At 47.0% G+C, this 143,285-nt stretch overlaps 2 protein-coding genes across 2 annotated transcripts; both read right to left on the bottom strand.

Moving 5' to 3' along the window:
* Positions 1-17,180: 17,180 nt before the first annotated feature.
* On the bottom strand, positions 17,181-49,208 carry SCML4 (Scm polycomb group protein like 4). Its single transcript, XM_009896426.2, has 7 exons — positions 49,124-49,208; positions 44,602-44,731; positions 41,295-41,495; positions 40,516-40,707; positions 32,648-32,914; positions 22,330-22,475; positions 17,181-17,306 (listed from the first exon to the last, which is right to left on the bottom strand). The coding sequence occupies exons 2-7, from the start codon at positions 44,711-44,713 to the stop codon at positions 17,181-17,183; spliced, it is 1,044 nt and encodes a 347-aa protein (XP_009894728.2). The 5' UTR covers positions 44,714-44,731; positions 49,124-49,208.
* A 32,017-nt stretch (positions 49,209-81,225) lies between these two features.
* SEC63 (SEC63 homolog, protein translocation regulator) lies at positions 81,226-130,263 on the bottom strand. The gene is made up of 21 exons (XM_009896428.2): positions 129,946-130,263; positions 117,660-117,759; positions 116,628-116,742; positions 113,047-113,159; positions 110,782-110,843; positions 108,728-108,786; positions 107,760-107,810; positions 105,009-105,117; positions 102,373-102,467; positions 99,981-100,113; positions 98,402-98,494; positions 95,926-96,080; positions 94,672-94,819; positions 93,681-93,763; positions 91,336-91,395; positions 90,941-91,099; positions 89,605-89,763; positions 88,561-88,662; positions 84,671-84,769; positions 83,515-83,619; positions 81,226-82,382 (listed from the first exon to the last, which is right to left on the bottom strand). Exons 1-21 carry the CDS (start codon positions 130,067-130,069, stop codon positions 82,239-82,241), a joined length of 2,268 nt encoding a protein of 755 aa, XP_009894730.1. The 5' UTR covers positions 130,070-130,263; the 3' UTR covers positions 81,226-82,238.
* Between the last annotated feature and the right edge of the window lie 13,022 nt (positions 130,264-143,285).

The following is a 143,285-nucleotide window of genomic DNA, read 5'->3' as shown; positions in this document are numbered from 1 at the left end:
AGGAAGAAGTTCTTCATAGAAAGAGAGATTGGCCATTGGAATGTGCTGCCCAGGGAGGTGGTGGAGTCACCATCCCTGGAGGTGTTTAGGAAGAGACTGGATGGGGTGCTTGGTGCCGTGGTTTAGTTGATGAGATGGTGTTGGGTGATAGGTTGGACTCGGTGATCTCAAAGGTCTTTTCCAACCTGGTTTATTCTATTCATGCAGCAGCAGTAACGTGCCTGAGGTCAGAACTCAGCCTTCTGGCTTTCCATTCCCCACCTCCTAAACATAAATTCCAAGGTGGTAATAAATAGTGGAACAACAGGGGGGGGAAAAAAAAGAGATGTAATTTAAGTGACAGGGAAGCGAATTGATGCTGAATGCACGTGAGACGCTCTCCATTTCCTTCGTGTTTTCCCCCGCTGGAGTTTTGCTGCTAAACACTTGCATTTGCAGATGCAAAATAAATAATAATAATGTAAAGAAGACTTTCTCTTCAGCACTGAGAAACATAACATGTAATTTGTGGCTTCAGCCAAGAGTGATGGCCTTATTAGTAATGGGAATTTACTGATTAACTGCTGTTAGCAAAGCATCATCTTCAAACCCCTTAGTCTGAGCCTGGCAACCACTCTGCCAGCAGCAGCTTGCTCTTTTTTTTTATTTCATCTCATCTCAGGGGAGTTCTGGAGAAATATTTCTCATTTTAACATCTTTAGCCTTGGCCTTTCAATAATTTTTATGGTCTCAACTAATAAGTTAACAATTAGTTAAGAGCAACTATCAGCTTAATGTCAAGCCGTTCACAGGGAAAAGTTCAAGGAGACACGCAACGCTGGAGCAGGGAACGGCTGCTTCTCCAACAGAGCTCCCAGCAGTTTGAAGAGCCAGAGGGGTAAAAATGAACCTAAGAGAGGAATGGAAACCTCAGCAGTGGTGAGGGAACACCTGGGGTCTGAGCAGGGCTGGGAGAGGGGCTGTTGGAGAGAGCAGAGGAGGCTGGATGCTCACCTGTGCTCCCAGCCCTGCTGGAGGAGGCTGTGGCCAGCGTGGTGGCACAGTGTGAAGCAGTGTTTGCAGGGTGGCAGGGATTTGGTCCCAGCTGCAGCTATCCCTGAAGTGCTGGAAAAGGGGACAATACCACTGTGGTTGCTGCTGTCTGCAATCCCAGCATGGTGGGGGTTGGAAGGGATCAGTTAGTCCAACACCCCTGCTGGAGGAAGATCACCTAGAATAAATCTCACAGCACACACCCAGGTCCTACCACCTCAGACCCAGCTCTCCACTCTTGCTTGGGATGAATTCTTCTCCTTCACGCTCTCTAGGCACTGAGCAAGTCTGCAAGGGATGTGTATGTTCTTTCTCTTAGCTTCTGTGCCAGATGTCACAGTGGTCTACATGCAGCTGGGAAGGGAAGTCCTGCCCAGCTGTTGGTGAGACGTGTGCACTCAGGATGGCACTGGCAGACATGTGTTCATTAGAAGGAGCCTCATTGCCAGGGCAGGAATGGAAGTTTGCTTTTTTCCCAAGAGCTCTTGCACAGACAGATCTTGGAATTATTTACAGGGTTGGAAAAGAGCACATTGCTGCCTCCAGAGTAAGTATCTGCAGCTCTGTGATCCTTCTTCTGGATGTGCAGTGTGAGTCAAGGCCTTGGGAAGCAACTCCTGCCTCCCAAGAGCTTCTTCCAGCTTATTATCTCATCTTGCCAGAACATAAACTTTAACCAGTGGTTTTCCTCAAAATAGAGACAAATGCAGAGCCTTCCCAGGATGTCAATGGCCATGGCAAAGGTGGACAGACTTTGCTTGCAGAGATCTGAAAAGGCTGCAGTGCCCCTGGCATAGGGCAGTCCACTTTCATCTGGTAACACCAGATCAACTCTGTGCAGGGGGCTGCATGAAGCTCTATCAGGTGCCATATCCCAGCTCTTGGACCACAGGTGCCTAACAAATGTGTGGGAGGTAGACAGCTGTATGGACAAGTGGCTGGTCTTATATGGGCCAGCTCTAATACTGGGAAGGACAGCCAGGCCACTTGCTGCCATCACACCAAGTAATTAGGGGAAGAAAAGGTCCTGCTACACGTAACAAAGTGTTCCCAAATCTTATGTCTGCTTTGCACAACCAGTTTTGGCCAATGCTGTTCCTCCCTCCCTCTTTCTCTGTGTGCTTGTATGTATTTTTATATGTAAATGTATGTATATAAATACATATATTCACCCATTGCCTGCAATCTAAATCCCAGTCTGCAAGGCAGAAATGCTGATGTCTTATTTCCTTGTGTGATTCCTCGTGGAGCTGGGATGTGAGCCCCGACTGGGATCTTTAGACAGAATAGTAAATGAAAGTGCCACGTGGCCCATGTTCTCCAGTGATCTCCAAGATCAATGCTGGCTTCCTGAAGTCCAGTCTACTCTGCAGACTTCTTATAATCAAAGGAAGAAGCTTTCTCCCTCCCCCCAGTATTTATTACAGACAGTGTCTGAGCTTCAAACCCAGGCCACGGAGCACTTTGCAGGCAGGGAAACCAACGATGAAGTTAAATCGCTTCACCTCAGAAACCAGGCTCTAAATGACTTCAGACAGCTTCTAAATATATGCAGTCTGAAGGAAAACTTTCTTCTAGCTTTAAAGCCTGGAGATAAAAGAACTCTCTGGTAGAAAAAGGAGGAAAAAGAAAAAAAAGGGGGGGGGGGGGGGCACAAATTTCTCTTGGCCAGAAGATCCAAAATGCTGCAGTCAGTTTTTAGGGGCACAAGGGAGGTGTGTGGCTGAGGTCAGACTTGTATGGGCTGGGTCCTAAGGCATGGCCACATGGCCAGGGGAGAGGAGCCTATGGTGATCAGTGGAGTTGGCCCAGGTCTGGGTGCCAACTCTGCCAAAGCCTTTGGCCACTCAGCAGTGGGACATGTACTTCCCTGCTCTTTCTCCTGTCCCTTGAACAGAGGCACAACTGATGGGGCACAGCTGGGGTTGAACAGCAGCTGGGTCACTGTCTCACAGGCTTTTGGTTTTGGTCTCAGTGTGGGAAGGAATGGCAGAAGAAGAAACAATTTTAAAACATTTTGGTAAAGTCTACCTTAAATTCAGGACTCATAAAGACTGATCATGGGAATGTGCTGCCCAGGGAGGTGGTGGAGTCACCATCCCTGGAGGTGTTTAGGAAGAGATTGGATGGGGTGCTTGGTGCCATGGTTTAGTTGATTAGATGGTGTTGGGTGATAGGTTGGACTTGATCTCAAAGCTCTTTTCCAACCTGGTCTGGTCTACTCTATTCTATCCAAAGGGGTGACCTGAACTCACTTTTCTTCAGCAGAGACCCTTGGATCCCTTCATTTACCTTTTCTGTAGCGTTAGGTTTTGCAGCTGGTTTCTATCCGATTATGGGGAGCAATAAGAAGCTAGGGCCCAAAGGCTATTATCCAGGGACCTGTTCTCACTTTCACTGACATGGATGGCAAATGGACCTCAAGGGAAACTTCATCATGCTGTAGTCTTGATAGCATCATAGGGGGAAGTCTAATTAAAGGGCAAAAGAGAAGAATCATTCAGTGCAGTGTATTTCTTGGATCGCTGGAGCTGACTCTACAGAACAGAGAAAGCATTTCTTATTTTCCAGAGGCAGTTTTTTACTGGTAGTTGAGCTGAGCTTTTTGGGTTGTTGGTTTTCTTGGCTCTTTTTCTTCCCAGGCTTTTTATTGAGACATTGCTGGAGTATTCCCCTGGCTGCCAGTGTGTAAAGTGGGCAGAGAGACCTTGAAGTATTGTGGTCTTGGGACAAATTTAGCTCTTGTTTTCTCCCTCGTGTAAATCCAGAACAACAGTAATGACTTCAGCTGAGCCACTTCAGATCCACATCAGCATAAATGAGAGCAGAGCCTGCCCATGCAGATGCAGCCTGAGGGATGAGGGATCTGCCTGTGTGTTGTACCCTTGCCTCAAATTGACACCCTAGCCTTAATTCAGTGGAGAACCAAAGAAACTGCTTGCCCTGCAAATGAGCACTGATGCTAATGTATTGCAGTGGGGATTTATCAACAGGCTGACACCTCTATATCCAGCCCTTATTTGCATAGCAGAGAAATGTGAATAAAAATGTGAGATTAGCTCAGCTCCACTCAGGGTAGGAGACAGTTCTGGCATTAGCAGCGCTGCAGGCTCAGCTACAGGGAAGCTGGGAGGTGAAAATGCTTGGTGTGTCCCATGAGCACTGCAGGGTGTGCAAAGACTGAGGCCAGGCCCTTGCTTAAAAAATACAGTTTATTAGGTAAAACATACATAGAACCAAGTAAATCCAGGTCTTTATTAAAAAATACAGAAATCATCTTGCAATAGTAAAAGAAAGTCAAGTACTGGCTTTGTTTTGTTGGGGCTTTCCCCCCATGAAAACATACAACTGAAGGTTTGGGACCTTTTTAACTCTATCACAGCCAAGTCCCCCTTTGTACTACAGTCTTCAACTTGTGAAACCCAAGCCAAAGCCTCTGTTTGACAAAACAAAGAACATTCAGACCAGTAACACTCAGCTCAGTTAAGATGCAAACAGTAGCATACAGCTCACGGAACAGTCCATACACAGCTATACATTAAAACATGCCTCTACATAGTGACAGAGAGTCCACTGGGAGGAATAAGCTACAAACAATAAACCCCAGTCTTTGAAGAAATTCAAAAGGAGTCACAGTTGCACACTGTGTCTGTGACTGACTGTGATTGTTGGATGGTTGTGTTGGCCTTTTCCAGCCATGGTGGTGCTGTGTGAATCAAACCCACTCTGTGTGCCAAGAATGAATATATTGGACCCACCCCTACAGAACATGCTAAGTGGGCAGGGTATTTTTGGCTTGGATGTGTGTGAGGTGTACATATGGCAGGCAGGTCCATATCTGTGATGAGCAACACTTATGCTGCCTCTGTCCTGGGGAAAGAGGAACACCTGCTGCTGTTCACAGTGGTGTGCAGAATGTAGGCTGAGGGACCTGGAGCTGTTCAGGCTGGAGAAAAGAAGGTTCCAGGGAGACCTTAGAGCTGCATTTTAATATCTGAAGGGGACCTGCAGGAAGGCTGGGGAGGGACTGCTTAGAAGGGCCTGTGGTGCTAGCACAAGGGGCAATGGTTGGAGCAGGTTGGACTTCAGGAGGAGACACTGGAACCGGCTGCCTAGGAACGTGGTTGAGGCCCCGTCGCTGGTGACACTGAAGATCAGACTTGATGGGACCCTGAGCAGCCTGATGTATGTACATTCAGCAGACCAGTGGGTTTGTACACCCAGAAAGGCACACACCTCCACAGCTGAAGACAAATCACTTCAATAAAACCCTCTGAGGCAGGGGGAGCGCAATACTAATATGCTTTTTGTCATAATCTGCTGCTCCTGGGACTCCAGGCATTTTATTTGCCTGCTATTCTCACCTGCAAGTTCCACATTCATTTTACTCCAGCTCTCCCTTGTCTGCATATTCACAAAGTGAATACAAAACTGTTCAGTATAATGCAGCATTCACTGCTGGAGATGATTTATTAGGGGAGGTATTGATAGCTGGGAAACCAAAGTATTAAAGAGAGTTTGCATTGCTTTTCCACTAAGGGACAGATGTCTTTTCCCTGATTACTGTTAGCATCATATGGTAACCCTGGCATGATTATTAAAGCCTATATGTCATCTTTAGGAAGAATTCTTGGTCAAAAATGGAGAAGGCTTTCATTAAGAAAACTCCTGGGCATCTAAGCAACCCCCAATTATTTATCACCTCCTGACAATAACAGGAAAAATAAAAGTCAAGCTAAAATATGGTGCTAAGCGACATGAATGGAGAGCAGGATGAGGAAGAAGTGCAGGAATTACTCAGGCTTCACAGGTTTAGCAATTACCTGGCTTCAGAAATGCATCTCAAGTGGTCAGCTTGAAACAAAGCTTGAGACTCATGGCAGGGAGACAGAGGTGCCAGCTTGGCACAGACCTGCATTGCTGCACTGGGACCTTGAGGTGGTCAGAGGGTAAGATGTTTGTTTGTCTCTCTGTCATTGGAATCAAGCAAAACAGTAGAGTGCTAAGGCAAAGCTGTGAAAAGATGGATACAGACATCCTGACTGTGCTCTCAGCACTGTGACATCAGTACCCTCTCATTGACTCAGATGAGAATCAGTTTGGGTTGGAAAAGCACAGAATCACCCATGAGGTTGCTGCTAACCAGAAGAGACCAGGAGCCTGGTGACAGCAGCATGGCAGTGCTGGCTGGAGCCAAACCAGGCAGAACAGTGAGAACATGTGGGGCAATCTGTGCCAAGGACTCTCAAGATCTATCAGCCTTATACTCACCCCCCCATCAAGTCACAAGACCTAAGCCTGAAGTCAGCACCACTCAAGCTCATAATCTCCTCAGGACAGCACAGTTTTATTAAAGAGGAAATCTCATTCTTTACCTTCTATTTTTAATATAAAGGCTGGCAGGTGAAGGAAGCCTGCTGAGCTGCTGTACAGGAGCTGAGTCCTCTGCTTTGAGAGCAGCCTCAGAGGAGAAGCCTGTGCCACATGCTGGAGAGCCTCCAGTTAGCTCCTGTGGGATTTGGATGAGTGCAGTTTTCTATTGATGTGAGATGTGAAGATGTTTGGTCTAGGGGTAGTTCAGTGGAGTGGGGCTGTAGTAAATGTGGGAGTGAGTGAATGCAAGATGATGTGGGGGTGAGTTTGAAGCCTTGATTGTAACCAAATTGTATGGGTGGGTTGGGTTTGGTTTTTTTTCCCCTTTCTGGGTGATTTTGTATATGCTTGGGGTAAAAAAACAAAGCAGCTGTGCAGGGGCTTGATTGCTGATGTCCCTCAGAAAATGTCTGCTTCTACAGAACCAGGAAAGAGATGTCACCTACCTTTCAGGATTAAATATGGAGTAGATATGTTAAAAAAAACCCCAAAAGCCTCCCAAGATTATAAAAGAGCTGCAAGATGTGATGGAAGCAGCCCTGCTTGCAGAGCTGCTGCAGAAACTGAGCCTTAGCTAGCAAATTACAGAGCATTAAAAAATCAAAGCCCAGTTAGCTCTGAGCCCACTACACAACCTGATCGCTGCACATACATCAAAAAGACCCTGCTGATGCTTCACCAGCCTTGGAAGCTAATGGTGAGGAGTTGGAAGGGCTCAGAGCAGCGTTTAAAAACACCACACACACACGAAAAAAGAGCAAGGTGTGAGCAGCTATTTTGTGGCCTGATTTAAGGCTGCCACTTTCCAGCTGGATAGAAACTGTTCTGCTCTCATCCTTCACACTGTTTGGAAACAGAGATCCACAGCCAAGATCTGATCTCATTCCCACTGGTAGAAGTCTGCAGTAGCCCCACAGAAGCTGCAGACGTGACTGTAAGCTCACACTTGTGCATCCAGGTGTGTCTGCCCTGCCTTCCTGCACGTAGTTCGGCACGAAGGATGACGCTGGCAATATGGCAGTGCCAGTTGCCACATGGATTGTCTCAAAGCTCTGTGAGGATGGAGGCTTACAAGCATGGCCTTCCCTCACTGCTGATTCTGTCTGTCCCACCACCTCCCCCCAGCTGGCCAGCACTGCTGCTCTTCTTCCTCCATCCAGACAGCTCTTTCCTACCTCCTGGTGCCCCTAGCATTGGCAATGGGCATCTCTTCTTTCCAACCAACTTTCTGATGCTGGCTGAAAGCAAGCTGGACCTTCTCCAGGTCTGGGGGAGCAGTGCTGGTGGCTCTGTGTTCAGCACACATCAGTGCTTGCACCTGCCTAATGGTGTGCCATTCACAGGGCCAAGCCTGGTCCATGTGGCCAGCAGCAGCAGGGTGGGAGCCAAGGGTTCATGCCAGTGTAACTGGGACTTTTCCATGAGCATTTAAGCAGCTTGAGCACCAAGAGGCAGCACAGGCAAAGGTGGAAGATAGAGGAGAGAACTGCACTCACCCTCATAAAGGTGCTGAGCCTTTAATGAGGTATTTATTGCAAATAGCCACCAGCCAGCTAGTTAAAAAACATCCTCCAAAAGTGGCTTTCATGCTGGCAAAGGAAAGCAGTGGAAGGGTTCTTTTATGTGTGTGCAAGATAAAGGCTATGTTAAACAAAAATACAGACAACCTGATTCAAAGATGTCAGTGCATGGTAGTCTTTGTCACAGCAGAACTGGCATTAGACCATCCTGTGAGGGACACTTGAAAGAAAGAGGTTGCAGAAAACCACAGGGAGGGAGAAAGAGACACAGAAGAGCCGAGCCAAAAGGCAGAGAAAGAGTTGCAGCAGAGGTGAATGAGACACATATGGTCACTCAAAGATGGAAAGCATGGAAAAGAAGTACTACAAGGAAGCAACAGAGGAGAAAAAAAGAGGAAATTACTACAGTGGGGGATAGGAATGGAAAGGGATAGGAAATTCCAGGGGAAAAGACTAGAGAGCAGAGGAGGACTAGAATGAAGAAGAATGAGGGCAAGATGAAGAACTAACTGGCCTTTAAAGGCCCATTTGGGTGCTCTTTTTCAGGGGCAGAAGGAAGATTTGGGCAAGGGCTGTACAAGGAATAAGTCACACATGGACAGCATGGGAAGAATGGCTGGAATATGGGGAGAGAAGATGGTCTTGTGTGTAAGGCACTAGATTCAGACCAGGAGGTCTAGGTTCAAAGTCCTGGCTTCACCAAAGGTCAGGTTTAACAATGCTGGGAAGGAGGCAAGGAATTTTTGCTCCATTTTCTCAGTGTTCTGCTATGTTCCCCTCACATAGCTGTGGGAAATCCATGCCATCCCCTTCTGTCTGCTTGCAGCATGTATCTGCACCAGGGAAGGAAAACTGCCTCTAGGAAACGCTCATCCTTAGGTTGTCGCTTTTGCCTCATGAAGCTCTCTAGAGCAGGCTGAGCATTCCATGGTGTCCCTGCACAGTGCCAGACACCATCTCTGCTTGCTGCTGAGGCACAAATACTGAGAGTGAGTTTTGATAACAGCAGCTGCACAGGCTTCTGTTTGAACTTCTATTTGAACCCTGTTATCAGAGGGCAGAGCAGATACTGATCTCTTCTGCACTGGTAAAAGTGTGGAATAATTCTACTGTTTACAGCTGGGTCAGTGGAAGACTGGAAGTTAGGTCAGCTGCTTGTAAGAGTATAGACTGGGTAAAGAAGAGACTTTCTTTTTGCTGAGAGGTATAAAATGAGATAGCTATGGCTAGAGCTGCATTATGAAGGTTTAGTGCTACAAGAAAAAGAGAGAGGGGAGGGAGGAAGGGGGGGAGGGAGGGAGGAAGGGGGGGAGGGAGGGAGAAAGGGGGGGAGGGAGGGGGGGAGGAAGGAAGGCAGGAAGGCAGGAAGGAAGGAAAAGAGAGAAAGGGAGAAAGAGAGAAAGAAAGAAAAGAAAAAAGAGAGAAAGGAAGAAAGGAAAGAAAGGGAGAAAGGAAGGAAGGAAGGAAAGAAGGAAGGAAGGAAAAGAAAGAGAGAAAGGGAGAAAGAGAGAAAGAAAGAGAGAAAAGAAAGAAAGAGTGAAAGGAAGAAAGGAAAGAAAGGGAGGAAGGAAGGAAGAAAGAAAGAAAAGAAAGAAAGGAAGGAAGGAAGAAAGGAAGGAAGAAAGGAACAAAGAAAGGAAGAAAAGAAGGAAAGAAAGAAAGAAAGAAGAAGAAAGAAAGAAAGAAAGAAGAAGAAAGAAAGAAAGAAAGGGTGAGTTTTCCTTGAAATACTGATTCTTACCAAGCTGGTCAGAAAGATTCTGGATGCTACAGCACATTAGAAAAGCCATGAAGAAGACAGATAGGTTTTAGAGACAGTCATTTGGTTCCAGGGGAACCTGGGCACATGGATCAATTCACAATCCTGCCAGTGCAGCAAATGCTCAGGGCCATAAAACACATTATGGATCAGGAAACCATCAACCTGTGGGATAAAATTAATCATGAGTCTCCCAATCACTTGGATTCACTGCAATTCAAAAGTCCTTTTTCTCCTCTTTTATGTTTCAGCTGAAAAAGACTGAAAGCTGTGCAAGTGCTGCACTCTGAAACGTCCTCATTGCTGTACCACCTGGATTTCAGGTTTTTCCCATTCGGTTGCCCACATTTCGTGTTCAGAAAGAAAAGGGCAGCACAATCCCAGGTTTATGTAAGAGCAGGGGAAAACTCTGGGCAATGAAGACACAGTTCCACACAGGGGAACTACAATGCAAACTTGGAGACAGGGCACAAACTCCATGGGAACCCCAAGGAGGCCTGGGGCTCTCCCATTTTTGCAGCCCGTCTTTCCTAGGTGCTCTGCCCTGCTCTCTTTTCACTCACTTCACAGCTTGTCTGTGCAGCCAGGGAAGCCTCTCTGAGCAACACACACACACACACACACTCACACTCACACACTCTCCTGGCCAGCCTCAGATGTTGCTTTTTGGCAGCTGCCCACAGACCAGGAGGAGCAAGACTCTGCAGTCAGAGATGTCTTCTGAAGTCCTGGGAGCTATCCCCGTCCGATTATGACACTACCAAGAGACTCAACCCTTTGAAGTATGATGAAGTGCTGTGGATGCTGAAGGAGCCAAAAGTTATGGGTCACTGGGACTGGTTTTCAGATTCCACCTAGGGCTCTGCCCCAGGCATGTGAGGAAATCTCCCAGTGAAGTCATACTGGGATCAGGGCAGGCTTCTGCAGAGCGGCACGGCCGAAACCCGCAGCTTTGGTTTGCTGTGAAGTGGAAAATCCAAACCACCCTCCACGAAACTCGCAGCTAAAGCACAAAGCTAACTGGAGAAGGTGTTGGGATCAGGTAGAGGGGCAGCTGGAAGAGCTCTCTACCAGGAAGCCAGCAGCTCTCCCAGGAGCAGGGTCGAGGGGGCTGGCCAGCGGCGGCTGTCTCTGCTCTTTGTAAGGGAGAACGAAGTAGTTTGTTAGGCTCTGGTTACCGTGGGACATGGCTGAAGCTTGACCTGGTTTGTGAGCCAAGCCCCAGTCTTGTGAATTCAAGAGAACAGCTCACGTGGACCTCAGTGGGACCTGGGTTTGGCCTAACACGCTTTATTTAGCATCTTGAGTGAGGGGAACATTTTTCTTTAGGTTACAGTTGAAAGATTCTTGGGTTTCAGCTGAAGTCTTATGGTGGCAGCGTGTCTCACACTCATATTTCTTTCTTCTGTCATAAATCACATTTCTCCTGCTGCTTAGCCTCTGACCAAAACCTGTCTGCTGGATTTGCAGTAAACCTGGCTGGTCAGTGATGTCTCTGCTGAAAGCAATCCCCCTCCAGCCACACCAGGCGTGCTCCAGCTGACCTCCAGGCTACCACATCCCCACCCACCCCTCCAGCTCCAGGCACCTGGTGGGGTGGAGCAGAGGCTCTGGGAGCAGGGGGTGACTGTAAATGCCTGCTTGCAGAGCTGTCCTTCTGAGGCATGGGGACTTGCTGGAGCTGGGGCCAGAATGAGTGAGTTGTGTGAGGGTCTATCAAGTTTGGGAAGTCCAGATGTGATAATACCGCTGCAGCCACAAAAGAATTGACAACAGGAAGCGTGGCAGCTGTTGCTTATTAGCATTAGTACAAATTACACAAAGCAAATTGCTAACAGACATGTTTCCAGAATATTTAACTCATGGTGGTGAATAAAAGTGATCCTTTTTCAAGCAGATTTTGGAGATTTCCAAGGGAATCGGTTTGCAATCGTCCGTGAAGGGAGCAGGGGTTAGAGAGCAGCGTGCAGCTATTGCAAGGCATCAGGGGCAATGTGGGCAGGGACTTGCCTGCTTGCTCTGGTGAAGGTATGCAGATTGGAGACCACATTTCTTGGTGAGAGAAGGAAAAGCTGTATGGCTCCACAGGACCCAAAGACTGGCGATGAGGAGTGATGGTGTGTGAGCCCCGTTCTGAGCTGCTGCACACAGCAGGGCTTGGAAAGGCAAGGAGGCTCTTGCTGACCTGCCATTTCCCTGAGGCTTTGCTCCCTAAGTCCTTATTATGCCTCATTTCCCTAGCAACCCTGAGCCTGTTGATGAGGAAGCAGCCTGTGCCAGCAGAGCAGTCCCCTAACACAAGCTCAAGAGGATGGACTTGGAGACCAAATCTGCTCAGCAACAGAGTGAACGTGCAGAACAGAACACTGGAGGGCAACCTGTGATGAGCAACCGACTGCACTGAAACCCTGGGCACGACAATTCTCTGCAGCCAAACCGGTTTCAAGCCAGGGGAGTGGCTGCTTTTGGTCCTGCCATAGCTGCCACCCCACTGGGCCAGCCATTCAGGCACCTCCTCTGCCTCTTTCCTTGCCTCATGGAGAAGAGCTGAGCAGGAGGCTTCAGTTCAGAGAGGGCAGAGTGCCTAAAAAGCATTTAAGTGATACAAAGAGAGCATGCAATTATCCCCTCCCTCCCCAGTGCCAAGCCAGGACCAGTTGCATCCTGGTGGATATCAGATCCCAGAGATGCTACTCCATGGGGTGAGCTGGGGGGGGTGGTGTCATGCAGGGGTTATCTGGATGGAAGGGATCTGGAATTTTCCTGTCCTGATATCATTTTCCAAATAGAAGCCACTCAAAGGAAGAGAGAAAGGAGCAGCAAAGAAAAGAAGGCACTAATTAACTGAAGGGTTTGGGATATGCCTGGGGGAGGTAAGAGGTGGCAAATTCCTCCCTGAGTTTGCTCAACCCTGGAATGGTGCAGCCAGGAAGGGGAGAGCACTGCAGCCTGTGGGCAGGAAGGTGCCTTGGGGTGGCTTTGCTGGGGTAAGAAGAAAGACCATCCATGGCTGCTGGAGCTGGGGCCAGGATTGAGAGCTGCTCCTGCTCCAAAACCCTATAGCTGCTGCCATGCTGTCCTTTCATCCTGCCTTGCCTGGGCAGCACTGTTTGAACTGCAGGATGGTTTGTGCTCCTGCTGCTCATCCAGCAGAGGCATCTTTCCACCCCAAAACTTCATTGGCCCTTTTCTTACTGTGTGCTGATCATTGCTGGGTTTGCTGACAATGTTCTGCTTCATCTCTCACAGCCATCCTTTCTGTGCAAAGCAGAGAAGTGTACTCAAGAAGACTGCTGACAACCTATAGAAATTCAGTGATCAATTTTAGGGCTCTTGTTAGAGCCCAGAGTGATACTTTCCATGCTGGTCCCAAGGGTGCCTGCCTGCATTCATCATGTTGAGGGAAGCTGCTAATGCTCCATAGGTGGCGGTGCTCCTCAGCCTGCCAAGCCAGGCAGCATTGGAGGCATTCCCACAGGCATTTCTTGAAACTCAGTTAGGTCTGGCTGGGGAAAGAGGCATTTGTTGGTGTGAGAGAAGAGGCTGTGACAGCAGGTGGGTGGCAAGGCAGCGTGGCTGCCCTGTGTCCCGGCAGAGGCTCAGCTGGTTGGCCATGCTTGGTGCAAGAGGATGATCTGCCTGGGACCACTGGCTCCACGCTGCTAATGCCTGGCACTGGAGGGAAGAGCTCTCCCCAAACCCTTCAACATTGCCTGCTTGCCTCTTTTTTTTAACTTATTTTAAAGCAAATGCTCACAAAGCATTGAAATTGCCTGCAGCAAGCAAAGTGCCTTTTGATCCAGCTATGAGTGCTTAGAAGTAGAGAAAGAGGCAGATGCATTGCTTTTAAGGGTGCACACATCCACCCACCTGTTGGGAACAGTTCAAAAGTACAACTGGGCTGGCTGCAGTCTGAAGTGAGAGCTCTGAACAGAATGGCAAGAGAAAGAATTTGTACAAATCCTGCCTAGAGCAGCAGCTAGTGCAGAAGCAGCTGACAGAGATCTTCTGGCTCTTTAGTGCTGGTTCTGAGGAAACATGCTTGTTCTGGCCTGACACCCTCAGCACAGCAGAGCTGCTTAGCTAACCTCTCTGATAAGATTGGAAAGAGAAGAATTAGTTACAATTGCAATAATACTGCAGTGGTGTTTGCCTCCTCATTGCCTTTTGGTGAAAAACAAAATGAAACCAAACCAAACCCAACCAACCAACAAAACACTAAGCAAAACCAAAACCAGACAAAACCACAGGGAAAAACAACCCCAAAACCCCAACCCAACCAACCAAAAAAACCCCCAAACCAAACAAAGCCACCAAAAAACTCCCAACAAACAACCAAAGCCAACCAACCACAAACCATGCAGTGAGGAATCTTTGTGATAAGCATATAAAATTATCCACTGAGTAGCCTCCCCCTGTGAAAAAGAGAATGTTAAATGTCATGGTCTGGGCAGTCCTGTCGTAGCTACAAGTGTTGTGCCAAATAAGCAGCACCACTGAGTGTGTAGATCAGAGACATACATGAGAATCATTTCAGCATATTAAATGCAGAAGCACCATTGCCCCTAAGGAGTCTGTGCTGGTGTCATGAGCCCTCTGAGCTGTAATCCCTGGTGTAAGGCAGGTGGAGGGAAGGGGTGAGACGCAGAGCTGAATGGGAAGGATTCTTGCTCGGCAAAGTCTTTTTTTCCTCCCACTCTCAGAACAAAATGTGAGGTTAGAGATTCTCCAGGAAAATACAACAACATGCAAAAATCTTCTTGGAACAACAAGAACAAAAAAAAAAAAGAAGTTCCATTTCCAGAATGTCAGAGAGGTGTTTTGGCATTATGGAAAGCTGTGGTTCCAGTTAAATAGAGTTCTAGAGTAGAAAGTGATGTGCTTCTGTGAAGAGTTTTGCTTTTGGACAGAGTGGGATTTGCCAGCATTGAAGCCACCTGATAAATTCTAACCAGATGTGACTACTGATATGCTACAGCCAGGTGGGTTTCTAAGTGGAGCAATTAATGGCACCTTATGACAAAACAAAAAGACTTAAGTTAAGCATTATCAAGGAGGAAAAAAAAATAGATCATTTGAGGACTCTCTGAAGGTTGAGGACATTACTAAACCAGCAAGATTTTTACATCTTTTGGGGATCTTTGTGGGGAGAAGATTCACCTTTTACAAGATTTGAGAGTGAAAAAAATTAACTGTACAGGTTTGGTGTTGATGTGAAGTCACTTCTGCCTCAGCCAGACAGCTGGCTGAAGAGATTGCCGTCCTCTACACCACGTTCACAAAGCAGTGCCCATGGGTGTTACCTTCCACGCATCAGCACGTTGAGGGTTCAGTATATTACATCGCTGGGTAGTAACAGCTTTTCATTTACCACCTTTGCTCAGCTATTCCTGTTGTTAAAGGTGATCCAGCATGTAGACAGGACTTGCTGAAAGCTGGGCAGTCCTGTAAAGATCCAGTCGTGCAAATGCATGCAGACAACAGGTTTTCATTTGAGGAAGTAGTCCCCAAGAGGTTAGTGAAAGTCTTATGGGATATTGTTTCCCATATTGTGAAGGATTTTTCAGGATTAGGTCTTGAACTGGTATCTTTTTGTCAGAGTTCTAGTCTAGCAGCATGCATCAAGCTGAATTTTACTCCATGAGGTATTTTTGGTAAGACTCTGTTGTGTGTAAACAAGGTCAGACAGTGTGATGTCTTGCATGTTATCAGGACCCCATTTCTCAGTTCACCATAGAATGGGTTGGAATGAACCTCAAAGATCATCTTTCAGCCTAAAGATCATCTGCTTCCAACCTAAAGATCATCTACTTCCTGCCCCCCTGCCATGGGCAGGGACACCTCCCCAGACCAGGCTGCTAAAGGCCCCATAACTCAGCTGAGGCTAGCTGTAAAATGACCTGCATGAGTGGTGAACACTTGCTACCTCTCCTTGTCACACACTAAGGGTTTACATCATATGGATTTGTCCCTTTGTCATCCTCCTATGTGAAGAATGAACTTAAGGGCATACTCACACCACAAACTGCCCACTCAGTATGGGGCTGGTCCTCTCCCACCTGGCTAGGTGAGATATCAAGGAGCACCTTTGGGATTAGTGTAAGAGGCATAAGAGCATTGTTTTTGATCCACTGGAGATGGAGAGCCCAGCACCTCTGCATCTGTGCTGAAAGCCACAGAGCAGTCGGGAACCAACCCTGCAGCGTCCAGGACTTGACCATCATTGCAAAGTGCAGAGATGTGCCCTGCAGTGCCAGCTCCAGGCGGGGAGTGCTCCTGCCCGGCTCCCTCGCCTTCTAAAAATGCAAACAAAAACCAAAAGCAGAATTTCAGCTTCGAGTGCCACAAAGCGCACGCCAGACAGGAACGGCGGAAAGGAGCCGAGAGCCGAGCGCCAGACACCGTGGGAGCCAGCCCCCGCCTCTGCAGCCTGACGGGAAACATCCTGTCAGAAACACTCTGCACTGGGGCTTTGCTTGAATTCATTATCTGTGAGTAGTGACAGGCTTGTCCTGCTGGGAGCCTGCGAGTCATTGGCGCTGTTTACGGCTGTGCTCCACGGAAAAGTCGGAATGGGCAAAGCTCATCAGAGAGCACCATGGCAGCCCGGCCCCGGGCTCAACTCTATTGGGGCTGCGCCCTCTAGTGGACAAAAGAGGTACTGTAGCTGCCAAAAAAACTTCTATTTTCTACTTTAAAAACCCACAACTTCTTTCTTTCCTCTTTCCTTCCTTCCACCTCTCTTTCTTTCTTTTCTTTCTTTCTCTCTGTTCCACTCTTTCCCTTCCTTCCCTTCCTTCCTCCCTTTCTCCCTTCCTTCCCTTCCTTCCATCTCTCTTTCTTTCTTTTCTTTCTTTATGTTCCACTCTTTCCCTTCCTTCCTCCCTTCCTTCCCTGTTTTCCTTTAGTTCTCTTTCTTTCTTTCTTTCCTTCTCTCTTCTTTTTCTTCCTTCCATCTTTTTTTCTTCTCCCCTCTTTTGTTTTTTTTCTTTTCTTTTTAAACTGAAGAATTCAAGTTTCCCAGATAGTGCAAGTCATGGGGCAGTTCCCCTCAGACCACAAGTGACCAAACACGGGGCTTTTCCAGCCCTGGACCACTGGTGATGGAGCTGGAGCCCAGCTGATACAGGTCGGCCCTGAGGCAGACCCGTGGCAGGTGAGTCCCTCAGCAGCCCTCAGGGTACACTGCAGCTGCATTTGATTTCCCACTTCTGGTTACAAAAATAAGACTTAACTATCATCCTAATAATATCAATGATACAAAATAATTATTGTAGTCCCATACCTTTGTGGCAAATTATTAACACAAAGCAGCCCAAAGGACCCTGCTGGATTAAACACAAAAGGGTGACGATGCACAAGATGTTAAAAAAGACAAAGTCTTGGTTAAAGGAAGGAAAACCAAGCTGCAGATGAATGCATTTCCATAAGGCAATGTGTTACCTTCAGTTTTCCATCTAGAGTTAGGGCAGGTTCTGCTGTTGTGCAAGAAGTTGTTAGAACTTGGCTTGCTTGAGCTTATCGATGTGGTAGCAGAGTTTCAGCGCAGGTCCCAGTTTCAGCCCCAGGTATTTCATGATCATGTCGCTCTTCAGCAGCAGCAAAGCGTTGCCATCAATCTCCTGGTTGAGAAAGAGAGAGAGAGAGGATCAAAATGTGTTCACCCCACACACACCTGCTTCCAGTGCTGCATCCTCACACATTAAACTTAGAGAATCAGGAGGAGGATGTCTTTCAGCACTAGCTGCACTTTGAAACACGAGTTGTGGTAGAAGGAACCTCTAAAGGAGGGAGTAATCGAATGATACATTTTGTTCTCCAAGGCACTGCCAGGTCTGTCTGGGTTTTCAATTCTTTTGCAATTCAAACATGAGGATTATTTTTAAAAGATCAGGGTGGCTCTAAGCTCAGTTCTGAGAAGAGCCTGAGTCAACCTTGAGAGAAGAGAGGGAGAGATGGAATGAGAAAGGGATGTGTCCTCAAGAACTGCTGGTAGGGCACCTCTGGATCTCAGCCCCAGCTTTGTCCCTGGCTATCTGCACGCTTCACATAGCTCCAGTACACATATCCAATGCTATAGATATAGATCTTTCTTTTTCTTAAGCTGAAGGTGGTAGTAACTTATTTCATTGGATTTATTGCTAAAATTTGTTCAAGTGTAACCCTGATGTAAGTGGAGGAAATTGCCACCCCCATCCCGAATTACAAAGTGCTGCTCTGAGCAGGGAGTAGCTTGGGTGCACAGAGAGACAGGCTCTGTTTCACCATGGGCTGTAAACCACAGAAGCTTTCCACTGTCCTTCCTTGCATCCTAAGCTTATTTGCTTTTTTTCCTGAGTATGTTGCTAAACAAATATTAACACTCAGCCCAGTCTCCACCAGGCTTATGTGCTTGGACCATCAGAGCTAAAACACAGCTACCACGAGCGTGTGCATGCATGCACACACACACACACCAATGCTGTGTATGTTGTAGCTTCTCTTCCTCTGTGATCCACTACCTACTAATTAAACAATACTATGGATCCCCATTTGCCCTGATCATTATTATTCCATTCAGTAGGTAATTTAGCTGATGAGCAGTTAAGGTCACTTTCTGATTAACTCAATCAATTAATGCTCTTCATTCTGTAGCCCCCACTCTATCCATAAGAGAAGCTCTCTTCACCTCCCCCTCTTCCTCCTCTTATTTTAAGGAAGCCAAGGGAAAGTACAAATGAGTGTTACCTGTAATTAATATTTGCATGAGAAAGAAAAACAAAGTCCTGGAGCTGTGATGCCACAGGGTAAAAACCCTGTCAAGGGGTTGGTGTGGAGGTGGCTATCTCGAAATGTTGAGTTCAGCATTTTATCATTTCCTTTATTATTGCTGTGTAGGGGTCAAAATTAAACTCCATGACAAGAGTATGCCAGAGGGAGCATTCATATCCAATTAAATATCCCATATTAGCCATGTCCCTGTGCAGATTGTTAGCTTGACTTCTCCACACTTCTGCTGTGTCAGCCCTTTTTAAAAAAAAAAAAAGGAAGTTTCTATTGCATGGTCCCCAAGCCTGCAACAGTCCCACCAGAAGCTCTTGAGCCAGATCTGGAGCTGGTAAAATCCAGTGGCATCAATGCAAATCTGTTTGTTTCACATGAGTTGAGATCTGGCCCACTGCTGTGTTCCTGCATGGGGGTGGGAGCAGCAAGTGTACGAGCTGTGAGGTCATGATACAGTGGATATAAAACCACAGTTTTCCACCTGCAAGAATGAATATGACTGTTTGTGATGGCTTCTTGCAGCACTTACTCTGAGGATGCTGTTCCAAAAGCAGAGGAGCCTCTGAACAAGCCTCGTGCCGTGCAAACAAGAACTGCACCTGGTGGTGGATGTCCACTGGGATGAGGCTTTTCAAGACTAAAGTCTCCATCCTCATGAGTGTTGGAGCATCGAATTCTGAGTAAAATCAAAGACCTGAGGATCTGTATCCTGCTTGGTATATGCAGAGATGTCTCCCTTCTTTTGTGTTCTGCAATCTCATGTACAGACTCCAGCCCTTGTAAGGCCACCACCTGTGACCACGCAGTGGTCAGTGCTCAAACACTCAGGATGAAGGTCTAGAGAAGGGTGGATGCTCACAAGCCTGCTCTTCTAGCACTGCTGGGGGCAGGCTGCTATTTGAATAATTCTGCTAAAGTCAAAGGGGTTTGTCTCCTCCACACGTGCACTTGCAAATCACTGGCTGTAATTAAACTGCCAGACCATAACATTGCTTCCATCCCTTCCAGCTTGAGGTTTCTACCTGCTGATTCTCTGTGCAAGTCTTGCCCCTCCTCCATCTCCCTTCCCCCAGCCCATCAAGGCTTTCTTGCTGAGGCAGCACTGCACAGGGCTCTCACACAGTGCCACGAGGAGTTGCCTGTCAGGCCAGCAGCTCCTTTGGATGAGACCTAAAGATCTATCAGCTACAGGCTGGGCTGTCCTTGGCACGCAGCCCTGCCAAGGGAGCAGCAGAGAAGGCTAGCAGGCAGTTTCACAGTCTTTTTGGACACTCTCAGGAGCCACCTGTGACACAGCTCCTTAGATGTCTTGGCAAGAAGAAAAGCTTCTGCTCCTGGTGGGAAGAACAGAGCCAAAGCCAGGCCATCCTGAAATGCCTGTGAAGGATGTGGGCTGCACCTCCTGACTGCATGCTGGGGGAGCTGGCTGCTGGGACCATGGTCAGCACCTAAGTGGCTTAACATGAGCAACCTGATCTAGTGGAAGGTGTTTCTGCCCACAGCAAGGGCTTTGAAACTGGATGATCTTTAAGGTCCCTTCCAACCTAAACCATGTCATGATCCCATGTGGGAGAGCACACTGTAGGACACCTACCCTCAGCCTCTCCTTCCTGGTGGTCCCACCACCCTCTCCCTTGCAGTGTCAGAGCTGGGATGAGCTGATTGCCAGTGCAGTGATTCCAGGTGGTAGCTGGGGCTCTGGCAGTGACAGTAAGTGCTCCCACGTAAATTATGCACCTGCCTCACAGAGAGATTGAACATGCAGGAAGATATGGCTAAGGTTAATGGACTAATCACTTGTCTCTCACCCTTGGGGTCTCCATGCTAATCCAGATGAGATCTGAAGGCTGAAAAATTGCAGGGACATATATCACTCAAAGGAGTAATTGAATTGAGTTGTGTGGCAATCTCACCCAGGTTCTCACACCTATGGCATATTTTCCAAGGAAATCAATGATAAGTAGAGCCCATGGGTGCTGGGTGTCCAACAAAGGATGACAGGGACAGGCTTTAGTGGCAATTTAGCTTGATCTCCTTGGTCACACAGCAGCTCTAGTGTTGTGGCATGCTCCAGAGCAGCTGGCCCATGACTGCCTGGAGCCTGTCACTGCCTTGATGCTAGAAAAAAGCTTTTTGTGCCATGCCTTGCTACAGGTGGAAAATGGGGAGGGAGGGGGAATGGTGCTTTTGCACTGTCCATATCTGCAAGATGAACTTCAAATGTCCATCTGGAATCTTTTCTTTGGGATACACCTGTATGCCTCAGATCATGGCAGTTCTTTTTCCCTTGCATGAAGAGTTTTCTCTTGTGCACAGTCCCTTCTGATAGCCTCAAAAGCTCATGCTGAAGCAAGGTCCTTTAAATCTGAAGGTGACCTCTCTGCCTGGTTACCCCCATGGCACATGTAGGCTGTGTTTTCAGCAGCAGCATTTAAGGCAGATCTGACTCCTCTGCAGGAGGCAGGGAAAGTAGGCTGGCACCTGACCTGTAATTGCAGATTTGGTCCTGGCACCACCATACCTGCCCTGTTCTCATCCCACCAGCCTGTCTGTAGAGTGGCAGATGGCCTCATTATCTACCTGGGGTGAGCAGACACCAAGGCCTGTGTTCAGCTTCATTTTCATCTGCTCCTCAGGCACCTCCTTAGTGTCTGGAAACCCTGCAGCCAAGGTGTAGCTGAGAGTCCTTCAGTTGTTTCCCTCAGCTCCTGTCTGCAGCACCACATTCCCACTTGTCCCTGCTGGCACATGGACAAGGAGTGGGACCTGGTGATCAAGCCCTCTTGCTTGCTTTACAGCCTGAGTTGCTGTTCAGAAGTGAGGGCTGGGGAGCTCTTCTCATTTAGACCTAGGTCTGGGTACTTACATTCAAAGCTATGACCTCCAGCTGAACACAAATGAATCACTTTTAGGCTAAAATCCATTTCCATAGCCAGACTGAACTCACAGACAGAGGAGGCTGAAGATGCTATCAGATGTACTGGTGCCAAGTCCACATACAGCAACAGAACAAGGAACACTGGATCTGATGTGTGTTTACAGTCTGCCCTTTACTAATTAAAGGTAATATCATTTCCACCACTGGAGACTGCCCAGGAAAAGCAACTACCAAATTCTCCAGTGAGTCAGCAGGTCTGGAAAATTTGGTTAGATAGTTACACAATACTGAGGGGGGGAAAGATTAAAAGCTTGGCAGTTTGGAGCTTCTCTCACTTAATATCTAGAGACACATAAAACATACTACTCACAGAAGAATCACAGGTATCCTGAGGGGGAAAAAAGTCATTGAAATGAGGCTTTTTTATGGTGATCTCGCACTGAAAGGGAGAGGAGAGGGAGAGGAGAGGGAGAGGAGAGGGAGAGGAGAGGGAGAGGAGAGGGAGAGGAGAGGGAGAGGAGAGGGAGAGGAGAGGGAGAGGAGAGGGAGAGGAGAGGGAGAGGAGAGGGAGAGGAGAGGGAGAGGGAGAGGAGAGGGAGAGGAGAGGGAATTTCAGTTGGAAGGGATCTGCAATGATCATCTAATCCAATTGCCTGACCACTCCAAGGCTGACCAAAGGTTAAAGCATGTAGTTAAAGGCATTGTCCAAATGCCTCTTTAACACCTACAGGTTTGGGGTATGGATCACCTCTTTAGGAAGCCTGGTCCAGTGTTTGGCTGACTGCTTGAGTGACAAGTGAACAACTCTTCAGTCCAAGCCTCCCAGTGGTGCTGAACTCCTAGCAGAACCCTGTGTTCAACCTAGCTAAGGACAAACACTGTCTAACAGTGGTCAAAGGCAGATTTGGGGGGTGGTGGGGGGAGGTATACTGGCTGTCTCTTGGAGCTCCACACACACATTGGCTTCAATTACCCAGGAGCAGTATGGGCAGCCTTCTACATACATGTTTTCTGAAGAGCTCCACATGAGGACCTAAAGTGTGAGGGTCTGCATCCTTCACAAACCAAATCACATCCTCCACCGTCCAGGTCAAGGGATTCTTGCTTGATGGCCGAGCTGGGTCTTGGCGTTCTGGTGAAGGACTTGAGGCTATCAATGCAAAAAAAAAGCCCACCAGGGCACATTAGAATGGCATGCAGTGGTTTCCTTGGTTGGTGAGGGTGTCAGGGGTATGGCAGCCTCACTGTGACCTTGGACACCAGGTCTGTGTGGGCAAGGATCAGCCTGAGGTGGTGGGGTGGGGAGAGAAGGGCCCTTGGAGCAGTTTCCAATCCGACTGCTTATCAGGAGGCACAATCCCAGCTGGTGAATGTGTTAAAAAACATGAAACCCTCAGGTCCCTGCTGGGAAAGGAAAAACTGTGCCAGCTGCCAGGCTCTTAAAGAGAGCTGCCTCTGCTGTCTGATCTGTGAGCAGCAGGGAGCTTGGCTCAAGACGACATCACCCTCCCACCTGGAGAGCAAGTGCTTCAGCGCTGCACAAAGGAGTTTGCCATTGACTGCAAAGGCTGGGGGATAAACCCAGGGTTTAGCAAATAGGTTTTCTTCTCCTCATTTGGATATTCAGACTTCTCTCAGAGCTTAAAAGACGGTTCCTAGTCCATATCCTCCTAATCTCAGGCTCTCACAAAGCTGATGGTCCCCAAATGAAGCCTATTTGGAAAGCTACTAAAACATGCAAAGAGGACCACTGCACATGTGACTTTTTAATGGTCTGAGCCCTGATGATTTAAGGTCACTTTGGCTTGCTGTAGCTTTAAATCAAGTGAATAAAGGCACATTGGAATGAAAGTGCATTTATGTTTTTATTCTCAGTCTCTGCAGAATCATAAATCTCAGCCTCCACATGAATGGAGCTCGCACCCCCCTTACAGAAGAACTCTATTATGCTGGGTTACAGGAAGGATGTTCAAATTTGTTTGTATCCACACCAAGCAAACTTGGAATTAGCAGGCAGCAGCACACAGATGTGTAAGATGTTGCTTGCCCAGACCTGCTTCATCTCTTCCTGTTAAGGCTTGGTTTTAATGAGTGGCACAAATGGCAAGCAACAGACACTACGGAAGACAACAACAAATGGAAATAGAAGAGTGCAAGCAGAGGGAGACCACAGATACCTAAAGTGGAGCCTGGAGAGGCCCCAGGTAGCCAAGGGGACAATCAGATCACACAGTATAACTAAGGTTGGAAGAGACCCCAAGGATCATCAAGATGTGCTGAGGAGAGAAGAGCTGAGCTTCCTAGAGAAATATTGAGCTTATGGAGGCAGACAAAATGTGTGAGAATCCCCATACAGGACTTAAACCACAACATATTTTTTTCCTGTGAGGGTGATGGAACACTGGAACAGGCTGCCCAGGGGGGTTGTGGAGTCCCCCTCGCTGGAGACATTCAAAACCTACCTGGATGCATTCCTGTGTGATCTGCTCTAGGTGATCCTGCTCGGGGTCGGACTGGATGATCTTTAGAGGTCCCTTCCAGCCCTTAACATTCTGTGCTTCTGTGACCCCAATGCATGTGAGCAAATGAAGCAGGCTGGGTTTGTGGCTTCTGCACATTGTCATTCCCTTGCCTCCTGTAGAGCTGTGCTGATTTGTATGAGCTGAGGCTCTGCCCAGCTCGAGCTCTGTGTGTGCATTTCTCCTGCCACCACGCTCCTCTCGCAGTGCCATGCGGTGTCTAAGGGAATTTTGCAGGGAGGAAGGATGCACTCCAGAAAGCAGCAGTGCTACAAACATGCAGATCTGGTGGATGGGCTCCATAATGGGATGTGATGTAAATATCATGATAATTACTCTCTCATTTGCTAAGTCACTGTTCTGGATATAAAGGACAAGGAATAGCCGCGGGTCCTCTTAATTAGACAGCGAGGATTGGTGTTTGTGTGGGCTCAGGCGACCCTGGGCTCTGCTCACAGAATAAATGCAATACACAGCGGTACAGACACCATCTGGAGCCCTTGGCACGAAGCAATGAAGACAAAGAGTGCAAAGCGAGCAGGGTAGGCTTGGCCAAGCCCTGCATCATCAGTAACAGGGGGGAACTTTGTCAGGGACAAGTGGGAGGACTGAGATTTGTCTTGGAGGCAGAAGGGTGAGCACTTCCCCCCTACCTGCTCTGCTGATGGTCTGGGTGACAGCTGATGTGTGGAGATATTGGGCCCCTCAGCACCACAAGGCAAAGGTCAGGGAGAAAAGCAGGCTTTTGCAAACCAGCTAGGAAACAGGGAGGGGAGAGGAGAGAAAGGCTTACCTTTGCCCAAAGCACTGCACAAGTTTCTGTGCTATTGGCATAGGGTGGTCAGGGGGATGTTTTTTGCCCCTACTGAGGATCACATTTTTCCCCCCCTTACATTTGTATGAATATAAGCAAAGTCCAGGGGACTTAGCCTGGGATTCACACCAGGCACAGAGAGTGCAGCCTCCAGCCTGGTGACTCCTGCCCGCAACCTGCTGCTTCCAGAAATGCCAGGAAAGGGCAAAAGGGAAGAGAGAGCTCTGAGAGCAGTTGGGAGCCTTCAGAGGTATTGAAAATATCTGCAGTGAAAGGAAGGGGGATGAGAAGAAAAGGTTGAGATGACAGGGGATTTCTATTCACTCCTTCACAATCTAGCAATCAATAGCAGAAATCTGACTTTTTAAAGACAAATATATAAATGACCTTTCAGAAGAGACCACATGGCTAGAACTCTTCCAGGCCCTGGCAGGTGAAGATAACCCTTTCAAATCCCTACCTGAGCTATGAGACAACATTATGCTTTAAACCCCCCAATGATCATGTGTAGATAATAACTTTTCAAGCATTGTTTCATCTTTATTTACCTGCCTAGAGTCAAGCCCTGGCTTCTCTGCTGCTTTTCCATCTGTTAAGCTGTGTTATTTTAGTTGTGTTGTTTCAGCTGTGGGCTTGGGGGCTACCTGTAAATGTTGTTAGCAAAACTGGGATTCCCCCCAGCTTGCAGACAAAGATCAGTGTGCAGCTGATGAGTCTGGAAACAATCTGGGTTTCCATTTATAGATTGATTTATTTATTGATATATTTTGCTGCTTAGAATCATAGAATTGTCAGGGGTGGAAGGGACCTCAAGGATCTTCTAGTTCCAACCCCCCCCTTGCTTTGAGTAAAGTTGACTCTGTAAGTAAAAGAAGAACCAAAGGCTCCCCTGTGGTCTAGGTGGTGAGGTAAAACCAGGGAAACAAGAGTGCAAAACTAATAGCAGAGGGATGGTTTGGGGTAGATATTGAATGCTTAAGAAGACAAAATTGGATAAAAAAGGAAAATGAAAGGATAAATATTGGTAATACTTATTTTAGAAGAGAATTACAGAGTTGTCAGTGTTGGAAGGGACTCCAGGCATCATCCAGTTCCAACCCCCCTGCCATGGGCAGGGACCACTCACACTAGATCAGGTTGCTCAGAGCCACACTTTACTATGGCTTTTTACCATCATAGTTTATCCATTTAAGTGAATTCCCTCTGTTTACAAAAGAAAAGAGATCATTTTATGTCTCCACCAAAGCCTGGGGTTTGTTTCAAGAGCATCACTTCACTGCAAGGTGATGTTAAGCTCAGAAGTGTTTGATGGCAGCAGGGCAAGTGCTAGACATTTTTTTCCCCCCCCTTAGCTGAAGGTAGTCACACTTCAGCCAGGAATGAGATAGATGAGGAGGTCTCATGTCTCCCGGGTATCCTATGCCATCCTGTCATCAGAATTAATCAAGATGATAATGAATACTCAGATTACAAAGAGATGGGAGTGCTCATGACCAATAATTATTTTTAAAGATCGTAATCCAGGGCAAATCCAATTTCCTGTTTTTGACAGGAGGCAAAAATTTGTCAAATTAATGGAATGGGATATGGAAATTTAGGTAATCAGAGGGAAGCACTTCCCCCTCCTGCCTGAAGCGGTGCTGAGGAAGGACACTAAGGTTTCCCTGCTGGGGAAGTTCTTGGAGCATCGCTGTCAAGACCATTGCCCATGCAGAAGTGGCAGGAGACAGCAGTTTGGTGGCCAAACCCCATGGAAAGATGTGGCCTGGCTTGTTCTGAGCTCTCACCCCACAAAGACTTTTCTCTGTCCCACACCTGTGGCCTCAGGACCTCCCCGAGTGGGAGGATGGAGAAGGAGAAAGCCAACAGCCAAATGTCTGCGGAGGCAGGACAAGCAAACCTGCTGCTAAAATGGGGTTAAACCTGTGAAAGAAGGAAAGATAAATAACAGACTCCCTAAATATGTTCTTGGCAAACAAACAGAGCCCAGAGGGAGTACAGTCATTGATAGATAAGAGTGGAAAGGGAGTGACAGATGAACTTTAATATTGCTGCAGGCCTAAATGATTTCATTACCTCAGGGGAAGGGGGTGGGAATGAAATTTTAAAAGGTTCTCTCTGATTGCACTGGAGCAGATAATAAGGAGCAGCAGATCTACTGAAACTAAGCAGAAATAGCAGACCCTCGAAGGCACAGAGAAATGGGAATTGTTCTAGAAAACAAACATCTCCCACTATCAACAAGGACATGAGGAAGGCTTTGTAGAAGACCAAGTAGGAGAAGAAGAGAGGCATGGGGAAGGCAGGTGTGTGGGAGAGCACCGCTACAGGGCATTAATGGGCACGGTGGGGACTGATGAATCACAATCAGTGGATTGCTCTGGAAAGAGGGTTGTTTAGCACATCGATTTGCACTGGCAGAAGCTTGCAGGAGATGCATTGCACCACCTGGCTGGTGGCCTCAGCCCTGCAGTGTGTCTGGGCAGAGTCCCCGCCCCACCAGCGCAGCGGCTGCTCCTGCTCCCAGCATGGCATGAACTGTGGCAGGTGCTGCTCTGCATGAGCAGCCCAGCATCCACCTGCATGAGATGTGACTGTGGGCTGGTAGTAAATACTTATTTGGGCTTTTCTTCCTTTGCCTCTCTTCTGCAGGGGAGGAAAAAAAAAAGGGGGGAGAGGGCAGAATATAAAGATATAAAGGCAGCTTCCTGAAAGCATCAAAACTTTCAGGCTGTAAATATCCTTAACAGGCAGACTGAAGAAGAAGCATCCAGCACTGAGCCCCCAGTGCCATCAGCACCTCCTTTGCCACTGCCTTGGGAGGTGCTGGTTGAGAGAATCATAGAATTGTTTTAGCAAGAAAAGACCTTTAAGATCATCAGGTCTAACCATTCTCTAGCTCTCCCAAGTCTGGTGCCAAACCATATCCATATCACCTCAGCACCACATCTCTGCAGTTCCATCTCTCCAGAGATGGAGATCCAGCCCCCACAGGCTGCTTGCAGCATTGTTCTGGGGGAGGGGGAAGACAATCCAACCCTGCACCCCCAAATGTTTCCAGGAAATAAATGCATTAGGAAGCAGGATTGCCTCTTCAACAAAGGCCCTGGGGTGATAATAATTAACTGCTAATATTGGATAATAAAATCTACATGAAAATAACAAGCTACAGGGCAAGGTTAAGGTTATTCCATTGTGGTTGAATATGCAATCCTTCACACTTGGAATAAAGGCTTTGTTTGTTATGTCAGCAGGCTTGGAAAGGTTTATGACGTCCTTGACTATTCCTCCCCTGATTTAAGAGCTTCAATTTGGCAAATGATGACAGGGAAGTGCACGTTTATCTGTTAGCAGCCCCAACTGCCTTTCTGAAATGAGATTGTTGTTGTTGTTGTTGTTGTTGATGCTTGGAATCTTTTTATTTTGCATAATCATGGAGAATTAGGCAGCAAGCTTCCGATCCCATTAATGAGAGCACTGAGGTTTAATCTCAGCCATTCCGCTTGAGGGATGTGCTCTGCTATGCACCGAGATGTGCTTTATGGCTATGGGCTGTTTGGTTATTTTTGGTGGGGTTTCTTTTCTCACTGTGATAAATAAGGTAAGCTATCTATTTTTTTTCCCCCAAAACCTCTCCATAATTAATGAGGATTGGTTTGAGGCTGCAGAGAGAAAGCCGTCCGCTTTTTAATGAGCCCTGGCCCATCCCTGCCTTGCAAGTCTGCAGCCTGTGGAGGGCAAGAGCAGAGACTGGCATGCACCACTTACTGACTCATCTTTGCTCACTTATGATTCAGCAGCACAGAAATTATCCCTAGCAAGAGGGAAAATGCAGAACCATAGAATTGTTTGGGTTGGAAAAGTCCTCCCAGATCACCGAGTCCAACCATCAACCCAACTCCACCATGGCCATTAAACCATGGCCTGAGGTGCCATGCCCACACATTTCTTGAACACCTCGAAGGATGGTGACTCCACCACCTCCCTGGGCAGCCTGTTCCAATCCCTGACCACCTCTTTCCATAAAGAAAATTTTCCTAATCTCCAACCTAATCCTTCTCTGGCACAATTTCAGGCCGTTTCCTCTCATCCTATCACCTGATGCTAGAGAGAATAGACCAACCCCCACCTCACTGCAGCCTCCTTTTGGGCCTACAGTGTGGCCACTCTGACTTTTCACTTGGTTCAGCTCTAGAAAGAGAGATGTGCCTTCCTTTAGGCTGCTGATTTTGTGGGAAGATGTGATAAAAGAGATGGAGCTGTCTCCTGAAATTTAGCTTCCTTCCCAGCACCATGCTGAGCCTGGGGAACCATGACATTCAGAGTCAAAACCAAGAAAAGAAAGTAATGCAGCTAAGCCAGCTTAAAGAGCTCTGATTTTAAGCTTCAAGCCCCTTGAACATAGTTTCCAATCCCTGATACCAAGGCTTTTCCCCACACAACACATTCTTAAGCACAGGAATTAGGTGGATGCTGAAAATGCACAAAGTATTCAGTAAGCCACCAAGGGATGCAGGGAAGAAAAATCTAGGAAGGGTTGCTAAACAGGAATTCACCACCTCTGGGGCAGGAAGTCCTTGAGCCACACATTTCTGAAGGTGGAAGGGGGAGTTGGGGAGCACCACCACCCCCACACTTATCTGTTTCCTGGGGGGTTGCTGCTGTGTCGTGCTGGAGACAGGATGTGTGGCTAGACAGACTTGCCCTGACCCTTCCTGAGGACTGAGATAATGATGACTGCTCCCAAGCAGAAGGATAAAGATTTTCAAAGCAAACACCAGCACTGTTAAACCTTGGCTCTTAACAGCTGCCAACTGAAAATCTTGACAAAAGGGTCCCAGTTCTGCTAGGAGGAAGTTCTGCTGGAGAAGCAATGGGAGAAGACAAATGAATGCAGTGCACAGTGAGCCTCTTGTCCTCCCAGCACCTGATTGCACCAACCCAAGGGGCACAGAACAAGATCTGAGAGAAAGAGCTTTTAATTTCCTCTTTTTTTGGTTGTAACTGAGGCCTCTGGTTCTTAGTGACAACCTTTTACAAGCTGTTTGCAGGAGCACATTTCTCTACTAGGCATTTTGCATTGAGTAAAGTTGACTCTGTAAGTAACAGAAGAACCAAAGGCTCCCCTGTGGTCTGGGTGGTGAGGTAAACCAAGGAAACAAGAGTGCAAAACTAACAGCAGAGGGATGGTTTGGGGTAGATATTGAAAGCTTAAGATGACAAAATTGGATAAAAAAGGAACATGAAAGGATAAATATTGGTAATACTTATTTTAGAAGAGAATTACAGACTCACAGAATTGGCAGGGTTGGAGGGGACCCCAGGCATCACCCAGTTCCACCCCCCCTGCCATGGACAGGGACCACTCACACTACATCAGGTTGCTCAGAGCCACATCCAGCCTGGCCTTAACAGCATCCAAGGATGAGGCTTCCACCACCTCCCTGGGCAATCTGTGCCAGTGTCTCATCACCCTCATGGGGAAGAACTTCTTCCTAACATGCAATGTAAATCTCCTCTCCTCTAGCTTGGAACCATTCCTCCCAGTCCTATCACTACCTGACACCTTAAAAAGCCCCTCCCCAGCTTTCTTGTAGCCCCCTTCAGATACTGGAAGGCCACAGTTAGGTCTCCTCGAAGCCTTCTCTTCTCCAAACTGAACAACCTCAACTCCCTCAGTCTGTCCTCATAGCAGAGCAGCTCCAGCCCTCTGCTCATCCTCATGGCCCTTCTCTGGACACCTTCCAGCACCTCCAGATCTGTAATAGGGGCTCTAGAACTGGATGCAGTACTCCAGGTAGGGACTCACGAGAGTGGTGCAGAGGGGGAGAATCACCTCTCCTGACTTGCTGGCCACATTTCTATTGATGCAGCCCAGGCTCTGGTTGGCTTTCTGGGCTACAAGAGCTCACTGGTTGCTCATGTGGAGCTTCTCATCCACCAGCACCCCCAGTGACAATTCAGGGAGAGGAAACAATACTGACATTGGGGGGGGGGACATTGAAGGAATTCTGCAAAGCTCTGCAACTACTGGAAGAGGCTTTGAAGTGGCTACCAAGCAAGAACTTGCAGAATCACTTGCGATTCCCAGGGGAAATGCAAGGGCAGAAGGGCAGTGGAATGAGCTAGTGGCAGACAAAGGGGCTGGGGGCAGCAGCAAGGCTTCTGCAAACAGCAAGATTCTTCAAAAAACCACCCTAAAGTGACAGTAGATTCCATTAATAAATGAGGAGGGGAAAGAAATTAATTATTTTAAAATGGCTGAGACACTTAACTCCTTTGTTAGATCAATCTTCAAGATGAAAAATGCATAAATGAAGTTAGAATAATTAGTAAGGGGTGAAGACCCTGTGAGAAGCGCTGCTGCTGAAGACCTGCTAATGGAGAACTTGGGAAATGCAAACAAAGACCAAGTTACCAGAAGTTCAAGGAATTAGCCAGCCCCATTTGATGAACCCAGGTCATTTCTAGAGATATAAAAATAATAAATAAATCCTGGTTAATAAGGAACAGAGCTAATGGGCTGAGCATCTCAGCCAGCAAATGGAAAGCCTAGCAGGGTAAGTGGAAAAAAGCAAAATACCAGAAGGAAGAAGAAGGGTTATGGGATGCAGTGCTTCCCATGGCACCCCTGGAATCTGCAGATAAACTTCTTGTGACTTTGCTTCCTGAAGGATAAGAGAGCCTGGAGCAGGGAGCTGAATGTTTTGCCTGGCAATGGCTTTGGTCTGTGATCAAAGGGGCAGGATGGAAGCAAAACCTTTGCAGCGGGGACAAATATTTGGGTTGTATGCACACAGCCAGCGCCACACACAAATAAAGGCACCTGCCTGTAGGCAGCAGCAGTCTTGAGGAGGAATGCCTTGCCTATATATTGATATTTATAGCTGCAAGGGGATGATCACACAGTTGGGATTGCCCCACAATTATACATAATGCATCTCTTTAGGTAATTTTTACATATATATATAAAACCTATAACTATATCTATAAAACTATAACTATATATGTGTACAACTATGTATATATAAATAGATGTTAAATACAAAATATAATATACTATATTAATATGCTATATTTATATACCATATTAATTAAATATATATGAATATATATTTATATATAATATATACCTTAATTAATTATATATATATGTATGTATATTGATATGCAAGGTGATGATAACACAGCTGGGACTGCCCCACAATTATCCTTAATGCATCTGTTCGTGTACTTAATATATATTAAGATCTATATTAATTAAATAGGTATTAATATACAGTTAATATGAAATATATATTAACTATATATTAATGTATATATTTGTGTGTATTGATATTTATAGCTGTAAGGGGGCAATAACACAGCTGGGACTGCCCCACAATTATCCTTAATGCATCTGTTTTTGTACTTAATATAAATTAAGATCTGTATTAATTAAATAGGTATTAACATACAGTTAATATGAAATATATATTAACTATATGTTAATGTATATATTTGTGTATATTGATATTTATAGCTGTAAGGGGGCAATAACACAGCTGGGACTGCCCCACAATTATCCATAATGCATCTGTTTATGTAATTAATAACAGCATGGTTGAACATTCACTTCATCATAGAATCAATAAGGTTGGAAAAGGCCTCAGAGATCATCAAGTCCAACCTGTCACCCAGCACCTCATGACTGACTAAACCATGGCTCCAAGTGCCACGTCCAATCCTTTTTCGACCACCTCCAGGGATGGAGGTGGTCAAAGCCACCTGGTCCTCCACCAGGTTGATTCTGTGTTTTTATAGGCTATTGTTCCTCCTTCTAAAGGTCTGGGTGGATGTCCATCTATCCATCTGCATGTCAGCCTATCCATCTGGATGTCAATCCCAGACCTACCTCACAGACTTCCCTGGGCATTTGGGAGCGAGCTAAGACTCCAGCCCGGCAGCAGCACAGCAGCACACATTGCTGAGCGGAAAACATTCGCTTACCACTTCTGTTTCCTTCACTGTAGGTCCCGTTCCTCGTTGGGCTGGAGGTCTGATGCCTCAGGCCAGTAGGTGAGGACCCCACTGAAGACATCTGGGTCGGCCGATGGCTGCAGGAGGAAGAGGAGGCTGCAGCAGGACGTCCATCGGCAGGGCTGTGGCGCATTGCGTACACGGAGCTCACGCAGCCAAGGGCAGGATCGGCAGGGTCCACACCGAACCGCTTCACCTTGGCAGGGTCAGCCAGGTAGTCCTCGGGGATGGCTGTTTCTGCTCGGGAGGCCAAGGCACAAAAGGCAGATCAGTAAAACACAACCAATTTTAGTTCAGCCCTAGCCAAAAATTAAATGTTTGCCAAAGTTCCCCCTTCTTGTCTTGTCTTGTCTTTGCAAAATGTTTAACTTCCTTTCCAACTTTCTGTGCAGCCAGCTGGCTCCAGGAGGGATTCTTCTGAGAATTAATAACTAATGAAGGGAAGCACAACTGCTCAGAAGTCAGTAGAGTAGTCACAACAGGGAAACTCTGGCTTGATGTGACTCATCTGTGTCAGCTTAGGGCAATATTCTCTGTGAAGTTCTGGGCCACTGACTGTCAGGTCCCATTCGCCTCACGGTGCTCCCCAGACACCATCAGGCTGGAGGGTTGTGCAGCTATTGCTTGCTCTGCCTTTCACTTTGAAGCATGAAAGTTGAAAGGAAGAAGGCAGAGAGCAGGACAGGCAGTTTGTTGGGTTCACAGCACCTGGCAGTCAGTAGGAGGGACCGAAGGCAATAACCCAAAGCATTCTGGCTGCAATTAGCAAAATGAATCAGAAAACATCCTCAGCTGCACACAGCCATCAAGCCCAGTATCCCACAAGGAGAAGAGGCTGGATGGCTGAGGAGCACACCCAAGGTTCATCAAGAGCTGGGATGCATGAATGAGTCACTTGGAGCCAGCTCAGGTTCAGAAGTGTGTGCCAGCAGCACAGATGGATGCAAACCACTGCTCCACGTTGTCTCCTTTGTGCTGCACACCATGTAGGAACTACTCAGACTCCTCCCAATAAGCCAAATTTTGCACTTACAGACCTGTTTCAGGGACTTATAGATCCCCCCCTTTGCCTGGAGGTCTAATGCACAGGCATGAGGCAGGTCTAGCCCCAGGTTTTGCAGTACACAGACTGATATTGCTAGTTTCTCTCAGGTGCAATTCCATCTTGCTCCACTGCCTGGGCTAAGACCTCAGTGACTGCACTATTGTCCTGTTCTGGCCATCCCCAGTCTCCTCCCAGCAGGCTTTGATATCCAAGCTCCTTTCTGCTTTCATGGAATCATAGAGTCATAGAATTGTCAGGGTTGGAAGGGACCTCAAGGAGCAGCCAGTTCCAACCCCTTTGCTATGGGCAGGGACACCTCACACTAGATCAGGTTGCCCAGAGACACATCCAGCCTGGCCTTAAAAACCTCCAGGGATGGGGTTTCGACCACCTCCCTGGGCAAATTCAGTGGAGTTGAGCTAACACAACATGAGCATAAGAGAAATGGGGCTCAGAGACACTGACCCTTTCTCCCTACCCTCCAACAGATGCCCAGACTGTCTGGCAATTGAGGTAAATGCCTTGCTTTCCAGACTCCTCCCAATAAAGCAAAGAAAACCCAACCAAGGCCCCTTATTCAAAAGAATTTAATTACTGTGTAGAACACTTGCAATAAAAGCCTCTTACACATAAAGAAGATCACTCCTTCTGCAGCATCCTGCCTGCACCACATGGAATAATTATGCCTCTTGTGAATCATTACCTCTTTATTCCAGGAAAAGAATGCTCTTTTAATATGATTACAACATGAGGAAGACACAGACTATCAAAACAACAAACAGTACATTAAGAGAGACCTGCTCCATAAACGGCACAGGGCTTTGGTGATCTAACTGACTGCAGCATTTGTGAGCAGACACCAGGGGTTTTCTGGCTGATGGCAGACTCTCTCAGTACTCTGGTGAAACAAAGCTTGTGTGGGTGAAATCTCCTCATGGAAGGGCACCCATGGGTTGTGTATGAGGCTGTGATGAGGAGCTTGACACTGTCAGTTCTGTTTCTGACCCTGCCTAGGACTCTTTTCTTCATCTAGATCTATTCCACGTGTCTCTGCTTTGGGTTCAAAGTGGGAGTAATGATGCCTATTGCCATGGACCAAGCAGGACCCTCCATTCATTAGCTTGAAACATTCCCCAGTGGAAGGTGCTCTGGGAATTTGAAAAGTCACACTCATGTCTTCACTGAACAGGGGGGAGCAGGGATCATCTCCAGCAGCCAGGTTTCAAAGAGCTCCTGCTCTCTGAGTTGATATGAGCAGCTGGCAGACCACAAGAGCAACTCATCAGAATCACCTTCTTCTGCCCCAAAGAAGCCCATGATCAATTGCAGGCCACAGTTAGGTTAGGAAAAAGGTGTCTGTGCATTTAGGAATTGGGTGGTTGCAGGTTTAATTCATACAGATTGAAGAGGTGCTGTGCTGGGACACAAAACTGTACTGCCCTGAGAAACCTGATTTTGATGATGTAAAGTTTGGTGTGATGGAGGAGAAGGGAGGAGAAGGGAGGAGAAGGGAGGAGAAGGGAGGAGAAGGGAGGAGAAGGGAGGAGAAGGGAGGAGAAGGGAGGAGAAGGGAGGAGAAGGGAGGAGAAGGGAGGAGAAGGGAGGAGAAGGGAGGAGAAGGGAGGAGAAGGGAGGAGAAGGGAGGAGAAGGGAGGAGAAGGGAGGAGAAGGGAGGAGAAGGGAGGAGAAGGGAGGAGAAGGGAGGAGAAGGGAGGAGAAGGGAGGAGAAGGCAGAGGGGATCTGAAATCAAGAAAAGAGACCAAGGGAAGGCTTTTCCTGGAGGCTGGATCCCTATGCCAGTGAAATCTTTTTACCTCCACTTGTGGGTAGGCAGTACCCAAACAATTTGCCTATGCTGTAAGATTGGACTAAAACCTTTCCAGTGGAGCACAAGACTTCAATCATCCCTAAGCAGTTCATGGAAATAAACAAATAAATATCTATAAATGCTCCATGGGTTATTTATACACACCAGCACCTTTTATTATTAAATCTAATCTATTTGTCAGCAGCTAGCTTGTGAACTTACTCTACCTTTTCAGTCAGCTTGGACACTAAACCCACGTTGGTCTTCTCCCAGGCAGTTCCTTTCCCTGGTTCTCCTGCACTAAGCACAATGTGGCTGTTGTCTGGGCTGCAAACACCCCAGGGAAATTGTTTAAATAATGAAATAAAATTGCCTGTGCTGAAGTCCTTGCAATCAGGACACCACTGGGGTTTGGAAAATTCTCTAGAAGAAAATAAATAAAGCAAGCAAGCATTTAGATTCTGGATGGTAAGTGAGTGGCAGCTTCTCCTTGGGGGATTTCAGTTGCCACAAACCATTTTTTTTCTTGAGCAGCTAGGAGAGAGCGAGATGAAACGTGGTGCAGGAAAGCCTCAGAATAAACCCTGGAGAATTCCCTGCAGGTTTTGTCTCCGTGGTGTGGCTGAGGTCTCAGTGCTCATAATATCTACATTCAGAAGTGGATGAGGTTTATTTACACGTTGCTGTTCTGACTGACTAGTTCCCTCCCTTTTTCTCCCCTGTGGATGCAGTTGTGTGTTCCTATCACCCACGCAAGTGTTATCCCCCAGACGGTGTGACAGCCCTGAGCCGCTGCTGCCGGATGCCTGCTCCCTTCCTGCCTCTCTGCTGCAGCCTCAGGGATGCTGTGGATCCTCAGGGATGCTGTGGATCCTCAGGGATGCAGCTCTGTGCCGCTCTGCCCCGGTGAGCAGGAAGCAATTCAGCTCTACTGCCACAAACCAGATGCCTCTCCCTTTCATGCTTTCCTTGCCCAGCCACACCGTGGCAGCCACAGAAGAGGTCCAGTCCTTGCTCAGCCATGCAGGGTGCAGCAGCAGGAACACCTGCTAAGGAGTGACATCATATGTGCTACATGTCTGGATGGCTGATGGAACCAAAAGGAATGGGCTAGTGCAGTAATCCCACAGTAAATCACAGCAGGCAGAGCTGGAAAGTCTTCATCCATCATAGGAAGCTCTTATCTTTAGATAGATGCATACAGGCTCAAGCTATAAGGAAGATAAGGTCCATGGTCTGTATCTGACATGACAGAAATATGTGAGGCTGTTTGGCAGACACGAAGTTCTTTGTTTAATCTTTTAAGAAGTGATGTGAAGCAGAACCAAGGCATGCCTTTCATGCTCTTTAACACTGTTTAGATCTTTCTGCTCTCTCCCTCTCCTGCTTATACCAGACTGAACTGATGCTTGAGCTTACCTGAAGTATTTCCTCCATTCCTGCATTCCATTTTCACATTCCCCTATTTGTTTCGTTTTGTTTTCCTTCCATGAAGGCTGAGAAACAGATTTTCTAACTTCCATGGCTGCTTTAAACTGTCCCCTCCCACTGCCCCTCACTACCTCCCAGGTACATGCAAATACCATCCTTGTGTGAAGAGCTGGAGCCAAGCTCAGGAGCTGCAGAATGCAGGCAAAGATAAAACCATACAAGGAGACTCTCAGCAGGGTTGGGACCCTGTGGCTAGCTCATTCCTTTGAGAGAGGAATGGCCCTGGCTGGGGGAGAGGAGAGGTCTGAGGAAGGTATGATATCATGCTGCTTAAAATATGGAGTTCACATCTGGTCAACCCATTATAGAAAATATATGGCAGCACTTAAAGAGGTACAGGAAGGGTCAGGGGGCAAAGCCCATCACCAAATGGCAGGAGTGAGGAATAGGAGATGACACAAAAGAGGAAGAGTTGGAAGGGGGAAAGGGAAGGGGGAAAGGGAAGGGGGAAAGGGAAGGGGGAAAGGGAAGGGGGAAAGGGAAGGGGGAAAGGGAAGGGGGAAAGGGAAGGGGGAAAGGGAAGGGGGAAAGGGAAGGGGGAAAGGGAAGGGGGAAAGGGAAGGGGGAAAGGGAAGGGGGAAAGGGAAGGGGGAAAGGGAAGGGGGAAAGGGAAGGGGAAACCTGCATCCATCCTACCCTGTCTCTGCTCTACTGCAGGCTCTGCCATCAATTCAGCTACCCAAAAGAGCAAAGTTTTTATGTTGGACTTTGCTGTGGCTGGGTGGCTCGTGCAGCTTGTCTGCTCCCTCTTTAAGAGTGACCTTAATATTTTATTTATTGTTTAAAGGATAATGTCATGATAGAGGAATATATGAGGCAATAAATGGCCTTTACAGGTAATTAAATGCTGAAGAGAGCCGAAGCTATTGATAGCTGTAAAAGCCATTTATTCTGAGCGCACTGAGAAGCCAGGAGCACTGCTCCTCATAGCATGCAACAAGATTAAACAAGCCATGGTGCCAGAAAGGGAAAAAACAACATTATTCTTGCCCTCTAAAGGCTTGAAATTTCTGAGCTGCTGTTTATTTGGTGCTTGGCACCGAAAATATTGATTGTAACAATCTGTGGGTTTCTCTCATGCTATTCTTTTTTCTTTCCCCAGCTTTGTTTTTTCAGAAGGGCTTTGTAGATGGTGACAGGAATGTTTGCCCTTCTTGGACAGACACTCAGATAAAGGCACAGCACGGAAAGGGGGACTTGCCCACACAATCAGGGAAGTCTCTGCCAAAACCCAGCTCCAGCCCAGTGCTTTGCCTTCTAGTCACACTCTTACAGTCCTTGCTGTAGCACTTCCCCAACCAACTTTTCAAGAGCTTGTAGACAGGAAATGTTTCAGCTGGAGGAAGACCTTTAAGATCACTGAGACCAACCATTATCTAACCACCAAGGCTGGTGCTAAACCATCCCCCTCAGCACCACATCTCTGCTTCTTTGAAACACCTCCAGGGATGGGGACTCAGCCACCTCCCCGGGGAGCCTCTTCCAGTGTTTGAGAATCCTTTCAGAAGCCTTTCAATCGAGAAGTTTCTTTCAATATCCAGCCTAAAGCTCCTCTGGTGCAACTTGAAGCTACTGTCTCTCATCCTATCACTTTTAACTAGGGAGAAGAGACCAGGCACCCACAAGAAAAGACTGACACCATCATTTGAGTTCAAATTGCACTACCAGCCTCGTGGAAAGTTCTGGGGTGCAAGTGCAGAGATGCTTTGGACCCATATGCTGTGAGGCCAGGTAACATCTCAGTGTTTGCTGTAATGCAGACCTGAAGCTGGGCACTTCCCACATGAAGTTCTGGGAACTATCCCATGCCCGTTCCCCTTTTCCTGAGCCAGAAACTCCCCTCACAGCTGAGAAAGAGCCATGAGGAGTGTCTCCAGATGTGCCATGACAAGGTGGTGAAGCCACTGGTGTTGGGAGAGGGCTGAAGAGGGACCCTCACCCCACATGCAGGGCTGCTGGGTGCTGGTGCAAGAGGCATTGGCAGAGCAGGCAGAGCAGGCTGAGGGGCTCAGGGGCAGGGAGAGTAGCACACAGCCAACAAAACCCATTGCAGAGGCTGGTGCTGGGCACAGCCCAGTGAGTGAGTACTTACAATGGTGTTCTACATGTCCAGAAAGTGATACAAGCAAATATCAACAAATCCCACCTGGCCTGTGCACAGCCATTAGCATCTGGCAGCTTGCTGTGAGCAGGGGTGAGTGATGGCTGTGGGGTTTGTGCTCTGGGGCAAGGTCAAAAGGGGACTCCTGGATGGTGTAAGTGGATTAATATGACTGGACACGATGCTGGCTTCTCCTCTCCCTTCTGCCAGCATAAATCAAGAGTAACTACACCAAAGTCAATACCTGTGTTAGATTCATTGGTACACAGGGGCTGGTAAGCACAGGCTTTTAAAAGCAAGAACATCTCGATTACAAGCTGGAGAACAGAAACAATGAAAGATGTGGCTGCTCTGCATGGCTTCCTGTGGTGCTTTATTATGGCCCTGCTCCTGCCATGCCAGCTCCAGCCCGACAAGTGCCCTCACAGACCTGCCTGCAGGAGGGTTTCCTGCTGTCCTCCTTATCATTGCCACTGCAGGGGAACCTCATCTCTGTTCTGTGCAGCTGAGTCCCCCCTGTGCTGACCTTGCTGCAGAGCACTGCTGGCTCCCCAGGAGGTGAGAGGAGATCCTGGCAATGCAGCATGAAACACAGACATGAGTGGCTCAAGCCCTACTGCCTCTAACTGGAGTTATTCTACTGGAGATGATGAACCCGCGATGGACAGGAATATTTTGTACCTCCCTGGCTCTGGCTGGGAGCAGCAGGAAAGGTTCAAGGCCATCACTCAAGTTCCTCTGCGACACAGCCACAGACAGACAACTCCTGAACTGGGCATGAGCTGCCCTGGGGAAGGGACAGCTTTTCCCCTCTCCAAAATTCCCCATGTCAAGGGCTTTATATGACAGAGGTAACTCATCCATCTGTCCTTTGTGTGCGCTCTGGGGCCAAGCAGGAATCTGGTAGGTGGATTTTCCCAGACACTACCTCACTGCACAGAAACCAGCCCCTTGCTCTCCTGCCTGCATCCCAAGGCCCCCAGCAATGCAGTGGGTTAGCTGCTGAAGCTGCTGAGCTCCCCCCACCAGCCACCCCCAGGCCCATGGACAGGCTGGGTTCACCAAATCTGGTACACCAGATCAGAGGTCAGCAGAGCACTGGAATTAAACAAGGGCAATGAGATCAGGTGAGCTTTGTGTCCTTAGGAAAAGAAATGAAAGAAACAGAGAGATACAAAACATCTACTGGGGGCTCCTCAGCACAGTGGCTCTCACCTGAAAGCCTCCTCTATAACCACTGGCAGAAATGCTTCACATCAGCACACTGCACCCCTCTGGAGGGGTCCCTCAGAGTCCTGCAGTTCTCTAGCATACGGAGTACAGGACCACAAACCAAACACAGTAATTCCTTTAGCCCATTCCACCTTGATCCCAAGCTGGTCAAGCAGCCTACCTGCCTCCATCCTGTCCTCATACAGCTGTGGGCTTTCCAGCCCAGTGCTGTGCTGCTGGAAGGGTTGGTTGCTGAAGAGGTTGTCGCACAGGAGGCTGCGGCACAGCTTCTTCAGGAAGCGCAGGACGTAGCCGATGCTGTTCACTGCCAGCAGGCTCAGGAGGTGCTGCTTCCCCTCGAAAGAAGCTGAAACTGGGGAACAAGCAGGAGAAATTCAGTACCAGAGGAAGAATGAAAGGAGTGGACAAGATTTCACACGAGTGTTTGTTTTCACATCATTTCCCCACCCAAAGCACAGAACTCCTTAAGCTGAGGGACCCAGATCACCTTCTCCTTGGAAGTGGCATGGCCAGCAGTGCAAGGGTTTCTGATACATGAATCCACCTGAAAGCTGTGCTGTGTGACCTGCAAGGAGGCAATTCTGATACCCTGGGCTAAGGAAGGGGAAAGAAAGTGACCTGCCAGTGACAAGCTTTAAGCTGACTCCAGCAAGACCAAAGGTTTCAAGAGATAATGGAGAGACAAAAGCCAAAGCCCTGTGTTGTTTACAGGTCACAAAGATTGTCTATTCTGTACATATTCACTGCATTCCATATGCCTGGATTGTACTGTGCCTGCAGCTCTAGCTTCCCAGTTGCTTCCCAGTTGCTTCCCAACTGAGTTGGTCAGGCAAATTTAATTTTTGGGGGGATGGGGGTTTGCAATTTCAACCCACCACACAGGTTAAGCTTTCAAGCACTCCCCAAGGAACCACCAGCTCCTTGCAAAAACTGCTTTACCTGAGACCATCTCCCCTCCATAGCCCTGCTTGATGAGCGAGAAGACCTCCTTCTGCTGGAGCGCGCAGTTGATGCAGGCTTGCACAGCCTGCTGCAGGGCTGCCGATGGCCTCTCTGGCCCAAAGTGCTCTGGGAGCTGCTGCACTTTTTTCCTGTCGAGGTATGGCCCCAGGTTGGCTTCCTTGTTGACATAAATGCAGACTGCAGGGACAAAATGCCAGCCAGGTTGTCACAAACGGTCCCTGAGAGCATCCTAGCAAAGGTTAGTTTTAGACAGCGTGGACTCATAGAATCAGTAAGGCTGGGAAAGGTCTCCATGATCATCAAGTCCAGCCATCAACCCAACACCACCATGCCCACTAAGCCATGTCCCCAAGTGCCATGTCTACACATTCCTTTTGACACCTCCAGGGATGGGGGCTCCAGCACCTCCCTGGGCAGCCTGTGCCAATGCCTGACCACTCTTTCTGCAGAGACAGTTTTCCTAAGCTCCAACCTAAACCTCCCCTGGTGCAGCTTGAGGCCATTTCCTCTTGTCCTATCACTGGTTCCTTGGAAGAAGAGACCAACCCACCACACTCCAACTTCCTTTCAGGGAGCTGTGGAGAGCAAGGTCTCCCCTCAGCCTCCTCCTTATTTCACAAACTCTTCCATTCTGCTGCCATTTGCCATGGCACAACCTGGCTTCTTTGCCCTGATCACCCATGGTCCAAGTAAGGCCAGCTGAGATGAGACCTTGCTGAGTGTCACAGGTGAGGATAAGTAAAGAAGCTCCTGCTCCTTGTCTGTGCAGCTGGTGACCGGAAAAAAATGCCCAGGGAGTGCAGGATGGTGGCTGTCAGAGCTGGCCTTACAGCCTGAGCTGTGTTTCAGTTTGGGCTTTTTCTCTGTGTGTTTTCAGATTGGTTCATTGAGAGGTGCTCTGAGTTTTGAGAGTCTTTGGCTCCTTGATGCTTCTGACTTTAATGCAGCTGTAATTTCTGGAGGGTTGTGCTGCTCTGTGTGATGGCAGAGGCTCTGGCCTTTGGGATGGATCTTCCTAACCATCCATGTCCAGCTCAGCACTCTGCAAACTGCATCACCTCGAGGGAAACTGTAGGCAGGGTGCTAAATCCTCATGTGGGACCACAACCACCAGACTGTGCTGCACAGGAGGGATGCTCCTGTGGAGAGCCCAATGCCTTTTTGCATATGGAATCACAGGATCAAAGAATTGTTAGGGTTGGAAGGGACCTCAAGGACCATAGTTCCAAGCCCCCTGCCATGGGCAGGGATACCTCACACTAGATCAAGTTGCTCAGAGCCACATCCAGCCTGGCCTTAAAAACCTCCAGGGATGAGGCTTCCACCACCTCCCTGGGCAACCTGTGCCAGTCTCTCACCACCCTCATGAGGAAGAACTTCTTCCTAAACAGAGGACTGTTTTGGTTGGAAAAGACCTTTAAGATCCTCAAGTCCAACCATTCTTTAACTACCGAGTCTGGTGCCAAACCATGCCCCTGGTACCATTGCCTCCAGAGGCAGTTTCTCTCCATGCCATCAGCCCTGCCAGCAAGAGCCTAAATAAATAAATAAATAAATCAGTGCTCTCTTGCTAGTTGAACTGATTTTCAGCTTGGCTAAGGCTAATTGCATCTTAGAGGAAGCAGAGTTAGCGCTGTGGTAACTAAGGGCGACTAAGACACAGCCTAAAGTCAGGCTAAAGTGAGACATATTATAATAGCTGGCTGAGTGTGCTTGAGCTGTCATCTTTCAGACAATATAACATTATCCTCTGACAGAAATCAGATATGTGACACACACACAAGAAAAAAAAGCCACCAGGAAAATCAAGCAAAGTGGAGGACATAATGACAGCTGTGTAAAGTTGGAAATAATTTACAGTTTGCATCACCCTAATGAAAATCTAGTGCCACTGTCACTCTGCACTCTGCTCCCCCATCTCTCCCTGAGCAGCAGAAGGGGCTCAGGCAGCGTCTCCTGGGTGAGCAGGAGGATAACAGCAATCACACTCATCATTACACAGCACTTTACACCTCCCAGGTGCAAACAAACACAGGGATAACGCTCTGGAAGGCAGCGGCAGCAGCGTGCCTGGCTTGCAGGGGGCTGTCAGGCTGCAATGCTTCCTGGCTCACCACCACGCCAAACCCCACCGAATCCGCAGGATGTGGCTGCTGCCATGAGAAGCCACTGGTTTTGCCTGGGGCTAGCCGGGGGGAGCGGGGGGGAAAGGGACTCTGCAGCTTGTAGGCAATGCCCTGGGTTTCTGGGTGGAGAGTGGGAACCTCTATAGTCCTCTCAGTGCAGTTAGGTTGGCTTCAACCTGCCCCCACCCACCTCCTGCAAACCCTCTTCTGCTGGGAGCCTGCATGCACCGCTGGGAAGGTGCTGGGAGAAAAGATGCTGCTGGGACAGAGACAGGCAGACAGAGGTGAGGGGCACTGCAAGACCGAACCCGGAATGGCCCAAGGAGCCTCTGCCTCCCCCCCAAAGACCGGGTGAGGCTGCGGGCTGTGCCAGCCTGTCTCCCTCTGAAAGCAGCGGAGGGCACACCTCCCAGGGCAGCGCTGTGAAACACCACTCAGCTGATGTTTGCCAAGCACTTTGCAGTCTTCACATGTGAAGGCATAAATGGGAATAAAATATATTATTACTGTCATTGTCACTACATTTAGTATCAGTCTGCTAGCAGAGCAGATGGAAAACTTCTCCTCTGTGCATCCCAGCTAAGAAGTAATGGGATTTATGTGTTGTGTTTAGATTCTAACATTATCTAATCCATTTCTCTGCTGAAATCTCAGGGTAAATCAGCTGTCTTGTTGATTTTCTTCTCATTTACATTGGTTTCAAAGCATCAACCTGTGTTACTTCTGGTAATATAAGCAAAGGGGAGGAATGAAGAAGAAGGAGGCTGTGTTTTCCCTGCCTGCAGTCAGGAATGGCCAAACCTGCTGCTGTGCTAAGGCACTGGGGTCCATGTGCTCATAACCCTGACTACAGCCAGCCTTCTCTCTGCCCTCTCCCCACAGCTGTAACAGATGCTTCATGTCCCCCCTGGGGTTTAGCTTGGTCACTGTAAGACAGCTGCTGGGGTGAGCACTGGGTATGAAGTGGTGCAGTTCACAGGATGCTTGTCTCTGCATTTCAAGATCTGCCATCTCCCCTGAACTTGGCACGTGGCTGTTCTTTGTCACTAGTTGCCAGTCCCATCTGCAAACACCCCCACTTCCATGAGCTCTGCCTGCTCTGGAAGGCACATGGCTCCTCATCACACCTTGGCCAAGGAGGACTTGAGGCTGGGTACCTGTGAGAGCCTGCGGGGTGGTCGAGGTGGGGATCGTAGCTGCATCCTGGGGGATTGAGCTAACATCTGGCTCTGGTGTGCTTCTGGGTGGAGAGATTGCTAAGGGAGTCATCAGGACACGAGACTTCAGCTGCAAAAAAACAAATAACCAGTTGGGTAATGAAAGTATACACAAGATATTCCAATTTTATTCCATGTATGTCACACCCCATGAACTCCTGTTCATTAGCAATCTGCTATTGCATCACTTTCTCCCGGCCAGGAGCATCCATTCTGCTCCCAGGAGGATACTGGAGCCTGAAGCCTGACTGATTTGCAGCAGACAGCAATGCTTTAAGCTACAGGATGCAAATATTATGCCACCCACTGGGTAGTTATTTACACCTGAGCAAATTGGGTCTAACACTCTACCAAATCAGTGCAATGGCATTTTACAACCCATTTCATGTGGGTGTAAACAATTCTCTGCAACTCAGAAAACACCAGGCCTTTAACTACATCATAATTTAGGGCCAGATTCTGCTCCTGCTTACAGGGGTGTAGATCTTGTATAAATCCAGCAGCACCAAGAGTCTACTTTGGGCTGACACCCATGTAAATAAGCTCAGCCTGTGGTCTGCAGAGTGCTAGTATCAGGCAGTAAATACAAACTGCTGCACTGTTGCACTCAGCAGTCTTTGTGAGCTGCAGCCCAGCCTGGAGAAGTGATGATGGGAATTTAGGGTGCAGTACCACCCTGCCCTTGTGTTGCTGGCACCTGGCAATGTCTCACCAGTCAGGTGGTGATCAGGTCCTCATAATTCCAAAGGACCCAAAGGGATCACTCTTGCCTTTCCCTCCATTATGAAGGGAAGTGGTGGGGGAAGCAGAGTCCAGCACACAGCTGGCTGGCTGATAGATTTAGAATTACAGAATCATAGAATTGTTGCCTTCATTAGATCAAAACCCTCCTGGTTACAGAGGCTACACACTAGCAAACACAGCTTAAACACCTCCTGGCCACAGAAACCTTGAGCAGCCCCTGGATATCTCTAAGTGTAAATCTCAAAGTATTTAATATAAAGATGTCTTGCCTTGGACTGATTTTTCTCTATCCAAAAGCCTACCCAAGCAACCAGCTGACTGATTGAGAGCTTGGCAGTAGAGAGCACATACACATGGAAGTGAAAAGAAGTGGAGAAGAAGAAAGAGAAAAGGAGACAGACAAAATCTGTCAGAGCACTCTGGGGAATCCTTGTGGTAAGGAGCTCAGCTCTTGAGTATCAGATGTCAGAAGTTTTAATATGCACAGCATGAGACATAAAAGGGCAATGGTTGCATTCAAACTAATGTACAACCAACCCTCCCACTCTTGTGGACCTTCTACCGTGGAAAAGAGATCAGAGAAAGCTGGTCAGGGATTTAGTGCAGGAAATAAGTGTGCTGCTTCACCAAAGTCACAGTGCATTAGATGCAGGGAGCGTGGGCTTTGGTGCCATTGATGCCAGCTGCAGGCTTGTCTGACTGTGCCAAGGACAAGAAGGACCCTGTTGGGTCCTAGAGCTTCTGTGTACAATCCACACAGCCCTTCAGAGCAGTCGGGATTCATCTAGCTGGTATTTCTGTGATCCCACACCAAAAAACATGAAAGACAGGGAAGAACATTTCCCAGACAGCTTTTTTTCTCTCCTTCTGAACAAGTTCTCTGCCAGCTTATATAATAAAATACACAGGAAAGAAGTAAGATGAACCATGATGCAAACTTTCCCTGTCCTTTCCTTAAACCACTTGGATCATAGGTCCAAGTCATCTCTATGGCTCCTCGTTCTCCTGTGTTGGTTGTTCCTTGTCCTAACAAAACACATAATAGGAAAGTTCAGCCCAACCACAGGGGCCTGTGCCCTTCCAGCCAGGAGCACAGAGGAACTTCTTGGCCATGAGAGCTTTTGCTTTTGAGAGTAAAACACCTCCAGCCCCTGCAGCTGTGCACCAAGATGAGTGCTTGGGTGAGTGTGATCTTGCAGTCTGGGCTCCTGATGGGTGGGCAGAAAGCTGCCATTAAAGCAAACCCACACTAGGGAAGCATAGAGCTCCCAAGTACATAGTTTGGGGCTCTTGGCTACACCTTGAGCTCTCTGTGCACTTGCCTGCAGGATAGGAGGCTCAGAATGAGGCAAGTCAGGGCTCAGATCAGGCACCAGGGCAGAGAGGGGTTCAGCACTGTGCTGGCAAAGGCAAAACACAGTTCAAGGTCTTTCTTGCTTTTTCTTCTTGTGTCATGCAATACTTTTCTTTCACACAGCAAATGATGTAGGGGAATCTGCAGGCAGCCTCCTACATCCCCTAAGTGTTTTGCAGTCCGTGAGGCAGGTGACCTTAACAGAATGATTGCAACTTTGAAATCCAGGGCTGGGGCACAGAATGGGTGAATAACCTGGGCACTGTAAGGTTGTCTGTGCAGTCTTGGTCCCACTGTGTCCAAATCCTGGCTGATTATTTGTCATCATTAAGAGGGACTTAGAATCATAGAACTGTTTCAGTTGAAAAAGACCTTTAAGATCATCAAGTCCAACCATTGTTGAACTCTACTGAGTCTGGTGCTCAACCATATCCTTCAGCACCACATCCCTGTGGCTTTTAAACACCTTCTAAGGCAGCAGGAGAACCTGTTCCCTCTCATGGAAATTGTCACTCCACACGTTGTCCTGCACAGGGCAATGCTCACCTACCCACCCTGTCTGCCAGGAACTTACAAGGTCCTGGCCAACCACTTGCCCTGGGCTGGTGCCACCTCCAGAGGCAGAACCTGGTGCAGCAGCACAGGAGACAAAGTGCCCTCAGGCTGCTTGGCTGGGGCCATCAATTGATTGCCCTGTGGGAAGGATGTGGTGCTCTTTGCTGTGGTACTGCCCTGTGCATGTCACTCCAATGCCCTCTGACACAGAGAATCCCCCCAGTACTCTCACAAAGCCTTCCCTGTAACTTTCTAGACAGCCCTTCAGGGCTGCCCTGCACTTACAGCCAGAGAAATCAAACCAATCCATCTCCTAACCTCCCTCCTGGCTGCCAGAACAGGCTTTTTACTAGACACGGAGGCAGTCAGAAAGAATATTGTATCGAGGGAAAATGCAGCAGTTTCTGGCAAACAGCTCTGCATTAGGTAGGAAGCAGGCCTAGGAAAAACAGTTGATGAAATTTTATCATCAAAGCTGCAAAAACAATAGACAGGATCATGAGGAAATAAAAGGTCATTGCTTGGTGGTGAAGCATAATGAGATGCCAGTTCAGAAGGACCCAGAGATTCTCTTTAATATCAATGAGCACAGGCAAGAGGTCACCTGGCTATGAAGAGCATGTGATTAAAAAATGTCTGCTCTTCACATCTTGGTCAACATAAATTTCAATCTAAGCTGTAAATTCCTAGTTTGCTACAAAATTCAGAAGCATTTTTCCATCTGCTCTGTAATAATTCAGCTCTCTGGTTGCTATAAAGAATTTGGTTGTCTGCCACTTGGGCAAGGAGTTGGTTCTGAAACTGCCTCCCACGGTGTCTGAAAGCCATACAATTAGCCAGATCATTAAAATCAAGCCAGAGCTCCCCATCAAAAAAAAAGAAGAAAGAAGCCTTTGACTCTCTCTGGGGCAGAGGTTTTGAGGGAGAGGGAGTCACTTCAGCATGCCAAGGTGCCTCACAGCACATGTCACTCTGCATATGGATCCCACAGAGCAAATCAGCAGTGCCAGGCCAGATGCCACGGATGCTACAGCTGATGAGTGTCAGCTCCAGAAACTCAAGTCATTGGTTAGAAAAGGATGTCTTGCTACTTGTCATCACTCAACAAGAAAGAAAATCATCTCAGATTAAATAAAAAAGAGTAGTCAGCAGATCAGGAATCACAGAATCAGCCAGGTTGGAAGAGACCTCCAAGATCAGCAAGTCCAACCAATCACCCAGCCCTAACTAATCAACCAGAGCGTGGCACTAAGTGCCTCATCCAGGCTTTTCTTAAACACCTCCAGGGATGTCAACCACACCACCTCCCTGGGCAGCACATTCCAATGGCCAATCACTCTGTGAAGAACTTCCTTCTAAGACCATGCCTAATCATCCCCCTGCACAGCTTGAGACTGTGTCCTCTTGTTCTGGTGGTGGTTGCCTGGGAGAAGAGACCAACCCCCACCTGGCTACAACCTCCCTTCAGGTAGTTGTAGAGAGCAATAAGGTCTCTCCTGAGTCTCCTCCTCTCCAGGCTAAACACCTCCAGCTCCCTCAGCCTCCCCTCACAGGGCTGTGCTCCAGACCCCTCCCCAGCTTTCTTGCCCTTCTCTGGACACATTTGAGCAACTCGACATCTTTCTTGAGTTGAGGGCCCCAGAGAGAGGTAATTCTGCCCCCCTCTGCCTGCTCTGGAGACCACACCTGGAGGTCTCCTACATTGCTCTGCCCCACGCTTGCCCAGCTTTGCCTCCCTTCCTGTGTTTCACCTGCAGTCCTAGGAGAAAATGTGTTAGACCCCGCAGGAGGTGGAGATCACAGATGTACCTTGTGCCCAGGTTTTCTCCCTCTCTTTTTGGGGATCTTCACGACTGGCAGAGCACCTGCTGGAGCTGAGTAGAGGTTGTGGACAGCCACTTTGATGGGCGGCGGCTGGAGCGGGGGCCGCCCGCGCTTCCTCCCCACCATCCTGGGGGATGGCAGCTCCCCGGGCTCCAGGCTGGGGGACAGGCACGGCAGGTGACTCATCTGCCCTGGGGCTGCTGATCAAGCAGAAGGAACAAAACAAAACAAAAAAGAGAGAGAAAAGAGATGTTTTTATTTATTCATCACCTGAGGTTTTCCATCCGAAGGCAGTTTTCTCCTGCTGTCGTTTTCCCTGCTACCGTCAATCACAAAGCAGCCAGAAATGCACCCCAGATGTGCAGGATTCTCCTGACCACAGCTGGCTCAGCTTCTCCAAAGTGGGTCAAAACCGTCATCAGGCCCTTTTCTTTCCCCTGACTGTGAACACAGCAGAGGGAGCTGGAGCAGGTGGTGAGGTTTCTAGTGCAGGTGAGTCCCACAGCAGCCACCACAATGCTGCAGCCTGCAGAGAAGCGAGATGAGGGCACCAGCCTGCACCCATCAGCCAGTGCCTGCTTTCAGAGGGGGTTATGAAGTTGATGGCCTCTTGACCTCCTTGTTAATCTGCTTTTTTTCCCCCTCAAATTCAGTGCTTCTGCAAATCACAGAGTCACAGATTGCACCAGGTTGGAAGGGAGCCTCAAAGGTCATCTCGTCCACCCCCCCTGCAGTCAACAGGGACACATCCAGCTAGAGCAGGCTGCCCCCAGCCACATCAAGTCTCATCGTGAATGTCTCCAGGGATGGAGCCTCAACCACAACCCTGGGCAACCTGTTCCAATATGTCTTATTGTGAAGAGCTTCCTCCTAATGTCCAACCTAAATCTCCCCTGCTCCAGTTTCAAACCATTGCCCCTCGTCCTGTCACTGCGTGCCCTTCTAAACAGTCCCTCCCCAGCCCTCCCTCACCTCAGAAGTGCTACCAACACCAAAATGGACTTCTCTGCTTCACACATGGCCCTCCTGAGCTGAGGGTGGACAGCACCATGAGGCTGCCAGCACAAGGTATCAGCCTTGGAAGGGAATTGCCAAACCTTTACTCTCTGCAGTTTTACAGCACTTCTTTCACCGTGCATGTTAGTAGTGGGCTTTTGGAGGTACTCCTTCAAAAGCTGTTAGTTCACCACAAGCCCAAGCAGTTGATGAAGTTGAGCAGGGGTAGTGGAGGGGAATCTGATCTGCTTTCCTCTGTGTAGGTTTTAATAAACAAAACAAATGCACAACCACAGACAGAGCACCAAGGGAACATGCAGTATCCTTCTCAGCTTCTGGCTTCCTAACAAAGGTCAGTAGAAAAACCCCAAACTGCATGAATACATTTTCAGATGCTGGCTGTCCAGGCATCTGCTTTCCTGCACAAGGGCAGAATGTTAGTCCCAGTCCTGCCTGCAGACAATGTCAGCCATCAGGGGCTCAGCAATTCTCATGCCCCTGTGATAAGCTTTGCAGTGGCTGATGGCTTCAATTTCATGCTCCCTCAGGTCAGGGATAACAGAAAACTCCCTGCTCTCCATTTGCACAGAGCACACTCATAGCCCTCTCAGCTCCAGAGGAAGCCTAAAGATGTGCTCCAAGAGTATGCCCTAAGCTCAAAAAAAATAAGAAAAAGGCAAATAAAGCTTTGTTACTACAAACAGCTACAAATCTACCCCAAAATCTGCAGACTAGAAAAACCTACACATTTCTCACCACACACTTTCAGAAGTCAGTGTGATTGGACTGATCAGAGCTGGCATCACTGGGAATAAAACTGGGGTTGCTCACCCCCACAGTAGGAAGGGCACCACCTGATAGGGTCCTCTTGACAAGGGTCTGTAGCTGGGGCAGCTCCTCTGCTTCAATAGCATTGGAACAGGCTGCCCAGGGAGCTGCTGGAGTCACCACCCCTGGAGGTGTTCCAAACCCATGTAGACATGGCACTTTGGGACATGGGTTAATGGCCATGGTGGTCTTGGGTTCATGGTTGGACTCCATGGTCTTAGAGGTCTTTTCTAACCAAAATGATTATATGAGAGACAAATGTTTTGCCTTGCTAAAGCTTTGTAGGCATGACTGACCAACAAGCAGCTCACTGCCCTACTCCTACCCACTCAGCAGTTACACAGTCTGCTGTAGGATAAGAAAAACAGAGAGCTCCCAGCCCTACCCTCCAGGAAATGCTTTTGTTTGCAATGTATTTACAAACTGAGGGGTTTGCAGTGACACAAAGGGTAGCTGCTCAGCCTAGACATATGCCATACATATGACAGGACTTACACACTGACTGTACAATCTCCAGCATTCAACATCAGCTGGCTAAAGCTCTCATGAAACACTGAATGTCTAACATCAGAACAAACCTGCAGTGCCCACTTTACCATACTGTCCAGGGCCACTGCAACTGAACTCTCTAGGTGTGCTCAGCCAGCTTGGGAACCGCCTCAAAGCCTGCCATGAGGCTCTGAGATCTACCAAATAAAGGTCTGGTGTGTGCAGAGAGCACACTCTCAGGGGTAAAAGCATCAGGCTGGCACAGCAGGAGTGAAATGGTGAGGCTCTGTCTATCCTGAGCATCACTGCTTGCCTTCCGTCTTCAGCAGTCTGCATTTTCCTCCCTGTGGTGCTTTTTGAGGGACCCCCCTGGTGCCTCTTCCACCTCCCAAAACAAAACACCCCTGGGATGTTTGGTTACAGGCTGGCTGCAGGCAGGGAGTTCAGCAGGGAAGGGAAGTGCAAGGATTACACTGGGTTGGGCACAAAAGGGCAGTGTGAAAGAGCAGTGCTTCAGGCTTTGCCATTTGGTCAGCTTTAAACAAAGCCTGGCAGCACAAAAGTCCATGGAGGAGCTTGGCAGGAGCCAAGGATGGCATACCCAGGCCAACTTTGCTCCCCACCTGGGGAAGAGCAGTGGTTCCTGTGGCAGGGGCTCAGGAAGCACACTAAATATTAGCCACCACAATAATTTTTGTCCCCTCTCTGCTCCCAGCACCAGTGACACTGTGCTTTGGGGAAAACCTCCTCAAATTCCTTGTGCTGACACACAAGACCCAGCTGAACTGTGCCCAGGATGATCTCAGTGTAAGAGATCTGAATTGATACAGCACAGACAAGAAGTCAACTGCAGTATCTAAGCTGATGGCACTACACTTAATTACAAACCTAAGCACAACTTGATTCTCCTTTCTTCACCTGCTAACGGAAACGGAGAGTGCCTTTGGTGGCACTTACTGTGTCACACTGCTGCAGAACCTGGAAGGCAAGAGTGGTCCTCAACAGTGCAGGAAGACAGCAGACAGGCAAAAAAATTGCCTCTGCCAGTGTGAGGTGACAGCATGACCTCCTCTGACAGCCCAGAGAAAACTCTTGGGCAAGCTGGGAAAACACAGTCAGATTGTGGTTTGGCTGGAGACACCAGAAGGGCACAAGGGCTTGTTTGACAGCTCCCTGACACAGTCAGAGTTACCTCAGAAGACTTTCCTGGGGCAGCTCCAGCTGCTGCCACAGCCTGGGCTTGACCCACAGCTCAGCAGCTGGAAAGCTTGGTGGCTTCAGGGCAGGCTAAGAGAACTCGATGCAAATTAAAGGCAAGTTCAAGGAAGGAAATTGCAGCCTAGCACCAAAGGCACCGCCTCAGGTCAGGAGATCACTGCAGGACAAACAGCCTGGCAGGGAAATCAGTACACACTTGCCCTGTCCTTGTACTTTTCCCAAGGCACTGCTTTTGGATGGCAGAGGATGGTGCAGCTTCAGTCTGACCTGCGTCTTTCACTTTCCTGTCCTTAGTGTAAAAATAACAGCAGGAAACTGCTTTACATTTATGGCTTCTCATCACTTAATGCAGGGCTAGACACAGGATAACCTTTCCTTGCTTGTCTCTCAGACATTGGCATCTGGAAATTTAATTTCCAGTCCTGCCTGCCACATTACCCCACCAGATCACAGAGAGGAGGCAGTGGGGAAACATCTCTCCCCACCCCATTGCTCAGGCAAGAGCTGCAGGAAGGGAGAAGCCTTGTTCCCTCCAGCCAGGAGAAGTTCTGCTGTGGCTCTGGAAGATCCTGGGGACCACCCTGTGCACAGTAGTCTGCTCCCATGGAAGGGCAGGAAGGGGTAGAGAGAAAAATATGTCCTAAACCAACACTGGTGAGCTGTAGGATGTTTGTAACAGCCTGTGCTTGCCCTGCATCATGTGTTGCATGATGAGCCACACAGCTCAATGTGCTGCCAGCTTACAGCTGAGAGTGGAGCTGCAGTGCATGTCCACCCAAGCTGAGTATTTTTGATGGACTGCAAAGATCTGTTCTTAATAAAACATAAATACCTGCAGTAAATGCAGCTTTTAACCTGTGCTCCAGTAACTGCAAGGGCTGGAGGCAGGGGAAAAAAGTCACATAAAGTTTTATATCAGTCATTTCAGAGGATAATAATTTAAACTTGGTTTACACCAGATCTCATGCAAAGCCGTGTCTGGACTGGCCCAGGCATGATGCATAGGGAAGGAACAAGCTCTTCATGCCTTAAGCCAAAGGGAGGTGCAAAAGTGCAGTCATAGAATCATTAGGGCTGAAGGAGGCCTCTAAGATCATCAAGTCCAGCCATCAACCCAACACCACCATGCCCAACAAACCATGTCCTGAAGTGCCACATCTACACATTGTTTGAACACTTCCAGGGGTGGTGCCTCCCTGGGCAGCCTGTTCCAGTGCCTGACCACTCTTTCACTAAAGAAATGTTTCCTAATATCCAACTTAAACCTCCCCTGGCTTGAGGCCATTTCCTCTTGTCCTAATGTAATTTCCTCTCCTCCAGCTGAGCAGACAATGTGCCTGTTTCACAGCAGCTGAAGGGGAATGCCCTTTGCTCCCAGTCTCAGCTGCAGAAGGACTCGGACCCAGGAATCCCTGCCAGCACTCACAGCCTTGCCTCCAACTCTTGCTCCTGCAGAGCTTCATGAGTCCCAGCTCTGCCCAACAGCCATATGTGGAAAAGATGGAAACTTCTTGTAATCTTGTCTGTCTTTCCTTCAGCTGTTGCTCAGCAGAGGACACTCAGCAGGGGAGCAGCAGGCTATTAAATGGGAGGGAGGGGACATTTTTTCAGCCAGGAACAGGGCTGTGCACAGCAGGGCAGCATTTTGACTGTGACCACTTGGAGATGATGGCATGTGGAGTAGGTGATCAAAATGAGAAGCATTGCTTGAACTGGAAGCAAAGCTTCGTACCTGCCTGCTCCTCTTGGGGGATATTCAGGGACATGAGGCATTACACATCTCTTCATCACGAGCACCAAGGAAGCACCACGTAGCACATGAAAGGTAAGTGTTTGGTGAAGCAGGCAGTGGGAAATTTTGCTAATAAAAGCATTAAATCAATATTCTCTGCATGTCTGGATGTGATTGCCTGATGGTGTTGCACGGAGAGCACTCATTTCACCACTGCTCCAAGAAAGGTCAGGGTAATTTTTGGCCCTGGTATGAAGTTCTTCCACAGCTAACTGCAAAGATTTTCTCTTTTCTTGCTTGGGGATTTAAATGAGAAGAAGCTGCTTCTCTGAGGGATTTTCTTGCCCATTTTGACCCCAGGAAGAGAATTTCTACATAAAACTCATATCCCAACCACCACCACGTGTCAATGTCTGGGAATCAAAAAGGGACAGCTTGAAGGTTTCTTCATGAGCCCTGGGAAGAACTGAGCAAACCATGTCCCAGTGAGCAGAAAATCAACAGTGCCTCTGCCATGGGTGCTTTGCTGGCCCCTCCAGGCTCACAAGTGGCAGATCCCCTGCAGAAAGGGTCCCGCAGCAGGTTTGCTCTTCAGCTGCTGAGAGCAAGCCCTGCAGAGCTGCAAATGGTGTTTGCAGTGCTTTGTAGTGGGAAAGGACTGAGTCTCACACAAGCAGTGTCCACTGCTGTACCCTGCCCTCTTCTCCCTCTCACCACCTGGATGTCTTAATGAAGGGGCAGGGAGCTGGGAGGATTCTTCAAAATCCAGACCTAAATCAATAAATATTGCTGGCATCTGTTCTTTTCCTCATTACTACAAGCAGAAAGAAAGCAAAAAATAGTTCCCTCTCACAGCCTGATTCTTCTTTCTTTCTTTTTAAGTTAAATTCAGCAGCAGTGACAGTGCTGTCCTTGAGGAGGAGTTCTTTTGAAGGATAGCACCCTGGTGACAGCAGGTAGGGCAGTAGCTGCCTGCCTTCTCACGCTCAGGTTTGCTTAATGAGCCAGAAGAACTTGAAAACCCTGGCGAGAATGGGACCCCCAGGAGCAGCTGGGGCCAGCCTCCCCTCCTGATCTTACCTTTCTTCATTTGCCCTGACGTTTGCTGTGGCAGACAAGTAGCCTGTGGCGGGGGACTGAGGAAATGAAACTGTGCGGAGAGCGAGCACCGAAGGAGGGATGTGAGAAATGGATGCACCGAGGCCACAGGAGTGGCAAGGGTCACTCAGCTGAGGTGGGCAAGCAAAAAAAGGCAGAAAACAAAGGCAATTCCTTCCTTTTCCCTCTGTTATGTGGAGCTACTAGCACCCCTGCATTGCAGAGAAACAATAAGATGTGGCTGGAGTTGGGCTCCAGCCTCAACAAGCTGCTGGAGAGGGTGGAGGTCCTCTTGCAGGTCTTTGCCTCAGACTGTGCTTCACTATTTGCAAGGTCCCAGCAAAACGACTTGAGTCCCTCCTCTCACTACCTTGAAGCCTCCTGCCTCAGCATTTGGGTCTGCAGAGATGTGTCCTGCTTCAGCTGGGACAGAATCCCAGCTGCAGGTCACCAGCAGTTTGGAGTGAGGCAGGAGAGCTGCCTGGGGTTGGTTACAGGTGTGTCCCACACTACCAGCATCACACTCTGTATAAAAGGGGGAAGTTTGCTGAGGAGAGGGAGGGCTCCTGCCAGAGTCTCTTGCCTGGACTCCTCATTGAGCTTGTCTTCTGCTCCTCTTCCTTCTCCTGCTCTCAAGGACAGCCTTCCTGATTAGTGTGACTGCTGCACCTTTGCTGGGCTGACTTCATATGCCTTGTATTGACATTGGGATTAATTCTGCTGTTTCATTAAATCCATTTTCATTTCAGCCTATGAGCTCCTTTTCCCAATCCCCCTTCCCTGCTGGGGAGGGGTCATTGGGTGATGGAGCAACTACCAGAGTTCAGTCCCATGTATGGGCCAAACATAGACAGGAGTTATTTTGATTTGCTTTTAAAAGCCTCTTTAAACCTCCCTGTCCTGAAATCCTGAGGGTGGTAAAACGTAGTGGACTGCTGGTGGAGCAGTCCAGGAGCTGTGCAAATCTTTTGCAAGCCTGGAAAAGCAGGATGCAGAGCTGAGGCCATGGGCTGAGTGTTGTTAGTATTTATTACACAAGTAGTTATGCCTACAGAGTTGCAATCTCTGCTTGCCAAGCCTTCCTATCAGCCTGCCTCCACCTCATCTCCTCACCTCACCCAGGAGTCCTCCCCTCAGCACTGCCAGGCTGCAAGCTGTCCAGAGGACACTAGTCCTGTCCCCATTGCCCCTGCAGGCTGTTACACTCCTGCTCAGGAGGCTGGTGAGATGCTGCATCCTGCACCAGCATCCCTCTGCATGTAGGGAGGTGTGATGGAGGGCTGCTACCTTTCCAGCTGCAATCAGCTGAGGATACATCCCACAGGTCCTCCACCTGCTTCCCCGCTGCTCTGCCTCTGGCCATCTGCAGTCTTGGGACCAAATGACTTTTCCTGTGACTGGGAGAACTGCAGTGCAAAGCACAGCACTCCTCTCTCCCTGAGCTCCCAGACATGATTTCCAACACCAAGATCCTCCAACCTCGATTTCCCCAGCTCAAAGCCCAAATGCTGGGGATGTGAAGACAGCCAGGGTGTCTGCCATCAATCAATCAATTAGATGACACTAAAGCAAATATTTCTGTCGATATATCAATGTTTGTAGCCCTGACAGGGCTGCAGCCTGTAAAATGGAGCTGTGCTTCTGAGGCAGCAATTCAATTTAAATTGGGCTTTGTGTCCTAGCAGGTCCTGGTTCCCATATTCAGCCAAGGAGGTGCTGCTTGCTACGCCCTCGCTGCTGATCACACGCTTTGCCAGTGGAATTTACAGGTTGCTTTCCAGACCTCCCCTCCTGCCATCAACTTTGTTACCAGAGCACTTGCTCAGTTAACAAGCTCACCCTCCTTGAACTATGGGCACACAAAGCACTCTCCTATTTATCTGCAGCCTTCAGGCCAGCAAAGACAGCACCAACTTCTCTTTTGAATGCAGCTGCTTTCTTATCTGGGCACAGAAGCCAGATGCTTTCATCAGCCATAAGCCACAGATCCTCTCTGCTCCCTGTTAAATTGTCAGGGGCAAAGATTTGGAACCAATGAATGCAAGATGAGCAACATTTATATTATAGCCATTTCACTTCTCCAGCTGAGTCTCTAATTGGCTAATACTCATATTTTTTCCTCTCACTTGTCTGGCAATACTCTGGCCTCTTATTTTATAACTGCTTGCCTGCCTTTTTTTCCCCCTTCCCTTCCCCCTCCCCATCTTTCCTACAGTTTTCACATTTATGGGACACATTCATCCAGTGGATGCCATAAGTGGGATAAGCCTCACAGAGCTGCTAGCTCACTTCAAAGAAGGATGCTCCATGCCTGGAAACATTCAAGAGCAGGTTGGATGGAGCTCTGAGCAACCTGACCTTGTTGAATATATCCCTGCTCATTGCATGGGAGTAGGATTAGGTGACCTTTAAAGGTCCAACCCAAAGTATTCTATGATTTTAAGGATACAAAAAATCTACATAGTTTCCATTAAGCATTTCCAGCATTTTCCTGAAGCAGCTCTGCATTGTCTCTCCTGTAGGAAAAAAAAAACACCAAGGGTTGCATTCATAGGGTCACAGAATCAAAGAATCATTAAGGTGGGAAAAGACCTCTGAAATCAAGTCCAACCACCATGGCCACTAAACCATGTAGCAGGAAGAAGGAGCAGGTACCTGACAGTTCAACATATTCAAGCCAGATGGTGAGAGATGGGCAGGGAGAAGAGGCAAAGACCTCACTTCTCATAAAGACCAGGGTGCAACAAAACTTCTGTTGGAAAACAGTGAAAGAGACTGCATCAAGGTGGAAGAGAGAGAAAGGAGCAAAAGAGGCAGCCTCACCCCAGTGCCTGGGCACTCCCCAGCACACAGGAACATGGAATTCCAGTCCCTGTCATGCTCAGGACCAAGCAAGATTCTCTCTAAGTACACCTCTACAACTGAAGAAGAGCAGAGCTAATGTCTGTCCCTGGAGACCAGGGGTACAACACAGCTTGCATCCCTGTGTCTTGGGAGAGTTGCATGGAGAAGCCTGGAGGAGTCCAAGAAGGATGCTATGAAATCACCAGGGCTGATGTGCCCATTTGGGACACCTCCCTTTCTCATTCAGATGTCCTCTCCAGGCAGTCTGAGCACCAAAGAAGCAGTCCACACTTTCTCCTGTCCCAAGCAAATGGGTTAACAAGCTGGGGACCCTCGAGGGACTCAGCAGCCTTCTCTGGTCCTCCTGCTCTCCCATCACCCCATGCTCTGCCTCCCTTTCTCTCACCAGTAACAGCCAGCCTCTGACTCTGGGGCTATTTCTCTCCACCACCACACTTGACTGGACAGCACCTATCAGCTGAGACTCCTACCACAGATTTCTTTTGTCCCAGGAAATAAATGAACTCCCTCAATCCAAGGAAGTGATATTACAAAAGTCAGTAGGGAAATAAGTTTTCTGGGAGGGCAGGAATTTCACACCACTCTCACAAAGTTATCCTTGCTCCTTGGGGATCTGCTGCACTGCTATATCACATTCTGAGAAATAATACTTATAAAAGATTCATCCTTTTCTGGCACAGTCTGGAGGAGCTCTTATATTTCTGTCTTTAGACCACAGCTGCTGAAGATGCTCAGAGCTTGCCCTTCCACATGCAGGAGATCTGCTTCTATTCGAACCACACTGCAACAGCATAAATAAAAGGATGTTCATTTAGTCATTAAGGAGAAAAGCATTTGCATCCCTTGCTACAGTCTGCTGTGTTAATGAATGTTTGTAAATATCTGAGGGCTGGGGGTCAGGAGGGAGGGGACAGGCTCTGCTCACTTGCACCCTGTGACAGGACAAGGGGCAATGCACATAAACAGCAGCACAGGAGGTTCCACCTCAGCATAAGGAGGAACTTCTTCACTGTGAGGGTCACAGAGCTCTGGATCAGGCTGCCCAGAGGGGCTGTGGAGTCTCCTTCTCTGGAGACTTGCAGGACCCATCTGGATGTGTTCCTGTGTGACCTGTGCTGTATTCCATGGTCCTGCTCTGGCAGGGGGTTTGGGCTTGATGATCTTTGAAGGTCCTTTCCAACCCCTAACATCCTATGATCCAGGACTGCTAGGGAACGAGGCTGTCACCCCCATTGCCACCATTTCCCACTCCAGATGAAAAGACTCTGGTGCCCAAGTGACCACTGGGCAGGCTGGCAGAGGTTGGTGGTGGTGTTTCAGGCCATCAGCTGCGATTTCACCCTGGCACCCCCTTCCCTGGGAATGCAAACTCCGGCTGCTCACAGATTGCTCTCTGCCTGAGTGCTGAATCTGCCTCACTGGGAGGCTGCAGGTGGCTCTCAAAAGGCAGAGCAGACACATCTGGAATGAAAAAAAAAAACATGCTGAGAAACTGCAAAATATCCCAGAGCTAAGAGGGAGCAGTGGGAACATCATGTGGCAAGTTAGCAGAGTGTGACTCACTGTGACTGGGGAGCAGAGCTTTGCTAACTGGGGCTGGCTACTAAAGCGTGCAGCACCCAGGAGTAAAGTTTGCCCCTGGTTGATCACATCTGTCATCAATTTTCTAAACAAGCACTTAACCTTCACTTTTCAGAGCGGTTTTGATCCCTTTCCCCCCCTCCAACACACCCCAGTTTCCCCTTTTCTAGATGGTTTTTACACTCTCTTTGGCAACAGCCCTGTTTTCACCACCTGAAAGCTCAGCGCTCAGAACAAGCCCACAGCAGCTGGTTTGTGTGTCACTGCCTGCAGACCTCGGGCAATAGGTGCTGCAAAATGATCCTGATTAAATGTCAGCTTTTAGCTGCTCTCTAAAAAAAAGCCCACACACACCTCAGATGAAAGGTCCCACTGAATGCACTTCCAGTTGTCTGGTGCTTGCAAGTGCCTGGCAGCAGAAGGCACACTTCCAAACCAGCTCTGAGGGCGACTAACAGAAAGCTTTCAGGCTCGTTGTGGAAAATAATCACAGGGTTGGGTCCCCACATAAGTCTGACACTATCTGGTGAGAGCAACACAGAGCACTAGCAGAAGTTATGCATGTTCCTGCAGTCCAGCCTAAGCCTCCAAACCAGTGCTCAGCCCCTGCACACAGTGAATCCCCCCCCCAAACACAGAGAGTTGTTTATTGCTTCTCAAGTTGTGGATATAAACTCCAGCACAGGAGGTTCCACCACAACCCTCTTCACTGTGAGGGTCACAGAGCACAGGAACAGGCTGCCCAGAGGGGTTGTGGAGTCTCCTTCTCTGGAGACTTTCAAGCCCCATCTGTGCAAGCTGTGCTGGATTCTATGGTCCTGCTCTGGCAGGGGGGTTGGACTTGATGATCTTGGGAGGTCCCTTCCAACCCCTAACCTCCTGTGAGCCTGTGATCTTGGGATTGTTTTCATATTTTCTAGGCCTGTATCGCACAGGCACTGGCAAGAGATTTCTAGCAGAGGATGGCAATGCCTTCTGTTCCCAGCTACCTTTCTTCTGACTAATTGGGACAACAACAATTCCAGCAGCAGACAACCCATCACAGCTCTATGGGAATACCTGGGGCTGCCAAGGTATGTCTCCATGCCCAGCCTGAGCCTGACAACAGACACCCACCGCAGCGTGCTGCTCTGATTTAGCACCGAGGTTGGCATGCTCAGGGGCAGGGGGGGGCTCCAGGAGCTGCTGAGTGTCTGAGGACTGTCCCAGTATCTGAATCACCAGAGAAGCACCACACAGTCACAGAATCACAGAGCTGTCTTGGTTGGAAAATACCTTTAAGATCATGAAGTCACTTTGTTAAACCAGAACTGCCAAGTCAGCACTAAACCCTGTCCCTCATCTACCTGCCTTTTGAATCTGCCCAGGGATGGTGACTCCACCACCTCCCTGGCAGCCTGTTCCAGTGCTTGACTACTCTTTCAGTATGAAGTTTTTCCTAATATCCAACCTAAACCTCCCTTGGCACAACTTCAGGTCATTTCCTCTCATCCTATCACCTGATACTCAAGACAGAGACCAACACCCATCTTGCTACAACTTCCTTTCAGGTAGCTGTAGAGAGCCAGGTGGTCTCCACTCAGCCTCCTCTTTGCCAGACTAAACACCCCCAGCCCCCTCAGCTGCTCCTCACCAGACCTGCCCTCCAGACCCTTCCCCAGCTTCATTGCCCTTCTCTGGACACACTCCATGACCTCAATATCCTTCTTGCAGGGAGTGGCCCAACATTGACCACAGCCTCCTGCCTGCTCAGGTAGATAACCACCTGAATCAGCCCTGGACAGACATTCTTGCTGCACACAACCTACCCTGATGGAGAGATAAAAGCCCTGCCAGGAGGTTAATGGGAGCTCACCTGAGCAGGTCTTTCTTTTCAGCAGTGACAAGCAGTCGAGCTCCTTTGCCAGCTCAGTGCCCAGCCCTGTTGTCAACAGAGACTGCACACTGCTAATGGTGTGAAAAGAGTGGGCAAGGATGAAAGATCAGCCATAAGTTTTGCAGTGTTGTCTCCCAGCTTAATAACCTCATTTAATTAGAAATCATGGGCAGGCAATTTTAGTGAAACACCTGAGACTGCAGGAATTTTACCATCTCCAATATTAAAAATGTTTCTGAAGTTGAAGCTTTCTCCCAGGAGTCTCCCCCAGCAGCACACAGCTCAAAACCAGCCTAGCCCAGAGGGGTGGCATGGCCAGCCAAGCAGCCCCTGAGGGCTCCAGGCAGAATAGAAATAGAATAGAATAGGAATAGAAATAAATAGGAATAGAAATAGGAATAGAGTAGGTTGGGAAAGACCTTCAAGATCATCAAGTCCAACCTATCACCCAACACCATTTAATCAACTCAACCATGGCACCAAGGGCCTCATCCAGGCTCTTTTTAAACACTTCCAGTGATGGTGACTCCACCACCTCCCTGGGCAGCACATTCAATGGCAAATCACTTTCTGGAAATAATTTCTTCCTAACCTCCAGCCTAAACCTCCCCTGGCACAGCTTGAGACTGTGTCCTCTTGTTCTGGTGCTGGCTGCCTGGGAGAAGAGACCAACCCCCAGCTGGCTACAACCTCCCTTCAGGTAGTTGTAGACAGCAAGAAGGTCTCCCCTGAGCCTCCTCTTCTCCAGGCTAAGCAACCCCAGCTCCCTCAGCCTCTCCTCACAGGGCTTGTGCTCGAATCCCCTCACCAGCAGCCAGCAGCGAAGCTCCCAGGGCTGCAGTGGCGACATCCATCTGGGAGGAAGGGACGCATGATCTGATGCATGAGTAGAGCCCATGCCTTGCTGCTCACTGATCTGCACCAACACGGCAGGAGAGCCAAGCCTGATGAAACCAGAAAGGTCACTGCAAACCCCTCCTGAAAGCCCCTCCTGGCAGCACAGGGGCTTGCAGCAGGGCTTCGGGGAGGAAACAGGGAAATCTGTAAGCTGATTTTCTCCAGCTCCCCCAGGAGCTTCCAAGGGACAGAGAAACCTCTCTTCTCCCAGCTCTTGTATCCCACCCAGCGAAGCTGCCCCTTCTCCCCATTACGGCTCAGCAAGGACTCCATCCTGCAAAACTTTTCTCCCTCGTGGCCCCTGAAGCCTGAGGGGCTGCAGCCACCTCTGAGCATGTGCCAGCCGGGATTGGACACCCCCCCCCCCCCCCTCCATGAGCAGCACTTCCCCCGTTTTAAGGACAATAGATGGAGCACCCGCAGCAGAGCAGCGCTTGGGGTTGCTCGGCATCCCTTTGACTGGCCACAGGGCAGTGAGTAATGTGTATTTACACACATTATGGTCTGTTCCCCCATCGGAAGGAGATTTGTGTGGATAACTTCCATTAACGTTAAAGGGAGTCGTTCACATAAATCCTCAGCACATTTAATGGGCCACCGGCCCCCTCGGAGCAGTATTTCGTGCTGCTGCATTTAGCCAGCACAATGTAAACGTGGCTGGCTTAATATGCAAATAAATTCAAGTATTTACTGAGCCATAAGAGACAGTTACTCGGCACATCTCTCACTCAGCCCTTGCAGGGAAATAGATGGAGGCTGCCAGACTAAATCAGAAGACAAATGCTATAAGCATTTCCTTGAGGCGACAGGGGAAAGCCCTCTGCCCCCCTGTGCACCACCTCTGGGCATCAGTCTGGGTGCAGTGCCAGTTCCAGATGTGGAGCAAAGCATGTCTTGACTGGCATGCACTCGGGGGAGGGCCTTAGCCAGCTGCCCATCACCCCTGCAAGGTGGTGGTAGGGAGGTGGCCACTACTCGCATACCAGGGCAGGGTTAATAGAAGAATGAGACCTTGGGCTTTCCCCTGGTCTGTGCCGAGTGCAGCCCCTTGCTCCCCTGCCCCCAGCCTCAGCAGAGCTGCGTGGGCACCAAGGGGCTGTGTGTGCTGTGGTGCAGGCAGGAGCAGGCAGCCTGTGAGGAGCCAAAGCACCCAGAGCACTGTAGCACAGGATCCTGGATGATTCATTTCAGTCACACTTGTCATTCCTCCACAAAAATGCCCAGGAGCACTCCTGGCATCCCACCGAGACAAATACCCAACCTGACCAGAGCAACAGCTGCCCCCTGAGAAAGCTTTGGTAGTCTGGCATTGCCAACGCAGGTGCCAGGTATGAGGAGCAGGAAACCAGAGCCACGTTCCTGGCCCTGCTGCCAACCAGGACCAGGAATGGAAAGGAAACACCATCCTTGGCATCCCACAAGCCAAACTGAGCTCAGACAGGCAGGGAGCATAAAGCTGGCATTTACAGCACCATTTCTGCTGCACAGTGGGAATCACCTTGGTAGATGGGGTCAGGACAAACGACAGGGCTCTGGCAAACTGTTGAGCTCAAGAGGCATCATTCATTCTTCAGCAGAACATAATTACACATCCAGACTCTCTCTGGGCAATTCTTTATACTCTTCTTTACACTGGCTCCTAAAGGGAGTCAGCCTTAATGAACTACTTCCAGTTTCATCATCTTTATAAGGCTCTAATAATAATAGTAATCATTTTAAAAGCATATGAGAAGTTTAGATGTTTCATTAGTAAGTTTTAACCCCTCCTCCTCTGCACATCAGCCTTTCTTTTGGCAATTCAGTGACAGGAAAACTTGGGGCAAAGAGGTTTGCTCAGATGGGACATTCTTTTCAACTGTGTTAGCCAAGAGTAAATTTAGTCAGCACCTTGAATGAACCCACAGGTCATGATTCTACCTGGCAGAGCAGCCTGCAATCAATCCCCTGGAACAGGATTTTGACTGAGTTTTGAATGAGACTTTGTTGTTGTTGTTTTCTTTCTTCCTTTCTTAATGTGCAGCAAAATAAAGAGAAAAAATGGTACTTCCTCTGCACAAGAGCTCCATGCCACTTGAGGCAACTTGTTAGAACAGAAACAATGCACATGAATGTTTTGTTTCACCCTTTAAGGTGAGCCTGGAATGTTTTTCTTTGCATAAGCAAAGCCATTATTGGTCATTGCTCACCAGTCACCTGTTCAGTGCTCTTAATGGTCAGCTGGGAGCATTTGATGTAAACAAAGCTGGAGGACTCCTTTGCACCACTTTAAAGCTGCAGGGAGAGAAGCAGGCAAGGATTTTAGGGAACTGGGGTAAGGTTTTTTATCATTGTTATGTTTTCCACGGTGCCATTAAGAATATTTCATGAAAATGAACTAAAAACCCCTGGAGAAAACAGAGCTTTGCTGACTCCAGCATTATCAAATATCAGCATTCTGCTTTGATCCATTTCTAACAGAAATCATTGCCCACCAACTATTTCCTGGAAGTCTTTCTTAGCCAAACTCTGCTTTTATGCCTTGGGTTTACTTGCCAGGCTCATGTGGGTTCTCTGCTGCTTGGCAGGTGGAGAGTGTGCCTGGGTTTGTAGTTTAAAGTACCCCAGATGTTCCCAAAGTAATTATAAGAATATTGGTTAGGTTTAATGGTGTGAGTTCAGGCTGCAGCAGTGAAGGAGCCCCTGAATACCTCTGGTTGGAGCCCAGTGAGAAGTGGCTATGTTGGGCAGTCAGTGAAGTCATCCCCTCTTATACTGCAGGGCTTGGGTCAGCTCCCACCAGAGCTGGGTGCTGGGGGAGCCTGAGAGGGTGCTGACAAGTCCTGGCCCAGCCAGAGAGGAGGAGGATGGACACATCCCCACCCAGGGGAGCCCACATCTCAGCAGCAAGCCCCTTGCTCTCCTGCCTCATCCCAGAGGGGCTGGGTGAGAGAAGCAGGCAGGAGCCCAGCAGGCAGGGCTTGCCTGTCTCCTGTCCTCAAGTGAACAGCCAGCTGCCCCACATCCCTCTTCTTCACCCTACAGCTTATGCCCTCTCTCTCTCTCTCTCTCTTTCTCTCTCCTTTTTTTTCTTTCTTTTCCCTTTTATTTTGTAATGCTACCTTAAGTTCAAGACAGGGCAGGTGCTGGGGAGACATCTGGGTAAGGTCATATCTCAGCCTCCTGAAGCTCAGGGTGTCACCCATGTCCCATGGTGGGTTGCACTACAGTGTTTCTGCTTTAAACTTCTTTCTCTTTTTAGTATGCTTCAAAAAAAAACCCCAAAACACTAAAATTTTGTGTCAAGCACAGAGCTAAAAGAATAGCTGAGGGGAAAGCATCCTACTGCCATTTCCTCTTTCTAGATACCAGAGCCACCATCAAGCACCTGTGCAGCCATTTGTTCCCAGCAGGTGAGAAACCTCTAGGGCAAGGCACTGATTGCCTGGGAAAGAAAATTGCCTCTTTCTACCCATTCTTTTCCACAAAAGGTAGGAAAGTACTCATGAAACATTTCCAGTAAGCAAAATAACATAAATATCAGAGTTACTGTGCCACAGCAGCCAAGTATTTGTATCGAGGCACACCCTGTGCAGATTTTCTGATCTAATTCAGCACAGGTACATTTATCTGTTGGTTGACTCCTTTAATTTTTTTCCCTGTCCTTTTTCCCTGCTCCATCATTAAAAAGTTTGTGCCCCTGCCAGCCTTTCCAACATGTGCATCAGCTAAATATCTTTCATGATGGGTCAGAGAGGCTCTGCCTTATCTGGGAAATGAGTGATACCTGAATTACTTTCTGCAGCTGGAGAGGACCAGGAGACAACCTCATCTAAATAAGATCACTGAACCTCAGCTTGCAAATCTCCAAGCCATATCCTCAGTGGGTGTCAGGTGAGGCTGGAGCCAAGGAAGCTGTGCTGACTGACACCACAAGCTGATAGAGCTTAGCTGGAGCTGGGACTGGCTGCAGTGTAGTGGAGGATGCTATAAGTACTGTTGTAGCACAGAGACACTTTTCAGACTCCAACCCTGCTCCCACAAATAACAACAGCCCCACATTTCCTATGTATTTGTCACTGAACCCCCACCTTTACCTGCTTTACATTACCCACTGTGCCTTTACTCAGTTTGAAAAGCCCTTGGTCTGTCCCTGAGCAAAGTATCTGCAGAAACCCTGCCCAGGATTAAGAAGAAATCGCCCTCCAAGCTGAGAATTCAGACAACTTTCCTTCTGCAGCTCACCTGATTAACTTTACACACCTGCCACAAGCCTTGCATGCACTAAACACAAAAGCAGCTGCTCCCTGCACAGAAACAAGCCCACAGCCATTTCCAGCTGTGGAAAGAGAAGCAGTGCCCACATCTCAAAGGCTTTTACTCACTCAACCACGCTGGGCTTCACCCTTGGGCAGCAGGCGGTGGGCTGCAGGCTGGGGCAGCTCGGAGAGCTCAGGAGGGACTGGCAGGGCTAGCAGGGCACGAGCACACATTCCATCCCCCTGCTCTGTCCTCTCTCAAAGTTGCCTTGAAATCACCTGGAAAGACAAGCATAAACAACTCTGCTGAAGTGTGTTTCTCAGCATCACTCAGAGCTGGGTGCCTGTGAGCCTCTAAGGCAAAATGCAGCATACGAACAGCATCGCTCCCTTTGGTTATCAGTTAAGGATAAAACCCCAACGTAACATCTGGTTTGAAGATATGAGGAGGTTTTAATTAAACTCAGTGCTCTATGAACTACACTAAACCCCCCCCAAAAAAACCTGTGCTGTAAATACTGCCTGCTGCAGACATTGCTAAAGAAGCTGCTTTAAAATAGAAGAGGCATTTTTACCTGGCAGCAAAACCCACCCTGCTTAGGCTCAGGTTTGGCAGAGCCCGGAGCTGCTCTGCATGCAAAGTGCTCTGTAGTCATAAGTCTTCAGCAACTAGTGCACACACACTGCCAGACACACAGACAGACACACAGACAGACACACGCTCCAGCAGCACACCTTGAGCTGCTGCTGCCCCTCTCCTCCCACACACTGCTCCCGGGGCCAGCTAAAACTGTGCTTTGGTGAAGAGAGTCTCCAGGTGAGAAGTTACCACATAGAACAGCAGAAGGAGGACTGCTCCACCAAGGCTCAACAACACACATCAGGCAGAGAAGAAGAAGCATGCTTTCCCCTTACCTATTGCTTAGCTTAAAACACTGAGCAGTGTCTTTAGAGGACCCGGGCACTGGTACCCACAAGGCAGAGGACTTTGAGCACAGTCACACACACCCCGGCAAAAGCCATCTTCTCCCTGTCTCTTAGCACAGTGCAAGCCTCCAGCAGCTCAGCTCTCTCCAGCTGCAAACATCTCATTAGACTAATGCATTCAGCACAGGCAGAAAACTCGATTTACCATAGCTACAGCAATGAATTTCCATTACGATGACAGCTTCAACCACATCATGTCCGGAGCAGCAGCCAACCACTGCCTTTTAAAGAACACACACAGCTCACATGCAGCAAAGCCAGGCCTGCCCGTTGGCTTCCTCTGCTCTCAGCAGCTACACTGAGAACAAATTTTGCCCTTTCTTTATTTATTTAGTTTATTTTTTTTATTTATTCATTTCTTTCAGAAACTCCACAAGCTGAGAGGTGAAACCGTTTGGACTCCCCCCGCCGCTGAAAGGCGAAGCCATGGGGACTCCCCTTCATCCTGCCCCCACCCCCACCACCAAATAAAATGAACTAAAAATAGCAGCATCTTTTGCAACACGGTGCTCTGGGCTGTGCTGAGCAGAAGGGGTGTTTGCAACATTTCTGGTTTTGCTTCCCCCTCCTCCGTTGCCATGGAAACCAGGCTGTAGCATCAGCCCTTTGTCCCGCTCCTGCAGCAGCCTGGCCCCGACCCTGAGCCCAGCTGATGCCGGCAGGGCGGGAAGGACCTCGTTTGGGATAATTTAGGTGGAAATCAAAGGGAAGAGAGTTTGGGCTCTATTGTTTTTTGCCAGTGACACTAGGGATGTGTGTGTGTGCCCAGTGCAGCTCACACAGCCCCTACCTGTACACAGACACGCTCGGAGCTGGCTGTGCTGATCGTTTGGCAGGAATGGCCAAGAGATGCCAAGGGGTGACAGAATCGTTTTGGTTGGGAGAGGCCTTACAGCTCATCAAGTGCAAGCATTAATGGTCAGACATTGGAATGTGCTGACCAGGGAGGTGGCTGAGTCACCAGTCCAGGATGTGTTTAAAGGTCGTTTAGACGTGGTGCTTGGGGATATGGTTTAGGGGTGAACCTTGTAGAGTAGGGTTCTGGGTTGCACTTGGTGATCCTGAGGGTCTGTTCCAACCTGAGTGATTAACCCAGCACTGCCAGGTCACCACTAAACCACATCCCTCAGCACCACCTCTACACCACAAGACAGCAGTTATCACTGGCATCAGGGCAGGATGCAGGAGCAGCCTGTCACTCTGTTTCCAGTCTCTCATCACAGAAGGCACCATGTCTGCCCCCATTTCATGCAGCACTAGCAGCAATGACCACCCAAACCAATAAATAAATCTGTAAAACATCTAATGAATAACAATCATCATCATCCTGCCATGCTCTGTCGACTGCATTAGATCACATTAGCCCAGCAAAGGGCTTTGTCACAACTGTCTGCAAGTGTTGCACAGCTCCCTGCTGCCCACTTCACAGGCTCACATACCCTGCCACTCAGTGTTTATCACAAGCTAAAATGTGCTCCTCACCTTTCTTTTCAGTCTGTTCAATGCCTCATCAGACAGGCTAGCAGCTGCAGTCACTGGTCCTTCTGGGTTTGGTCCCTGCACACTGGTTTTGCACTCCCTGCATTCCACTGGCTTTGTGCTAGCCTGGTTTCACAGGTTTGAAGGGAGGTACTTTGAACCTGTCACCACAGAAGATGAGATGATCATTAAGCTTGTTGTAGTTGCCAAGGAAGAAGAGGAAAAGCAAGAAACCTTAGATCCAATACCAATACTCCAATACATACCAAAACTCCTCGGGGTCTGGAGCACAGCCCTGTGAGGAGAGGCTGAGGGAGCTGGGGTTGCTTAGCCTGGAGAAGAGGAGGCTCAGGGAAGACCTTATTGCTGTCGACAACTACCTGAAGGGAGGTTGTAGCCAGGTGGGGGTTGGTCTCTTCTCCCAGGCAACCAGCACCAGAACAAGAGGACACAGTCTCAAGCTGTGCCAGGGGATGTTTAGGATGGATGTTAGGAAGAAATTCTTCCCAAAAGAGAGACTGGCCATTGGAATGTGTTGCCCAGGGAGGTGGTGGAGTCACCACCACTGGAGGTGTTTAGGAAGAGACTGGATGGGATGCTTGGTGCTATGGTTTAGTTGATGAGATGGTGTTGGTGATAGGTCGGACTTGATGATCTTGAAGATCTTTTCCAACCTGGTTAATTATATTCTATTCTACTTAAAAATAAGAGCCAGGCCTTTGCTGCTGCCCTTCCCTGGGGACAGGGAGAAGGACAAGCACCTGCTTACCAGCAGTGTGGTGAGCTCAAGGATCTCACCTTGCTGGCAGCCACTGCTGGGCAGGTGCTTGTCCTTCTCCCTACTCCAGGGAAAGCAAAGCCCTGGCTCTTATTGGTATGGACACTTGGAATGCTACATTCTTTCTTCTGCATCTACCACTTGCAAGAAGAATAATTGATTGGACTGATGACCTGATTGGAGTTGATGATCTTAAAGGTCTTTTCCAATCTAGGCAATTCTGTGGTTCTGTGAATAAGGGTGGGAGGATGGCCCATGTGTTTCTTTTTTTCTTAAAACAATGGCTGTACCTTTAAAGAAAGATGCAAAAGAGATGTGGTAGATCCAGGAGAAACAAGACATCACTTGTTTCTTTTTTACTTTTACTTGCATTTCTTTTAACTTCACAGACATGGGGGGGGGGGGGGGGGGAAGTATTATCAGCACAGAACTGGAACAATTGTTTTGCTCTCTGTCTCCTGCTACTGCTGCATGACATCCATGCTACTCATAAACACACTGGGGAGGGAAGCACCCAGTGCTCCTCAACCTTCATAGAATCACAGAAGGGTTTGGGTTGGAAGGGACCTCCCAGGGTCATCCTGTCCATCCTCCACTAGATCAGGTTGCTCAGAGCCTTGTTGAGACTGACCTTGGATCTCTCCAGGGATGGAGCTTCCACTGTCTCCCTGGGCAACCTGTTGCAGTGTTCCACCACCCTCATGGTGCAGAACTTGCTCCTCACATCCAATCTAAATCTGCTCTTCTCTAATTTCAAACCATTGTCCCTTGTCCCATCATCACTGCAGGCCTTTGGAAACTGTCTCTCTGCAGCCTTTTTGTAGCCCCTTTCAGGGGCTTCCCTTCAAGAAGCCCACTATTAGGTCTCCCCAGAGCCTTCTCTTCTCCAGGCTGAACAACTCCAGCTCCCTCAGCCTGCACCAGGCAGGATGGCACACAACCACCCACAGCCCCCTTTGCCCACAGCCAGCATTTACACACAGCTTGTCTCTTTACTTCCAGCTTTACCCTGTCATTTAAATCATTCCATTCTTTAAACAGCTACATGCAATTACCTTCAGATTTCCAGAAAAGCAGAAAGCAGCCAGGCTAGGTGAGAAAGGAAATGAAACATCCCAAACCAGCTTGGGTGGATACAACCTCATTTGCTGTTTGGGCAGAAGATGAGCTTGCCAAGGAGGCTTGGAGCACTTCTCTCTGCCACCAGCAAACACCTGGCTGCCAGGGTGACATTCAGCCCACCAGTCACTGCTGCACAAAAGGCAGCAGCAGGGCTCTGGGGGCAGCTGTCAGCCTGGGTTGTGCCCTGTATGCAATTTAGGTGGGGTTTTTTTTGCTGCATCTTTATTAGGCATTTCAGTGTAAGAGGATTTTTGCCTATAAATCTTTCTGGGTGATGAATCAATTTCGTGACACCCACCTCGACCCTCTTCAACCACCCCCCCATGCCTGTGTAGATAGAATTGGTTAAGTTATGATGGGGTCCAGTTTAAGGGAATGAATTTAAACAATTACTTTAATTACAAGAGTGGTATCATCTTTCAAGACAGCTGGTCTCCAGGGAGGACAGCTGCTGAGAAGTCATTTAGACACATGAACCTCAGAAAACAGTGGTGAAGGGGGGCTGTGACTCCAGCCCCGGCCACCGCTGCTCTCTGCTCACACTTTGGCTCCTTCCCACTTGCCTGGTGGAGGAGAATTGAGATAGCAGTGCCTGGGTAAGCAAGGAATCCCCCAGGCTGCCAAGGCTCCGCACCAGCCACCAGTCATCCCCTGCCCAGCTCATCCCTGGAGGTCACCTTGAGTTTATCACAGAATCACAGATGGTGGAGTTGGAAAGGACCTCTGCAGATCATCAAGTCCAACCCCCTCTGCTAAATCAGGGTCATCCAGAATAAATTACACAGAACAGGTCCAGGAGGGCTTTGAATGCATCTCCAGAGAAGGAGACCCCACAGCCTCTCTGGGCAGCCTGCTCCAGGGCTCTGTCACCCTCAAAGTGAAGGAGTGTCTCCTTAAGTTCAAGTGAAATCTCCTCTGTTCTAGTTTGTACCCATTGCTCCTCACCCTGTCACTGGCCACCACTGAGAAGAGCCCAACCACATCCTAACAACCTCCACCCTTCAGATATTTGCATGCCCTGGGAAGATCCTCTCTCAGGCTGCTCTTCCCCAGGTTTTTGTGCACGTTGCTGAACTTGGGTAAAGCTGTGGAGACTCAGCCATGCACTCCAGCAGCTTCCTCAGGAGCCTGAGCTGAAAATTAAACCTGAGGCGAAGGGAATCTCCCAAATAAAAGCCTGGCAGCAGCCTGGATGGGCAAGGGGTGGTAGGGCAGGGCTTCCACCCCACTCAGGCCACCCAGGCCCACTGGTTGCCCCACAACCTGCCTTGCCCCCCAGGATGGGATCCAGAGTGGTTCTGCCTCCTCCATCCCCTGGTGCAGCAGCCGCTGCAAGGTCACCTCCCCACCTCGACTCCCTGCTCACCTGAGGACATGGCTACTCCTCGAATCACTGAGCATCAGGAGTGGCTTTTGTAATTTGCTTGGTTCTTTATTACGTTTATTGATTTTCAAATATTTTAACGGCTCATTTATTGCTGTGCTAAAGAGCTCAGGAAGGCAATAAAGCCTCACAGCATCCCCGGTGATAAAAGAAACAATCCTCTGAGGGGCTGGAACTCTGCTTTCCCCCTTTCCTTCTGAGCTTCTTCCAAGCAAAAAAGAAACAACCCGAAAGACCAACCACAAGGGATTGCACCCAAAGGGCTGAGCACCCCCGGGGGAAATCCCTGCACCCAAAGCAGGCAGGGAGAAAAAGGTGCAGAAAGCAATAGGCAGAACTCTGGAGCACCAAGGCAGCCTGCAGCAGCAAGGAAACTGAACTGGGGAGGGAGCTTGACAAGTGGTCATCAAAGGGTATGGTTTGTTGGCTGAGGTGGCTGACCACGGGCCATAGAATTGTTTTGGTTGGAAAAGACCTCTGAGATCATCAAGTCCAGCTGGCAACCGTGTCCCAAAGTGCCATGGCTTCACATTTTTTGAACACCTCCAGGGATGGTGACTCCACCACCTCCATGGGCAGCACATTCCAGTGGCTAACAACTCTCTCTGGGAAGAACTTTCTCCTCACCTCCAGCCCAAACTTCCCCTGGCTCAGCTTGAGACTGTGTCCTCTTGTTCTGTTGGTGGTTGCCTGAGAGAAGAGACCAACCCCCTCCCTCTGTCTCCAGCCTCCCTTCAGGGGGTTGTAGAGAGCAATAAGGTCTCCCTTGAGCCTTCTCTTCTCCAGGCTAAGCAACCCCAGCTCCCTCAGCCTCTCCTCACAGGGCTGAGCTCCTGACCTCTCCCCAGCCTCGTTGCCCTTCTCTGGACACATCCAGGTATCAAGTACTTGTCACACCTGGGGGGATGACAGCCAAGAGAGCCACTCCCAGCCAGGGATGCAGTCCCAAAAATCTGATCTCCAAACATCAATGTCTATGGCAAGGAGGAAACTGCTTCCACCACAGGCTGCCCCCAGCAGCCACCGCATGGCCATGTCACAGAGGGAGCCTCTTCCCCAGACTGAACACTCGCTCGCACAGCAGGAGGAGAAGGAGGATGAAGAGCAATGGTGCCATCTCCTGACTCCTGCCCGAGAAGCACGGCAGCTCAGCAGCTGGGGCAGGCTCAGCTGCCCCCCTCCAGCACAACTTGTCAGGGAGAAAGCCACAGAGAGCAATTTCAGATCATAACATTCTACACAAGTGGCCAGGTCCGGCAGGTCTGAGTTTTCTCCACTGCTAGAAGAGCAGTGCAGCTAGAGGGCTCTGTGTAAGAAATGTTTGCACACTCCTTCCCCTTAATTCAACAGGAAAAAAATAAAACCACTCACTCTCCAAATTCACTGTAATTATATCTTTTTCTGGGTTTTCTTTCCCCCTCTCTCTCACTTGGCAAGGGTTCTTCCCAGTCAATATGCATGCAGAGTCATGCTATAGCATAGCTAGGGTTTTTTTCTTTTTCAATTACATATGCCAGTGTAGCTGATAGATTTTAATTAGCTGGGGAGTTGGATAGCCATCAGCAGGCAGGAGCTGTATGTTGTTTGCATACAAACTCAGCTGAGAAACTTCCACACACAGCATCTGCTTGTACAGACGAGGAGGGGCAGAGCCTCTCTGGCAGCCAAACCCTGGTACAGTCTTGAGCCTGTTGTGTGGTGATCAGGATCTGAGGGCTCAAACACCACAGTTCTTCACCTGGAGCAAGGGGGCATGGGTGGGAGAGGGCACTTTGGTGACAAGCATGGGTTTAGGAACTGAAACACAGCACTCCACAGAACGATAGAATGAACTATTCAGCCTCTGCTGCAATGAAGGAGGCAAAAGCAAATAATAACAAAAAAGGATCGAATACACCTAACAAATCTGCATCAGGAGGGAAACACAACCAGCACCAGAACAAGAGGACACAGTCTCAAGCTGTGCCAGGGGAAGTTTAGGCTCGAGGTGAGGAGAAAGTTCTTCCCAGAAAGAGTTGTTAGCCATTGGAATGTGCTTCCCAGGGAGGCGGTGGAGTCACCATCCCTGGAGCTGTTCAAGAGGGGACTGGACGTGGCACTTGGTGCCATGGTCTAGTAGGCATGAGGTCTGTGGTGACAGGTTGGACTTGATGATCTCTGAGGTCTTTTCCAACCTTGTTGATTCTATGACTCTATAAAAAGATACAAGCAAGGTAAAGCCTAAAGTGAGGAAGCAAACCACCACGAGTAAATCATCATATCTTTGGGAAGAAGTAGCTGTACACAGCAGTCCCTTCTGCCACAGGATGGTTAAGGGAAGCTAATGACCTAAATGAAGTTGCTCAAATTGCCTTGTGGGACTTTGGTCCTTGGGGACCAGCAGAGCACCAGGCTTTCCTCTGTCTCAGCCGATTTGGAGGGAGCCTCCTGGGCTAGGCAGTGTGAGTGGACCAACAGCTGGGAGCAAAATGAAGCAACAACTTCCACATCTGCTCAGTGCAAGCAACTGAAGTGATTGTCAGTTGGGTCTCCAAATCCTTCCACCCTCTCATGGACAATGTCTATTTTGCAGCCATTATAACATAATCTCAGCTAATGTGATTTACAACCAGTAATTAATGGAGCTTCAGCTGTAAGGAAATTGTTCCTTCAATTTGAGTTTAATTTACTGCACACACATATATTACAAAGCACACATTCCATAGCTGGGGGCTGGGCATGGAGAGAGAAAGGGCTGTGCACTGGGAAGGAAAAAAATAGAACATCCAATAAACCACAGGCTTTTGACGTCCCACACCTCCTGCCCCTGAATCATCTCCTTGATAGGAGGATGGCACACAAACAAATGCAAGTATCTCAGTACAGGTGCTTGGAGGTACAAAGGCAAAGTCCCTGCTGTCACTGCTATCCCATTTCCCAGCTGTGGGAAACATCAGGCTGGTGTGTGAGTGAGCATGGCCTCATTCTGCTCCCTGCATACATTTGGGGCATGCATCCATCAGAGGGAGCAGGATGGGTTCCTGGGGTAGAAGGGTACAGGCTAGAACAGCTACAAGAGATGCTGCTTCTATGGCATACACATGAAGTGATGCAGAGCTGTGCTTAGAAACTAAGACAAACTTTCACAGCCAGGACAGCAGCTCATTTTCAGCCACTTTTGCATAAAGGTGGCCTCATACCAGCCTGGTCTTTGGATCATCTAATAGCTGTACCCAAGCAAAACCAAAAGCAACACCTGGGCAATTCTCACAGTCCCCAGTCCCAGTTTGGGGTCTGCCCTGCAGGAGATACCCCCAAGCTGTCCAGCTTTACTAGATCCTCTCCCCAGAATGCCTCCAGCTCGGTGCCCTGAAGCACCCAGCGATGGTGCTTGTGTAACAAGGAAAGCACTCTCATACCTTAAAGGAAAGGTGGGGAAATTAAAGCCAGTTGCTCATGGTGGTCCATGCAGCCTCCTTTGTGCCATCAAATTCCACAGATGTGATGCAACTGCAGCACCTTCCCTGTTTAATTCCTGGAGCATCTGTGTGGAAGGCTCACACACAGGGAGAGGTTGGAAACACTTCCTGACTCAGCACACACTTCAAACTAAATTCCAAGCAAAGCATATGCAATTTGGCTTTAAAAATATTATCATTAGCTTTACAATCTATTGTGCTAATTAGAGTTATTAAGAGGTCTCATTGCCAGTAACAATTCTGTTATTTAACTGAACAAGCAAGAGAAACAAGTTTTGGCAGGAAGTGATCTCTGCCAACTCACTCATGTCTGTGTGGGCTCAGATTGCACCTTCAAACTAAACACTGACATGGAAGAAATGAAGTGCAAGCCAGGAACAGGATGTTTTTGTGCACAAATGTGGGATCCCCTCTAAAGTTCAGCACTAAACATGAGCCACAGAAGCACAGAACTGTAGGGTTTGGAAGGGATCGCTGGAGGTCATCCAGTCCAACCCTCCCCAGCCAGAGCAGGGTCACCTGAAGCAGACCACATTGAAACACATCCAAGTGGGCCTTGAATGTCTCCAGACACAGAGACTCCACCACCACTCTGGGCAGCCTGTTCCAATGCTCTGCCACCCCCAAAGTAAATAAGTTCCTCCCCCTGTTTAGATGGAGCTTCCTGTGCTCAGGTTTATGCCACTACCTCTTGTTCTGTCACTGGGGACCAATGAGAAGAGCCTGGCCCCATCTTCCTGACACCCACCCCTTATTTTCTTCTCTTCTGTTTGTTCCCTGACTTGCTAAAGCCCAACATAACAGAAGCAGCAAAGCTCCTGCTTACCTTTCTGAACAGAAATCACTTTAAGCACACACTCACTCTCTCATCCAGCTCTCCAGTGCCAAGCCTTTGATGAGCCCCCAGAACAGAGACTGCCCTTGCCCTGCAAGGATTCTGAGGACAATAGTGCCAGGGGCATTTTCAATGTCTCTGTGAAACACAAAACTCAAGGGACCTCAGCACACTGCAGGTGCCCCAGGTACCCTAAGAATCAGCTCTTTTTTGACTCATGTAAAGCAAAGTTTATGGCTCAAAATTAACTCATTAACACCGCAGTTCCTGCTGCAAAAGGGAGCTCTGCCTTGCTTTCTCTCTCAGGTTTTTATTTTTACATAGGAATTTAAATCATTCCAACCTTAAAATGGGTTTCCTTCAGCAGTCCTTAAATGAAGAGTCAACAATGAGGTTTTTTTTGGGGGGGAAAGGGGAAAAAACCCTCAGGAACAGGGGCAATGCATCCCTAACCATACAGTTTATTTAAAGAAAGGGATTTTTAAATCCTCCATCTGTGCCTTGCCCTGCCAGAGAGGTGGAAAACAACCCCAACCCTACAGCACAGAACAGACTAAGCATCCCCTAGAAGCATCCCAGGGTTTCACGAAGAATTCCATGCCCCTGCCTCCCCCTGCTGGAGCGTGGCCTGGAACTGCACCTGGGCACTAGGAAAAGCTCCTTCCCTTCCTCTACAGCTTCAGGGTTTTTCCACTTCTGAGACATTTGTGGTTTAGAGGAGGCTCATCAGGTGTTTGCCCAAGTGTAACTTTATGGTTGCCTAGAACAACAGTGACGTTTCCTTCACTGTTAATTAACCACTGTCAGCACTGGTGGGGGGCAAGCAGAAGGTTAATTTGTTTTACATCACCAAAATAATCCCATTTTGGTGGTGTTCCTTGTCCCTACACATACCTGCTTCCAATTTATCCCATACTTCCAACAATGTTTAATTGCCTTAGATCTAATCCATGGTGTTTCCCTCTAACTGTGATTTACACACAGAAGCTGGGCCAGAAGGAGCAGAGCCAGCTGTGCTGCATCACCCTCCTGCCTCTTCTGGCCAACACCCATGTATTTTTCTTCCTTGGAAGTGCCTTCTACAAGCCCTGAGGACAGGTGCAGCATCTCTGCTTAGCTGGACAGGCCACCTGTGCACGTGGGTTGCTCTGACCTGGAACAAAAGGATATGAAAAGCAACACTGACAGCAGAAAGGCAGAAATAAAACTGGTCACACTGAAATGCCAGGTGCTCCCAAATGATGCTTGGACCACTGTGGCACAGAGGATGCAGCAGCAGAGCAGATTGAATATTTTTTTTCCTAGACAACTTTTTACTTTTCATAGAATAGGATGACAGGATCAATAAGGTTGGAAAAGACCTCAAGGATCATCAAGTCCAACCTATCACCCAACACCTCATGACTAACTAAACCATGGCACCAAGTGCCACATCCAATCCCCTCTTGAACACCTCCAGGGATGGTGACTCCACCACCTCCCTGGGCAGCACATTCCAATGGCCAACAACTTTTTCTGAGAAGAACTTTCTCCTCACCTCCAGCCTAAACCTCCCCTGGTGCAGCTTGAGACTGTGTCCTCTTGTTCTGGTGCTCATTGCCTGGGAGAAGAGACCAACCCCCACCTGGCTACAACCTCCTTTCAGGTAGTTGTAGATGCCAATAAGGTCTCCCCTGAGCCTCCTCTTCTCCAGGCTAAACAAACCCAGCTCCCTCAGCCTCTGCTCCTAGGGCTGCACTCCAGACCTCTCCCCAGCCTCGTTGCCCTTCTCCAGACACATTCTTGTGTCTCAATGCCCTTCTTAAATTGAGGTGCCCAGAACCGGACACAGTACTCAAGGTGTGGCCCAAGCAGTGCTGAGCACAGGGGCAGAATGACCTCCCTGCTCCTGCTGGCCACACAAGTTTTCAGTGACTAGTTCAGAGCTTCAGAGAAAAGTGCAAAATTGGCTGCGTTCCTTCCTAAATCCTACTGAAAAAGCAAGGCAGATGCAAGCGGTGAGGGCAAACTGCAGCTTCTTCCAGCAAAAGCTTTCCCACCCTGATAACTTTTACTCAAGAGAGAATTGGTAAATATTTCAATTCAAATACTTATTAAAATAAATATATATCTAGAGAGAGATATAAATGGTTGTTAATGGTCACACCACACAGCAATCAGTTCAATAACCTAGCACCAGGCACTGAGAGCTGCACAGCTGCAGTCAGTGGTTTCAATCACATGAAGCTCCTAAATACCTTCTTGGCCCCGTTTTTGCACCCACCTTGGAAGGTGATATAAAATGATGCACAGCTGCACAGCCAGCATCAGAAGGGAAAGTATCAGCATCTCTTCTGCACACCATGAAGTCTTCCAATATCACTGCAGTTCTTTTCCTCACATCTTCAGTTAGGTTACCTTGACTACACAGGAGACCCCACGCTTGACGAAGTATGAGATGTAGCCTCTGGGAGCTCAACAGAATTATCCCTGGTTTGCAAAACTTCCAGTGCAATCCCTGCTGTCAGCTCCCATTTTTAAGAAGAAAACACTTCAGGTGTTGAGCCCAGGGACATGAGACTACTGTTTGCTTTAGTTTGGTTTTGAATCACTTCAAGACGTTCACACCGTGACTACCAGTAGCAAAATGCAGGGATCAGTAGTCAGCACTCCCTCTCCTTCTCTCCTGCTCTTATTAGCAGTTAGATCTCCTAACTATGATCGCTTCCCAACTTCTAACCACCACAGAAGTTCCCCCTGCTTTGCTCAGGCAGAAGGATGCAGGTTCAGCACTCATTTTACCTACCTGAGTCGTGACAACTCTTCCTCCAAAGCGTATCTCCCACCAGTGCAGGATTTGGCTTGAAAGCCAATGGAATGCAACTATTGTTGTTTCTCCACTGCCTTGCAAATAAAAACTGGAGTTGAAAGGCATCAAGTGTGCAAGCCCTTTAATTCAAAGCTTTTAACACCTGACCCTGCTTCTGCTTTCCAAGAGGGTTCTTTCCCCCTTGCACAATACGTGCTCCCAAAGTACTCTGCAAGTTCCCACCGCCGCACGTAGAACGCTTGCCCTTTTTATTTGCAACTCTTGCAGTTACAAAGAACATTAGAGTGTGAACTTGCATTTAAAGTGACAACCCTTTGGAATAAACAAGGTCACAAATTAGTGTGCAACTAATTCTGGCTTCGGGCAATTTTCAGAGGAGGAATCTTCCTGCGTGCCGCTGTGTCAGGTTTGACAGCACTGCCTTGTCAGTTCAACACACAGGAACAGAAGCACATCTGCCCCTGCTTGCAGAACACTCAGCATCTGGTTTTGAAACACAGAAATACAACTTCAAATTACACCACTTCCACTTGTTCTACCGAGAGAAAGCAAAGGCAGAAGTCATCCCTGGCTTTTGCCAAGTCATGCAATACACCAACAGCCCTGGTTCTCTGGCTCCCTGCACTTAGAACTGTCAGGGCTGGAAGGGACCCCAAGGATCAGCCAGTTCCAACCCCCCTGCCACAGGCAAGGACACCTCACACTAGATCAGGTTGCTCAGAGACACATCCAGCCTGGCTGTATAAACTCCCAGGGATGAGGCTTCCACCACCTCTTGGAGCAACCTGTTTCAGTGTCTCACCACCCTCAAGGGGAAGAGCTTCTTCCCAACATCCAATCTGAATCTACCCACTTCTAATTTTGCTCCATTCCCCCCAGTCCTATCACAACCTGACATCCTAAAAAGTCCCTCCCCAGCTTTCTTGTAGCCCCCTTCAGATATTCAAAGGCCACAATAAGGTCTCCTTGGAGCCTTTTCTCCAGACTGAACAGCCCCAGCTCTCTCAGTCTGTCCTCAGAGCAGAGCAGCTCCAGCCCTCTGCTTATCCTCATGGCCCTTCTCTGCAAACATTCCAGCACCTCCAGATCCTTCCTGTAATAGATGGTCCAGAACTGGATGCAGTACTCCCAGGGCAGGGGGGGGTCGCACCAGAGTGGAGTAGAGGGGGAAAAATCACCTCCCTCACCCTGCTAGCCACACTTCTCTTGACGTAGTCCAGGATATTATTGGCTTCCTGTGCTGCAAGTGCATACTGGCTGCTCCTGTTGAGCTCCTGTTCTCTCATTAGACTTTTGTTTTTCAGAAGGATAGGGATAGAATCCCTGCCTTGCTTTCAGCCCTGCATGAGGCTGAGGTATAAACTTAAAACCAACCAAACAACTCGCAAGAGATGCACACTATTACAAATGCAAACAGCCATCAAATTGTCCAGTTTATTGATGGGAATTCAAAATTGATACAAAACATGCCCTCTTTTGCATGTTGGCCTTCACCCTTCCAATGTTCTGACAGCGTCAGGTAGACCCAGAATGAACAGACTCCAGCCTTCAGCACGTACCTTTCAGAAAGGCATTACACAGAAGCCACCAGCTTATGTCACACGTGGTCCCAGACTTGCTTTCAGGCATTTTTGCTTATCAAAAGGCTCAGATCTTCTGCTGATCTGATGAAATAAAGGCTTAAAAATGTTTTAAGCCATTGAATAAAGTACCCTATGGCAGAGTCCTCAAGAAAGTCCATGATTTCCATTATTCACCTTGGGCATAAAAAGGCAAAAGTCTTAGAAAAGCAGCCCTCCAGAATACATGGAATGTGGCAACGGGCAGGGTGCCAACTTATAATGACCAAGTGAAGTAAACCAGATGTGGGGTGGGTTTTTTTTTAAAGCTATGGATGATGTGAGCAGCATCACAGCAAAATAGTTCAGGAATACCACAGAATCAATCAAGTTTGAAAGTTGAGCAGATGTTGCCTCAATCAACAGAGATCTGTAATGGCAAAGAGACCAAAAGACATCTAAAAGAAATGCCTAATGCAGGAAAAAAAAAACCCCAAACAAGTGAGTTTCAAGTCTGCTCCTAGCTAATAGTCCCTTTCACTGGGGCCTAGGCTTGATCAGACAATACACAGCCCACACTTTCAGACATGTATCATAAAAAAAGCTTTTATTTTCAGTTGAAACAAATGCACCATCCTGCACTTGGAAGGCTAGAATGAGCCATAAGCATATTCCAAAGTTGTATCAATGGCAACAGATTTGTTTCACCTCCACTGAGAAGTTACATAATGCACTCTTAATTGGTAAAGGAAACAATTAAATTCAGCCTTCTCAAAGCTTCTGTACTGGGTTTCTTGGTTATTTGTACAGTTCCCACAGTCAGACCAAGAGTTTGCACTGTATGCAGAGAGTGTAATCAATCGATAGTGCTGCTTTAATCATCATCTTCCTCCTCTTCCTCTTCCTCCTCAAAACTGTCTTCAAAGCCCTCGCTGTCTTCCTGGTCCTCATCACCTTCTATTGCTGTATCCCATTGTGGATGATTTTCTGGCACTGGTTTTGCTTCATGAACTTCCAGCTGTAATTGGATAAAGAAAAAGAAAGGAAAGGCAGAGGGGGGGGAAAAACACAACCAAAAAAGTTAGAGACAACACACAACCAAATTTGAGGCTCTGGCCAGCCTGATCTAGTGTGGGGTGTCCCTGCCCATGGCAGGGGGGTTGGAACTAGATGATCCTTGTGGTCCCTTCCAACCCTGACTGATGCTATGATACTACTATGATAAATTTGGGGATAAAAAAAAACATCTCACTCCCCCCCCCAAAACTACAAAACAAACCAACCAACAAAAAACCCCAAACCAACACACACACAAAAAACCCTAACAACACAAAACCAAACCCAAACAAAATTGACAGCTTGTACAAAACAAAGCCACCAAGCAAACAACATAATCCACACAAAAATCCCCAATACCAAACATCACCCCCCAAAAGAAAAATCAAACCAAACAACAAAAAAAAAGCCCAAACACCCCAAAACCAACCAAACCAAAGCAATACAAAGAGCAAACCACAAGAGGAAAACCACAACCCCAAACCTAACAAAAACTCAACCCAATCCAACCCAACAACTGCCTCTGGCAACAAGGCACATCAGATTTTACTCATTAACTGGATGGATCTAGGATTAAGGGCATGGCAATGGCATGGCAGAGCTCAAAGCATAAAGCCAGAGCAAACCAAGGTGAGAAAAGGTGTATGAAGATATGCAGGCTCTGGAAAGCATCACAAACTTGAATAGAATAGAATTAACCAGGTTGGAAGAGACCTTTGAGATCATAGAGTTCAACCTATCAGCCAACATTATCTAATCAACTAAACCATGGCACCAAGCACCCCAACCAGGCTCCTCTTACACACCTCCAGTGATGGTGACTCCACCACCTCCCTGGGCAGCACATTCCAATGGCCAATCTCTCTTGCTGGGAAGAACTTCTTCCTAACATCCAGCCTAAACCTCCCCTGGTCCCACTCATCATAAAATCACCACTACTGACATCAAACTAGAACTGCTTCTGAGTTCTTCCTTGCCACTCTTAAACAGGAGAGCTTGAATTCTTAAAGCTAACAGGAGCTAACAGGGGTTTTAACAGGCACATAAAGCAGCTCTGAGTGTAATATAAATACATTAAAACAATTGAGCATCACCTTCAGTGGTTTAATCTGGTCCAATCCCATGTACGAATCCGATCTTAAATAAACTGTGTACTGATAGTTTCCAGGCTTGCCTGGTGCTGGGAACTTCAGCTCTACCTACAAAACAGAAATTCACACCCTAAGTTCTTGCTGCTTGACACATTAGAACAAGCACCTGAGTAATCTAATGAGCAGTAAGCACCCCTACACAACACTGCTTTGGCATGTGAAAGTTGCAGACTCCTTTGAAACTCTCTACATGAAATACCTGCATGAGGCAGGGAAGATCCAAGCACAATTCCTTCCATGAAAGTTGAGTCACCATTGATTCACATTTCCCCCCCCCTCCCCCTCAATTGCACCAAGTAACTTCACAGGAAGTACAAAGTTTCACCACACTGTGTGCTTCAAACCCCCAAACAGGTTAAAACACTGAAGTCTGCTGATAGCGCGAGCTTAGCTCTGCTGTCGGTGGAAACCGAACATCAAATCCACTTCTGAATGAACAAAACCACACCAAAAAAAAATCTCCACTTCTCAGGAAGGCAAAGAACACTGCCAAAGGTCCCAGCCTCACCAAGGTTCATATGGGCCAAGGCTAGTTCATTTGTCACAGCCCCTGCTTTACAGAAGGAAAACCAACCACCACTCAGGAGTTCTCCTGGATTGGAATGACCACCTTCAGAGAGCTATCACTGGGGCTAATAAAGGTTCTCATTATTGTTGTTTTATTGGTTACTTTAGATAGTACTTATTTTAGCTCTTATTTTAGTTTTATTACATATTATTTTATTATTTACTCATTTTTAATTGCTATTCTTCTTATTATTATTATTTCAGCAGCTTTGGGTATCAGGAAACTTAAAACCCAACCAATAAAACAAATCTCTGTTCTGCAAAGAAACTTGTAAGTCACCTTTCCCTCCCCTTCCCCCTCCCCCCCCAATATTATCAATTGGCAGTTAAAAGGCTTTCCTCTGCTTTGATCAGGAGAGTTAGAATTGGGTTTCCCATCTTGAGACAAGCATGAACAAAGCAAAACCTAAGCAAATGGATCTGCATACCACAAAGACACTTCACAGAATCACCAAGGGTGGGGAAGACCTCTCAGATCAGCAAGCCCCAGCAGAGTTTTGCAGTACCCCAGAAGAAGATTCAAGCACTTTACCTCTTCTTTGTCTTTTAGTGTGCAAACATGATAGGGCATACATATTAGCATCTGCTCCTTCCGGTCTGCAATATACAGCCACCACCACTCTTGCTTTTCCTTGCAGAAAAGAGACAAAACACAACACTCAGCCCATCAGGACTGCTGAAGTCATCCACAACCACGTGGTTAATTATGATCCACTGAGCCTTAGAACAGAAACCACAGAATGGGTTGGAAAGGTCCTTGAAGATCATTCGGTTCCAACCTTGGGCCCACGAAGGCCAAAACTTGGAGAGCTCCAAGAAGTCCTTTCCACAACAACTCCAAGTGATTCCCTCCATGAGAACACCATCTCCTGTGATTACACGGCATGAGTTATTTTTAAGTTTCAGCCATAAACATATTGTCAATCTGCTTGACAGCTGTAACAACCACCTTATGAAGCTGGAGTATTTATTTCCCAGCCAGGGGGCCTCCAGGAATAGAAGGATAAACAGTGGAAATAGAATAGAACAGAATTAAGCAGGTTGGAAAAGACCTTTGAGATCATCAAGTCCAACCTATCACCCAGCACCATCTCATCAACTAAACCATGGCACCAAGCACCCCATCCAGGCTCTTTTTAAACACCTCCAGTGATGGTGACTCCACCACCTCCCTGGGCAGCACTTTCCAGTGGCCAATCTCTCTTGCTGGGAAGAACTTCTTACTAACACCCAGCCTAAACCTCCCCTGGTGCAGCTTGAGACTGTGTCCTCTTGTTCTGGTGCTGGTTGCCTGGGAGAAGAGACCAACCCCCACCTGGCTACAACCTCCCTTCAGGTAGTTGTAGAGAGCAATAAGATCTGCCCTGAGCCTCCTCCTCTCCAGGCTAAGCAACCCCAGCTCCCTCAGCCTCTCCTCACAGGGCTGTGCTCCAGACCCCTCCCCAGCTTTGTTGCCCTTCTCTGGACACATTCCAGCAACTCAACATCTCTCCTAAACTGAAATAGTACAGATGAAGGAGAGCTACAGAAGCTACATCCATCACAGAAATGGCTACTTGCCATTTTGGGCTCCTCTAAGGACCCTGAGTACAGGGGAAAAAGATCTCCATTTGTATCCCCACGCTATTTGGGATGTTACCAAAACACTGTGCATGTTTCCATCACTCTAAATGGCAAGGAGTATTCCCCCCCCCCATTTCAGAACAAAGATCAAAACTGTCAACAGGACTTTCACCCAAAGAATGGTAAAAAAATAACAACCATGGCAGGGGGGGACAGAGAGAAAAACAGCAGAACAAATCACACCCATTGCTCTACTGCTCATAGGGATCTGTAAGTCAACTCTTTGGAAGTGAAGCTGCTGACCCCTAAGTGCCACTGTGGGGCACAGAAAGGCCAATGGTGCAGCAGTGCCATTTTCCTGCCTCTTATTGGGTGGAAGTTCAAGTGGATGCCTGTGAGAATTTGGCAAGCTAACAGGCAAGTGGGCAAAGTGCCCTTTAACAGATGGGTGCAAGGCTTGGCATGCCAGGGAACCAGTATGTTCATAAAATTGGAACACCAGGGGCAGTTTCTACCTAAAAAAAAAAAAATACATAGAAAAATGTCAAAACTACAATCTGTGCAGTTTCTGGATCCATGGATGCAGAAGAGAATGATTTAGGAAGCTGCTCAGATTAAAGATGCATCTCTGGCAAAGTCATGAACTGCCCAAAAGCTGAGATGAGACAGTGCCAAGGCTCCCCCTGGAAAACAAGGAAAATTAGGCTCAGCTACACTTAGACACCCATCAGTTCTGGAAATAAAGATTCACAGGACTAGGGCATTTAACTCTGCATCTGTGACCCAGCCATGAGCACAGCACACACAATGCTCTGAATCAGATGTTGCAAATCAGTTCTGTCTGAACATGCTCCAACTGCAGCTTCAGCTACACTCAGCTCTCAGGAAGTGAGGAGAGGTGGTACAATTTACAGCAGCAGTGCCATGACAGAACACACTTGTGTCTTGCAGGTTCCAGCACTCACTTCAACTGTAGATTGTTTAGTTTTTAGCACAGTGCTTAGGTTTTATCACAGAATCCAGCAGCAGCTTGGTTACACACAGATGAAGCAGCTTTCTAAGGAGTAGATATAAGTGGAGTCTCTCTCTGAAGGAAAGGAAGTCTCTGAAGGAACTCTCAAGTGCAGTAAAAAAGAAATATGGCTAGTGAGCACCCCTGTGGCACTGGGCAAAGCAGATACTCGTTGTCTGAGCTTAGACTGATGACCAAAGAGCTCAGACTGATGACCAGCTGCCTTGGCAGCAAGGAGGTATTAAGACTCCACTGCCTATCTGACATGATCTAAGGCAGCCAGAAGAGCAGAATGCCTGTACACCTTTTTCTGCTCTGCTGGAAGCTCTGCTGAGTGATGGGAGGCTATCTAATGCTGTATTCTCCTGACACTGTTAAGATCAGCCCTTGCAGAACTAGATGCCATGAGGGCACATAACTCTCAGCTAAGGCCTCCAGCAAAACATTTCCCTTGGTTTATTTGTGTATCTTGTCTGGCTCCTTAGCAACACTTCTTGCTTCCCACATTTGGCTTTCCAGTGATAGCAGACCTAGGTAAAGCAGCAGGAACAGTATGATCACAAGCATGGGGACCACAGAGTGCCTTCTGCACATCCAAAAAGCAGTGCAGAGTATAGACATGAAGAGCCTTGGGGATTGAAAAGGAGCAAATATACACAGTGCCTTCCTTTTTACTCATGTTTTCCTGTTCTTCCCCATCTCAGCAGCCTCCTCTAAACCACAAGAGGAATCATAACCTCCCTATTATTGGAAAGAAGAGCTCCTAGCTTTGTACCCTAGTCACCCAGCAGGGAAGCAAAGGAAACCTTCTCAATCACTGGCCTGGGAAGTTAAGTGTGGCCAAATACTTCTTCCTCCTGGTTCCAATCTGTCCTCCTCTCAAAGAAAGACCTCTTAGGTGCTCAGAACACGTAACCCATGCTTTGAAAAAATCCCATCTTTTCAAAGTTTCATTGCTGTAATGTGTTTCCAGACACCTACTGAGTGTCCAGCTGTTTGTGTAAGTAGCACCTGATGTATCAGCTGTATCTGATGTATCAGAACATACTTTCAACAGCAAAGCCTGCTGTGAAGACACCTCTGCCTACCTGCTGTACTGAGTCACCACTCTCAGACACATCCCTTTTCTTTAATACTCATCCACACCTGACTTGGGAGCTCTAGAAGAAAGGCTGTTCCACAACTGGCTTCCACCACTATGCTGTGGTAAAAAGCCAGCTTTGTCAACCATCTCCATCTCCCACAGCTACACACTGTGTTGCCACCTCACTGCTGCGATAGGATTTCAAGTCAAGCAGCAAGCCAAAACAATTTGCCAGTCCAAATGACCCCCAAACTCTCCTGTCATCACTGTTAACACAGGAGGGGTCAGGACTTCACCATCTCACAGGCACTTGCATTTACATAAAAAGCAAATACTCTACCCTTAACTCTTCATCAGAGCCACTGCTGTGCTTCCACCTCCATAGGAAGAATAAGAGAGAGAAAAGGACTGTAAATCAGATGCCTGTGTATCTGCAAAGTTTCATTCTGGACTTATCTACATGGAGCAGATCAGCAAGGGGGAGTGGGGGGAAAGAGCATTACTGCATTAAAAAGGAACCTTAAATTCTGTGGAAGTTTGTAAGTCTCTGGGGAGAAAGAAAAACACACTACAAGATTTTAGGAAAGCATCTGAGGAGTTTAAAAGGAATTCACAAATTAAGACTTCTTTTAGCAATTTTTCAAGCTTCACATTGCTGTTGTTGTTTTAAAGCCCCAGTGTTTACATTATCTACCAACCCCCCCCCCCCCCCATAATTCTCTGACATGACTTCTCATTTCACAGCTGTAATGTTTTCTATTACCTCAGGAAAAAAAAGACTGTAAACTGGATGTGTTATCTTTGACTTGGTTTCAAGAAGAGCTCGTTCCTTCCTCTGTATGCTTTGCTGCAATTCTTGCCACTCCTGTCAAAGACAAGTTTAAAAGAGTTACTGTGCTCTAGCCAGCTTCTGCATCTAAAAAACCACACACAAAGAGAACAAAAAGGAAGAGATTTTATCCCATGGAAATAGGACATGACAAGCTCTTGTGCCACGCTGCACATGACAAAAGAGAAAGGCACACAGAGATTAAGTTATACAGTGTAATTAAAGGCAAAAAAACCCACCCCATAAATCAAGCAACAGTGAAACTAGAGACCACTCACATAAATATTAAGAAACCAACCCCAAACCATCCCAAACCCAGATCTGCAGGGCTGAAGCTTCAGAACTCAGTTTTACAGCACTGCCCACAACCACTCACTACCTGAGCTGCAAGAGGGCTGATTATGAGCTTGATGACTCTTTTCCCATCAGAAGCACATTCTCACCTCGTATGGGACTTCCAGCTTGTCACTCCTACATCTTCCACTTGAAGACCTGTGGTGCAGAACTCCCCTACCACCACAGTGCCTCCTTCTCAGTAGCAGTTTTAAATTACTAACTTAATAATTAACAGTTTAGCAAGCTCATGTGCAAGTTCAGTCAACTTATGCACGAACAGCCACTGCACATAGAGAGCCAAGTTCAGAGAAGAGACTTCATCTCCAGATCTGCAGCAGCTAATAATCAGATTAAGCTGCAAGAAACACCACAGTCTCTCCCTGAAGTTAAGAGCTGATTTTCACATCTCATTGTGAAGTTGTCTGTCTGTGCTGCAAAGGCTCTTCACTGCTTTCGCTGAAACAGACTCGCAGTAACAAAACTCTTATGCCAGAATGAGGTCTGCAAAATCTCTGCAGAACTGATAGGACTCCTTCATCTTAGTGTTGCCTAGCCTGAGGGGATGCTAGAAGATTAAAATGCATTTTCTCTCAACCCCACAGGCAACAGCACCCTTCGAGGGAAAAAAGAAAAGAGGCTTACAGCTTCATCATCTTTGTTTTGCTTCTCGTCTTGCTCTCTGTCAGAGTCTCTGTCACTTCCATCATCTTTTTCACTTTGAGAGTCCCTGTTTGTTTCTTCTTCTTCAGATTCACTCCCTTTATCAGAAAGCTCCTCCTCTTCTTCCTTTGCAACTACTTCCTAATGGGAAAAAGAAAACAAACCACACCTCTAACTTGGTTGGTCTGCTTTACTGTAGTACACAGCATTCACAGCACCTGTCTCAAGGTCATAGTCCTTACCTCCTATTTTGATCTACACTATCCTGTGCCACAGACCATGCCTATGGTGAAGATTAACCCTTGAGCTAAGAAGAGCAGGAAAATGTATCCAGAACTGTGTCCAATTGTGGGCCCCTCAATTTAAGAAGGATATTAAGACAATTGAACGTGTCCAGAGAAGGGCAATGAGGCTGGGGAGAGGTCTGGAGCATCAACCCTATGAGGAGAGGCTGAAGGAGCTGGGGTTGTTTAGCCTGGAGAAGAGGAGGCTCAGGGGAGACCACATTGGCATCTACAGCTACCTGAAGGGAGGTTGTAGCCAGGTGGGGGTTGGTCTCTTCTCCCAGGCAACCAGCACCAGAACAAGAGGACACAGTCTCAAGCTGTGCCAGGGGAGGTTTAGGCTGGAGGTGAGGAGAAAGTTCTTCACTGAGAGAGTAATTTGCCATTGGAATGTGCTGCCCAGGGAGGTGGTGGAGTCACCGTCCCTGGAGATGTTCAAAAAGGGATTGGATGTGGCACTTGAAGCCATGGTTTAATCATGAGGTGCTGGGTGATAGGTTGGACTTGCTGATCTCTGAGGTCTTTTCCAACCTTGTTGATTCTATGATTCTCCATATGGCACTCAACACAAATTGGAGAAGACATTGTTTCATTCTAGGGTCAGAGAGAACAGAAGAAAGTACCAACAGCATAGCCCATGAGGGGCAGAAAACATCATGCAGTGGGAGCAGAAAGACACTAAAGCTTCTTTTCTGATAAATTAAGTAATTCTCCTTTAAAGGAAATGCAGAAGTTACAGAACACTTCAACTCCCAGAAGGCAGCATAGCAACAACTATTAAGAAGGGATTATGAAGTCAGACTTCTGAAGCAGCTGGACACCACTTCCAGCAGGCCACTGGAAACATTTCTGTGGTGGTTCCCTGGTTTATTTTACCAGTCATTTTTAAATGCAAAGGGGGGAAAAAAATTGCTCTTTTCAGAGATCTGCTTTACCATGACACAGAATGAAATGGAGCAGGTACAAAACACTGATCAGATTAGGAGTGATAAACTGAACAAAATTCCCAGAGCATCAATAAATTTCTGAGCTACCCCATTAGCTTGTTTCTGCTTCTGCTGTTTCGGTGGCTGCAAGGAAGGTGGCACAGGTTTCTTTTTCAATGGCTTCTTTTTCTTTGACTTTGAAGCTTTCTTGGTTCCTTTATTCTTTTGCTGCCATCCTTTGCTCTTAACTTTGTTGACATCTGCTTGCTGTAAAGAAAGAGGCATTTAAAACATTTATCCTGTTCATTAAATTTCAGGCACTCACTGCACTTGAAGCATTTTAAGCTGAGAACTAAAAGTTAAAAGGCACAGCTCTAGACACTTCAGGAGGCATTTCTGAAGAGAAATGAAAAAGCAAGCTCAAGCAGCACACAATTAGCAAGTCAGGAGCTACAAGCAAAGCTCTCATTAGCTAGCAAGATGAAGATTCATTCTTCACTTACCCCATCTTCTGTTGGCTGCTCTTCTGCTGCACATATAGACTGCTCCTTTTCAAACACTTCCTGGGTAGAGAAAGGGGTGAAAGGAAACCATGAATGCCTCTCTGGACACCAAGAGAGCGAATTCTCATTCTATATTTGAACTTAAAATCACCTCAATCAGGCCTGAAGGTTTTAATCATTACGGCAAATTCTTTTATCAGTGACAAACACCCCAGGGGATTAAGCAGATCAACATTTAAACACCATTTACAGCAGGGGGGGTGGGATTTCCCCTCCCCCCCATCACTGGCACCACCAAGAATTTTAGTGCAACATGTCAAAGAACCTACTTGTTTTAGAAGCATAGAAATCCCCTATCACAAAAGCAAGCAAGCTCCAGCTGCCAGAGCATTAAAGCCTTCAACAGCTGCACTGCTACTCAGGGACACAGAACAAATCAAACCAGAAAGACAAAGTGTGAAGACAAAACACAAGGTTAGTGTTATGTAGTGTGGAACTTCTTCCTGCATTTCTTTCCTCAAAGCATACTATATACCATTAAAAAACCCAAACAATCCATCAGTCACAAGGAGCTGTCCTTATATAAAGACAATAAATACGAGCATCACATCAAAGGCAAGCTCTAGGCTCATGTATCTCAGTGCCAGAACAGTGAAGCTCACATGGAAAACTCCTAAATGTGTTTTCTACATGCTGACAGACATTTAAATGAATTTCTAAGTACAACTTTCCCTTTCACAGGATCACAGGATGTTAGGGGTTGGAAGACACCTCTGGAGATCTTCAAGTCCAGCCCCCTGGCCAGAACAGGACCATAGAATCCAGTGCAGGTCACACAGGAACACATCCAGATGGGTCTTGAAAGTCTCCAGAGAAGGACTCCACAACTTCTCTGGACAGCCTGACCCTTACAGCAAAGAAGTTCTTCCTCATGTTGAGGTGGAACGTCCTGTGCTGTAGTTTCCATCCATTGCCCTTTGTCCTCTCACAGGGCACAAGTGAGCAGAGGCTGTCCCTGTCCCTTCCTTTCTGACACCAGCCCTCATTACATACATTTATTAGATCTTCTCTCAGTCTTCTCCTCTCCAGACTAAAAAGCCCTTCCCTTTCCTTCATTTTTAAGCTCCAGCACAGTGATCCTGTGCTTCTACTTCATACTCACTGCACCCTCAGCTGTCACTGAGGTGATGCAGTCTGAAATTCCATAGGATGAACACAGACTGCTCTGTGCTCAGCTGGCTTTGATGGCTAGCCTGATCCTCAGCTCTGCCACCCACACTCCTGTGACTCATCCTAGAGGCATAACTCCAACTCTGTTTACTTAGACAATTATCTGAGGCAAATATTGACACTTGGTTAGGCAAAAGTTTGGTTAGGTTCTTGTTCAGAGAAAGTCATTACTGTGTCAGAAGCTAAAAATAAGCACATGTTAGAAGTTTAACTACCAGGCTGTAGTATTATCTTGGTTATGCCACAAGGATGATTGCAGGACTTGAACATCTCTCCTATGAAGAAAGACAGAGACCTGGGGTTGTTCAGTCTGGAGAGAAGGCTTAGAGGGGATCTGATCAATATCTATAAATACCTGAGGGGTGGGTGTCCAGATGAAGGTGCCAGGCTCTGGTGGTATGCAGTGACAGGGCAAGGAACAATGGTTACAAGCTAGGACACAAGAGGTTCCACCTCAAGATGAGAAGAAACTTCTTTACAGTGAGGGTGATGGAGCACTGGAGCAGGCTGCCCAGAGAGGCTGTGGAGTCTCCTTCTCTGGAGATGCATTCCTGTGTGACCTGCCCTAGGTGATCCCACTCTGGCAAGGGGGCTGGACTCATCTCTGGAGGTCCCTTCCAAGTCTTAACATTCTGTGATTGCTACCCATCGAGCAGTCCACTCCTTCACATGGCACTGGTGTTATGGATATTCTGCTGGACTGCAGTTCTTTCATAAAAGCATAGAAAACACCCAGGAGATTTGCAAGATTGAGCCCTCAAAGTGAAATCAAACCCTGTCCTGAGGACTTGAGTGCATACTTTATTCTCGTTCAAGAATTGAGTTTCTGAAAGTCTCTTTTCCTGTTATTCACAAACCTCAGGGCAGTATCACTTGCCATATTCTTTTACTGTTCCCTAGACAACTGCAACAGGTCAGACTGGACTTTGGGTTGATTCCAGGAAAACTCTCTCATTGAGAAACAAAACCTGAGAGGATTAAGAGCACAAGTTCTCCATTTCAAACCTGAATTTTGCAGTTATATTTACAGAACACCATGCTAGCTTACAAAGGAGAAGGCTAATAAAGCATATACTTGCAGTTACTCACAAAGAACAGGCATCCTTAATACTTACTGCCATGGTCTGTCTTGTCAGAGTGACCAGAACAGTGACAAGAGAACCTACTGTAATATTGTTGCTGTCTTCATCATCCAAAACTAGTGGAAAACAGAAAAAGCAACACAGCCATTAAATATCTTTAAAAGCCTTCCCCCCCCTCCACCCTTCATTAAACACTGTTTATGCTGTGCCCAAATACAGCTTACAAGTGTCAGGGTTTTTAACAAAAGAATGTTACAAAAGATTATTTAATGAGCCTCTTACAACCTTAGACTGAGGGCTGGCAATTCAGCAAACCATAAACCAGCAACTTGGGCTTCGAAGTTTTAACTGCATGGCAGTTAGAAAATGCAAAGTTACAGCTGCTGGGGGAACCATAACTCCTGAACACTCTGCATTATATATTTTAGCATGAAACTTCAGAAACATGAAATACTGCCCATAGCCAGAGGGAGCCATTTGTTCTGGGAATCATAACTTTGATATTCCTGACTCTCAGATGATTAACAGCTCACAGTGCCACACTACAATAAAATAAAAATCATGGAATTGGCAAGGTTGGAAAGGACCTCAAGGATCATCTAGTTCCAACCCCCCTGCCAGGGGCAGGGACACCTCACTCTAGATCAGGTTGCCCAGAGCCACATCCAGCCTAGCCTTGAAAACCTCCAGGGATGAGGCCTCCACCACCTCCCTGGGCAATCTGTGCCAGCATCTCACCACCCTCATGGGGAAGAAAGTTAAATGCATGACTGCTGAAATACAAGGCAAAGGAAAATAAAAGAAAGAATAGCAATTATTCTTCATGAGGGTATGTTTCTATGCACTTTATCTTGTCAGGACATAAACCTCATGGCAAAAGAGCCTGCTACTCAAAGCATGGAATTTCCAGGCCACATGACTTCAGCGTGAGCTGTGTTTCAGTGTCCTCCAACAGCTTGCTGACAACAGACTACCAAATTATCAGGAGAGCAACATACACAGACCAAAAGGACCTCCTACTCACCCTGTGGTTTTATATCCATAGTGACATGTGGAAAGCTGCCAAGGACAGCCATGACTTCATCATATTTCTTATCTTCTAGGAAGTGCAGCAAATTGCGGCGATCGGAACCTTTCAGACTCACCAAATCCTGAATGCTTTTGATTTTATACTGAATGCAAGGAAAAAAGAAGAGAGGGGGAACAAAAAGTGAAGTCAGATGGTAGCAGAGAACAGTCCACAAACTCTGGGTAATACATCACTTGTATCCCTACGTTACTGATAAATACACACCACTTATAGAATTAACCAGGTCGGAAGAGACCTTTGAGATCGACTCCAACTTATCACCCAACACCATCTAATCAACTAAACCATGGCACCAAGTGCCTCATCCAGTCTCTTCCTACACACCTCCAGTGATGGTGACTCCACCACCTCCCTGGGCACATTCCAATGGCCAATCTCTCTTTCTATGAAGAACTTCTTCCTAACATCCAGCCTAAATCTCCCCTGGAGCAGCTTGAGACTGTGTCCTCTTGTTCTGGTGCTGCTTGCCTGGGAGAAAAGACCAACCCCCACCTGACTACAACCTCCTTTCAGGTAGTTGCAGACAGCAATAAGGTCTGCCCTGAGCCTCTTCTCCAGGCTAAGAGCTGCTCTTAGTGAAGAAAGCCCCCAAACCAAGCACATTTTAGGAAACCAACACACCTGTTTTGAGAAAGGAAACACAAAGGCTGCATTCAAGCTCACTAGACCTCACAGGTTTGAGCACTGATGTGTTCCTCACACATTACCCTTTAGAAACTGGGTAAGTTTCTTTGAAAAGGATTACTTCAGCCAGCTTTTTCAGAAGGCTGAGCCAAGAAATCTTACTAATTGAGTTCTTTAGAGTACTTCAGTGCTCTGAGCAGGAACAACTAAGCAGAAGTTATTTGTTTGGTTCCCTCCCTCCCGCCGCCAAGAGAACTGCACACAAATTTAGAACCTTTCCCATTAAGATTACCCTTTTAAGATCTCAAATGACAAACCCAACACAGATTTGTCTGAACATCTGATTACCTCACCATTACAAATGTCCTCTATTAAAAACAACTTCACACATCCATGCAGAGTGATGACAGCTCAAAGGGACTCTGGTTTGGAACAGTTCAATGCTTGGGAATTCTGTACAAACGAGGCTAACCAATTGGTTTCTTCCCTCATTCAGGAGGACGGACAGATGGGACTATGAGATCAGCTGCAACAAGTCACCAAGTATTATCTGTAGTTTTATACCTTTTTATGGTTGGAGACTCGCCTAAGGTTGTCTTCTTCAATGTGAGGCAGCTGCAAAAGGGGAGACTTGAACTGCTGAAGTCCCTGGACAGTCATCTGGGAAAGCTTCATGCAATTTTCCAAAGATCCCAAAGATGGAGCACGGAACTCCCTTTCTTGAGGAGAATGAAACAGACCACATCACTTTCAGTTTGTTGTTCTTCTTACATTTGACAGGAAACCTAGCTCTCAGTCAACCAATCAAAAGAATGAGGCACCTTAAAATGTTCAGCATAATTAACCAGGCAGCCCTTTAACTCCCACTGCAGACACACAGTTCCAACATTTACCTCCTTCTATTCAGGCTAGCACAGCTGAAAATTAAGAAAGGGAGAGACTTCCATCTAACAGTCAGGTTTCCACACACTGCTGCTGAACTTTGTTGGACAACCACCCATTCCTAAACAAGACTTCTCAAAACTCTGCTTGGAAAACTGCTTTCAGAACTCCCCCACAAGCTCAAGAGCTGCTGTGAGGAATTAGCAGTTTTCAGGCTGCTCTATCCATGCTTTACCTTCAAGCAGAAAAATAATTTAGAGCCTCATCTGAGAGCCAAGAGAAGTTTAAGCTACTGAAATCTTTCTCTTAACTGATCTGTGGCATATACCCAGAATAAGATAATGGTTGGACTTGGTCTTAAAGGTCTTTTCCAACCAAAATGATTCCTTATGAAAGAACTGAAGGCAATTTTAAAGCTGTATGGCAGAAGGCTTCCCTATTTTCTGAGGCCTGTCATTTGATTTAAGGCTCTTTCTATATCTTTTCCTACACTTTAAAATATTTTCTGAGGAACACAATTCCCAGCATCATTAGCAACAGTAGAATAGAACAGAACTAACCAGGTTGGAAGAGACCTCTGAGATCATCGAGTCCAACCTATCACCCAACACTACCTAGTCAACTAAACCATGGCACCAAGCACCGCATCCAGTCTCTTCCTAAACACTTCCAGTGATGGTGACTCCACCACGTCTCTGGGCAGCACATTTCAATGGCAAATCTCTCTTTCTGGGAAGAACTTAGTCCTTACCTCCAGCCTAAACCTCCCCTGGCACAGCTTGAGACTGTGTCCTCTTGTTCTGCTGCTGGGTGCCTGGGAGGAGACCAATCCCCACCTGGCTACAACCTCCCTTCAGGTAGTTGTAATCAGCAAGAAGGTCTCCCCTGAGCCTCCTCTTCTCCAGGCTAAGCAACCCCAGCTCCCTCAGCCTCTCCTCACAGGGCTGTGCTCCAGACCCCTCCCCATTGCCCTTCTCTGGACACCTTCCAGCATCTCAACATCTTTTCTAAACTGAGGAGCCCAGAACTGGACACAGGACTCAAGGTGTGGCCTAACCAGTGCAGCATACAGGGGCACAATGACTTCCCTGCTCCTGCTGGCCACACTGTTCCTGATGCAGGCCAGGATGCCATTTGCCTTCTTGGCCACCTGGGCACACTGCTGGCTCATGTTTAGCCTACAATCAACCAGCACCCCCAGGTCCCTTTCTGCCAGGCCGCTCTCCAGCCACTCTGATCCCAGCCTGTAGCACTGCAGGGGGTTGTGCTGGGAATGATCTTCCCCAAAACCACTCCTGTTAGGAGGCCATCAAGGCCTGCTTTAGGAACTTGGATCTAGTAAAGATGGAACCAATGAGCATTACTTGATGGCAAGCAAAATGGTCCCCAAGCCTGACATTTCAAAAATGCCTTGCCTATTTTTGTTGCAACAACAGATTGAGATCCAAGTCTCAGCTTCTTTATGCTGCAAGCAACCATCTCCAGCATAATTGCCTTTTTCCAGTAGGGGGAAAGAAAGCTTAAATATTACATTTTGACTAAATTGTCATTTCTACAGCAATTATGGCAAAGCACCTGCCACTAAAAGTTCAGGGGGAAAAAAAACCACAACAAAAAAAAAAGCACCAAAAAAAGTCCCCCAGCCTACATAGCTGGCTCACCAGCATAGGACCCAGAAATGGAGAAATAAAAGCAACAAAGAAATGGCAGCAAAGGACTGAGCCAAAACACGAGTGACACTCTCGGGAGAGGAGGAAGAACTGTGAAAGTGCAAATTAAAAGACAGACGAACAGAAGGTTCAATGTCTCTTGCACCGAGTGTTTTGCTACCAAAAATGGACCAGACCTTTAAGAGCAAGGTTTTCCATTGCATTTAAGGAAGAAAAAAAAAAAAAAACCAACCCCAAACTTTTAATTGCAGAAAAGAAATCACAAGGTGAACAGAGATAGTCAGGATTCCAGAGCAGGGCTTGGTGGCAGCAGCGGCATTTCAATCTTCGGCACGGGAGAGCTCTCTCGTTGCAGTGAGAGGAGCAGAAGCACATTTAGGCATTTCTAAATAGCACAGGTTAAGCTTCCTACAAGAAGCAAAGACTTCACAAAACACTGCTGGGAAGAATCATATTCACTAGTTCCAGTGAGAGAGGTTTTTCCTTACCTTCCCGGCTCCGAGCCATGATGATTAGCTGGCAGATCACATTAATCATTTCTTGAAGCAGTGCAGGACTCTTTTTCAGGATAAACTGCTGATCTGCAAGACACAACTGGCTGCAATTATGCTGCACTTCCAACAGGGAAATAAAAAGGGGGGTGGGGTGGGGAGAAACACTTTACATATATTGGTTCTTATACCAGTGAAAACTGACACAGCCATCCAGAACACTCCCTAACCAAACCGGAAAGAGCAACTGCTACGGCAGATTTCATGTACCAGATAAGCAACTTCCACACCAAATGAAGAAGTACTTATTAGAGTCATCTGAGAAAGCAACAAGATGGCACAGACTACTTACAGCATTAATTCTTTTGGTGATCAGAGAATTTTTCTTAAAGGCATTTTTTAGTGAAACACCAATCTGGGGGGGGCGGAAAAAATCATCCTTTCTAGAGTGCTGACTACTCCTGACTGCAGGTCTGTGAGGGTCTGAGCACAAATCATCCTTTCTAGAGTGCTGACTACTCCTGACTGCAGGTCTGTGAGGGTCTGAGCACAAATCATCCTTTCTAGAGTGCTAACTACTTCTGACTGCAGGTCTGTGAGGGTCTGAGCACAAATCATCCTTTCTAGAGTGCTAACTACTTCTGACTGCAGGTCTGTGAGGGTCTGAGCACAAATCATCCTTTCTAGAGTGCTAACTCCTTCTGACTGCAGGTCTGTGAGGGTCTGGGCACAAATCATCCTTTCTAGAGTGCTAACTACTTCTGACTGCAGGTCTGTGAAGGTGTAAGCATAAAGTGGTGAGGAAGGGGAGGTATTTTTCAAGGCTATTTAAAATTGACCTTTTTTCCTTTCAAAAGAAACTGGAAAACTGGAATCAAAGCATCTTCATTGTTTCTTTGATTCAGGGTTTTCATTTGCATTCAAATACAGAACATCCCAAGTCTGCTGGTCAGCCTAAAATCAACTCTGGACAAGGCTGCCCAGGGAGATGGTTGAATCCCCATCCCTGGAGGCATTCAAGAGAGACAGAGGTCGTGCTGAGGGACATGGTTTAGCACCAGCCTTGGTAGAGTTAGAGAAGGGTTGAGCCTAACCTTAAAGATCATTTCCAACCAAAACAATTCCATGAACCTAAGGCTGAAACCGAAGACCTGCATTTAGAAACATTTCAGTTTGTATATTCCCCAGTAGGAAAATTGCAAAACCCAAGCACAGATGTAACTGATACTGTAAACTTCTAACCTTCTCACCCCTGCTTTACATAGTGAAGGGAAGAACTCCAAAAATAACCATGATTGGAAATGTTGGAGAGAAATAGTATGCTTATCTTGGATTTCCTTGCTCTGAAAAGCAAATACACTTCTAATGCATAACTCTGTATTCTCTTACAAAGAAAACAACACACCACCAAAAGCAGAAACAACAAACCCAAAATCTAACCACCAAACCAAATAAAAAGCAAAGCTTGATCAAAGTCACATTTGCTGCCCCAAATCCCCCCACATTTCAAGCTAGGTTATTACAGGGCTACCAAGAAGATGAGAAAATCCTCTCCAGTCAGGGGAGAAGCCACTACCTTCTTCAAGGACCTCAGGAACTTTCATCCTGGCAAGATGAGTCAACAGCAGAACCCTGGCTTTCAGGCTGTAAGGGCAGGTGAGTGGAGGCTCATTCTTCTTCAAATTTATTCCACCAATTTCTCTGATCAGCTAAAATGAAAGATAAAGACAAATGGCTGTTTTGGTGCTAAAGAGAAACAAATACAGGAAGAGATCAGTTTGCAAGGAGAAAAAGCTCTTCAGAAAAGCAAGCCTTTAAGTAACTTTTCCCTGGAAAGATGAACATTTACCATTTTTATTCATAACACAGCTCCAGAAAGTAACTTTAAATGCTTTGCTCCAATGTGTGGGTGAGGGAAGAAGTAAAGATTTTTCACACAAGAAACTAACCTTAAATAGCACTGACTACACTTTTATTGATGGATACATAGGCTTAAAATCTGATTTTACTGCCCTGGGTTACTGGATTCAATCCTATTGCTAAGGTATTTCTTCAATACCTTATTCAAGAGGCATTAGCAAAAAGAATCATCTTGAGACTTTTCACTCATCTAAGACCTAGATATCTTTATCAGCTATAGTGCTGGGCTGTATCAAAAGCAGTGTGACAAGCAGGACAAAGGAGGTGATTCTGCCCCTCTACTATCTGCAGTAGTGACCAGTTCTGGTGCCCCCAGCAGAACAGGGACATCAAACTGCTGGAGAAGGGCCAGAGGAAGCCAAGATGATGATCAGAGGGCTGCACAACCTTCCCTATGGGAATAGGCTGAGAGTTGGGGCTGTTCAACCTGGAGAAGAGAAGGCTCTGGGAAGGCCTTACAGTGGCCTTCCAGTACCTGAAGGGAGATACAAGAAAACTGGGAAAGGACTTTTCAAGAGGGACAAGAAGGAATGGATTGAAGCTTGAGGAGGGCAGATTTAGACTGGAGATTAGAAAGGAATTCTTGACAGTGAGGGTGCTCAGACACTGGAAGAGGCTGCCCAGGGAGGTTGTGGATGCTCCCTCCCTGAAGGTGTTCAAGGCCACTTCAGATTATGCCTTGAGCAACCTGGGCTAGTAGGTGTTGTTCCTGGCCATGGCAGGGGGTTGGAACTGGATGATCTTTAAAGGTCCCTTCCAACCCAAACCATTCTATAAATTTATGAATCAAATGTCACAGGAAGGAAGGTTATAAGCTGGATCTCCCTGGTGGGCTGACAAACAAGTTCAGCATGTAGCAGGATGAGGGAAACAAAATGAAGACAGAAAGAAAAAAAACCAAGGGAGTGCTGCTTCTGTCTATAAATGCATTAAGCACACACACAGCAAGCATCATTCAGACTCCAGAATAATGATGACAAACCATGGGTATAAACTGATCACAAACACGACTCCTAATCACTGGAACAGCAAGTTCTGGAACAGCTTCTCAGTGGGGTATGGTTACAGGAGGCTTGGCTGCCTTTTAAATAAAGAATTATTAAATGTAAAGGGCCTGGCACAACACCAATGCTTGCAACAGCACAGGAGAACAACTGATGATCAAGGTGAACGTTTCCAAGCACAGTCCTGCTGAAAAACCTCACCTGACCACATTAAGCAGTCCACAAGAAGATAAAGAATTTGTAAAAGAATTTAGTAAAGAGGTATCCCAGCCTCATGGAAGGATGCTTATGGCTTGAAAATTCAACTGTGTGCAAGAAAAGGTTCAATCTGTGAGACTACCCTCTCTCAGAGTATTTTCATTAAAGCACACTGTACAAAAACACTTCAAAGTTCTCCAAGCCACAAAAAAGTTAGTTTCTGAGCAGTAAGATTTCCTATAACTCTGCTAGTGATAATTACTTGCCACAGTATGCATTGTGGCATCTGTTGGGAAGGCTGGAAATGAAATGGGGAAGTGGAAATGAAAAGGCAACCAGAGGGGAGCTGACATCCCTGGAGGAATCTTTGTAATACTTAAAGATATTACTAATTCAGACATCAGATAATAACTTCATTTCAGTATGAACACATTTAACCAGATCTATGTTAATGATTTAGAAGGACTTTATCAAACAGCACTCACCTTATATACCTCAATATCACCTCAATACTGAACAATTAAAGGACTGAAAAAAAATTGCCCTGGTTAGTTCACCCCTCCCCAGAACTCCAACCCAGCATATATGTATACATATATACACACCCCCCGAGCTGACTCCATTTAAGCTAAGCATTATCACCAATTCATGCTGTCTTCTCTTTAAAAACAGAAAACCCAACCACCACAAAACCACACAAGTGGTAGCTTCTGATTTCTATTTCTGAAGAGACACAGTTGCATCTCAACAAGATCACTGCCTTGAACTTGAACTCTGTCAAACACCATCCTCCCTCTTCCCTTGGAAGGGTCAGTGATTCAGAAAACATCTCCTGCTGTAACTGACCTGTGGGATCTGAACGTTGTCTGCTGGTCTGCTCGTAGCATCTTTGTTGTACTGAGGATCGAATTCGGATGCCCCTGCTAAGACCATGATAAGCCCTGCAAAGAAAATTGGAGGCAGCCAGAGAAAATGTCAGCAACATCCTATGCCAGCCAGTTACTTCTTCAGAACCCTCAGTTTTACAACTTATTCCCAACTCTTCCCCCAACAACCCTGCATAGCCACGTTCTCCAGTTAGTGCATCAGTCACTACTGCCAGAGGGCAAAGGAGGCGAGAACCAATGCCTGGCACACGACAAAAGAGATCACTCAAGGCTCCATTTTGCATGGCATCCAGGCCAGCTTTTGACTCCAAATGTCTTCAAAAAACCACAGCCAGGCTCCTTTAGGACTGGCAGACATCACTGCACAGCAGTTTGCATCTGCATGCCCAGAGAATCATTCCTCTCAGCAATCCCTGTGCTTGTGGCAGCACCACCATGTGTGCACTGGAGGGGCAGGCAGGAAGGAGAAAGTTCAATTTTCTGTTCAGCCAGCATTGAGAAACAAATACACATATATATATAAATAATCACCAACCCCTCCTTTTTAATTATCAGGCAAGCAGTTCAGTAAATAACCCTGCAAACAAATTCCATGAAGATGGACTGCTCTTTTCCTAATGTGATTAGGAAAATCCATACTACCTCACAAGATTCTGTTATGTAATTCAGATGAAAGGAGGACACAACAGGGTATTATGAGCTTTTTTGCTCATGAACACCCCAGACCCCTCAGCCACAGACAAGAGAAAGCTCACCCCATCATTTACTCCAGTTAAAATAAGCTTTTCAGCAATTACTCAAGCTTTCTTCTTACATTTTGAGCAAGGCCAAGTTATTTTTGCCCACTCGCAGTGCTCAGTGAATTCCACCTACTAACAATTAGTCAAGTTCCCTGGGCATCAATTTTCACTTCTGTTCTCAAGTATCTATTTACTTCCTGAGCAGAGCATACTGAAGAGTTTCAAACAGCTATAAATACTTTCCTATTATTTAAGATCCACAATTGTGGAGCATCAAGAAAGGAAGCTTTGTAATGAACTCATTTGTCTTGGAGCCTAAAAAAACCCCAACAACCTAACACAAGGCAAGTCATGCAGACTTGTCTCACTGTTGCCCAGTTTGGTAACACCTGCCCAGGCTTAAGCCTTGAGTTTTGGCACTGGTGCCTCACCAGCATGGAGTTCACAACCACAGAATCACCAGATTGTCAGGGTTGGAAGGGACCTCAAAGATCATCCAGTTCCAACGCCCCTGCTGTGGGCAGGGACACCTCACACTAGAGCAGGCAAAAGCCTTACCTGATCACTATGTGGTTTATCTAAGACATCTCAGCTGTAACTCATTTTCCATTCAGACAGCCCAACAGATCTCAGTGGGGAAAAAAACCTGCCCTGACCCTGGAAGTGTTAAGTCCTTAAATAAGGCCACTTCAACTCTTCATAATCAATCTGTAGGAGGAACAAGGCAAGCCTCAAAGCTATGGTTCTGAGCAAGGTTCAGTAATCTACCCCTGACAAGAAGTTTGGAGGAAGTAAAGAATGGATTTGCAGCCATCTCCCTAAACTTCTTCACAAGTCTCACCCACTCTCCCATTCCTCCTTTCTCACTTAACTGTTTGCAGAGGGGAAAAAGCAGGAGAATATGGCAAGGTGGAGAGAATAAACTGGACTGCATCCCACACACAGAAGTCCATGCATGCAAAGACTAGAAAGCAAACACATTTCCACCCATTTATCTCCTAGACCTCTTGGATTATCTGTGAAGCACTTCAGTAGGAAAAGGATCTATCAAGAGCAGGTATTTACAGCAAATCTAAAGCAGTTCAGTGGAGTAAGAGAATATATTTATGACCCCTTTTCAGATGCTTTTGAGGACTTCCCATATTCAGCTCTTCGACTGCTCTAAGCATGCAACCTAGTAAAATCCAATCCCCAACTACCTAGTACCATGCTAATTCTTCAGCCTCCCAACTTCAAGATTCAATTCTGCATCAATATAATGCATCTATAGATTTTCCCTGGCAAAGGATGGGTTGTTTTTTTTTCCCCTTTAGAAGTGAGCAGAGAAGAAAAACAAACTACATCAGGAACTACACACAAGTAACAAAGTAACATGAACTTACACTGTTAAACTGAAATTTAGCTATAAAATAGGTAGGAAGAGAGAGCCAGAAATGCTACTTCCCTCCTTGGTGACATAAACATTTTATGGCAGCCCCTAGAAAATCCCCAAAGCCTATTTGATTGCACTAGCAGAAGAAAACACACAGACAGAGGCTGTGCTCCTAGGAGCCATATAGTAACTCAGGACTGCAGGCAGGTCAGCATGTTTTTCCCCAAATACAGTCTCATTTTTTGTTCTTTACTGTTGAGACAGACTAACAAACACAGATCTGTAACTCCCTCCCCCAAATACTTAAACCTTCTTACACAGAGCTCTTCACCTGTGACAAAATGCAGGTTTTAAAAGCACTCTAAAAGACCCAGAAATGTTACTGGAAGCTAAGAAATGCTTATAAAAGCAGAAGCATCTTAACATCAGCAGCTGGACACTTCCAGGTGAACAGATCAGCATTCCCAGATGCCTCTGACTTACTTTTCATGTCCATGTTCCTTGTTTTGTAGACAAAGTATGTGTATATTTGAGTCGTCCGAATGAGAATCTGGTCTCCGCTGTATCGTATGGATCGGTACCACCAGGAACCCTGGGACATTGAACAAGAACAAACCAACATCAGCTGTGATGAAGCACTGCAAACAGCTCTGCTGGAGCACCTCAGGTCTGTTCACAACCAGGCTGCCCAGGGATGTGGTTGAGGCACTGTCCCTGAAGACATCCAAGATCAGAATCGATGTGGTCACGGGCAGCCTGATCTAGCTGGAGATGTCCCTGCTGACTGCAGGAGGGGCTGGACAAGATGACCTTTGAGGGTCCCTTCCAAGCTGATGCAGTCTGTGACTCTGTGAACTGAGTTTTTTAGGTCAACTGAGTTTCAGAAAGGGAAGGGAAACAAAAACTATTTGCTGACACATTTTAAAAGCACACTGCCACATTCACCTGAGAGCCTCTGGCACTGCCACATTCCAGACCATCTCCAGCCTATGCAGTTCCCCTCCAGCAATGCACACATACCCAGCTCTATTTCTGCTGTTATTTCAGTGAATCCACTCAACAGTAAAGCCAGCAGGTTTACTGCCTTGCATATAATATTATAACTCCTTACTGTGCATTCAAAAATCAAATTCCACTTAGACAGATGAAGGCCAAGCCAAGAACAATAGAAGAGATTTCTGTCAGCATAAGAAAATTTGCCACAGAAATCAATTTATCTAATCAGAAAATGCTTTTCAGAAGCAGAATCTGAAGGTGGCCCAGTGCCCTTGTGGCAAATCTTTCAGAATTAAGCCCTGGTGATTGAGAGAAGAGGTTTTCCAAATCTTCAGAACCACTCCAATAATTTCCTCATTAGCATTACAACAAATTCTGGAACTCACTGTACAGTGATTGCACTCTAAGATATCAAAGAAAAATGGTGTGCTGGGTTATAAACAGCAGTCTGGTCACTACCCTCCTCCTTGTAAGCAAAGCTCAACATTCTGGACACATCCCAATCCATTGCAGTGTTTATAGCAAGTGAAAAGTGACAAGAAGTAGCAAGTGATGCTTGCTACTAATTCAATAGGCAACAGTGTGAATTTCTCTAGGACAGCAAGAACTCTACAATGTACTTAACCTGGGAAATGCTCCAGGTCTGGCTCCTCACAAGATTGCTCCCCCCACCACCCCCTTTTTAATAAATAAGGTTTGGCTCTTCAATGAAGAAATGAGCCCTGACACAACTCTGGTTTTGAAAAGGTTTTCTGCAGAGAAATTTAGATTCTAATCCCACAGCTATCCAATGTTTGTCTTAATATAGGTATTGGAAGAATAAATATGACCATAGGCAGTCCATGCAAGAGGCTGCCCTAAGTGCTTTTGCAGACATCTTGTCTCTCTTGCCTCATGTACAGGGCATTATTTAGGTCAGTGGAGGTCTAGGAAGAAATAGATCTCAGTATATTCCTTTGGTGTTGATCAGGATTCAAAGGGTGGAACCAGCCTTACCTTATTTTAGATGCCTATCTGAGATACAGGATGAGCAGACTGTGGTTAACTTCAGCTTCTTTATTGATTCATAAAAGAGAAACAGGCCCATTAAAGGCATGAATCATCCTGTACTTCTACTTCAGAATGAAATGGTAAAATGACTTGCTCCATAAAAATGACTACTCTTCTCCACTGACTATAAAAGAAATTTACAGTGACAAGCCTGAATGCAGAAGTCCACATCTGGTACAGGGGTAAGAACAGGCAGATGATGTTTTTCCTCTGCTCAGGACATTTCTTTGTAAGAAGAGGAAGGATGTTTACTTTCACTTGAGCTATGGTAAACCTGGTGTAAATCACTACAAGTGCAATGTGTACAATACAGCATCAACAGACACCAACATAAAAGGGAAGATGGGAAGAACATGTAGACATTGTACCCTGGATTGCAGAACTCTTGTTCAACAACTTGTTGAAACCACCACATCTGATTTTCTATACTAAATCTCCAATTATGCAGAAAGACTCCCAAAGAGAAGGGATAATGCCTGGCTGAGCCTCTGCACACAGAGATGCAAGCAGTTGCCAAGACCCCAGGACACTTTCTCAAATGGAAATCATCTTTGCCAGAACATGAAGGTTTCTGGGCATCAATTTTCTGAGTCTTTCCTCACTCCATGCCCCAAGTGCAGAATCCCTGACTAAGGGACACTGTTCAAAAGCCATACTGTGGGGCTAACCTCAGCCCTGAAATACCACTCACCTTGGAATTGATCCCTCACACAAAGAAATCTCAAGGACAGGCATCTCATGGTGTACAGAAGATCAATATAAAAACTGAAGGTATGAAAACAAAAGCAGCCAGGAGACACCCAATCAACAACCTGTTCCACCTGAGTGATCACTCTAGTAGCATCAGGTCAGTCTTGGCTCTACAGTACCACCACTGAAAATCCTCCTGAGTTCATCACATTAATGTTCAGGTGATGAATGACAGAAGGCACAAGGCATAACTCAGTCTAATTCTTATAATAACCTGACATTTTCCCTACAGCCCTCTCTCTATCATGGCACTGCATATTTGGTTGGAAACTCCACAGCAGCTACACTCTCCCCATAACAAAAGAAAACACCCACATGAACAAAAATACAAGGACACAGTTTGTTTGCTCAGGCTCTCCATGCAAAGCAAGAATGAGTAACTCCAGTTATGTCTCAGCTTGGCTACACAGTGGGGAACATTAATTAGAGGATACTTACCACAACAACTGGAAGAATAACCATAAATGCTAACCCATACACAAGCAAAACCTAGAGAAAAATGATGAAAGAGTGCATTAGATACTTCAGTTACTCAATACCACACTTGTTTCATCATTGTCCTAAAATACAGCCAAATATTTTTATTACCCCAAGCATACCACAAATTAATGCAAGCTTGTTGCATCATACCTATCATTCATTCAGAGGAACAACCCAGAAGTGGTATAATCAGTTGGGGGAGGGTATAAATAAGGAGTATCAGTTCAGTGTATGTAATCTTTACATTGTCTCTGGGGGGTTTCTTTCACAGTTCAAGAGTTGGCAGCTAAACTGGGGCGCACTGGACAGAAACGATTACCACCTTCAAAGAAATCAAGCAGGTAAGGCAAACACTTGGCAACAGAAAGAACATTCAGATCCTGCATGGCTACAGCATCACAGGCAAACCAAATGGAGCTACAGAAATCCAGCAAACAGTTCTATGTTTCCCTGCAACAGAAAGCAGAGGTGGCAGAGGTGACCACAACACAACCTTGCTATCACTGCAATGAGATCCTTCAAAGCATACTAATACTTTGCTCTCAAAAATTAGATTTCAGCTACTCTTAACACCTTTGACTCCTGAAATTTGTTTCAAACATGCATGTGAAACAAACTTGTATTAATTACTTGTTCTAGTTAATTATGCACCTTTTAAGCAAAAACATTTTGGGCAAGGTCTTGACTATGAGGGTCGTGGAACAGGTTGCCCAGAGAGGTAGTGGAGGCCCCATCCCTGGAGTCATTCAAGGTCAGGCCTGACGAGGGTCTGAGCAACCTGATCCAGTTAAAGATGTCCCTGCTTGCTGCAGGAGGTTGGACTAGATGACCTTCAGAGGTCCTTTCAAACCCAATGCATTCTATGATTTTAAAGGTGACCACTTGAAAGAGCCTTTTCAAATGCTGAGCTAAGTAACTTGACTCACCAAAATTGAATTTTTCTGATCCACAATCCAAGCTGGCAGAGCTATACCAAAGCTTGTAGCTGTAAGGATGAAAGGAAAGACGTTTGCTTTAAAAGAATTGTTTGAGAGCTTTTCATTTTTTTTCCCCAAAATAAAAGAATTACCAAAAAAACCCCAAATCTAAACCACCAATCCCCACAAAACTCTTCATGCTTAACCCTCCAATCAGCAAAAATCTAACACATTGAGCAAAAATCAAAGGAAATCAGAAATTCACTCTGCTATGCAAGCAAACAGCAAGATTTCAATGCAACTCCTGAAATACCAAAGACTTCAGCTTCATGCAGTGAAATAGATAAGCAGGATTTCTTAATGTATAGTAGAAATGTTTTCACTGATGGAAGGATTTCTGAGCTTTGCCTTGCAGAGTTTTCAGCAGTTTAAAATACATAGAGTGTGGTGAGCACACGAACTACAAGGCAGCTGAGTAAAAAGTTGTATTAGCTGGTCACTTTAGGGGAAGTGCTCTAAGCTGTCAATTGCAAAACCAGAATCCTCTGCCAGCTCATCTTTTGGTGTGATTGGTAATAAAGAATCAGTTCCAAGAGACATGGTTCTCTACACAAGGAGCAGAGAACTGCATCACATAGCTTGTCTTCAGACACTTTAGTGGCAATAAAGTGAACATCACAAACACTTCTTATTCCAACACCAAGTTCTAGGAAATCAAGAAAAGAGGAAAAAAGACTCTGCAAATCTCTAGGGCCTGCTTAACAACAAAACCCCATTAACAAGCCACCAAACAAACCATGCTTTCCTCAGCATTAGCAGGCACCAATGAGGACTACTGCCTTAAATAAGGACAGGTTATATATAAGCTTAAATAAGGACAGGATCCCCTATATACTCAGATGCTATTCTGATACTGTCCCCAACAGATGACAGCCATCAGTTCAGTCAGCTGTTATGCACAAGCCTGGTTTCCTGCTTAACTCTATTGGTCGTAGTAGCTCTGCCTCCTTCTGTAGGCAGAAATGCCTTTGTCAGGCTATGACTTAGCTGGGACAGCTGGGGTTATTTTGAAGGAAGAGGGAAGATTGTTTCTTTGAAACACTGGTTCAAGAGCTGAGGGTCTTTTTCCCTTGTAAACTTCATTTCCTACACTGGATGGCTGTAACTCAAAAAGAAGAATTTCCCTCATGTCATCCTGTAACTTCACAATTACATTACAAATTCCATTTAGCACTTCAAAGCCTTATTCCATGTAGCTATGCAGCCCAACTTCCTCCCACAAACTGCAGGGCATCAACAAGCTGAGATCTGTGAAAGCCTGACCTAACAAGAGAGCAGATCACTGCTTGTAATCAGTATCAAAAGCAGCCTGAAACACAATATTCTTCCTCAAAGGTAGTCAGCTTAAAGAGTGGTCACAAAGATGTTTTAGGAGTGACTCATCCATTGCAAATAGAAGGGGGGAAGGCAGGAAATCTATTTAGTTTCAGTCTTAAATTGTTTTAGTTTGGATCATCTATTGTAAAACTATAACACATGATCATCAGGATTATTTTCATGTAGCTACCTGCCCAGGAACAATCAACCAGCATAGGAATAATCACCAGGACTCTTCAGGATGAAGATGGCAGAGAGCTACACTCAGTACTGTTGCCAGCAAGTGGAAGGCAGCTATGTATACAGCATTTATTTAAATGCTAACATAGCCTCACCTACCTCCCTTCAAAGTGGGTTTATTGCATTATGGCTAGTTCTTAATTTGTTAATGTCCATTTACAGTATCTGATCAAGGAAATGTTTGAAACTGGCATGTTCCTGGTAAGCATTATCCCATTTGTTACTCATACCTCCTTTTAATATTGGCAAGTCTCTCCAGATACTGATACTTACCCTTTCCTGCCTTTCACCACCACCCCAGAGCCAGTTTCACAATCAAGTTCATTTGATGGATAGCTTCAAATCATAGGAAAAAGATACTCTACACATAATTGAGACTTGAGTGCTTCAGCAACGATCAGATACCACACAGCTCAGGGCACAGAAATGTCTTTCACAGTTGTTACCTTGTGGTCCATCTGGATTACCAAATTCTTCCCAGTTCTTTCGTGATTCTTCATCAGTTAAGCTAGTTCCAAGAAGAGATAGTCAGTTAGTACAGAAACCAATTCTTCAGTCATTAACATACAACAACTTTCAAACGTGGCAACACTTAAGGCTGGCCTTCAGAGATGGTTTGGCAAGCTAAACTGCTTCTGCTATTGTTTGTATGGAATCTGATATAAAACAGTGGTGCTGTATTGCTCCATGAGACAGGCAGATTCTTTCAGCACCCTGACAGCAGAAGAAATCAGGCACAGAAGGCCGCCCCTTGGTACAGGAGATGGAACAACCACATCTCCCTTTCCTCAGGGTGGCTGGGTACCCATCAGCAAAGAGCACTTTTCAATGCCAGGTTCCAGGGCAGCAAATTTTGAAAGACAAAACAAAATGTACAAGAGGAGCTGATACAGAAGTAGCTGTCCATATGAGCTGTTCTTTCTCTCATTGATGATTTTCAGCATGTGTGCATTTGGTTGGGTTGTGTTTTTTCTCCCCTGGAACTCCCCAGTTTCGTATTTGAGAAGAGAGAATTAAATTAAGACACCACCTCCTAAACCTTACAGTTTCTATGCCTGCTCTGAAATGACAATTTCTTGGCAATAACGTAACACCTCAAACAGTTTCCCTGTTACTAGAAGGCAGAGCACTGCTGTAGGAAAAAGAACAGCAGGCACTCACTCGTTCACTACGTGGAAGAGTTTTGTCTCATGGAAGAAACCCAGCAAACGAGTCAGACATCTCCTGATTGCCTCTAAGTCTCACAACTGCTAACAAGCAGACTCATTCAATGGGCAGCTTTTTTTTCCCAAGCCAGTCATTTTCATCAAGATATGCCTCTGCCACAGCTCTTGCACTATCAAACTCTATCACCAAGCTTTTGAGTGCTGGCTTGCAAAGCAAAGAAGTGAGATGTTTCAGGAGCTCACCAAGCAGTGCCAGAGTGGTACTGCAATACCTACTGAAGAGACTTTCATAGGAACACAGATGTGGTTGAGCAGAAAGCATCATTTCCAAACTGCTCAAGAGAGCCTGCTGTTGGTTCTTCTCACCTCACCCCAACAGGCGAGGTTCTTCTCGCCTCACATTCTCACCCCAAATAGGACTCTTGCAGTAGGAGGGGAATTTTCAACCCACCACAACTCACAAGGTCAAACACATTGACAACTGACTTCAAAGCAGAAAGCACAACACCAACTGGAGCAAAGGTAGAGATGGGTAGATCCAGATTGGATGTTAGGAAGTAGTTCTTCCCCATGATGGTGGTGAGACACTGGCACAGGTTGCCCAGGGAGGTGGTGGAAGCCTCATCCCCAGAGATTTTTAAGGCCATGCTGGATGTGGCTCTGAGCAACCTGATGTAATGTAAGGTGTCCCTGCCCATGACAGGGGGGTCAGAACTGGATGATCCTTGAGGTTCCTTCCAACCCAAACCATTCTAGGAATCATTTAGAGTAGGAAAGAACAAAAGAAGCTGTATCAACATTCCATGTTATGTATGGCATTACAAAATCCAAACTCACATCTTGATTGTGGAAAAATTCAATGAAAAAGGATTTCCTTTATATAGAATTGTAACATTAAGCACCACCTCTCAGATTTAAGAAAAGAGGCAGTTCTGAACAGAGAAAAGGTCAAAAAAACAAACACTCTGGAGAAAAAAGGGGAAAAAAGAACTACAGAGGTAACATGAAACAGTCACCGAGTGAAAAGGCAGGCAACAAATGAAAGGGGACATGGGGAAGCTGAAAGAAAACAGAGTCAGAATGAAACATCTTTGTCACTAGATGGGAGGAGGCTTAAAATCCTGTCTGGAAATGAACAGCCTCTTTATTTTTGAAGCAGTGCTTCAGAATTGCTGTGACAGGGCTGGCTGGTTAAAAACCGCACCACTCATTTTGTTCTTTGTCATCTTTAAGACTTAATATGCATCATACTCTGGAAACCCTTTTCTTAGCTGACATGGAAGTTTAGTACAAAGACCTAACACCTTACAGCATCCTGACAGTTGCTAAACAATTACATTCTCCTTCCTGACTTGTACAGAACAAATATGCACTGAGCTGAGACACGTTGTGACTTTCATTACCTATCCGAAAACATCTTCCCCCGGGTGCTCAGATCATCCCTGCTACTGCCTGAAAGGTTTCCCTCCCCATAAAAAAAATCAAGTTCCCACTTTTTTGAAGGCCAAAAAAACCCCCAACCCAACCCCAAACCCAGAAACTTACGCTGCATAGGCCTTGGCAATCCTCATGAACATAACTTCATCTCCACCTTTATCTGGATGGTATTTTAACGACAGCGCCCGGTACTGTTTCTTAATTTCTGATATACTTGCTCCCTTCCAGAAGGAAAAGGTTGGAGTTCATTAGCAAATCATTGCAATCAAACCCTTTCTTCCAGATCTCTATTCTAAAGCACCTTGGGCAGTATGCCTCTGAACCATCCAATGCACTACAGATTTGTTCTGCAAGGGCAACAAGGATGGGGAGAGGCCTGGAGCACAGCCCTGTGAGGAGAGGCTGAGGGAGCTGGGGTTGCTTAGCCTGGAGAAGAGGAGGCTCAGGGGAGACCTTATTGGCATCTACAACTACCTGAAAGGAGGTTGTAGCCAGGTGGGGGTTGGCCTCTTCTCCCAGGCAACCAGCACCAGAACAAGAGGACACAGTCTCAAGCTGTGCCAGGGGAGGTTTAGGCTGGAAGTGAGGACAAAGTTCTTCCCAGAAAGAGTCATTGACCATTGGGATGTGCTGCCCAGAGAGGTGGTGGAGTCACCGGCCCTGGAGGCCTTCAAAAAAGGACTGGACGTGGCACTTGGGGCCATGGTTTAGTCAGTCATGAAGTGTTGGGCTTGATGATCTCTGAGGTCTTTTCCAACCTTACTGATTCTATGAGATGGTGAAACTACAGAAGGCTTGCATGGAAACATGGGTGTATTCTTCTCCTCATAACGTTTTTGTAACCATTACATTTTTAAATCAAGTCAGAAGTCACAGTCTAACACAAAATAGAAAGACATTCAGATGACTGGGTATTGACTTTTTTTTTCCCCAGACTACCTTGTTCATGCCATTCATCCTTCCTGTCTGTGTGACAAATCTGTTCCTAAACACATTCATGACTACAAGGAATCCTCGCCTGCAATATTGTATTTAAGCAAGAGTTCAGAGATCAAGACTGCTGGCTCACCTGCAGCTTGTAGGCAGAAATAAATCTGTCACTCACCAGGAACAGTGGTTTGCCCTGCCACTGAAGAATGCCTTTGACTAGACTCATCCTACCCATCAATTATTCCCAACTTCCTGAACAAAGGGAATGCATTACCTGCATCTGAGAGACTTGATTTTCATTCTACTACAGCACACTGTTAAATAACTCAACATAGCCCCCAGTGCATTCATTTTCAGATTGGACTGTGAACCTCACTAGTCAGGATAACCCACACAGCTTTAGAGTAAGTGCAGGTAAAGTTTTTTTTCTGATAAGCTACCTGCTAACTTTCAGAGAACCATTACCAGAAGACCTTCCCAACATTTTGTGGTAGAGGAGTGTAGCATGCTGACCTTAGCTGCAGAATAAACACAGAACTTACTGAAAGATGCTCACAGAATTACAGAATGGTTTGGGTTGGAAGGGACCTCCAAAGGTCATCCAGTCCAACCCCCCTGCAGCCAGCAGGGACATCCTCCACGAGATCAGGTTGCTCAGAGCCTGACTTTCAATATCTTTAGGGATGGGGCCTCAACTACTTCCACTGTTGCAGTGTTCCACCACCCCCATGGTGCAGAACTGGCTCTTAACATCCAATCTAAATCTGCTCTTCTTTAGTTTGAAACCATTGTCCCTCATCCTATCACTGCAGGCCTTTGGAAACAGTCCCCCTGCAGCCTTCTTGTGGCCTCTTCACACCCATCTCTTCATCCCCCTTGTAACATCTCTGGCTGTAATTCTGCTTGTCCTTAAGACAATATGCTTTATCACTCCATCAGTTCTTGGAGCATTCTAGTATTGGTTTCTTTGCCTGGCTAAGAGTCTTCAGCCTGTGTACAAGTTTTCATTAATAAATACTAAGTTACCATTCACTACACACTTCTTTTCTCTCTTCCCCCTTCAGGGTTGTTACTTGCAGAAATTGGCCAAAGATGACAACAGCAAATCCTTGGATGACCTAATGCCTGGCCTGGTTTGTTTAACCGAAGCTAACCCAGATAAATGCACATTTCAGCTGCATGGGTCCAGCAGATACCATTCAATAACAACAATTTATCTCGTTCCTGTGCGTCAGCAGTCACAGAGGAACAGAGCAGAGTTTAAACAACACAACAGGAAGGGCTTGTTTTACCTGTCCAGCTAGAATCAGGGTAGGAACAGCAATGGTGCCTTACCCTTATCCTGACAAGCCACATCACTAATGGCAAGAAATATAGATGTTAATGTTTATATACATGCTAAGCTCTCCCACACTAACAACATACATCAAAACAGGTCCAGTCAACCTTCTTCCATATTCTTGTGCTGAGCTGTGTCTACAGGGTACTTCCTTGGACTAGAGAGTAAAACATGCCTCAGAGCAGGACTGAAAAGGTGACTCTACTGTTGTTCAAAAGAGCAGCTTTATATCAGGAAATAATAACCACAGGCAGAGAATTTGCTTCAGGTATTGTGGTTAAGATGAAGACAAGACTGTGACAAGACTAAATAAGAGTTTAAGAGATATCCAGGAGGTCTGTTTGTCTCCCTGGGATATATAACTTTTTATAACCAGGCTTTCAATACAAATGAAGTACTGCATCTGTTTCCCAGATAAACTCTGCAGCCTTTTTTTGTCCACTGTTAATAACATTGGCTGGTTAATTACTTAGAATGTGCTGCCTGCATTCACAGATGCAAAGTAACCTTTACTACATCAAAATGTGCACCACCAACACCCTTCAGTGAAACCTTTCATCTACAAGAGAAATACTGCTGCACAGCAGCTGTGAATCAAATAAATCCCCATTCCTTATGCAGTTTCTTCAGCAGCATCCCTAAAAATGGCCACTGAGAGGACTTTGAAAGGGCAAATCAATAACTTGCTTGTCTGTACCAAGCAAGGGAAACAGCATCAGAGTAGGATTCAGAATAGACATTGAAAAACTGCTCTCACTACCTTAAGGAAGTCATTAGAATTGTGAATGAGTTAGACACTGAAGCTGTAAGTTAGTGTAGGTATGAGCAAAGATTGTCTAGCAACTGACTTTACAACATGCAGCAGATCACAGTATCACCAAGGTTGGAAGAGACCTCGAGGATCATCGAGACCAACCTGTCTCCACCAACCTCATGACTAGACCATGGCACCAAGTGCCACATCCAATCCCCTCTTGAACACCTCCAGGGACGGTGACTCCACCACCTCCCTGGGCAGCACATCCCAATGACGAATGATTCGCTCGGTGAAGAACTTTCTCCTCACCTCGAGTGTAAACCTCCCCTGGCACAGCTTCAGACTGTGTCCCCTTGTTCTGGTGCTGGTTGCCTGGGAGAAGAGACCAACCCCTTCCTGGCTACAACCACCTTTCAGGTAGTTGTAGAGGGCAATGAGGTCACCCCTGAGCCTCCTCTTCTCCAGGCTAAACAATCCCAGCTCCCTGGCCAGTCAGTCGAGGTCCCTCTGCAGATGCCAAAGCTGAACAAAACCACTAAGTAACACTCACCAAAAAGTTAACTTGGTGTGTTTCAAAACACCCCCAAGTCTTAACACTTGCCATCTAGACATAAAAATCAACAGTTATGGCAGTCCAGGGTAGTGAAAGGGGCTGGTACTTACAGGATCCAAATGTAAAACCTCATAGGGGTTGTATTCTTGATACTCTCGGTCTGTTTTGGAAACCTTGTATGCAAGGAACAAGAACAATGCCCAGCCAGCAAGGAGGACTATTTTCCTGTTTGGAAGGGGAAAAATAAATAAATAAAATTGGGGGGGGAGGGGAAAAATGTATTTGACATGCACAAATCCACTGGCTCTAGCATAATTCTAAAAATAAACATAAGAAGCCATTTGATCTCAGTCTTCAAGAAGTAATATTATAAGAGGAAGAAATATTAAAGCAGGTCTAAGGATTTCAGTTACAACACCCCTTCTGACACAGATGAAAACTGCTCCTGACATCCAAGTCATTTCTTTTCCACTTTGTTTAAAAAAAAAAACAAAGGCAACTCACTATCAATAAAGGCTCTTTCCAACCTTTACATCTCTCCCCTCAGCAGCTACATAATATTTCCTGTTTTTGAAGGGGTGACTTTAACCTGATCCTAGACAAAGTCAATGCTTTAAAAGGGAAAGGAAAAAAAAAAAAAGCTGAAACAGAGGCATAACAGACAGCAAAATATTTTGAGGATGAGAGCAATAAACAAATAAATGAAGGACATAAACCCATCAGCTTTGAATACACAAATTACTGCTGTTGTGCATTTGAATATATATGCCTACAGATTAAATATTTAAGCCAAAAGACATCCCAGCTCCACTCATTTCAGGGAGGGAGGATTATTGGGGTTTTTTTGGGAGCAAATAAATGCTTTGTTTACTTATTCATTACTGCTGAGGTTCCCTGGTTTCGTGCAGCAGGTATTTCACAGAGGACAAACAGGATCCATCCTGCTCTCAAGCTCCACCAGAGAGGAATGATGAACTATTAATTATTCAAATAAAGCTGATTGCAAACGTTTCTTCTGTGACACAAAAAGCTATCATTGTCTAACTAATTGCAGCTGCTTTGATTACACAATATACAGTTTTGGAAAGATCAAAATGGAGGAATTGCTTTAATGGGATGCCATGCAACTGCAATGCACTTACTTTACTGTAGGTATTATGTTTTGCTGGGGTTTTAAGAGTCTCAAACGGTACCACAAGCATCTTCCATACACATTTCTGATGTTCTTTAATCGAATTTGCTCTGTTAAAAGAAAAGAGAGAGACTGTGAGTAACCAATCTGACAAAAGCAGCACATGCTCATTTCATCCTGGATTTAATACAGGAGGAGGTAGCACAAGGTCAGCTGGAGGACTAACAAAAGGTCCTCCAGTATTAGAGGTGGGGGGAAATCATTTTTCTCTGAGTGACACTGCACATCTCTTTGCTTCGATATCTGTTTAGTTTGGCACTGTCCACACCATCAAAAGCAAGATAGGAATAGAACAGACCAGGTTGGAAAAGACCTTCAAGATCATTGCATACAATCCATCGTCCATAAACATCCATAACCAAGCAGCTGGTCAGATTATTCTCTGCTATCTATTCATAGGCTGGATGTTAGGAAGAAGTTCTTCACAGAAAGAGAGATTGGCCACTGGAAGGTGCTGCCCAGGGAGGTGGTGGAGTCACCATCCCTGGAGGTGTTTAGGAAGAGACTGGATGGGGTGCTTGGTGCCATGGTTTAGTTGATTAAATGGTGTTGGACTGATAGGTTGGACTCGATCTCAAAGGTCTTTTCCAACCTGGTTAATTCTATTCTAAAAGGAATCCTTTCTATTTTCTCCATGCCACATAGCAGCCATCACTTATAGACCCAATCTTTGCCTGGCTCTGGGCCAGCAGGAGTAGGGAAGTGATTGTGCCTTTGTAATGGGCACCGGTGAGGCCACACCTTGAATACTGAGGTTCAGCTTTGGGCCTCTTACTCCAAGGACACTGAGGTTCTGGAGCATGTCCAGGGAAGGGCAGAGAAGCTGGTGAAGGGTCTAGACAACAAACCTTATGAGGAGCAGCTGAGGGAAGTGGCATTCTTTAGTCTGTAGAAGGCTGAGGGGAAACCTCATTGCTTTCCACAGCTCCCTGAAAGGAAGTTGAAGCCAGGTGGGGGTTGGTCTCTTCTCCCTCGTATCAGGTAATAGCATGAGAGGAAATGGCCCAAAATGGTGCCAGGGGAGCTTTAGCCTGGAGAGTTGGGAAAACTTTATTGAAAAAGTGGTAGGCATTGGAACAGTCTGCTCAGGGAGGTGCTGGAGTCACCACCCCTGCTCAGGGAGGTGCTGGAGTCACCACCCCTGCTCAGGGAGGTGCTGGAGTCACCACCCCTGGAGGCCGTCAAGAAATGCATGGACATGGCTCTTCAGGACAGGGTTTAATGGCCATGGTGGTGCTGGGTTACCAGCTGGCCTTGATGATCTTGGGTCTCTTCCAGCTGAAACAATTCCATGATTCTCTGTGCACCTTCAAATTTTATTTCTGCCATTTCATAACCAGCTCCAACAAGCCTCCCATTGCAGTATGTCAGCTACTGTGTGCAGGAAAAACAAACCCCCAAAAGCCTAACCCACGTGCAAAACAGCGTTCATACAGAACTGAAGAGTGCAGCTACTTCCTCAATTCAAAACATGAGGCTTTTTCCTCCTCTTTGCAACATCTGCTTTTCATAATTTGCTCTCATTTAGGTTTTTCCTGTTGAAGGGGGGGGAAGGAAGAGTAAGATAATGGTTATTTGTAAGCCATGGAAGCTCAGTAATATGGGCCCTTGGCAAGAGAGCAGACACATTACCAGCAAACTAGCCACCATGATTTCCTCCCACATCCTTGCAGGGAGGAAACTGTATTTACACTGTGAGCATCACCAGGACAAGGCATGGAAGCTCTCCCTCTTAAGAGTTGTTAGTGGTCTTTCAGAGATGTATTTAAGACCAACTTAGTCTTGGTCAAAGTTTTTGATGCTAAGAAAAGGCATGGCAAAAAGCAAATAGCTGCCACAGAAATTCAGTAAGCACTGAAACTGTGTTAGAAAGTGGTTCCACTCCTGTTTAAGTAACTCATCTATCCACAGATTGTGCAGTCTCACCTGCAACACTTCAAGTGGGTAGGTCACTAATCATCTTCCCTGCAAAACAGTAAGACCACTTGGGCCCTCTTCAGACTAAATGAGAAAGAATGAAGATAAAAGTTCTTCCTGCCTCAGTGCATTTGGATACTGCAGCTGCACCAAGGGACTAAATCTGCCAGTTTCCAAAGTTTGTGAATTATCTAAATGAAGGAACTGTATTAACAGCTTTGATCCAAAGCACATGTCCATCACATCCCACAAAGGCTTAAATCTCAACTTGGCACTTTGAACAAGGTGATGCCCTCATACCCTGTAGTTATGGTACATGGAACCATTTTTCCCTGGCTAGTATCTCAAAGGTGATTATGGAAGCCAACCTCTGTTTAGTTATCCTGAAGATACTGGAGGTGGAATGTGGTGCTTGGTGACCTAAATGAATTTCTGAGCAAGCATGCAACTCAAGATTAAACATCTGGAACTTCAATTTGCAGTCACCCAACTACCAGGGGCCAGGGAAACACAACCATAAATGTCAATATTGTGAGCAGAGAAGGACATTTTAAACTCTGGTTGATTTGGCAGAGAGTAGGAGCACAGATGACACCCAGCCACTCATGAACTAGTAAAAGCAGAGAAATATTATAGCTGGCAGAGACAAGGTACTGGGACCAGAAGAAGTACAGTGGCTTACTCTGAACTACTTTAATCTATGCAGTGTATCTTCCCCAAAACAGCATGACATGACACAGCTTGATGGGGTTCCTTGAGAAAAACAGTAGTCCCATCACTCCCAGAGGAGGAGAAAGCAAGGTAGCAGAGGACAATTCACTCCCTTGCATCTGATCCAGCTCTTGCTGGGCTTCAAAGCAAGCTTCCAAACTTGTCTCTCCGTTTCGTGCAACACAAAACCACAGAAGGATTTCACAGCTCCTCTGGTGGGCAAAGGCTGCTCACATCCTTAAAACAGGTACTAAACATGAAGCTCTCCACACAAAAAGAACATGACTGGTATTTGGTTAAGTAACTGCCCACTGAGTTTGGCTTGTGTAAGGCTTTGGAAAGCACTGTGAAGGAAAAATTCAGGAGACAATAAACCCAGGGTTAAAGTGCAACACTAACTCCCCACCAGCAGAATGCAAATGAATCTGGCATCCTCTCTCTGCAATTTAGTTTTTCCCCCCCCCTCTTTTAAGACAAAAAATTGTGGGAGATCTCCAGTGATTCAGAATTGGACCCAGCACAACTAGAAGTGAGCTAATTGTTACTGAAAATGAAACCACAATTGTTAATGCAAAACTGAAGAGACACAACCAGCAGAGAGAACTGGCATTTCAAATCACATTCAAATAAATAAATACAGACAAATAGCTGATGGCATTAAAAACTTGACTGATTAAGCTCTGAGGACTAAAAAGCTCTGTCACAGAAACAAGGAAGAAAATGTTCTGTGGGTTTTAAACAGTCACTGGCCAACTATGGGGAAAAAAAAAAGACACTGATGAACAATCAGACATCACAAACCTCACAGAAGACAAAGGTGCTTAAGTTTCATAGATTCATAGAATACCAGGTTGGAAGGGATCTCAAGGATCACCAAGTCCAACCTTTCTAGGGTAAGAACATAGTTTACATGAGAAACCCCTGCACCCTGTCAAGCTGGACCTCGAAACTGAGTTAAGCATGAACTGCTCATTGCAAATACAGTCAATAAATTCAGTTGTGCAGTGCTGAAGCAAGATGAAGCCAACTGCTCAGCTCAGCCACACTGACCCAGCTCAGCCACCTGATCCATCTTCCATCACAGCCCCATGGCCATTTCTGCAGCACAACCAAGGGGCTGTTTGTAGCTGTCCTACCTGACCACGCTGCTTGCAGAAATACCCAAAAGATGAGAAGGGATTAGCAATGCTCTTGGAGAAACAGAAGGGGGCTAAGAGAATGCTGTTTACTTAATCCTGTAAAAGTAAGCCTAACAGGATGCGAGTCCTTCTGCTGTTTTGGCTAGGATGTTTTTAACAAGCTGTTGTACCTTGTCTTCAAACATGTGTGCCACCCTGTGACACAATGCCCCGGCTCTCAAACCTGCCTTTGTCCAGCCTCACGGCTATCAGATGACCCTCTCTTACCCCACCTGCACTCTCTCTGCAAGAGCAGCTAATACCTTTCACCTTACCATGCCAAAAAGCTTCCAGAAGGCCCTTAGAGGAAGGCACCATGGAGAAAAGAAAAACAGGTGTGCAAGGTGAGCTAAAGAGCTGGCGTGAGGTCAAATAAAAAACAACCCTGGGAGAGAACAGGGCTGGAAACAGAGTGGTTTAGAACTATCAGAGACCTGGGAGTTTGGAACTGGCTTCAGCTTTCCATTAACAGCTGCAGGAGGAAAAAGGGGAAAGAAAGAAAGAAAGAAAGAGGGAGGAAAAAGGGGAAAGAAAGAAAGAAAGAAAGAGGGAGGAAAAAGGGGAAAGAAAGAAAGAAAGAAAGAAAGAAAGAAAGAAAGAAAGAAAGAAAGAAAGAAAGAAAGAAAGAAAGAAAGAAAGAAAGAAAGAAAGAAAGAAAGAAAGAAAGAAAGAAAGAAAGAAAGAAAGAAAGAAAGAAAGAAAGAAAGAAAGAAAGAAAGAAAGAAAGAAAGAAAGAAAGAAAGAAAGAAAGAAAGAAAGAAAGAAAGAAAGAAAGAAAGAAAGAAAGAAAGAAAGAAAGAAAGAAAGAAAGAAAGAAAGAAAGAAAGAAAGAAAGAAAGAAAGAAAGAAAGAAAGAAAGAAAGAAAGAAAGAAAGAAAGAAAGAAAGAAAGAAAGAAAGAAAGAAAGAAAGAAAGAAAGAAAGAAAGAAAGAAAGAAAGAAAGAAAGAAAGAAAGAAAGAAAGAAAGAAAGAAAGAAAGAAAGAAAGAAAGAAAGAAAGAAAGAAAGAAAGAAAGAAAGAAAGAAAGAAAGAAAGAAAGAAAGAAAGAAAGAAAGAAAGAAAGAAAGAAAGAAAGAAAGAAAGAAAGAAAGAAAGAAAGAAAGAAAGAAAGAAAGAAAGAAAGAAAGAAAGAAAGAAAGAAAGAAAGAAAGAAAGAAAGAAAGAAAGAAAGAAAGAAAGAAAGAAAGAAAGAAAGAAAGAAAGAAAGAAGAAAGAAAGAAAGAAAGAAAGAAAGAAAGAAAGAAAGAAAGAAAGAAAGAAAGAAAGAAAGAAAGAAAGAAAGAAAGAAAGAAAGAAAGAAAGAAAGAAAGAAAGAAAGAAAGAAAGAAAGAAAGAAAGAGGGAGGAAAAAGGGGAAAGAAAGAAAGAAAGAAAGAGGGAGGAAAAAGGGGAAAGAAAGAAAGAAAGAAAGAGGGAGGAAAAAGGGGAAAGAAAAGGGGAAAATAGGAAACAAATTTAAGGGGGGTGGGGGGGAAGTAAAAAAAAGGTGATGTCAGAAAAATTAAGCCTTTTGGATAAGGTAAACAGCACACACCTAAATCAGATGAGTCCTTAGCAATGATGTCCTGGAATAGCTATGCTGCAGAGGGGGACCTCTTCTGACAAATACTGATTCAAGACATGATGCTAAGAAGCCATCCCTTTTATTGCTTTTTTTTTTGGTAATACATGCCTCTGAACAGCTCTGGATCAAACCTAATCACAGCTGATTAAACCATACCAAAGCAAAAAGCACCTCATTAATTTCTTTCCCAGCCCGGGATGCCAACGGACTCCTATTTGATTAACAACCCCAAAAAGGAAACAGGGCACTAAAAAGATGAATGATTGTTTATAGTTATCTGCCTGGAACATAAAGACAGAATCAAATCCTTCCCAAATTGAGGCTGAATTATTCAAATTATTCAGAGCTATCCTGAGGCACTTCCTCTGTCACATGTCATCATTAACACACGTTGGCTCCTGGAATTCAAAACCAGGCAGCTCCTCGGGAGAGTGGAGAGGTGCAGACAGCAGAAAGCCACTGGAAACACAGCACTGGGTAAGAAATCCACAATCCTGTATGCAGGAAAAACAGGCTTCCTGTTTATTTACAGACAACCTATGTGATTGTATCAAAGAAAATACTTCCTAGGAAGAAACTAGTTGCAAGGGGAGGTGGGGGGGGGGGAGAAACAAAATACAGGCTGGCAGAGCCAGAATACCAGATAATTACTGCACTTAAAAGCAGCAAGGTGTTCCTAATGAACAAGCTGTGGTAAATCAAGTCCTTTTTTGCTTTGCCTTCCTCTCCCAAGGAGCTTCCTTTTCACACAAGTGGATTTGTCACAGAACTGGCAATATCCTGCAGACCCTGAGCACACAGGGATAAACACATTACATGCTGCTCAGGGTAAAGCTCTGCAGTGAAACAAGGATTGTACTTCCTTTGGGCTTTAGTTCTGGAATCCTTCCTCTGTCAGGGAAGAGGTTCTGAGTCTGAAAAGCAGGTAAGAGTTCTCAGTTTCTTCCAGCTCCAGATCATGGCTCCTCATGGAAGTCCACAGTGCACTTTAGGCACTGTCCTTTGGTATGGCACTACAGGGAGCCAAGCATGGGGGAAATGCTTAAACTCGAGTCAAAATGACTTCTCATCTGATGGGTAAAACTCTTAACAAGAGTGAATCTCTCCTGCAGTTTTTAACACAGGTATTAGAAAGCCTTGAAAAGCAAAGGTGTAATGCATCCACAGGCTTTTGAAATCATGCAGAGAGACTTTTCATAAGGGTGTCCAGCTATAGGACTAGGGGGAATGGGTTGAAGCTGAGGAACAGTTGGGTTAGACTGGATCTTAGGAAGAATTTCTTCAGTACAGGAATTGTGAGACTCTGGAATAGGCTGCCCAGAGAGACTGTGGATGCCTCTGCCCTGGGGGGTGTTCAGGGCCAGGTTGAATGAGTGTAGTTGGAGCTGTCCCTGCCCACGGTGGGGAGGTTGGAGCAGATGATCTCTAAGGCCCCTTCCAACTGAAGCTATTCTATGATGATCTAAAGCACACAGAAGTTTAAAAAGATCACACAGCTTTTAGAGCAACCAAAAACTAATAACCCCTAATTTCCAGAATAAATGGCAGCAGGTTTTCCATCATTATACCTCAAACAGCAGGAAAGAACAGAAGTATGTCCTAGTCTCCTATGTCCTTTCTGCTTTCAGGCTGCTCAGAAAAGCAAAGGCAGCAGGTCTAAAACACAGCTCCAGTGGACTCTGTTAGAAAAAGAAATGCAAGGAGGTCCACCTGAACTATTCCACCCACCAGTTGTGGACAATTCACCCAAAGGAGAATGCTGCTTGGCTGCCAGAGAGATTTCTTTTAGCAAGGAACACAAAGTGCCAGAGTTCTGCAGCCTAGGAAATGCCAAAATCACTTTAAAGACAGACTTTCACAAAACTTACTTGCAGCATGTCATCCTCTCTCCACCTTGCCTTGGAAACTAGTACCTGTGAAACGCATCAAGAGCTGCAAGCCACACACAGAGGCTGCAAGCCTTCAGTAGAGATGATGACCCAAGGGTACCACAGCTCCAGGCATTAAACCTGCCCTGGGAAAACTGAGGGTAGTGAGCTCAGCTGAAACCCTGTCCTGGAGCCTTTTTTGTTCTTTCCAGCAGCTTTGTAATGCATTATAGATATGCAGTGCCCCAAAACAGGGTAATTTACTTAACCTAGACCTGACACAACTCAACGATTGGATGAGACCACAAACTTTCACAGATATATGCGCTTAACGACAAAGCACATCACAATCTCTAGCCACCTGTTTCAGCACACCTCTGTAATTGCCTCTCTCAATTCAGCAGCACAGGTAGAAGTCAAAAAGTACACCTAGTTCAGCAAACACCAGCATTGTGCAACAACTGCTGCGTTACCCAACCACAGCCACTCTGCTCTTCATTTCCTTTCTAGATGCTGATGTTTAATCCACGCAAGCCTACAGTAAAACTGGTTCACAGCAAGGTCAACAACACAAAGATACTTCAGTGGGCACTTATCCATCCCTAACTGCTGAGGAAAACACCAAAGAACATCTTCAACTCTTACCATTGGCTTTTTGAAAAGCAACTTCAAAGTTCTCATTTAAGACAACAAGAAATTAATCTATGCCAGAACAACATTTTAGCAACCATACTTGTTCTTCCAAATCATGAAGAGTCATAGAATGGTTTGGGTTAGAAGGGACCTCCAAAGGTCATCTAGTCCAATCCATCCTGCAGTCAGCAAGGCCATCCTCCACTAGATCAGGCTGCTCAGAGCCTTCTCCAGCCTGACCTTGAAGATCTCCAGGGATGAAGCCTCAACCACCTCCCTGGGCAACCTGTTGCAATGTTCCAGCACCCTCCTGGTGCAGAACCTGCTCCTGGCATCCAATCTAAATCTGCTCTTCTCTCATTCCAAACCATTGCCACTCATCCCATCATGGCAGGCCTTTGCAAACAGACCCTCTGCAGCCTGCTTACAGGCCCCCTTCCCCACAGCTAATTTATGATGAACTTAGATAAGTATTTACCCAAAACACAAACAATCCACAACAAGTATGAACTGTTGTGGGTTTTCTCTTCCCCCCCAATAAAACACAAGTTTTAAAGACACAAGTGAAGGATAAACAAGGAGGCAATTTCACCATCACCACTACCAGTTTCCTCGCCCCACCAGCTCACAATCTCATTCTGCACCATCCCAGACACCCACAAAGTGAATCCTAGCTACCAACTAATAAAACATTCAAAGCAATACGCACAAAAATGCACCCAAAATCAGTTGCAGCTCAAATGAACTTCTTCCAGTCCCTCACACAGCTCAGGTGCTCCATCTGGCACAGGGGAGGAGGAGAAATAAAGACTTTCTCTGTTAGAGCACTGCCACCTCAAAGCAGTTATGAAACTGCAGCCCAAGACAAAGCTGAACAATTAACCTTTTGCAAAAGCATTATTAGCTCTCCAAGGAACACCGAGGGGATAAAGTCACCAGGCCAAATCCGTTTTACAAAGTCAATTACCTGTTTGTTTGCTTTATCAAGGCTGAGGCTCACAGGGTGACTACCACAGCACAGCAAAGCCCTCCCAGATACAAACACATCGATCCCCGCTGCAGGCTGCAGCAACGTTCCCAGGGACTCTCTCTGAAGGCCTGCAGAAGTCAGGCTGGTTTAGAAAGAACTAAGAGCAAACACTTAATGGCTTGCCAAAAAACCCACCCCAAACAACCCTATCCTGCTAGAAATCTGACACAAGCCAACACCTTCTGTGTTTTCTCAAAGTAGTACAGCAGTGCAGCTGCAGACTTACTTTCCTAAGTACTGTGCACTATGGCAAAAGCAAATGCTGGTTTTCTTTTTTATTAGTGTTACTTACCCCATGGGCATTTACTACAGAACTGCAGCACAGAACAAACCCTGCAATGTTACAGACCACCAGCAACTCCCAAATTGCTGGTGCAGTTGCTGTGCACTCTTCATTTCTCTCACTCCACTGCATCAAGAACCAGCAAGTCCTGGCAGTGCATGGGGAACAGTGGGCACCAAAAGCTTGACCTCCCCACTATAAACATTTCACTCTTGCTTCAGACCCTCCTCTTAGAACACAGTGGGCTGAAGCTCGCCCTCCAACCCAGTTTTCACCAGAAAAGGAATCTGCCCTGTCTTTTGGGTGCTCTGGTTCACACTGCAAAAGGGTCTTGAAATGAGAAGGGCAGGTATGTGATGTGCATCAGAGCCTCACTCCAATTCAGTCTTCTCCCTCCCAGCAGGCTGAAGCAGCTAGTTAGCCCACCAGCAAGCAGGGGGCTTGGCAGAGCTGATCCAGTGTGGCCCTGGTTGGAGAAACTGCTCTAAATTTGTATCAGAACAAACATCTCTTATCAAAGTCTAGATATCCCTGCTTATTACAGGAATCAGAGGCTAGCAGTGCTGGCAAATTTCTCTTCTGAAGACACAGATGTTCTCTTAACTTCCAAAACTACACACACACGTGTTCTGTTTTGGCTGGTTGTTTTCAGCGAACAAAAGCCATGGCTAAACAGCTGGTGCTTTGCATCATCACAAGGCATTCATTTCTTGCTGAAATCCAGTTCAAATGCTGGCTCAAGTACAGCTGTACACACAGGAAGTTGTGTGAAGACTACCAGGAGGACTTTGCTGGAAAGGAGAGGCATGACAGCCAGACACTTCAACCACCAGAGCAGCACAGCGAAGCACAGGAGTGCTCCATTAGCCTTGAATGCAATCTGTACCACACCAGCTCCTCATTCAAAAGGAGCCTGCAGACAGAACTCAAGCAGGAGACTGTAGGCAGGCTATTAAACTGCATGCTAAAAATCAGGAGCACAGTCACATTTTGAAATCCATTAAGACAATTACGAGGCAGAAATCTTTCTTTCATTTCCATTCATTGCCGTGCCTGGCAACTTTCACTTAGTTGACTCATTTTTGTACCAACAGTGTAATAAGATTTACCTTGTGTTTTGGAAAGTATGGTTTGACACAGCTCTGTAAGAGCCTAGCTCTAACTGCAGAATTGATGTGCAGCAGGCCTGCCACACACTAGACCACGCTGACTAAAAGAATTGAGTAATGTTTAAAGGCAGGTCTGTTTGGAATAGGACTATCTGGATTGTACCCAAAGTGAAGTTTTTTTCACATTCTGCCAGTCTGTAAAGCTATCTGAAGATCAAATATCAGGCAACTAAAGCGTTTCCAAGTTCAACAGCATGTCTGCAGCCTTTGCTGCCTCTGTCGGCCCCTTGAAACTGAGGTTCGCAGCACTGAGTGTCACCACAGGCTGTACCAGCACCTAGGTGAAGTCACAAGTTTTCCTAAGGGGCAGCTTTGAACTATGGAAGAAGCAAAATATTTATGAGATAGAGTGGTGTATTTCTCCCCCCACTGTCTCCCAGCCTTCCCAGGAACAAAAATAAAAACAAAAATCTTGAGTTTTGGGAAAAGGTCACAGAAGTTCTCTCCTCTCTTCTCTCTGATCCCCTGCTCCTTAAAAACAACACCAAGATTACAAAATGTCTTCACCACCAACAACGCCTCCCTTTTGCAACACTCAAGGCAGAGAAACATTTCTTTCCAACAGCAAGAACTAAACTCCTCAGCCACACAACAGGTAGTATCTGGAGGGCAGAGATCAGCCCTTCGCAGAGATTCCCTAGCCAGTGCCCCAACAGGAACCACAGGCATGTTTGTCAGCAACCAAGACTATAAACTGTGATGACTGAGCATCAAATCGGAATTTATTCAATCTTTTTTCCTTTTTCTACTTACTCCTTACCAAAAGCTACAGGAATAAGATTTCACTGCTGAATATCTGTTTCACATCTATAAATGAGGTTAAACAGAACCGTGCAAGCCATTTAAAAACGGCATAAAAAAACCCTCCACTAAATCACCACCAGAAAGTGAGGGGGGAAAGATGCAGAGAACAGAAGGGATTCGTCTCAGATTGCCAAGCACAAGTGTTCTAAAAGGTCAGCAGCTTCAGCGACGGAAATCAGCGTCAAGCATCCCTGCTCTACTGCCCATTTAATACCCTGCCCTTAAACACAATTCCCACACCTTTCCCCATCTCAAAGCTGCCGTTGAAAACGTATTCCTGTGCAACCTACACAAAGGCAAAATGCCTTCTCCTTCCAAGAACAGAGGGGATGCAGGAAAGACAAAGAGGGAAATGACTGTGGGAAGGAAATTTAGAAGTGTTCAGAGAAACTTTCGGACGTTTTCGGGGGGGCACAAAACATATTCCCAAAGGGTGGAAGAGAAATCTTTGGACGTTAAACAATGACTTGCAGCGGTGAAAATTAAAGCCCCATTTCCACACTCGCTGCGACCTTACAGCTTTAAAGGAAAAAAAAAAAGTAATCCAAAGCCTGATAACTTTTCCTCTTTGGCCTCAACTCTACAGCTTATTCTTTTCCCACGGTGAAAATTCAGGTCATCCGCCCTGAAACACGCCGGGAAGACAAGTGTGGGGGGAGGAAAAAACAAACACCCAAACAAAAACCCACCACAACCGAAGAAAGCCAAAACAAAGCCTGAGACCCCAGCGCAGCAATGACTCTGCAGGAGCGGCGGCGCGGAGCACGGCGTGCTTTCGGGGAGGCGGGCTCCGCGGCTCCCGCTTGCCGTCTGCCCCCGGGTACCGCTAAATGGCTGACAGCCTCTAGAACACCAGCCCCCTGTACCCTAGAAAGGGCAGCCCCCGAGGTCGCGCCCCGCCGTACCCCCCGCAGTGCCGGCCGGGTTGCTCCAGGCGGGGCGGAACGGCCCCGCTTCGGGCCCGCTCCCGCAGGGCCGGCTCCGGCCCCGCTCTACCGCCGTACCGGGGCGGGAGATGGGGTGTAGAGGGAGAAGGAACGCGGGCGGGCGGCAGGCCTGGCCCGGGGCAGGGGCGCTCACCGGCGTGCTGGTCCCGCGGCCACAGGTAGTAGGTGGCGGGGATGACGATGAGCCCCACGAAGCTGGTGAGGAAGTAGAAGAACGTGTTGCCGCTGTCGTCGTACTGGAACTGCTGCCCCGCCATGGCCGCTCAGCGCCGCGCCGCCCGCCTAACCCTCGCCGCTGGCGTCCCCCCCGCCGGCGGCCCGGTCTTGCCGTCCCGGCTTTGCGCGGGGCCGAGCCAGCCGCTCCGGGATCCCGCGAGAACGAGCGCTCCCGCCCCCTCCCGGGGAGCCGCCGCGGAAGGAGACGTGTCACTGTGCAGCCACCATAGACACGGTGACGTCACGGCCGGCCGCGGCCCCGCCCCCGCGCGCTGATTGGCTTGCCCAAAGCCCCGCCCTCAGCTTCCGGCGCGTCGTCCGGGGCGGGCCGGGGCGGGGCGGGCCGGGGCCGGGGCTTTGCTGTCCGCGGTGCGGAGAAAGGGAAGGCTAATTACTGAAATCAGCCTTGAGTGTGCTTTGAAACCAAGGCGGCCGGGACGAAGGTCCCTCAGAACAAAGTCCCTGAATTAACGTGGGTAGGAACGCGGGTGTGTTGATAAATGATAGAGCCAGGCGTAACCTTTACGCTGATTATCGTAGGACCACAGAATCGTTTTAGTAGGAAAAGACATTTAAGATTATTAAGTCCGACTATTATCTAGCTTTGTCAAGTCTGGTGCTAAGCCATGCACCTCAGCACCGCATCTCTGTCTTTCTTACAGATCCAGGGGTGGAGACTGAACCACCTGTCTGGGGAACCTGTTTCAGTGTTTGAGAATCCTTTCAGTCAAGAAGTTCCTTCTAATATCCAGGTTAAACCTCTCCTGGGCCATCTTGAGGCCATTCCTCAATATACTGTGAAAAAACACACCTCCTAGCGAGGGAAGCTGCTACCTCTACAAGCCCCTTACCCTCAGAGCACGTGCAGTGATTTTAGCTGTATCTTTAAGATGAAGTAAGAGTTAACCAATGCCTAAGTTGTAGGTGTTAACTTTGGTCATAGCTAATGTGTTTTACTGTATAAATACCTGCCACGGGTTCCAATTGGTGTGCTAGCTCTGTGGGATTACCATTTAGCACCTTTTACTGCAACTGGAATAAAACACATACTGTGACTCTGTGTGTCAATTGGTCTTTGCACACCAGGTAAAGAACCCAGATTTAAGATGACATCCCCATCCCCGACTCCCATCGCTGCCCCAAGGGTTCCTGCAGGCGAGCGGCCAAAAGTGGGAGCTTGCAAGGAGCAGGGTGCTCTGCAACTTGGACCCTGCCTCTTCCCAGCAAGATGTTTCCCCTGCCCCAGGGTAGTGCCCCAGCCACCTCCTGGAGTCACTGCCCTCGGCACCAAGCAAAATTCATGTCCCCAGCCAGTGCTGAAGGCTTGGGGCTAGGGGACACCTGGCATTTTGCAGTGTGCAGGGAGGATCTGTGGGGGCAGTTCTCATCTTATCCTGAACTGAGCTGCTGTGTGGGAGTGGCTGGGGTTTGCACTGTGTGGGGGGCTGTGTATATGTATCACAACTGGGTGCCCCAGTACTAAAAGCTGACTTTTTTCTACTGCTGTAGCTGATGTTGCCACTGACACTGACCTCATGCAATGTTGGAGCTCCAGCTGCCACCAGATCTGGTTGAACAGAATAATGTGCCACAGGTCTTTGATGAGATCCCCATTTCTGCATTAACACTCCACTAGCCACCCCATTTTTGTTCTTACATACACAGATCAAAAGGTTTTGTGTAATCTGGCAGCCCTAAAGCTGAAGCCAAGGCACTCCCTCAAAGCCCCACAACCCTCTAAAGGCTTTTCCCCCATTCTGGCCCCCAGTGTAATTGGCTCCATTTCTTTTTTTGTTGTTTCTGTTACAGGTTTGGTTAATTCCCCTCCTCCTAGCACCCACAGTCAGGGAAAAAAACAGCTGCACCTAAACCTCCTTTTCACTGTTTTTACTTAACTGCCCAAGGAATTACAATGAGAGCTTTTACTCTTTCTGGATCTGTTACCTGCTGTCCTGCCTTTAAAACATTTCCCTCCCCTTTGGCGCAGCTGGGGCTCGGATGGAGCTGCACAGTGTCCCTGGGTTGCTAAGGCACTACATAAATTTATAGTATCTTCTAAGCAGCACAATTCCTACCAGCTATTAGTGGATCATCGACATATTGCACTAAAACTAATTCACCCAGTCACCCAGCATCCCCTGGATCTTTTAATATCCAAGGAAATGTGGTGGGAGCTCCGTTAAATCCGTGGGGAAGGTGAGTCCACAGCAACCGTTGTCCCTTTCAAAAAGCTAACAAGGACTGCCTCTCTTCTCTTCTTATGTGTTTAAAGGTCACTTAGATGTGGTGCTTGGGGACATAGTTTTGTTGAGTAGGGTTAATGGTTGGATTTGATGATCCCAGGGGTCTTTTCCAACCTGAATGGTTCTATGATTCTGTAATTCTCCCACGGGAATACTGAAGGACGCTGTGGTCAGATCGATCACCGTAACGCACTGAGGCTGTCCATTTTCATCCAGTCTGTTTTCTTCTTACTGCTAACATGAAGGGATTCAGACACTTTCAAGACCACTTGGGCGATGATCTAGTTGGTTTTGAGGATCTTTCCCAGCTTGCCGGGGCCAGGGTCTTGCTTTACAGCAGAGGGCGTCCCTCGCTTTGCTTTCGCCTGTGTCGCTTGTGCCGGCTTCAGCAGGCTCACCTCCTCTCCCGATTTGCTCCACAGCTCCCTGCGCATCACTTCCAGGATTTTTAGTATCCCTAGGTCGGGATTATGGACTTCAGATATTAAACACACCCCCGCGAGTGTCAAAGCAGTACCCTCGGGTGATAGGTGTCATTGCCCATCCAGCTAACATCCCCTCGCTACAGGCTGCATCACAGCTGGGTTTGGAAGAGCAAAGTTAGGAGGAAGGAACTAGAGCAAGCTGCTGGCAGTTTGTATCTCAGTTATGTGGAGGTTAATGGCAGCCCCAGCCCCACAGTGCTTCTGAACAAAGTGCAGTGCCAGAAGGGCCAGGAGAGCGGGGAGATAAGAGCCTATGTGTCTCATAAGCTCACCTGTGAGGGGTGGGCTGTGATTCCCTGGAGAAAATCCAACAGTTGAGTTACATCAGGAATCAGTTTGGTTGGTATTTTGGCCTACTTCCTTCTTTCCTGTTGGGTGCAAGGGAATAATTGTGGGCATGAAACACTGGAGCTGAGCCCTGGTTTAGTGGTTGAGGGTTTCCTCTGACCTAAGTCCAAAATGCTGACCTTTCTCCTCTTTTTTTCTTTCTGCTTTCTCACTTCTCTTTCTTCCTCTTTTTCTTTCTCTCTTCACCCTTTTTCTCTGTCTCCTTTTCTCTACCTTCACTCCAGCCCCACACAGGGAGCAGCCAGGGAAGATTTTGCCCTTGGGGAGGTGCAGGCTTTGCTGTGGAGCTTCACACACATCAGAAGAGGGCACTGATGCCGGGAATACTAACAGGGAAAGCTGGAGCGCTGCTGCTGCTGCTTCTCTGGAAATCAATAATTATGGCAGTTAAATCCAGCAACTGGGACTCAGGGGTATTATGAGGATAGGCACAACAAAGATGCAGTAAGTAGATTATCTGAAAAGTCCTCACCCCTGCTTTTCCCCTCCACGTTTCCCATTTTTCGTTTCAATTAACTGGGTCTGCGCCGTCTGCTTTAAACACAGCCCCAAAATGCTGCAACAGCACTGCCTTCAGAAACAGCAAGCAACTGGTAGATCACACTCCCTCCTTGGCATTCAGAGCTCTCCAAACAATATCTTGTTTTGATAGCTGCCCTGGCAAGCTGGGGAAGACAGGGGCAAGTCACAAAGATTCCTGCGGGTTAAACTGTTTTCCAAGCTGATTACGAAGCTTAGAGCTCAAACAGTCTTTGCACAGAAACCTCACAAAATGCCTTTTCTTTTGGGAAGGCTGTCAGCACCTAATTCATTTTACCTCTGATTTCGCAGTGGAGGTATTGTTTACTCCTCTGCTGCTCAGAAAACGCTCAGGAAGTGTGATCTTATGGCCCAGCAGCTTGCTCCAAGGTACAGCAGCTTAGCACAGCGTAGCGCTGCCGGCTGGTCACCCTGACTGGGCTTGGGTAACAAACACTGTTTGAATGCTTGGGAAGGGCTTTCCCTGACATCTTGTTTATGCCTCAAAATAATCTCACTCATGCTGCCAGTGATCAGGTGGAATTCCCACTGACACGGCTGGCTGGCTGCTGCGATGCAAGGTTTCCCCACAAACAGCTGCAGAGCGAGGCAGGCGTCAGGAGGAAGGTGGCCTTCGGTGCCAGGCTCTGCTCGTTTGCTTGGTGAAATAAAGTCATGACCATGGGAGATTCAGGCACCAAAGGCAGGGAGCACAGGAGAAGGTTTGAATCAGAGGGATGGAGCCTAACCACGAGGTGACAAGGACATGCACACATCCCTTCACTATGGACAAGGCCAGGCCACCAGTCCAGGAGGTCCTAACCACTCAGTGATTCACACCAAGCCAGCAAATACACAACAGCTTCAGCCCAGCTAAACACAGCTCTCCCCACTGCAGGGGGGGTGCCATGCCCCAACGAGGGGCAGCTCTGTGGAGGTGTCTTGTAAAGCTTTTCTCTTTTAACCTTGCTGACTGCCAACCTCTATGATGTAAAGATCTGTAAGAACATCATCACATTTATTTCCCCTTCATCAGTGTCTAGTTTGCCCTTTTATGCCCCCTCTCTCTAACTCTCAGGCTGACAAACCCAAAGCTCTGTTGTATTCCCCATCTTCTATGTCAGGCAGCAGGTGATAAAGATCTGTAAACCAAATGCAGAGGCTGTGCAAGCATAATGAAGGCAATAATGGAATTCTGTAGAGCTTTAATTCCCATTCCTCATGAAAGCACTGTCACTTTGTGACATAAATCTGCATCACAACCTTTTCAACATGGGCTGCTATAGAGACTTATTGCTCAGGTGAGGTGAGGATGTGGGATTGATTTGTACAATGATATCATCTCGTGACAACATTGATTCCATTAGCAGTATTTATCTTCTAAGCTTTTCCATAAACAGGTCATTTACCTTTCTAAACCACCACAGCATCCAGTACCTGAAGTGGGCCTACAAGAAAGCTGGGGAAGGACTTTTTACAAGGGCTTGTAGTGATAGGACAAGGGGGAATGGATTGAAGCTTGGGGAGGGGAGACTTAGACTGGAGATTAGGAAGAAATTCTTCACAATGAGCGTGGTGAGACCCTGGAACAGGTTGCCCAGGGAGGCTGTGATCTTTAGGGTCACTTCCAACACAAACCATTCTATGATTCTATTGAAGAGAAAGGTTGTGTTCAATGAAGAGAAAGGTTGTGTTCTATTGAAGAGAAAGGTTGTGTTCAATGCCACTGCTCTTGGAATCCCTCTTCTCCCCAGCACAGCAAACCCTCTGTTCCCAAACTCTGCTGAGCATTTCCCATTATTCCTCCCGATGTGGAACGCTCTGCCTTTTACTGCAGTTAGATCATTTTCTGAATGGGCAAAGGGAAAATGAAAATAGACCAACATCTGGTTTTGTGGGCTCCTAAAACCCTAATTAAAACTGACTGACCAGATTTTTAAAGGCCAGGACGAGGGCCTGGAGCACTCTCCTGCAGGTCCATCAGAGGATTAACGGAGACCACCGCTAGGCTGAGACTTTGTGTGCATCACAGTGATTTTTTCAGTTGGGTTTTTTTCTCCCCACAGCTGAGCTATAGATTTCCAAACACCAGGGTTTCTGCTGCAGCCTTGCACTGGAGCAACTTAGAAGTGCAATGCTATGATTTTAATAAAGCTGTCAGATTAAGTGACTGCGTGGTTACACCGTGATATTAATACATGTTCTTAACTGTCAATTAGTTAACTGGCTAATAAAAAGAGCCTAGCTTATAGGATTTTGCTAATGAATATAATGCTTTGTTTCTGGGCAAAACATATGCTTTGGATATATAATTAGAAAAGGCTCCCCTCTCTCTCCCCCATCGAGAGAGCATGTGCAGCTGAATAAAGGAGCTCATTATACCTGCGAGGGGTCAAAGTCTGTGGATCTGTAGCTTATGGTATTATGACAGATTACAAAATCACTCCATTATGTTAGTCAATCTGTTTCCAAGCACAAACTAGCAGGGAGCAGGGGACTAGAACCTCCTGAGCAGGGCGCCCATTGGCTTCCCCCAGAGGTCTTATGATGGGTCAGCTGGCGGTGACACCACCTCTGACAGCTCACATGTCAGACCTTCCCTGCCTGACTTCTGCTTTTGTTATCACAGAGCCTCTTCACCGACAATCAATTCCTGCTGCAGGTTGCAAAGAGCTCCCAGTAAGAGCTGAAATGAATTTGAAGTCTGTGGGGAGTCATCACTCATGCTGGTGAAAGGGGAAAGCAGAGCACTTCTGCTCCAGCTGACCTCTCTCAGGCTCTCACCTTAAAAATAATAACAATAATAATAAAGTTTTTAAGTAGGAAGTGGAGCAGCTAAACAGCAACAGCTGGGAGGGAAAGCATTAGGTGCAGCTTTAGTGTGTGTGTGTGTTGGTTTAAAAGGGGGGGGAAAGTAATTCATATGTGAGATAAAGAGATTTTAGGCATGACAGAGAGCCTAAGAAATATTTGACTTTCCTAATCTTTCAGGGAAATTATTCTGCTGGAAAGTCTTACTCAGTCAACTCAGCATAAAACTCATTGGTACCAAGGGGAAGGAAAATCCTCTTGTGTTTGAGGAGTAGTCAGCACTGCAGGCACGTTTCTGACAGACCACATCTTTCCAAGAGCCTCCTGAAGTGGTTCCACCACTGCCCTGGGTTGGCTGTTTTGCCCTCACACCAGCCTGGCAGCTGCAGCAGGGCCAGGAGGTATGGTGCTGCCTGCGTGGCACAGAAGGACCTAGGGGTAAAGCAGAACCAACAGCTTAGGCAGCTCCCAAGGACTGGAACCAACAAAGCCACATTTGTATCCTGTGCTCTTCCTTTCTCTTTGAACCATCAGCTCGGGTGGGCAGAAGGAGAATTTCCCATAACTGAGATTTTCAAGGCCTGAAACTTTCCTTTTGGGGGGAGCAGCCTTACCTGGCAAACACCAGGAAGGCCAAGCTGGGGTGTTTGGAGCAAAGGGAGGTTTGGAATAAAAACTCCTAGGTTTTCAGAAGAGATGTGGGTTTGGGGGTTTTGCCCTATTAATCACCTCAAAGCCAGACAGTCTGTCAGTCTCTTTCTCTGGAAGATAACACCTGCTGTACTCAGGAGCTAGCTCTTCCTCCTAAACTCATTCACAGGTTTCCAAACACATTTATCCCACTTCTTTGCAGACAGTAGAGCCAGACAAACACCTTGTTAATCCCCAGAGGCTGAATCCAGACAGGGGAAAGTCAGCTCACCTCCTTGGAGTGATGTTAGCTTACCCTGGGCAACACTTTGGGCCATAAGCTCTGATGTGTTTGGCCAGCAGCTGAGGAGTTCATGACTTCTCTGTGTTCCAACAAAAGGCACTGAAAAGAGCTTTTGATATGGTTATTGGGGGAAGGAGATCAAACATTTGCCCTTTGCATTCATTCTTTTCATGTCTTCAGTATATAAGCTAATGCAGGTGTTCAGGCACAGGGTTTGAGAAATAGTTATTTGGAGCATCCCTGCTGCTGGAGCAACTGCAGAAGAGAAAGGGCAAAGGTTTAGGAAATCAAGGACAATATGAATCAAAAATTGAGAGTCCTTTCCATCGTGCCAGGACTGCCATGCACAGTGGAGACAAGCTCCTTGACTAGAGATGGTGCACCCAGCAGCTCCTATGTTCTACAGTCAGCATTGCCTTTACAGTTTTCACCCCAAAGCTCATCCCTGTGGAGCTGCAGATCCCCAGGGCCTGTGTTTCAACAACACAAGTTGTGCCAGGAGAGGTTTAGGTTGGATACCAGGAAAAATGTCTTTCCAGAAAGAGTGGTCAAGCATTGGAGCAGGCTGCCCTGGGAGGTGGTGGAATCACCATCCCTGGAGATGTTCAGAAGATGTGTACACATGGCACCTGGGGACATGATTTAGTGGGCATGGTGGTGTTGGGTTGATGGTTGGACTTGATGTTCTCAGAGGTCTTTCCCAGTCTTAATGCTTCTGTGATTCTAAGCAGCAGATCAAAGCAGCCCAGTTTCACTGCTGTGCACTTGTGCTGGGCTGCTCCTGGGCTGGGGCAGGCACTGGTTTGCTGGTGTGTGCAGGGAGCTGGTGGCTTTCTTCCTCCTGGAGCATCCTTCTCGGTGGGAGCAAGGGCAGAAAGGCTTCTGCTCCCACAGGGTCAAACCTTGGATGGGTCACTTTGAAACTGGTAGGCACAGAAGAGGTTGCCTGAGAGCCAGGAGAGGCTGAATTCATTTGCCCACCACTCAGCACTTGTTTCCTCACCTCTGTGGCCCCTTTGTGAGCCCTGGATGGGGCTTGTTCCCATGAGCATGGCCACTGCATGTGTGCTGGGCTTGACTGCTGCTCTGGAAAGCTGCCCTGAGAATGAGATCTGCTTCTAGGAAGCAACAAAACCCAGGCAAGCAGTCATCCTCTCTTCATCTTTCCTGTTCATCTGATTTCTTTTCAAATGACCTCTAAAATATTTTCCCATTAAAGCAAGGTCTATTTTTAAGCTCCCAATGTCATTAAATTAGTCATTTTTCACAAGAGGCACATCTGACTGGAATTTATGCTCTTTTAATCCCCTTTTAGCAGCACATACATTGCTTTTTTTCCTGCCAGTGAGTAAGACAGGGTCTCTCACTCTTGCATCCAACAGTCTCTACATTTTTTTTCCCTTTTTCTCTCATCTTCCCCCTCAGATCCTGGAAGCAAGTACATGAGACAGACTGTGCACCTCTGTTTCACACGTTGTCTGACTCATGGCACAGAAACTAAGAAGTACTGTGCCCTGAAACCACGAAGAGGCACTTGGGAGAAAAAGAAATACTTTTCTTGTGGGTTTCTTCTTTTTTTTTTCTCCACAGAATATGTCTGGTTGGAAGAGACCTCAAAGATCACCCAAGTCCAACCCTTGACCCAGCACTGAAGGGTCTACACTAAACCATGTCCTCAAGTGCCAGGTCCTCACAGTGCCTGAACATCCCCGGGGAGGGTGACTCCACCACTGCCCTGGGCAGACCATTCCAGTGCTTGAGAACCCTTTCAGTGCTGCCACAGGCAAAGATGCTTTAAAGGTGCAAGTGTAAATCCAGAGTGCTGGGCTCTGCCAGGGTCTGTCAGCAAGTCAAGACTCCGGCAACTGCCTGGCGCACAAAGCGGCAGCAGCGCTGCTGACAGCAGGCTGAGGCCAGAGGCTCCAGACCCTCACATCACCATGAATAAAAATCCAAAAGGCAGAAAGCTCTGAGTCTCCTGAAGATGCTGAGCTCTGGCAGCTCCTGTAGCCTTTCAAGCACTGAGAGACCCATTTGACTTCCAGAGCTTAGAGCTGCATTGCTAAATGGACCAGTGCTGTTATGTTTGCCACCTTTTTTCCTTCCTCCCCCCAGTTACCAGCAGAGCATCGACTGAGGGGTGGAGAACCTCCTGCCAGTAGCCCTCCCTGGTGAGATGCTGCTGCAGGATGCCACGGGGGGGAAGCTGAGTGCACACCTTTTGAAGACTGCAGCTGACAAAATGTCACAGAAATAAGCAGAGGAGGTTGCCTTGGCCGTGGCAGCCAACAGGCAAGCCAAAAGCCAAGACAATTGTTCCAGAAAAAAAGAAAGAAAAGCTTAATCTTAGTAAAAATATAGTCCCTGAGCACTGGCAGGGTCAGGGTCAGACTGGGTTACGTGTTGTATAAGTCTCTGTTATACAAGCCAAGGCAGGGCAGAGGCTTTCCCAGGACTATTCAATCCTGCCTGGTTTTGCTATTGCTACCTCATTCCTTCCTTCTCACTGCCTCTTCTCCTGATGCTTGCTTGCTTGGACATCAGATAGGCTGGTGCAAGTGCTGCTATCACTGTGATTCAGGAGCTCACTCAAATCACCTGGCTGTGTGGGATCACCTATCACCCAATACCTAACACCTCCTGACAACTAAACCATGGCTCCAAGTGCCACATCCAAGCCTTTTTTGAACACCTCCAGGGATGGTGACTCCACCACCTCCCTGGGCAGCACATCCCAAAGGCCAATCTCTCTTTCTGTGAAGAATTTCTTTCTAACATCCAGCCTAAACCTCCCCTGGCACAGCTTGAGACTGCAGAATATATGGATGCCCTAACAAATACAACTTGCTTCTAAATCATCAGGAGGGAAAGGTAATTATCTAAAGCAGCCTTTTTGTAGCAATGGGAATGAACAAAACAGCAGAGGAAACCCCCTGACTGCACAGACTCCCAGGTGAGATCTTCCACTGTAGCAGAAAGAGAACACCACAAAGTTTTACCTGGAAGCTGGAGAGCTTAACCTTTTCAGGCCTGGCCATTGTTGTAAAAGAGAACAGACTTTCTATTATACAACACTGGGCAGGTATGAAACACCTGCAGCACTCTTGTTTCCCTGCCCCCTTCCACAGCTGCCTTTGAAAAACCTTCAGTCTTTACCACATCTCTCTTGGGACCCTTCCTTGCTCCTCGCAGTCTCTTTTTCCTGCAGTACCATTTCAGATGCTTGGGGAGGGGTGGGAGGGGGGGAAATGTTTCTGAATGAAATCCAGAGGAATATTCTGATTGCCAGTGGCTGTTCTCTCAGTCTTAACTTAGATCAGTTTGACATAAGCCATTTACTTGATGGTTAACCCCGGGAAAAATCCTGCAGGGAATATAAATTCATGCACTAATCCTGCTCACCACTTCGTTTCGGATGAAGGAGGAGGTGCCACACTTCAGCCCCCAGCTCAAATTTAAAGCACAGGGAGGCAGTAACAAAACACCACTCCAGAGCCTTTTGTGGCTCCTCACCCAAACTCTTCATTGCAGGGGAGAGACAGGAGACACCACTGTAAAGCGCTGAGCGCCACGACGAAACCTAAAGCAGCATTAAAAGTTGCTCCGTGCTTAATGCTCCCGGGTTTAAGCAGCTAATCTTGTTGCAGTTGAATGGCAGGTTCATTACAGCAAATAAATCAGTAACATGTGGGATTACTGAGCAGGGAAGACAAATTAAACCAGTTTAGGGCATCATATTGATGTGTTTTAGTTCATTTCATTTTTTTGTTGGTGTCTGATTTAGCTTGGCACCTCTCAACAGTCAGTTCTAATCAATGCTTGTAGGGCACAGATTAAGCAGGTGGGAATGCTGCCCAGAAAGAGTATTATGAATAACTTAAGGCACTGGTTTAATTGCAGCAATCCATGATACTTACTGTGCTGACACCAGAGGGGAATTTTCAGTATTAAAAGTTAAAAATTCAACCCAGCTCCCAGCCAGTCTCTCTCATTAAATAGTTGAGAGAGCCTTCCAACAGTCTCACCTCAGATGGGAGCACAAAAATGTTCGTTTTTTGTTTGAAGGCCCCTGTTTAAGGCTAAACAGGAGTCCTTACTCAGCTTGACTTGAAGTAGCACAGAAGATCTTTCAAAAAGCTTTTGAACCAGGATTACTTCACCACCACCCAGGGCACCACACAACCCAGGTACCCTCCCAGAAGCAGGCAGTTGCTTTTAAGCAGCTCAGAAGCAATCCCCTCTGGCCATCCCACCCCTTGCTCCTGTCCCACCACAGACCAGTGGGGGACCTGGGTTTAGGTGCTCTGTTTCCCTGCTACCCAACCCCACCCCCAAGAAGCCAGAGTCTCCCCTTCCCAGCTCAGATGCAACTAAGGCCTCATTTATAGCCTCTTTTCCTCAGGGTCTTTCAACCATCTATGAAATTGTGCAGCCTCTCCCTCCAAAACGCTTCATTCCACCTGTGCTTACAGACCTCCATTTCCACCCTGTTTCCTCTGCTCTAGTCCCTGGCTAAATCCTCCACTCTTCCCACCTGCCCTTCTCCTGTGCTTACCCCCTTTCTAGCCCAAGCATACAGGCAGCAGAACCGTTCCTTGTTTTCCAGGACTCATGCACCAGCACTGAAACTTCCGCAGCCGTCCTGGGAGTCCCTTGGGAGTGATGCACCAAGATTTAAACTTGCCTTGGAGGTGTCCACACCCTACCACCAGTGCACAAGGCTACTGCCATCAGGTGAGATGCCCACTCTGCCCATGGTGAGGCACTGCACTGCCACTTGAAATCCTCCAGCCTAACAGCAATCCCACACCTCACCTGCTAAAGCTGAAAGTGGCCAGTGGAGGCAACCAAAAGCCTCCCCACAAGAGCAGCAAACGATACCCACTGGCCTTACTCACACACACCACCCACCCAAAAAAAAGCTCTCTTGCAGCAGGAGCTTTTCCATGCCCTTCAGCAGGCTCTGGCTGAGCTGAAACTCCACCCTTGCTCAGCAGTTGGCACTTCATTTGTTCTGTAATTCACCACAGCGATGCTTTGAAAACATCTTTCCGATGCTGGTTTCCTGCAAATGGCATAATGAGGAATAATAAGCAGGTGCTTGTGAACACAGACCCAGAACAGCAGGAGTATCAAACTACCATAAATGAAGCAATTAAATAACCACACTGTTCCTTGGTTATTGACAATCTTTATTGGAGCTGACTTTCTGTGTTTAGAGGCTTCCTAGTAAGTATAAATACAAATCAAAGGGCTACCCCACAGTAAGAAATCTTTATTTGCACAAAAAGATACAAACCACCATTTAGCACATATAATACCCCAAAAAAAAAAGGGGGGGGGGGGGGACCAAACAATAAATCAAGCTAAAAGAGGAGCTGCCAAAAGAACACTAGAGGCTTTTTTTTTCCTCAACATAGTCTTTGTGCTCCCACATTTCTCTAGGAAACAGAGTAGAAAGAATTCAATTGAGACCTTAAATAGCCTACCCCCCAATAAAATTATATATATATATATATAATACTGTGTAAAGAAAGTTAGTAGTACAAAGTTTTTGGGGGGGAAGGAAAAAAGAAGACAGACAGGAAAGGGGGGGGGGGGGAAGGAAAAATGAAGACAGACAGGAAAGAGGGGGGGAAGGAAAAAAGAAGACAGACAGGAAGGGGGGGGGGGGGAAGGAAAAAAGAAGAAAGGAAGGGAAAGGGGGGGGGAGGAAAAAAGAAGAAAGGAAGGAAAAGGGGGGGGAAGGAAAAAAGAAGAAAGGAAGGAAAAGGGGGGGGAAGGAAAAAAGAAGACAGACAGGAAAGGGGGGGGAAGGAAAAAAGAAGAAAGGAAGGAAAAGGGGGGGAAGGAAAAAAGAAGAAAGGAAGGAAAAGGGGGGGGGAGGAAAAAAGAAGAAAGGAAGGAAAGGGGGGGG

Source organism: Dryobates pubescens, chromosome 28 (genome assembly GCF_014839835.1).
Source record: "Dryobates pubescens isolate bDryPub1 chromosome 28, bDryPub1.pri, whole genome shotgun sequence".
Taxonomy (NCBI): Eukaryota; Metazoa; Chordata; class Aves; order Piciformes; family Picidae; genus Dryobates; species Dryobates pubescens.
This window is presented reverse-complemented; position numbering and strand designations above follow the sequence as displayed.

Bases quoted from the DNA above. Each gene is read 5' to 3' on its own strand.
- SCML4 (XM_009896426.2), bottom strand. From the start codon at position 44,713: ATGACTCCCTTAGCAATCTCTCCACCCAGAAGCACACCAGAGCCAGAT. The intron at 41,496-44,601 runs GTACCCAGCCTC...TTGTCCCTGCAG, and splicing joins CACCCCGCAGGCTCTCACAG to TCTGCATTTATGTCAACAAG. The intron at 17,307-22,329 runs GTATGTAGAAGG...TTTCTCAACCAG, and splicing joins TGGAGCTCTTCAGAAAACAT to GAGATTGATGGCAACGCTTT.
- SEC63 (XM_009896428.2), bottom strand. From the start codon at position 130,069: ATGGCGGGGCAGCAGTTCCAGTACGACGACAGCGGCAACACGTTCTTC. The intron at 102,468-105,008 runs GTAAGTCAGAGG...TTTTCTTTGCAG, and splicing joins AAGGAACATGGACATGAAAA to GGCTTATCATGGTCTTAGCA. The intron at 98,495-99,980 runs GTAGTGGCTTCT...TGTGTCTTGCAG, and splicing joins TCCTGAGGTCCTTGAAGAAG to ATCAGCAGTTTATCCTGAAA.